The sequence below is a fragment of the Ruditapes philippinarum genome, unplaced genomic scaffold (assembly GCF_026571515.1).
Source record: "Ruditapes philippinarum isolate M1 unplaced genomic scaffold, ASM2657151v2 ctg1540_1_1_1_1, whole genome shotgun sequence".
NCBI lineage: Eukaryota > Metazoa > Mollusca > Bivalvia > Venerida > Veneridae > Ruditapes > Ruditapes philippinarum.
Genome location: NW_026858447.1, coordinates 1 through 123,147, shown reverse-complemented (window position 1 = coordinate 123,147; position 123,147 = coordinate 1). Strand labels below are relative to the sequence as shown.

The 123,147-nt window shown below is 29.7% G+C and overlaps 1 protein-coding gene across 8 annotated transcripts; it reads right to left on the bottom strand.

Moving 5' to 3' along the window:
* Window positions 1–13,309: 13,309 nt before the first annotated feature.
* On the bottom strand, window positions 13,310–121,167 carry LOC132753192 (CCN family member 2-like). Of its 8 annotated transcripts, none has more exons than XM_060743630.1 (6): window positions 120,916–121,167; window positions 18,036–18,240; window positions 17,013–17,166; window positions 15,164–15,324; window positions 14,293–14,483; window positions 13,310–13,687 (listed from the first exon to the last, which is right to left on the bottom strand). In XM_060743630.1, exons 1-6 carry the CDS (start codon window positions 120,988–120,990, stop codon window positions 13,397–13,399), a joined length of 1,077 nt encoding a protein of 358 aa, XP_060599613.1. In that variant the 5' UTR covers window positions 120,991–121,167; the 3' UTR covers window positions 13,310–13,396. The 8 variants fall into 8 exon arrangements, with proteins under 8 accessions (XP_060599613.1, XP_060599618.1, XP_060599614.1 ...); XM_060743635.1 differs by lacking the exon at window positions 120,916–121,167 and adding an exon at window positions 107,775–107,861; XM_060743631.1 differs by lacking the exon at window positions 120,916–121,167 and adding an exon at window positions 78,188–78,329.
* Between the last annotated feature and the right edge of the window lie 1,980 nt (window positions 121,168–123,147).

Genomic DNA, 123,147 nt, shown 5'->3' with positions numbered 1-123,147 from the left:
AGTAAATGTTATGCATGATGTTAAGCAGCAAAAGGTAGCTTTCCATTTCATAAAGAAGCATGGGAGCAAGCATTATGTAAGTTCCAATAACATCAAGCAAGATGTAATAACTGCACTAATTCCGTTCCATAGTTTACTGACTGAGCATACTTTACATAATATTGGGCACAATGTGTTCGTCGGGACTTAATTGCAAGGTTGGCTTGAACAACGAAATCCACGAAAATTAAATCCCCACAAACAATAATGTTTTCAAAGTGTCTTCGTCTTTGATGGTACAGTAGACAATGGATCGATTTGAGATGAAAACGGCTGACAAGCCAATGAACGGTAAATAATGTCAATCTACGAGAATAAAAAGCTATGCACGATTGATTAATCTTATATCAATCCAGTAATGAGTTCCAATTAGGGAGAGTATTGACTTCTGGTTTGATGATGACAGAAGCTAGACCTTTATGTTTTTCTCTTCTCTAGAAGTTGATTAATACTCCAAGCATAATTTTGTCCAGTATTTGTCAGGTTTATTTATAAATCTTTATATTAACAACCAATTCTTCTTTTCTAAAATTACGATCTGATATCGATAGAAAAGTAATCAACAATGTCATCAGAATATTTTATTAATAAAAAAATGAACGGAATGACTTGTTGCAACTTTGCACTCTGGCAAATATCTATTTATAACTAGACATTCATACCCTAGTCTTTACAAAATCAGACTGACACATGACATAGAAATATTGTTAATATATCTTAAAATCACCCGAGCTTTAGCTAAAGTGAGTTATTGGCATAGGTCAGTTGATGTGCCGTCTACCGTCGACACACTTTGATTGGATCCTTTTTTAAATTTTGTCAGAAGGCTTGTATTAGTGTTATCTCGCATAAGTTTGAATATTAATCGTCTTAGATCTTCATCAAACTTTGCTCAGTGATATCTCTGATAAGTTGAAACAAAGAAACAAACTTGTATCTTTATTTCAAGAATGAATATACATTTAAATAAACTTGAGCAATTAGACTCAAGTGAACGAATAAGGGCCATCATGATCCTCTAAGTAATAATATTTTAACTAAATAACCTTTTTTTTACTAAATAAAAGACAAACTTATATCATTGCCATAAAATATTTCAAACAACAAGCTATTCTAGATGTGAAAGAAAGATATGATATATTGTTGGTCATTGAAACATACATAGTAATATTGCATGAAGCTGGAAATAATTATATATAGATAAGTATTAACGACACGTAGAACTGTGTAGAACTTAAATATAATTATACCATGATTAACAAAAATGTTATATTTTTTCAGAAAACGACGAAATACAAATGTACTTGTATAGGAATACCACTCAAAACTTAACAATATTATATTCAATCTAATGTGTTTCGAATTATTTTCCAATTATTTCACAACACATTATGTAACAGACGATATAAATGTAGTAGAACAGTAATTTTCCATTTTCTGTCTATGAATTTACAAAATGTTGTCAGTAATGTGGCCTATAAGGATGAACCCAGACAAGGCGCCAATGCCGTCGAGACTGATCAGTATTTTTCATGTGATTAAATTAATTAATTCAACTATTCATCTCCCAAAGAGAAATTCTATTATTGCTGAAACATACACCAGAAAATTGCTTTTTAAACCCTACTGTCGATCTTACATTAAAATTTCACATTTCATTTATTTATGTATTCTAACAAAATATCTAACGAGTGCTGACTGTTCAAAATTTCATTCATTTGTGTATTCCTTTTTATTATTTGTCAATTTTATGATTTTCTCAATACATTAGTTAAACAATGACTTAAATATACTGATTTTAACTAAAGCAACTGCAAGGTAGAAAAACAATAATGTTGATTAACACACTAATCTGAAATGTATGGAATGACCATGGTAATGATAAACGAAAACATCAAATAGTGTAATTAAAAAGATATCACAGCAAAAATTTAATTCAAATCAGTTTATACTCATTATATCTATGGAGTCAGTTTTCACGGGGGAGGAAGTGTTACACGAAGGATGGAGTTCTTATGATAACTTGTCAAGGAGTTCTTGTGATAACTGTCACGGAGTTCGTCGGAAAACTATTGTATATACTGCAAAACACTCGTCAAAAATGGTAATTTACATCTTTAAAAAGTGAGTTTTAGGTGCTAAATTAAACTTTCGTGATTAAGCTTGTCTTACGTTTTGTATTATGTGTCAAGAACTAATTCATAGTCCATTTTCATCGCCTCTTGCTTAAAATCTTGTGTTTTGAGTAAAATTTTCAAATTATTTGCCAATTCGCAAATATTGACCTGTTTATTTCAAATCTTCATCCTTGTATTACATAATTACCAAATTAAAATGCAAAAGTGCAAACATAAAGCCCCGGCTAACAAATTTATACCCGATTTTTCAAACATCCCGGAGTTCTTGTGATAACTCAAAAATATGTCCTGGAGTTCTTATGATAACTTTTGTTACAGCCAATGTGTTTATTGTGCTAAATTACGGCACGTTTTAGCCTTTTTTATTATACAATAAGGTTGTCAATACTTATGAAATATAATACGCTCATCCTTTGCACAAAAATGTGGATAAAATGTTGGTTTTGAGTATCTGCAAAGGATAAACAGGTGATAGGCTATCATCTACAGTAAAGATTGAATCAGCGACAGTATCATGGCCCAAACCACAAAACAATAATGTCCTAAACAAACACGTTGTTCTCAACCATATTTCTTAAGCAGATAATATATAGTTGTGCATCGCTTATGTAAGGGCTAAGTAATTTGTATAATATTTTATACCTTAATAAACAAGTACATGTATAAAACCAGGATAATTTCTTTAAACCTATGTTTCCAAAAAGTACGACAATATGATAAAAACTCATCAACTGCGCTTGGTTCTATAACTACCGATCCCTCGGTCCCTCTGGGTTCGAGCGAAATAAGTTTGACTAAAATATAGTTTTGTTATCAATTACAGCAAAATTAACAGAGTTTCCTCCACTAAGATATCATAGGGGAAATACCCATCAAACATCGGCAGAAAAATATACATGAAGACACCATACTTGAGCGCATTTAATCATGAAAGTCAATGCTCTACATCAATCTTTTTTCAGTCTACGAAATCTGCGTCAGCAAAAAAAAAACATAAACAAGAAACGGGGATAAGATATCTCAGTAAAATCAAAACCAACATTATATATTCTCATTCTTGTGCAAAAAATGAGCGTACTACATTTCATAATGATTAACAACCTTATTGAATAATAAAAGAAAAACACTCTAAAACGTGCCGTAATTTAGCACAAGAAACACATTGGCAGTACAAAAGTTATCATAAGAACTCCAGGCCATATTTTGAGTTATCACAAGAACTCCGGGACATTTGAAAAATCGGGTATAAATGGATAAGTCGGGGCTTTATGTTTGCAATTTTGCATGATAATTAGGTAATTAGGTATGGCAAGGATAAAAACTCGAAATAAACAGGCCAATATTTGCGAATTGGCAAATAATTTGAAAATTTTACTCAAAACTACCAGATTTTAAGCAATAGGCGATGAAAAATGGACTATGAATTAGTTTTTGACACATAATACAATATGTAAGGCAAGCTTAATCATTAAAGTTTAATTTAGCACCTAAAACTCACTTTTAAAGACGAAAATTACCATTTTTACGTGTGTTTTTGCAGTATATACAATAGTTTTCCGACAAACTCCGTGACAGTTATCACAAGAACTCCTTGACAAGTTATCATAAGAACTCCATCCTTCGTTTAACAGTTCCTCCCCCGTGGTTTTTGTCTTATACTTTTGATACTATTCTTTTGAAGTCCAACAGGTAACTCTGTTTACCTTCCCTGTCATGAGTAAAATATGGTCGGGGATTCATCCACAAGTTCTAACAAGTTTCCAAACAAATAAAATACGTATGGAATCACAATATAAAAAGGACAAAACATGCTCATTACAATAATCTTGGGCTATAAGATGAGATATGATACAGAAACAAGACTGATAACTATTTATACACTCAAGTATACATGAGTATCGTATTATACTTATTTATAATATAAATTCAAAAGCAGAATGAAAAGTATAAAGTGTTTCCCATTCATCTACATGTTCCTCTGAGTTGAAAAATCCCAGATATTTTAAGTTTACGAAAATATACTAAACCGAATGGGACTTGTAAGCGTAATCCTTATAATTACAATAAAGAAACGTTCATGATGACAAATATAAATGTCTATGGTACATTCCAATCTCATATTGACCATTTAGTGCAGCGAATGCAGTCCAAGACATCGTTTGTACTACATACTCATCGTAACAGTCTCAGCATTCCTTGTCTAAAACATCACTTTGTCTGAAGAAAGTATGACATGATAGTATTTTGTTGAATCAATGGCATTTTGAGGCGCCGTCGAAGGAAACAAATTGTTCTTGTTATTTTTTTCACTAACATCTCATATAATTCACTTGCGATTAAAATAGTATGGTAAGTGTTTCTGACAATATTACAGGTCCCGTGAGACTATCCCCATTTGTGTTCCAGACTTACTAAATTTTTTCTTTCGTATTAAAGTTGCAGATACTTATTCGTATGTAGAGATATAGAGAAGATGGCATATGAAATTCCCACGAGACGGAGTGTACAAAAATTGTTGTTATATATGAATAGGCATGCAGTTAACAAACTTATCACGCTCAAGACAAGTAAAGGAAACTTACTATAAACTTTTTTGTATAAATGTCTTTTATATTCATCTATCATTGTTTTTGTTTTAATGCTAGTGCATTTCTCTACAAAGAACATAGTGTGTTTGAAAAATAGAAACGAATTAAACTCTAATACATGTAAAGATTTTTATTAGATATTTTTCCTTACAGAAAACACGGAGAAAGGGACGGTCAATGGAAATATTTCAAATAAAGAAAATACCATATCAACGTATCTCATATAATGCAATGCATTCATATTGTAAACATATCAATGCAAAACGTACTTCTCTAGAACAACCTTTCTGAGTCATTTTTTTGAAAATAAGTCTTAAGGCTTGTTTATTTCTTTTGTTTCGAAAATACGTTAACATTGTGACAGTCATACATTCAAAATTTTTACTAAATGTGATGTTTCCTTTACTTGCAATAGGACGCAACTCTTATCTTAGTTCATCTCATTTACAATCGACGATTTAAGCATGTTGCACAAACTTGAACACTTATATCATTTCATTTTAACACATCATATTATGTACAAAAACTGCTGCAAACAAAACGCAATTGCGTAGTGTCTAAATATTGACCACACTTAACTTTTATCTGATCTCAAATATTGCTTTGAAAATATATGGAATAATTTCAACATCAACACATTTCGAGAAAATGTGAAAAGTACTGTTGGAAACAGAATTTACTTTAGAAAAGTGTAATGTTATACATTGACTCACTATAAATTGATTGGTTAGCTAATATTGGCTGATAAGTCCCGTCTAAATTCAACTAACATCACCTTACTTTAAAGTGAATTATGATAAGTCAGTAGATTAAGAGCTTGACAGCAACGTTTAATTATACCTCTCCACATGCTATCCCGCAAATGACACTACATAACATCACCTTTTAAGATTTCATTTTAATTCCAGATACATAATTAAGTTAACGGAAGTTTTTAATAAACAAAACAAAGGTTAAACACGGACGGGAAGTTATCATAAATAATTAAATAATAATATTGAAAAATCAGAGAAACCATTTATGGTCTCTATTTTTGAGTTAAACAACATGTTAAAGCATTGCCAATATTTAGAGCATATGTTTATGTATGCCACTATACAACTGTCCTGTAAATGCATAAGAAATGACTAGATGTATAACCTAAATTTCTTAGTTTACTCCGTCCTTCTGACAAATATAATAAAAAATAATTGTTGAATGCTTGCTTATTCAATGAACCCTATACTTTCCGTCATATTCGATTCATACAAAGTGAATTATCTTTTACAAATACATTTATCCTTATTATTCAAAGTTGAAACACTCATAACTTTACTAATTTACCTTATTCAAATCATAAAGCTTCTTAACAAAATGTGTTACATCAGAAAAATAACTCAAATTAGCTGCAAACATATGGCAAACACGCCAACAAGCAGCATTTGTTCTTAAAATCAAGAACGTTTGTGGTTTCTCCTTAACATATTTCATGCATGTAAAAAGTATCATATGCTAGAAGCAATGGCGCATATCTCCATCAGGGGGCAGGGGACATATTCGAATGATGGCCCCGGTCAAATCTTTTAATAACTCAGACATGGTGTTTTGAAGGTACTGATAACTTCTGATATTTCTCTGTCATTGTAATTCTTTCTTGTTTGTGTGTAGTAAATGAGGATATATTTTTGGGTTTAAGCATTTTGGTAGCTTTGTATGTATTTCTGACTCTCCGAATGGAGGTGAAAAAGTTAAAAATCAAGCTTTGACAGTTGGCGCCAAACAAGTAAGAAATTTCAGATAAATTTTGTGAAAAATCTAAACGTATGACAGACACTTTATTTGTCATTTCTGAAAATGCCATGGCTTGCACTGCGTGTTACTGATATTTTTAAAGGAATCGGGCGGATTCTGGAGTATGCTGCACCTTCATGAAGATTGCCCATATTGGTATATTTTAGGTGTGATTTTGGCTGGGTGGGGGTAAATATAAATTGCTGTCAGTCATTTTTTGAAGGAGCAATGCATACAAACTATTATTTTTTTCAATGTTTGTCATATATCATTGAATAATGCTGTGCAACTGGTTATCTGCCTGTGAAACATATTTTGAAATATTTGGAATTGTGTTTCTGGTCACACTGAAATACAAAATTTTTCATTTTTAGGTCCCCTGCCCCCTCAAGATAAGTCATTTGTAATGTTTGTAACAAGTTGTACATTATATAATTTCCAAGTATTAAGTTAATTTGTCTGTCAGATTGTATTGCAAACCAGGGTTATTAACTCATTACTAAACTGTTTTAAGATAAGTGTTATTTTCATGAGAGAATTACGTATCATAAAGAATTCATGAAGAATCTTTAAAGAAGGATACTCGGCCGAAGTAAAAACTGGTTAATATGTTAGCTTTTAGTTTTCCATGCAATTTCATCTTGAATTGCTAGCAATATAATTTCTTGTAGGTTATTAATCTACATACGGGATCACAAATGAGTTACAAATGACTAAAAATACAAAATGATTACAAAATACAGGATCATAAAATATCCTTCATTACAAAATGAAGAAACACATACAAAATGTACGATGTATAATTCTCAGCAAATTGAATAATTGATATTTAAGTTGTTTGAAGAATTTCAAGAACAAACCGCTTTTCTTGAGTAGCAACGATGATGTACATGTATATAATCGGCAAAATTGTACTCCCTTTAACAGACTGGTAATATTTACACTGTTTTTCTTTAAAGCGACTCCACTGAGGTTTTTTGACATGATGTGACATGATTTTTCCAGATAAATGTACCATTTGATGAAGGTGTAGACCACAAATCTTTGTGAAAACTTTCAGATCATTCGCGCACGTTTTTCCATAATAATTATTCAAATTGTAAAGAAATGACCCAAAATGAAAAGCGTTTAAACGCTTTTCACTCAAATTAGGCTAAGAAAAGCATAAAACTACGATTTTCGATTTATTTTAAGGTATATTTCTTAACTATCTTTGCATATATTTCTGTTTAAAGCGCCCCAGTTCATTTATGTAAGAAATTCTAATGTTATGTTTTTAAGGCTTTTAAACCTCAGTGGAGTCCCTTTAAAACAGAGTAAATTTAGCACGAAGCAAATGAATAAGTTTCATAACGTCATAGTGGATATCAATAAAAAGTGTACAACGACATATACAATATTTGTCGATATTGCCGTGTTAGAAAAGACTCCAATACTTATATACTCGTTTTACTTAAGGCAGCACTCCATACTAAATTTCAAGTTCCTTCCGTCAGTGTCCTACAAGCAATACGTCTGATAATTCTGATCCCAAAGGACACAACCTGTAAAAAGAAAACACGTTTTGTTGAAAACATATATGTCATAAGATTGTTAATTTATCATCTGCAATTGTAAGACAGTCAAATACAATGCTATTCATTCCGTTGAAATCTACTGTGGTCTGAGACCCAGAACAACATATATTTCGTCCCTCTGGAAAAAAAAATACCTGTAAATAAACAGGCTACAGAAACACTGTTTCTGATTTAGCAATTCCCTATACATGCAAAATATCACAAAGAAACAGGTGAATCGTCTTGTAGAATGTTTTCTACTTCTTAAAGTTTGTACCCTCCTGTAATTGACCTGTTTTTACCGAGCATGCTGTTAAAACATTGTAAAAAGCAGTGTTTACAAAACTGGCGGCCTTGACATCTAAAATCAACAGCATGTGATTTCTGGCCATGTTTTCGAATTTGCCAGTGATCATATTAGATGTCACAAAACTAATTTTATGCTCAAAATGCACATTAAAGACAACCAGTTATTAAAATCCAGAATAGTCATTATAATAATCATTATTATAGTCACGAAATCCTCCCTGGCCATTTTATTCATATTTAGCTCGATTATTCCAAGAATAGGTAGAGAGTTATAGTACTCATCCCGGCCTCGGCATCACATCTAAGTTATATTTTTACGTGCAAGTCGGAATCACCAAACACTACTAAAGTGAACAGATTGAAAACTCATACACTTATTTTAGAGGAAAATAAGAGCTAACTGTCTTAGTACTATATACAATGAGATGTATCATACATGAAATGAATGATAAAAAAGGATGAAAAAATTTACATACAAAATCACTTTATTGTTTGTTTTAATTTGTTAAGCACAGGTTTTTCGAATATAACAGAAAAACTGCAATCATTAACGTAGTTGAATACACAAACCTTAGCTAGCTTTGATTTGATAAAAAACCTTTATATTTCTTTTTTGCAATGTTTCATTTCATCCTGATGAAGAATCAAATGAGGTTGAAGTTCGAAAACCGGCAGATCTGAATTATGACAGTGCCAATAGTAATCCGGTGTTGACGTGTGGTTACTTTGTATTATTCCATTTCGGCCAATGTAAAAAGTTTTGAAAGATGAGATCCCTCGGAAGTTTGCAGTACAGAAGACAAATGATCGATCCAAGATTAGGACATTTTGCTAGGAATGACCAATAAATAAAGTAAATGAACGTAAATGATAGAGTATACGGGTCATAAAATCACTTATCAATCTAGTAATGACTTCTTATTTAGAGGCGTCATGACTTCTTATTAGACGATTTCATGCACTTGCTATTTCCGTTTTGTTATTTTGATGAGATGTTTTGTAAAGATTTAAAAGCGGTAAATACATATTGTTTTCATATCCTAACGGTAATATATCGAAAAAGTTTTTACAAAGAATGCCCCTGTTATTTAACAATCATGAATATTGTACATAAATCAGAATTAAATGTTCCGGAGCAAAATATTCCCCTACTATTTAAGTTAGTTTAGCGATTATATAATACATGATCCACTTGCTTTCATTGAAATATATGGACATATTTCTTTTGTTTTATTATTTTTTTAGCTATTTTAATTATAATATAAACAATATTTATGACATTCAAAAACACCAAAGATATAGCTTTATACACTTTGAAATTCGCGACGGATGTTACTAAAAACGAAGGAGTAAAAAAGAAGAACGGTAGTAAAAGAACACGAAACACAAATGTATTAAATAAGAAAGCATAAGTGTCTTTCGTATTTCACATAATTAAATCATCATAATTGTCATATTATATTTTTCTAATTACACTAACGACATATTGGTTACAAAGACAATTATTTTACAGAAACAGTTACTGTTTACAGATTGTAGAAACTGCATGTTTCTCATCATTGTCATGTATTGATTATATAATATTGAATACGAGGTGAAATCAGTTCAGGAATGTCATATTGTAGTCATTAAATATCATCTTTATTGAGAAATATCTCGATTTGCATCCTCCCCGCATCACCTGATCACATTACTTTCCGTTTTCTTTTAATCTATCCTATTGAAGACCTATATCTTATATCTTCAAGTTACATTGGTTTATTTGTAGCTTGCGTTAATTAACTAAGCAGCCAAATCCCTGCTCAATCATTCCATCAATATTATTTTATTGACTATTCGATAACCTTTAATTCTATAATTATATATGATTATATCAATCCATGATGTGAAGCTGCAATATTTTTATTGCACTGTCTTTTTAAAATGAAGATCCAATCAAGTTGAAGTAAATACTTTAATTGATATCTTTGATTCTATTTGATGCAAAAAATTACTTAAGTATTTGTGAATAAGTGATCATTATGATCAAATAGATAGCAATTACTTTCCGAAAATGTTATACAGCATACACGGTTTGTTCTAACAGACATTTTTATAATTGCAGGAGATTTATATTGATTAAACCATTCATACCTAATATCATAGCTATTAGTAATATAAATTAATCTATAGAAATGATGATATATGATTAATAAACTATTGCTTTATAAATTTTTAAATCAAACGGAAATATCCAAAGGCCTTTTGGAATTTATTTTTTTTATATGGGAAAATTTAGCATTATCTCTTTTTAATTTGAAGATTTATACTATTCAAGCAAATACAAATACTGTACCTGTGTAATGATTCATTTTATTCGTTATCAAAATATACCAGTACATTTTATAACCATATCATTGTAAATGTTTTAATACTACACGTTCATTGTTTCAATTACATTATTTCTTGTGACTGAGGTGTTGCCTTTAAGGGTTATGGCATCAGAATTGCAGTCATCGTTTATCCATGCGTGATCTTAAGAGGCGACTAAATGGGTTTGAACTACTGTAGTCTGTGCATCTCATTGCTCCAGCAGGTGAGGTGGTTTTGACGACCACTGTTGTTGCTTTAACAACCGAGGTAAGCCATCAATCTTTCGGCGCCATATGATTTAAGTTGTGTTAGTGCGACGTAAAACCAAACCAAACAAACAATTAATATATTGTAGACCTTATGTAGTTCTTTTTTGCTAGTTAACTCATTTATTATGTACTTTCTGAATATATCTTTTCCAATTTCAAATTACCTAAATTGAGGCTAAGTGTGATTTTTTTGGGGTTTCACATCAGGTTTCGGCGAATTTTACACAAGTGCACTTTTGTGGAATACGTATTAAATTTTAACGTTTTATTAACTGCGTCGGTGTAGCATAATCATAGTTATTTTAGACGGATGTTTTTCTTAAAAGGAGAAAGCGTCTATCTTTTCACAAGCATAAATTTATTGAGGACAACAATACAATTGTCAGACTTATGAACATACTCCGGGTAATTCTGGAACATCCCTCGTATCAATTAAAGAAATAAAATGAAACTTCGTTACCATTTCAAATTTGTTATTTCCAATTCCGTTAATTTGACTACAAATATGTTTTACCATCATGAACCCAGACAAGCTGTCAACAAAGAATAGGAATGAACTTATTTGAAAGTATTCCCCCACCAGTAAAGCTGGGTAAAGTTAATTAATTGTTGCCTTTTGTACAGAAGAATATAGCATTTCTGAAGCATAAAAATAGCTTTTAACTTATTGTCGTCAGAAAAAAGTATTTTACTAAACTGAGAAATGTGCAAAGGAAATAACTTTGAAGTTTTTTTTCAATTTTTTATTCGAATATTTAAGTAGTGAACATAAAAGTATTTTTAATAACTATCTATCAACAATCTATTTGAAATATGTAATATTAAAATTCATAAGTTTGAGATGTTTCCAAAACTAAAGTTTGATAAATGTATTGATATAATAACGTCACAATCAATAGATGGCAAAAACTTACAAAAGAAGAAAAAAGGGATCTGTTTGTTTTTATTTCATTTGTATTTTATTCCAATATCTTGATAGGAAATAAAAGTGCAAACAATATAATCTCTTACTCTTCATCAGAAATGAAAGTTTAAAATACGTTTACAACATAGAACGAATATCATATCTCACATTGACTATGTAATTCAATTATTATATACATAAGTGCAATATTTGCTGACAGAACCATAATGTTAAAAAGATATACCATGTCCAAATTTGATATTTGAAAAATAAACCTGATTATCACTATACAGTCTCTTTTGAAATGTAAAGTAGTCATCTTTTGAGTACACACAGAACATATTTTATGTTTTTAACTCTACACACTACAGGTAATCAAAATATGATTATATAGTGTCATTTCAAAAGCTGAAATGTTTATAAAAAATCTAGATACAAAGTGATCCCTCGGAAGCATTAACTACAACAAAATTACATGAAAATTGCAGACTCGGTTTGATTGAGTCTGAACATGAGGGATAATAAATAAGTGCAACATCCCTCACGCCCCGAGCACCGGCTTGAGCGGTATTCTATTCTCAACACTCAATAGTGCCCTGAAGGGCCAGAAAAGTATAACAACACAAACCAAACCAAATGAATTTGAAAAGAAATAGGGAGTGTAGCCTCCCAAACATAGTTTTCTACATTCACTTATTCAAATTAGACATATTCAGGAAGAATTAACTAGATTTCAAGAAATTTCTGCATTTAAAAATATTTTACCAAAAGATAAGCATATCTTTATCTGTCAAATTATGAAATACATAATAAAATTGAAAGTAAGTATATATAGGTACAATGTATTTTTTCTTTTTAACATTCGCTTGTGTATGTACATTCATAAGAAAAAAAACAACATTATGTTAAATCTATAATAGACAAGAAGATAAAATAGTGATGAACTTTATAAAACTTAAATCTATTATATATAGCATGCATGTGATTACTGTGAACTGAAAATTCCAATTATATGGTATGTAAATTGTTGATACATGCATATCACAACATAGATAATCTGATGTGAACAACAACGTCCTTATTATGTTATACTTTATTATTCTAATTTGTCATTAACTTGGTTTTGTTGACATACCGCTAGACAGATTGTAAATTAAAACATTCAGTCATTAAAATTTATTTAAAAAAACATTTATAAAATAAATAATCCGTAATACCCGTCTGACATCATAGGGGACAATTTAGTTTATACTCGGCCAAATTGTCACAATATTTCTAAATTCTCGTCTGCAATCAAACAATATTTACAATACTGTCATAAAGTATCTTCTCTCAACTTCTTGTGAACATAAATGTAAGCATTTGTATCGATGACATTTTTATATAAGTAACTGTCTTAGTCTTCTGTACAGTGGCGTCCCTTGATACCATTTATAGAATGATCGCGTCATAAAATTTTGTGTTTGTTATTTCAGTTATTCCATTTCGGAACCTTACGTCTTCTATGTCTTGTTGCATCTTTAATATAGCATCTTTTATCACATCTGCAGCTTTTAATCCACATCACGGGAAAAGTTTCTCTTCTCCCCCCTTTACACTGAAATTCCAGATTTCGAGTCTTCTCTCTGCGAGGGTAGCAACAACGACGCTTTTTACAAGTAGTGCAGAATTTGAGATTCCATGCCTTGACACTGATGCAGTCCTCATATTTCAGGCGTTGTTTCCCCGGGACCCTTGATGTAGGCGTGCACTTTTCCTCCTTCTGTAACAGAAGAAAGGTTATTCTTATACAGCTAGTAAGATATCTTACGAAAGATGACACACTTTCTTTACTGAAGAAAAATGTTAAACATTCTAGTGTGACAGAAAACAGTGTGATCTTGTTATTTAAATGATTATATGCAGCTAAATTTATATTATCTGTGAGATAAATATATAGTTCGGAATCCATATGCAAGCGATGATATGTCAGAGAAGCATTTTTTTTCAAGAAATTGATGACTTTAATATTTCTATGTTGTTGAATGATGAATACGGTTTGAAGAACAATATATATTAAAACTTTTTTGTCAAAGAATAAATCAAATGTAAACTGCCTTGGTAACCTTTAATACAGCGTTTGAAAATTGAGTATTCGGCATTCAAAACACAATAGCATGGTGATGTATGCTTTAATTGTTCTTTGCAAGTCTTAAAAAATGTAATAACTGTGGGTAAGCGGTCACTGCTACTGTAACTTTTACAGTAATACATTGTATAACCTGTATAAAACGACTATTTTTAAGTCTTCTTCTTAATTTCAATTTCACAAATTGGTGTTTATATTGACGCCATACTACTATTAATGTCGTCAAACAGAACAATTACATCAACTGGTATTTCCATGTTACATGGTCTTATGTAACATAAACGCATTTCTGCCATCTCTTTACATTTCTCGTCAGTCACAGTCCTTGTAGACACGCCCACATCACATTGTTTAGAACACTGACTCCACTCTGTGGTATTAGCGGTACACGATGGCTGAGTATTTTGATAGAAGTTAGAATAGCCACTATCTGAAAAAAACAATCATACGGAAATAGGTTATCGTCTAGACAACTTAAAAAAATCAGTGGGACAACATATAACAAAACAACAAAGGTTCTAAGCGTTAATCGTATTTAACTGTATTCAAAAGAATAAAACAATAATCTGAATAGAATCGTCTAAAACATATGAAATTTCTATATATGGTTGTGCATTGCTTGCTTGGTAAGTGATGGAAAGTTCACATGCATGGCGTAGACAGAAGCCTTATTTCCCAAAAAGTACTGATTTTAACATAGTCAAACACTAAACTAATTATTATTATTATTTATAACTACCAAGCCTGAACAATAGAAAATTTTTCGTAGTAATAAATGATATTAAACAATATAATTTCCGAGTAAAGTTCTATAAAATAAGTGTTTTAAACCACTACAAAGGTAAAGCAAAAGCACAATATTTAGATGGTTGTCCATGTGATATCAACTGAACAAAACATAATGAAGCTGAAAGAAGAAACTATAACAAGCTGAACAAATCTTTTATGTTCCAGTCAATGTTCGCCATATTATCAGATAATTGTAGCAGGAGAAGCAAAAGTCATTGAACATAATGGTCCTTATATTTTTAAATTCGAAGTATACAATTTTATTTCTTTGTCATTTAACACAATTAGTTACCGAGAAGGTTATGAAATATGGTTTCATACCTAACATAGAATATGCCTTCAGCTCCATGGGTTGTCTGTGATGGTTTGTGATGTGACGTGTACTTATACCTTTTCCTGATCGACTTCTTGTCGGTTCTTCTTGTAAGTCACACGTCCACTGCTTACAGCACTGACCGCTTACTGACAACAATCTCGGTCGTCTGCAAATTGAAAAACATCATTTATCTCGTATATGTATTACACAATATATCATATTGTCCTTTAAAAACTCGTCGGTCTAGTAATCGCAGGAATGCTAGTCGCAGGGTTCAAACACCGTCAGGGGCAAGCCGTTGTTTTCGTGAGCAAGAAAATTTACGCAAACTGCTTAATACTGGTTGGTTCCAGAAGGAACGGATTCGAGAGTGTTTCAATAAGCTAAAAGCTTCCAACACAATTAAAGTAAAATAGATTAGTATCAACTAATAACAACTTCCATATTTTTTTACTCTTGCCACATTACCGACATATTATATTACCATGACTGCAATCGAAGACATTGCACTTATGAAAAATTCGTAAAAATTGTATCCGTGCAAAATTCATACACCTTGCTCAAATTTGATATTGATAAAAAAGACAATTACTACACAGTCTCTTTGTAAATATTAAAAAGTCATGTTTTCACTCCACACAAAGAGTAAAATTAATTGTTTTTAAGTCTTCACTTTATAGGTGGGCACAATATGGTTATATATAGTGTCATTTAACACAGCAATATTTGTTTTTGTAAAGAAAGGACACATTTGGCACATCTGTGGTTGTTTCTAAATAAACATTATTTTATTAATACCAATTTAATATTATTCAGTCAGACGTCATAGATTTCAATTATTTTCTGCGATAAAAATATTTACTCAAAGATGAGCATATCTTTAATAAAACAACTTATTCCCAGCATCTCTTATTTATCTGTACAACTTTTGAGTCTTATTTTCCCTGCAAAATCGTAATGTTTATTTATTTCTTTTTTTATCTATAAACGTAAATTACCTATGAAGTCACATTTAACAGATAAGTAATTTCCAATAATAACGCACAGCTGCTTTAAAAATATGGGCATTTTGTTGGTTTACATAGAAAACTTTCTTCTATGTGTGATCTATTGAACAGTACTGACCGAACTCTAAATAAAGTTGTTAGTGACCCAAAAAGAAACAGAATGTATCGCTTGTCAAACTTTGTATAGTATGGAGGTATTGTGATGACACAGCTTGTATAATATAATGCGCTTGGGGAGTTAGATCATTTTCGTTATTTTTCCACTAGTCTGGTCTGAGATAATGAACTTGCGGATGGACAAAGTTTTGCGGCTGTTTCTGATTATTCTACAAGTCCTGCTCCCAAGGGAACGGGTCTCATTTGTGTTCCAGACAAACAAAACACTTTATTTAATATGAAACATTTCGGACACGAGTCCAGAATTATCAGATGGCATGAAATAAAATTCACACGAGACGGATTTTGCAAGACATATGTTGTATTATACTGAACACAAAAATATATGGATCGTCGAAGTTAATAACTAATATAATGTAAATAATAGGATATTAAATATGATACATTTCTTGTAAAGTTTTATAGACTTATAGTCTTTCATTCTAGTGTACTTTCAACATGTTGCGTTAGATGTGAAATGTGCAATCTGTTTTGTAGAGAAATCAAATACATATGTAATGTTATATTGTGATGCATTATAGAAGTGCCATATTTTAGCGAAATGTTTCAAGTAAAAGTCTGAAATGTGTTTTCCCCCAAATAGTATGAGATCAAAATTAAACTTTTGTACTCATTTTATCTTTTGCTATCAGTAATTTTCAAAAAAGAACAACTGTTACGATTGACTTACTTGCAGTCAGACGGAACTCTGAGTTCATCTTGGCATTCGTTTATACAACCAAAGTTTCCATTTTGACATGTACATAGGCTGGAACAGTTTAATCTGAATCTTTCACCGTCCGAGTATGTATTGCCGTCCACTATACATGGCTTTGACACATTGGCTGTGTGTGATGAAATTAAAATATCTTAAGATAATAACCTTATTCAAAATATCAATGATTGAAATCAAATAAAGAAATTATATTGTCAAGTAGCAAAAGAAACCATATAAATAAATAAATAAATAAATAAATAAATAAATAAATAAATGAATAATAATAATAATTATAAAATCATTTAAGAAAACTTGAAATATATAATGTAATATTTTGTCAAGAAACAACTCAAAAAATGGATTTGAGATATGTACTGTGCATAAACCCAGTAACGTTTAAGAGCATGCATAACGTACCCCATATAGCCTCGGCTAGCGCGTCTTCCAATATAGCTATGAAGCTGTTACTCATCCATTGAACCCAACCCAACAATGTATAATAACTTCATACTTTAAATATGCAAGTAGTTTCTGGCTAAATTTGAAGAAAATTATACATCCAGTGGACTCAATTTGGTTTATTATTTTGTGTTGTCTGCTCGGTTACAGTTAGAAAATGAGACTGTCGATATTTCTGCATCAAACGTTGCTGATATTTGAACGGTTTTGTTAAAGAAAGAAACAACAAACAAACAAACAAACAAAAATATTGTTTTTGTGTATTCATTAATACAAATTGAATTATTAATTTCCTATAAATGGACTATTACTATCCTATAACGATGCTTTAAAACTAAAGCACAATGAACATGTGACAGCTAGGTAGAATTTTAAGCTTTAATAATTGTAATGTGTTAATTAAAACATTAGAAATCCTTCTCTGAACTGGTAATAACTACTTAATACATCAGGGAAATAGTATTTAGTTGTGTATGTTTTAATTTATTTAAAGGGAAAACAGTGCTTCTTACATCTGACTTTTAATACGCATCATACCTTTACATATTCCAACTCCTGGAACTTCCCCAGCTGTCATGTTACAAATGAGATTCTGTTTGGTGTCACACACGTCTTTGATGTTACAAAGATCACCATGCTGTCTCGCGCACATATAGCAACAGCCGCACCCATTTTTCACAATAGACACGCCTACATCACATTTGAGTTCATGGACTGGACATTGACAAGGGTACTGGCATATCTGCAATTAGCAATAATATTATTTCTGATGAGTGGAAGTATGTTGCAGGATATTGCATAACTTATAATTTTAGACACACAACGATTATTGGCCATATCTAAATGCATAACAAGTATTTTCTTGAAACTTTACAGATTGATAGGTCAATATAAGCAAAGCGCATTGTATTAGAGTCGTAACTCTCGTTTTCATATCTTAAAAGTTTAATGAATAATGTTTTCATATTTAACTCTAGTCAATTTTGACATCTATATAAAATTGATATACAAACAGTTAGAGTTATAAAACTGATTAAAGTTAATTTGTGCATTTGTATATCTATAGTTCATTGAAACATAATTAACTTCTGCAATATATATGGTAATTTATTTTGCAATACAATTGACAAATCAACATATTATATTTTAAATGAGTACGTCATAATTTTACGTCAATACAGTCGGTTCTTAACAGTAAAATAATACGTGTTCCTCAAACGAGGCAACAATGGCTGTAATACAATAAAAAGGAATAAGAGGTTATAAAGCCTACATATCAAAGACAAATGTTAAAAGACATATTTCAAAAGGTGGCTACATATCCTAAGTGTTATGCATCTTAAACCACCATAAAAGAAACAAATCTAGTGGAAAAAATCTTATATTGCCACAAACTACATCACAGTATCGTCCTTTCGGATCTTTAAAGATAAACAATATAACACCTCTTATTAAAACTGAAACCTTACAATACTTCTCTACTGAAGAAGTTGATTTTGGAATTTGGCCGAAAGTAAGTGATCTATACATAAGTTTTCTTTTAATAATAATACTTTACAAGACACTCGATCGATCAATTGATGAGGACAGTAAGCATGTAATGACCGATAAATAATGCCAATCTACAAGAATAATAGCCTTCAAGCTTCATTAATCTTCATATCAATGTAGTAATGAGTTCCAATTAAGAAACCTCTTGACGTCTTGGTTGGCGATGACAACTTTTCGTAACATTTCTTTTATAGGCATTTACTTTGTCACAAAGTAGTTAAACAGTCGTTAGAATAAGAAATTGCAAACTTTATATTTTACTTTGAAAACGGTTTTATTCATTTACGTTGAAATATCATTATTTACTTTCTTTAAATATTATTGTTGAATATATTATTTGAATACTAGTATCTTTTAACTTGAATACATCAAACTATTTCATTGTAAAAGCCGGTTGTTGATATCATAATATGAAGCGTATACATTCTAAAGAATATGTCATGTTAGATACACGCGATACGTAGGTTACATTTCTCGAGTCGTTAGTTGTATAGTTCGGTCTGCCGCCTTTTAAAAGTTTCAGACACTGACAAATGTTCTAAAGCTACGTAAGGTTAACGTTGACGACCTCACTGATGACAAAAAGAGGAGCGCGTGTGAATTGTGTCACAGCTGCTGGATTGGTACAAGAATGGCAACCTAAAGGACATGAGAGAAATTGGTTTACTTTAAATTTATAAAAACATCGAAAACAAAGGAATTAATTGCCAATTACAGATTCAGCTTTATAAGTCTGTTCACGAGGGATAATGTAATGTGTAACATCTCACGTCCCCAAGCACCGGCTTCAGCAGTATCCGCGTACCTCAACACTTCAAGTATTCAAGCTAATGTTCAAGTAATCCTTCATACTCCTATTTGATATTTTTCAAATCTTAAAAACAAAATATGTTTTCAATATTACATTTCAAAACACAGCTTACTTATGAAATGTTCACTTGCTTGCAAAACATTATCTTTAGAAGAAAATGTAAAATCAATCGTATTAATTGTCTCAATCTACGAAAAAGACCACGTGTATTAATTTAAACAAACTTTAAGCAAATAACTTTGCTTTGTCATATACGTTAAATTAACGGTTGCTTACTCTACATATATCCATTGAATTCGGTTTTTGGAAGCTTATATCGACATGTTGGTAAGACAAAACCGGCTAGATCTCGTAAACTTTTAATCAATTTAAGATTATTTACAACGGTTTCACATCAAGATATTGATAAATGAGTAAAGAACTTGACGCACTGATAACGTGAACCAAAATAATTCATGCCATAAAGTTAAATTTTACCAGACATATCGAAACATCTTCCCACCTCCGAATACCAAAATAAAATGTAATATTTTAATTTTTTCACTATGCTTTTCCCACAGGAATATCTTATTACGTAAGAAATATCAGAGAATAAATTCCCAATGACACTAATTATTTCTATTCAGGCAGAATTCGACTCCAGATTATATTACTTTTTTAAAATAGGATTACGAATATACCCTAGAAGACAGCTTTTAATACCAACAGAAATATAATTTTTAGCACTTTTACAGGAAAGAAGCAAATCTGTGTGTACACAATTGGTTAGGTGTTTTAAAATGTATCAATTTGTTGAAATTTACCAAAGATATAAGCAAACACTTAAAAAACGAATTTGAAACTAAGATTTTTTAGTATAAAACTTTTAAGTACATAGGTAGACTGTGACGTTAATATTGAGCAAAATGTTTCAAATCACAACCCTTAACCCTTTTAATTCCTTAAATATATCTGTCAACCTTCTATTATTAGAGTGATCTATTATCAATTTTCCGGATATCTTAAAAAACAAAAGTATCGTTTAAAACGATTCTCGGCCGAAGTAAATATGTTTAACATGCAAAATTATGCAATTTCTAAGTTTTCAATACAAAAAGAAATGTTAGCAATCCTTGCATAAAATGACATGATAATTATATCTTGTAGTTATTAAGAAATACCCATTTTGTAAACATTGAAACTAAATTATAGCATACTTACGTACATTGATGATTTTTGAAAGACGAACAACTTCTATTAAAGGTGTCCCTTTTACTTGTTTTACGTTTGACTTGAAAAATTTTGTAATCGTTTACAAATTAATCTAAACAAGAAGTATCTTTAAAAAGATACTCGGTCGAAGTCAAACTTGTTAACTTGCAAAGGATAAGCTACTACTAACGACAAGAGCATTTTATTCGTCCTCAATAGTTTTATTTCAGTTCATTTTTACCCGCACTGTTTTTCCCCATTGTCATCTTAGATTTAAACAATATTACTAACATTATTTGATTTTAATCAAAATGGATTTTGATTTGAATAGGAATTTATAATAAAACAAAGATTTAGTTGTTACTGTACTCTAATTCCACGGTGAATTTTGCAACTGTAAATTAGTCGAAAGTTCGTTTCAATCGTCTTATGCCCGGTTCGAGAAGAGAATATAATGACTAGAACAGCTTAGAAGAGAAAACCAATCGAACGCAAAAGTATTAAAAAGGCGATCAGTCATATTTAAATTCATATTTGTATTGAAAAGCTGTATGAAACATCTAGAAAATATCATTAATGTGTTTTTATATTTATACTTATATCTTTTTCCAACACTTCTTTCCATTGCGCAATCGAACAGACCTCTACCTATAACGGAAGCTCTTCCTAAGTATCAATCGACCAGGCTATATGTGATAAAATGACCAATGTAAATTCTGCCTATATTCATTTCTTTACTGTTAATTTTAGCGGAAGTCAATGTGAAACCAGACGGCATTCGGCCGAAAAATAAAAGAAACCCTATCTTCATCCCTTTAAGACTACCCTACATTTTGTTTTATAGTGGCAAAACTATCCTTTACATTTAATCATATGGCAATCCTTATAAGAAATTCTATTTCAGAATGGTAAGAACAATCCTTTCCATTTTATTTTAGAATGACCAATGAGATTCACCGATTTCAGTTTGCAATATTAAAATGACCAATGAAAATACTTCTTATATTCAGTTCTTTCCTGTAAATTTTACAGGAAGTCAAGCTGATAACAGACGGACTACAGAAAACTAGTCGGCCAACAATGCAATTTAACCAGTCATTTAACTTGAGAAAAAAGACTGATCGATCACTTTCGTTTGAAGCTTATCAAATGTTGATAGTAATACTATATTCTCAATAAGCTATGAATGTCTACTTGATGTTTTAAATACCGTGTTGTTTCTTCTATACTCGTACCATCCAATGTGAAATATTAAACTACAAGATGTTCGAAGTTCGTCACATTTAGCATTTATTTCTTATATTCGGAAACTCACGAACATTTTTGAATACTGACTTCACGACATTTGCCATATGAACATTATGCGTGCTGCATAAACGAGGTTTAAAATATGCTTATACACTTTGATCTTTGAAGCGGAATAATCATCAGTGCAACAGAAATATATTCTATTCAACTAAGTACATAAAGTGACACTAAGTTGAATGCGTGCAACAGCTGTTATCAAATTTGACATTTCACATCAAACGGTTTTAGATAAACTCATTGAAATCAAAGACAAAGAGTGAAAAAAAACCCACTAAAATTAAAGTTTAAATTCCATTACAGTTGCCAAACAAAAGTAACTACATAAATAACAATAATATATCTAATGAAATATCTACTGGTATGACCAGAAGGTGATAATTATACATATATGTCATTTAGGGAAAGTTATGACATATTAATGTTCTTAATTACCCCGAAAAGGTATGTATTGATTTAGCAGATCTTCTAGATGTACTTTTGTTGTTCCATACACTGCTCTGACACCATTAATTTATCAAACCAGCATTATTCAATTTGAGAATACAAATACAATTTCTAAAATAAATGTGTTAAACACCACACAGTAGGATTAAGATATGAACCAATATTCATTTACAAATAATGAAGTCTTACTTGAGATAAAAAGCAATCCTTTAATCACGAAAATGGCTCACATTTTTACCACGTCTTACTCAGACACTTCAATGCAATTAATTCAAATAGGATATTTTATTATAGCATGCCAGGAAATAAATTTATATAATAATAACATTTATGTGTTTTATAAGTTGTAATAACTAACTGCTGATGGTACATGCTATGATATAATATTAAATGGCTTCTAGTGCAATAACATAAAATCTAATTAATCAATTTATATATATTACCACACAGGAGTTCAACTGTCCGAAAACCTTAAAGCGGGTTTAGCTAGTTACGGAATATTTTTAAAATGACTCACTTATCCCGCATTAACATTGAAGCTGTAGCCAATAATCATTTTTGCAACTGCACTTTACGAAAATATAACTGTGCTGGAAGGTTGAGTAGTATATACCTTTTAAAATAAAGTAAACCACTTTTTAATTTCACCTCAAAATAGATTAATACAGAATCCCTAAAGAAAGTATTCAAAACACACACGCACGCACGCACGCACGCACACACACACACACACACACACACACACACACACACACACACACACACACACACATGTACATGAAGAAGATTATCCGATTAAAGTTTAAAACGTATCAACCACATTTAAAAAATGCATTGATAGAATAGTACAGCTGTTAATACATTATATATTTTCTACATATCGGTAAGAAACCGGTTCGATCGCTTATAGAACTAAATTTATATATTTATATATAATTTTTTTTTACATACGGCTTTCAAGTTAAAGTATAATATCTTATTATACACAATGAAATCGAAACCTTATATAAACAAATTTAAATCAAAATAAATACACCCAATCCGAGTCGTAAAAAGTGATGAATTAAGTTGTTAACGTTGTAATTGTAAAGTGGGTATCCAAAAATAATTGTTGAGTATGTGCAAATATTTATTTCTATTATAAAATAACACAATATGTGTCACATATACCTTATTCAATTTTATTTATAAAATCATAAACAATTTACTTCAAATCCATAAACGAAAGATAAAGGTTAATCCTGTAATCTTAAAACACTCACAATTCTTGACGAGACCTTGTATAGAGACACATCTTTCAAAGTCATCATAAATGTCCAAAAGTACAAGCTGCTATACATGGTGAGTTTATCAAAACTATTTTCTCCAACTATTGATAATTTTAGTATCCTTTGTATGAATAAATATTGCTTTTTTTCTATTTGTTCTATCTATTTTTAACAAATAGAAATGAAAACTTTTTTCTAATTAAAATCTACATTAATATAAAATTTCGTAAACATGTTAATTTGATCATCAAATATTCCCATCAAAGAAAAGCGTATTACGCGTATAAAACACGTTATAATTTTAATTTGAAGGTCCTACTGTACACGATATGAACATACACTTTTAATCGCATTCGCAGTAAGTTTAAACATATCCAATACAAAGAAAATATGAAACTCTTATTCAAAGTATTAGGGTTTTATGAAACTGATAAAATGCAATATATTAATATCTCTGTTACTTAGAAAGCAACGGAGATGGTTTGAAGCTTCATTTAATTTAATCAGGCTAAAATTACATCAGTACGCAATTGTAAAGTTTGAAAACATATTCAAGAAAACATATTAAAATAACACTCATTTAAAGCTTTTTTATATTGTATATTTTTAGAAAAAAAAAAAGGTTTATATGTGTCTGTCGTGAATACTTTAATTACTATATGCATAACAGTGCCTGTTTTTTGAACTTCTTCGGGCTCATGATCTTTACCACTTATTTGCAATTGTAACAGAGAGCTTTTTGGGGGATTTGCATGATATTTGTAAGTACACTTTTGTATAAAATCAAGTAAGTTTCATCGAAACTTACTTTCCATACTTTCTTTTGATCAACTTTGTACTCGTATCACTACTCACAGATGATCAAAGAGGAAAAGAACATTGCAAAAATGACTTTATTTTAGATACCCTTAAATTCAACTCAATTTAATAAGGGGAGGAATAAGGTATACAGGGTGATGAATGTGACAGCTCTAAACTAATCTTAAACCTTTTCTCCTAAAGAAATGCCGCAAGTATTTTATACAAAAAAAGGCGTTAAAACTAATCCAGACATCTCACAACATTTTTTCTTTATAAATGAAGTTATTTCACTATACTTTTCCCACAGGAATATTATATGAGAAAGTATTAGAATTATTAGGGGGCAACATTCAAGCGATGCTTTTGCAGACACAAATTGATAATAATTAAATTTGGCAATTGAATTGAAAAAGATGTTCAAAAAGTTTAACCGTCTGATCATGCACCCTTTAGCAAAAAGCAAAATAAATTTTCACATCAATTTGTATAAAAGATATAACAGCTTCAAGTAGGCAAAGGCTTTGTAAAATGTCATCAAAATACACGTTTCTGTTCAAACAATAAAACAAGAGTAAATAAATAAATAAATAAATAAATAAATAAAGAAATATATAAAGAAATAAAGAAATAACAGAATGGTCTGTTAATGTTAATAAATTCACATCATGTGCTGCCTAATTGAAGAAAAAATAAGTTATTTATTTATCAATTTGACAGATAATTCTCATTTAAGTATGATGCAAGAAGATCGTCAAGAGTCAAATTACTGCTCCCACGAAATACCGCTTTACTTACATCGTTAGAAGAAGTTTTGTATTTGTCACATAACAGTGTCTTTGTGAATTTAAAAGTAACATGCCCGGTTACTCTGTTTATAAACGTTTAAAATATCATAAGAATTAAAACACCACCTACACGTACATGTACAATGCGGCACTTTGATCTATGTGGAGGGTTGTTAAGGAATGTACCAAAACAAATCTCTTTATCTCGATGTTCTGAATTATATAAACACTAATCTTTTACATCAAACGCCTGTAAAGCATCATTATTAATTGGAAGACAAGAAATCGTAAATTTGAACCAAGTGGAGATCAATGACAGTGTATATACATATCTAGAATTTTTAGATTATCAAATGTGCATTCATTGCAGACTTTCAGAGAACATAGTTTGTAAATCATTTATAACACAGCTGATATTAATCAATTACATTTTTCTCAGACTCCGATATATAAGGATTCAACATTCAGTTACACTTAGTGTTTCGCAATTTTAATTTGATTTCTAAGCAAGTAATATATTTATCTGAATAGTTGAACTGTCTCGAGATATGCCATAATCTATTTAAAATGCTGTTAATTAGAATTTTGACAGTCTGTACGTTTTGTTCCATTACGTTTGTAGTAAAAATTTTATCTGTCATAGTTTTGCAATATTCCTCAACATCTACTTGTGTCCTTAATGTTTACATTTGAATCTCAATATTTCTTTATCATAAAATGCAATTAGGAGTCTAAACCTTTTCATGTTTTATAAATGGGGCTAACATGATATTAACCTGTGCCAGTTTTATATTACACGGGTGGATAGAAGGGTTTATGTCAACAAAACTTCAAACACTGCAGTGCATGATTAAAATAAAAATATATATTTATTTGATTATGTTCTCAAAGCAAATTAGTTAGATCAAAATCCATAAAAAAGATTTAAGTGACACGGATTACTATATAACCTCGTATGTTTTCAATTTTCTTCAAGCTAAACGTTTCGGGGCGGATACTAGATGATATTATTAGAAAAATACTGCATATTAAGAAAAGAAAGAATGATGCTACACAATTCTATAAATAATTAATAACTTATATTTTAAATTTCTGAATAGTGAATGCAAGAAATTTAGCCCAGTGCTTTTCATCTGCCATGCTATCAAATCGAATTGAAATTGACATTTATTTAACAGCGACAACGATCAAACGCATTTGATTTTGTAACTATTAAATAATTCAATGCCTTTAAGTGAACCGGATGTTTTAACGTATTTAACGTTTATTTTGAATAATGCACTTATTTAGTTTACATTCATGTTTATAAAGATACATTACACTGAATTAAGTGTCTACTGAAAATAGACCTTCAAAATATAAACGTATTTTACAATATAAATGTTAAGCAAGTATCAAGATAATGGTGAACTAATTACAACACACTATTATAATACATGTTTTTCCCCACAATATCTTAATTTATTTCTTAATCATTCCATATTTACAATTCTCTCCTAGACTTAGTGTGCATTCATCTCATTCAAAGGTATAAGTAATATACATAAATATACATATCTACACATTTTTATTTAGTATCTCTGTCAAAATAGTGTTGCATGAGAGACTATTCTTTTGTTAAAACATCACTAGCTTTTCATTACAATCATTCATCGGTGCTTATGCTGTAAAAGATTCATAGCAAAAGACGATGTAAACAACGTTAAATGATAGAAAGTAAACGTTTAGCAAAATCACATGTCTTATTTCATTCCGCATTATTTCAATATAGATGTTTAACAAACTACTACAAACATCTGAAAACAGCTTTCACAATTTGGATAAACATATTCAATAGAGGATAATATGACACAATTATCTAAACTTAGAGGCTATGAAGTTGACAAATATATGCACAACATTTGTTATTATATTATTTATACAGAGAGCTATTGATAACATAGTAATGTTTGTCCAAACTTCACAAACGAAAAGGTTAGTAGGCCTATATCTAAATAAGTTATTACACCGTGTGGAAACCGTAACACTGCGATACTAAATGGTCTGATCATGCATCACTCCGAACCTGTGCAATATTTTGTCTAATATTTGTTCTAAAATATGTCTTTTTATATTAAAATACAACATGAATTATTCGACATGAATTCATTTGGAAAATCATAGATGTATAAAGAACTTGTATTAGTATAAACTAAGGTATCCTGTTCACCACATAACCTAAAAAAGGAATTTTGAACTTAAAATTAAATTTATTTACTGTATTGATTTGCTACATACGAAGTTTGTTGAATGTTTATTTCCTTTATCTTTGTGTTTACTGCTTATGCATAGAGGCATTGAGACATTTAAACTGTATTTACTATTTTATATCCATCAACGGTATCCATATTGAGAAAAGATTAACTTGTCTAAATGCAAAGCATGTCACCATTCTAGCTGTTAAAAGCGATATAATATATTTGTACAAAATAACCAAGTTAAATGACGCAATAAGTAAGCAACGGTTTTTAGATATTTGTACAAGCTTTGTATACAACAAAACGGCCAGTTTCAAACCGATTAAGAACATGGAAAAAAGGGAATAAATTTCATTGGATAGAGTTGAACAATGACAGAAAATAAAAGATGAAAGTTGCCTCCACAGTTTGATTAAGTTTGCTCACGAAAGATATTGACACGCGCAACATCTCCTCTTGCACGAAACAAGACTAAATTTTTAATCCAAAGTTTTGATCGTAAGTTCCACCAGTAAATACAGTAAGAATATACTATACCGATGCATCATTCCTGTAAATAGTTATTTGAATATGTGAATGCAGCATTGGAGTCAATTAGTGCTTCTTCAGTTATATAAAAGCCACGATGTTTTCATAGGTTAAACTTTATTGTTATTCAATTTCTTAGGGTGGAAATATATATATTTTAAAAGCACTGTAAACGAAACTCAAGCCAAAGAAATACAAATTTTAAATATAATTGAAAATGTTCGACATGTCTTGTATTCAAACTACCAGAACTTTAGCTTTTAATTATTTATGATAGATGAAAATCCTTTCCACTGGTGTTAGCGGAAGATTTGTGTAACGTATAAAGATAGAGACCAAATACATCAAAAATCTTCAGTCCAGATATCATTTAAGACCTGAGCGTTACCGACACATGCTCAATACAATTTATAGAAATTTTCATTGGTCACGTGTATTTGTGATTACCTTTTCGAAGCGAAATATATAATTGAGTACAGTTATGGCAAATTTACATTTGGATGTGCTTAGGTAATACATTAATATTAAATTTATTAGATTAGAAAAGCAACCGTAAACATGTTCATGTTTGAATGTAGAATTCTCCTTATGCCAGTGATTGGGGCATGAACAGTAGCTTGCACTTTCCAATACTGTCCATGAACAAGCTCAATCAAACCGAGCCTGCAACATTTTCAATTTTGCCGTGTTTGTGTTTGCTTTAGGGAGTCTGGTTTTCTCTATTTTAGTGCCACTTTAATTAATACAACTTGAAATTAATAAACAATCAATGTTAAGTTTCATAATCTTAAATCACTTAGGTGAACTGAAGGGGACTATTTCATAATGATATCAAAACAGCGTGGATTTTCTCAATCTATAGCAATAGCCTTTTCATCTACAAAAACTGCAATATTAAAAGAAAAATATTACTTCACCGGGAAAGCTTTTTTAATTTTGTTTGATTCTTTTTTTAGGTTTCAATTCACACCGACACTATGACAACTCTGAATGCTAATTTATGGAATGCATGGAAATATAATTTTAACACTTATATAATTACTCAACAGCCAGTCGTTTTTGAAAATGATAAAATATTTAATTTACATACTTTACAATATGAACATGAGCTTATCTGTTTAAGTAATTGCTTAATGATCGAGTTACTTCATATCGCTGCATCTCTAGTTAATGATGCTATGAAATTAGACGAATTAATAACACATTAATCAATCTATTGCACTCGTGATTATTTGATAACATGCAGGACATACTGTTCGATAATTTTCTATATTTTATTAAAACAGACGGATTACAATCCCGACACGGGACTAATTTTTTACGCACTATCGTTTTACTGTTCATAAGCACAAGTTGTAGTTCTTTAACCTTTCGTCACAAGATTTGAAATACTTCTTTTTGTGACATTTAAATTCATTTTAAATATATACTATTTCATTCAGGCCTGGTTTAAGTAAACAAAAACAATAGTGTTATACTTTTGACATTTGTGTCATAATGTCATTTGTATAAATATCTGAAAAGGTGATCCGTCGGAAGAATTAATAACAACACAATTAACTCGGATGAAACAGTGCAACATCCCTTACGAATCTCACAGACTTATGTCGTATCTACTTCTCTTTCTATATAATATCATATATGAATATTAGGAATGGGATATCTCTGCACATAAAATACATTAACATTAATCTTTTATACAGTGAGACATTGATGACAACATAAAATCTTATGTCAAAGGATGATTATTTTATCCTAACGTTATAACAACAGTTCAACAAAGGGAAATTTTGATATCGAACCGTACACATCTATGTATATAATTCAAATCGATTCGATTTAAGAGTGTTACCGTTTTGAGTCAATTGGTAAAAAAAATAAGAAGACTTTAGGTAGACTGAATTATGGATTCGAACTTCACGTCATAAATTTCTGCTAGCACAAAAGATTTTTGGAACTTTATACATTGCAGTTGCAATCTATAATACAGATATAATAAGCATCCTATAATAAAAATAACTGACAATGCACTTTATAACTGTCTTTGCTAGATTAAATTATAATATATCAACTTATAAATCCTATATTTGAAAAGGTACAGCGTAAAAGCTATGTATATCATATGTTTTATCTTTTTTATTTGTTTCGTTATTAGAATGAAATACAATATGGGACAAAGTTAATTGTTTCAGTAATTATGCAATTTATTGTAATACGTTTAATGCTCAGAAAGCGTATGTAGATAAAGTACCAATATTCAAAATAATTTAATATCAAAACGTATCAAGTAAGTTGATAGTAATTTCCACCAGCTCAACTGAAGTCTTTACGCGTCTAAAATACCACACCGCCGTGCAATAAAACACCATACCGTACAATAAAACACCATACCGTGCAATGAAACACGATATCGTGCAATAAAACATCATACAGTGCAATAAAACACCAGACTGTGCAATAAAACACCATACAGTGCAATAAAACACCAGACTGTGCAATAAAAGTCAATATTTTTTATGTTTACCTTCACGAATATCAGCAGGACTGGTGTCAAGTGCTATGTGACAGCTCTTTACAATTGTCCAAAAGTTTAGCTAAATGCTATTATAATGTTCTGTTTTTTTAAGAACATTAATTTAGTTTTGAATATTTCATATTTAAGTTTATTTTTCTATGTTTTTAAGGGATCCCGACAAGATTTTGCTGCAGTTTAAGAGCGCTTCAACATGAAACAGAATATCTACTTCATCAGGGCGATCATTAAGCACATCTTTATCGTATTAATCAGTATTAAAAGATAATTAATACATCTCAAACATCCATCTTTATCAGATTCTAACGAAATGAAAGCTGACAGAGGAAATTCATTCTGCTGAACTGAATCAAAATTATCATTCTTTAGTTGTGTACAGCAAGTAGCAGAGATAATTTCTGATTTGAAGGAAGCCAAAATAATAAAATACCTTACCAAGTTACAATATCTCTTTCCAAGTTTTCGCAATAAAGTAAATTCCAGCATTATATATTTTCAACTTCAAATAGGTTTTTTAGGATTATATTTAGTTTAATTTCAATATCAAAAGTGTAAACAAATTTAAAATGTAATGATATATATATCATATGCATCGGATCATAATAGCTGAGTTAAAACATATTCATTTCCAAAAGATGTGCATAATAAGGTTATTTCATTAACTAGAACTTGACGACCGCTTGGTTTGCTTGGCAAGAATGCTATAACTCCTGTAGGAAGGTACCAATGCAATGGCCTTTTATTATTGGTCCTTTATTAATGGCCCTTTATTATTTTATTATGGTCCTTTATAATTGTTCCTTTATTATTGGTCATTTGTTATAAGCAGTCTCGTATTTTATCAAAATGCTAAAGACTCGTCACATTCCTTCTATTCCTTTTTCAAATTGTTTTTCAAGATACACAGCAAATTGTTTCAAAAGAAATTCTGTGAAAAACAGAAAATAAGAAAATTTTTCAAGTAGGACAAACTATTATGTTCCCGAAAAAACCAATTAACTTATAGATAAAAAATATTCCAGCAAAAATACTATACAGCAGTGTTTGCTTATAAATCCATTACGTTTACAATAGAGACAGTATAGGTTTATCATTGTGTGTAATATCATGTACCAAATACACACATAAAGAGGTCTAACAGACCTTATATCCCGTCACTAAAGAAATAAACTCATTATTAATTCACGCAGTACCACGCTGTAAAGGAACAAATTGTTACATCAATGTCAGTTAACAGAAGGAAAGTGTGATAACTAAACAGATCTGCATTTAAAGAAACGGGATCAAAGTATATTTATATCAATGTCAAAAAATGAAAGATGTCAATGTTTTAATTCATTACCTTACTGAAAAATGAATCGTTACAAAAATCCCTTGGTTTAATATATTAACTTCTTTGAGAATGAATATACGTTAATACACTTGTTGCATGATGGAAGCAATATTAATACATCTCACTCAACATAAATCAAAAGTAAAAACGTCGATTTGAAATATATGGTGACTGTGGAAGGCACCGACTGATAAACTCAATCAATTTCAATAAAATCATTTGAATAGATAAACACTTTCTTCTAATTTGCCATTAATTTAATTCTACTTTATATCTATGGCTACATTTGAACTTGTTACAAAGAATCTCAGTTTACATTTATGGGCATTTTCTATTTCCAAGGTTTGTCTTTGTTTCCTTTATAAAAGAATACGTAAATCGCATGTTTAATCTGCCCAAATCGTGTGCTTATAGTTAACGAGTTTAATTATCAAATTAGAAAAAACAATCTCAAATATTATGTAAAATGATGATGATGATGATTATGATGATGGATGATGTTGATATAAATAATAATAATAATAATAATAATAATAAATAATAATAATAATAATAATAATAATAAAACAATATATTTGTACATACCACTCTGTTGACCATATGAAAAGGTGTCACTTCGAACATAAGTGTAAAGATCCAAAGTAAAAATAAACAACGCATTTTTGTTTTTTGTTATGTCAATTCTATCCAACAAAATAATGAAAAACAGTCAACCCATATAATATAATATGTTCTAGTAATCAAAATTTATAACTAAATCTAAACTACACGAATCAGCTATCCCTTCTATAACATCTACTACAGTATTTATACCACAGACAAACTATATTTCTCTATACCGTTTCCTATAAAAGATATTTAGAGTTTGCAAACCAATAGGAAAGTATATTATTGGGAATTGATTTCTGTTAAAGGGCAATTTTACGTTCAACTTTTTCATTCTTTTCGTCCATATTCGCGGCGTTGCCTTTTATAATAAAAAAAAACTTGATTTCAATACTAGTTATGTCAATATAGGTAATTAGTTGTTTGTTGAAAAAATATTCAATTTATTACTCTGTTCAAATCTTAATAGTAAATGCAAATAGTAAATATATTTATATGTATACCTAAAAATCAATTTCTTTTCATACAAAATAAACATCTGAACTTGCTTTTGAAAGGTTTTATACATAAACACTTGAACATAATGTACGAGGCTTGAGTAAAATATAAAGAAACATCATCGGCATTGGTTTGAAAGTTGTGATCAAATTATTTTTTTATTTTTATCATAGCATAAAATCACATGCACGTGTAATTTTTATATATTTGTTAGCTTTATCTAAACCAGTATCTTCGTGGTTGATACTTTGTCTACATAAATATTAGTAAGAAAGGTAAATATACTAAAGACTTTTTTTCGTAAATGAGAACATCATTATATTATAATGTTTGTAAGTTGCTCTACTACATCGGCTTGAATATTTATTTTTTCCTTTTGCATCGTATTAACATTAAAATCATGAAAAGCAAAATTTGAACATATGAAATACAATTATATTTGTTTTTGCATTCAAAAAAATCTAAAAACATGCAATGAAATTTTAAACATGCAATGAAATTCGAAAGAGTTAGCTTATACGGGTCAAAGTATTATCATGCTGGGCTAATGTAACGAGCATGAGATATTCTATATATGAGTATTGTTCCTTGTAACTGACATAATATCTGCATTTGGTAAAGTTATAGCTAAAACACAAAACGATAATTGTACGATAATAAACTTTTCAATAATGTATTGTTTTCGACATTATCGTGTTTGTTGTAAGTATGTGACTAGTTATTGTAACCTCTTCCACTCGATTATAAAAAATGACCAAACCACTTCTTACCATTACAGACGTTATCATCTCACAGGTTAATTTGATTGGAAAATGAACATACGAAATTAACCATGCATAACAATCAGATTGATCATACTCCTTCCTTTTTCTGTGAAATAAATAGTCTTGATCTTTTAAAAAACGAAAGTCTTTGCTGTATTAATTTGAATAATCTTTTATCTTATACTTAATTTGATTAGGTAATAATTGAAAAGCAACGTACATACTACATACTAAAACAAAAATTCTAACACTATCGGATATTTTTCTATCTAAACAAAGAAGGCCCGAAGCGTGCATTATTCTACAACAATGCACTCGCCGTTCTTATTATCTCCCTGTGTATTTTCACATTGAGGGTGCCATTTTGTTTGAAAAATCTTATAAATAAAAACAATTTTTTGCCGAATTTTGTTGTGAAAACTATCTAGAATGAAAGAAAATGGTCTAACTACGAAAATGAATCCGAACACCAATATCTTTAATTCAGTCGTTAACGCTGTACAGACGTTTAAAGTGTTGTTTACGTGACGTCACAATGTAGCGCCAAACAGCACGTGCAAAACAATCAAATCAAGTACGCTATTTTAATGTCGCAAACGAGTGAAGTTTTACATTTTTTTCACTTTTAATAATTTGTATTTCGCCTGAAAAATTACAGAGTGAAATAAAATAATGAAAGTTGTATCAACGTTTTCAAAATTCGTTATTCTCAAAATGTTTCTACACACGGTAGATTTAACGACAGTTTTTTTCAACCCACTGGAACAGCCTTTAAAGAACGTTCTTATTGGAAACTCTGGGGCGAAAACAAATCTAACCAACAAACATAAAGTCCACCTTAAAAATAATAATTATATTTATTCTTGACGTGTTAGAATGGAAATAGATATTGATTCTTCGTACATTATTGTATAATAATGCATGTTTTTCGTTCAAATGCTTTGTAATTAATCACTCAGGCCTATCGGCCTTCGTGATTATATTACTACGCATTTGAACTCAAACCGTGCATTGTTGTAGAACAATGCACTCAGAATTGATATCTATTTCCTAAACATACTTTTTGTCTATACCGTGTGAAATGTAAGATTATAAAAAACTCTTATTATTAGTCAGTCATACGAAATTCGACAGCTTTAAATGTTATATCCAACACCTGAACATTTTTGGGTTGGATTAATGGTCCTTCGAATATTCTATCAACAAGAGTGCATAAAACAATGAATCATTAACCTTACAAAGAAATGAGCAATGACCAATAAACAAGCAATTCTTAATTTTACAAAGATATCCAATAGGCAATTTATAGTTCAATTGATACATGAGGCATTTGTCAAAGCTGAAGTTGACGAATATGCCTGAAGAAAGTACAGGATCTTCTATCACAATGTCAGACACCTAAATTAACCGGACAGATACCTACCCTGTTCATGTTACAATTAATCTGACAATAAAACGTGCCAGGTAAAGTGATCGAGTTAAACGGTAAATTTGTCTAAATGTGTATAAAAAACTAATCGTATACTTTTATAAAATTGTGGCTGCTATCGTTTCAAATTTGTGCCGTGTCGTTTTTTGCTCCGCGTAGCGCGACGCTAATACAACAAAGTGAAGACTTTGTCGTATATTCGCTCCGCTAGGCGCAAGGTGAAAATACGAAAATACGACAGTCACTTGTCGTATTATGGTGTTTTCGCCTCCTCCCACCCCAAGGATCGTAAATACAACTTAGCACAAATCAGCCGTCATAGACAGCAGAAAATCTTTCATTTTTTGAAATTAAAATATGTCTACATATTTATATTTGACTTAGCTGAAGTCTTAAAATACTTCAATGATGAAAATTATGTTTGTTTATAATAAAGAAGTGATAACGATTGAATAATAATAATAAAAAAAACAAAAGCAAGAAAGATTACAACAAAATCCAGCCAAAAAATACCATTATAAATTGAGATGCCGTCACTTAATACATGGAAATTTAATCAAACCGTTTGAAATTACTGTTGTTTATGTTATTTTAATTTGAAGATCGTACTATACACGATATGAAAATATTCTTTAAATCGCATCCGCAGTAAGTATAAACATATCCAATACAAAGATAATATGAAACCCTTATTCAAAGTATTAGGGTTTTATGTAACAGATAAAATACAATATTTTAACAGTTCTGTTACACAGAAAGCAACGGAGATGGTTTGTAGCCTTATTTAATCAGAACACAAGTACATCAGTACGCATTGTAAAGTTTGAAAACATATCCAAATAAAATTCATTTAAAGCTTATGTATATTGTATATTTCTAGTATGTCGGTCTTGAATATTTTAATTACTATATTGCATAACAGTGCGGATATTTGAACTTCTTCAGGTCGGTATATCTTCAATAATGATATTTCCCACTTACATGTAATTGCAAGAGAGGGCTTTTTGGAGGATTTTCGCGCTATTTGTTAGTACAATTTTGTATAAAATAAAGCAAGTTTAATCAAAACTTACTTACCAGGCTTTCTTTTGATCAACGTGCTACTCGTAATACTTCTCACAGCAGATCAAAGAGGAAAAGAACATTGCAAAAATAACTTAATTTGAGATAGCCAACCCTCAATTTTACTCAATTTTAAAAAGGGAGGAATAAGGTATACAGGGTGATGAATGTGACAGTCCTAAACTAATCTAAAACCTTTTCTCCTAAAGAAATGCCGCAAGTATATTTTACCTAGTTATGTCACGGAAAGGCATTAAAACCAATCCAGACATCTCACAACATTTTTTCTTCATAAATGAAGTTATTTCACTATACTTTTCCCACAGGAATATCATATCATACTTGAACGTATTAGGGGGCAAACTTCAAGCGATGCTTTCAGTTTTCCTTTTACAGACACACGTTGATAATAATTAAGTTTCGCAATTGAATTGAATTTTTTTTCAAAAACCATCTTTAATTGTCTGTTCATTCAACTTTTAGCAAACAGCAAAATAAATTTTCACCCCATTTGTAACAGATATAACAGCTGTTTTGCAGAATGTCATCAATATACAACTAACAAAACAAGATAGATATCCAAAAAAAAAAAAATTAATTAATTAATTAATTAATAAATAACAGAAGGGTTTGTAAATGAAGTTCACATCATGTTTTGTCTAACTTATTTATGTATTTATCGATTTGACAGATAATTCTCATTTGATATATGATGCCAAAAGATCTTCAAGATTAAAATAAATTTCTACTCCTACGAAAAATAACTTATGTTACATCCTTGATAGAAGTTTTGGTTTTGTCATATAACAGTGTCTTTGTAAATTTAAAAGCAGTACGCCTGGTAACTATGTTTATGAACGTTTATAAATGTCATTAGGATTAAAACACCACCCACACGTACATGTAAAATGTGGCACTTTGATCTATGAAGTGGATTGTACAGATCACTGTCTTAATATCTGGATTATATAAACATTTATCTTTTACATAAAACGTCTGTAAAGCATCATAATTAACTGGAAGACAAGAAATTGTAAACAATTGAACCAGAAGGATCAATGACAATGTATGTAAATACCTAAAGTTTTGAATTTTTAAATGTTTGCAGATTTTCAGAGAACATAGCTTGTTAATCATTTATAACACAGTTGATATTAATCAATAACATTTTTTTTTCAGACTTTCAACATTCTGTTACATTTATTATCTCATAATTTCAATCTGATTTCGAACAAGTAATATATCTACTTAGATAGTTGAATTTTCTCGAGATATGCAATAATTGATTTAAAATGCTATTAATTAGAATTTTGATAGTCTAATCTTCTTTTCCATTACGAATGTAGTAAAAAATATTATCTGCGATAGTTTTGCAATATACCTCAACATCTACTTATGTCATTAATGTTTACATTTGAATCTCAATATTTCTTTATCATAAAATGCAATTAGGAGTCTAAACCTTTTTATGTTTTATAAATGGGGCTAACATGATCTCAACCTTTGCCAGTTTTATATTACACGAGTGGATAGAAGGGTTTATGTCAACAAAACTTCAAACACTGCAGTGCATGATTAAAATGAAAATATATATTTATTTGATTATGTTCTCAAAGCAAATTAGTTTGATTAAAATCCATAAAACAGATTTAAGTGACACGGATTTCCATATGACCTTGCATGTCTACAATGTCCTTTAATTCTAAACGTTTCGGGGCGGATACTAGATGAAACTATAAGAAAAAAAACTGCATATGAATATGATAAAGAATTAATTTGTATTTTAAATTTCTGAATAATTCATGCAAGAAATCTATGCCATACCAAAAGAATCAAATTGAAATTTGGCATTAATTTAACAGCAACAACGTTCAAACGCATTTGATTTTGTAACTATGGAATAATTCAATGACTTTACGTGAACCGGATGTATTTAACGCTTATTTTGAATAATGCACTAATTGCGTTTTCTATCATGTTTAAAAAGAAACATTACACTGCTTTAAGTGTCTACTATAAATAGATCTTAAAAAAAATATAAACGATTTTTACAATATAAATGTTAAGCAAATATCAAGATAATGGTGAACTAATTACAAAACATTTTTATGTACATATGTAATACATGCTTTTCTCCACAATATCTTGATTTATTTCTTAATCAATCCATACTTACAATTCTTTTCCAGACCTTATATGCATTCATCTCTTTCCAAATCATAAGTAATATCCATAAATATACATATCTGCACATTTTCTATTAGTATCTCTGTCAAAATAGTGTTATACTACATAACAGCCTATTCCTTTGATAAGATGAATTAAACAACACTAGTATTTCATAATCTATATTCATCGGTGCTTATGCAATAAATCATAAATAGCAAAAGACGATGTTAACAACGTTAAATGATAGTAAACGTTTAGCAAAAACACATGTCTTATTTCATAGCGCATTATTTCAATATAGATGTTTTACAAACTACTACAAAAAATCTTAAAAAACCGTTTTTATAAACATATTCAATAGAGCGATAATATGACACAATTATCTAAAGTGAGAGGCTTTCAAGTTGACAAATATATGTACAACATTTGCTATTACATTATTTATACAGAGAAATATTGATAACATAGTAATATTTGTCCAAACTACACAAACGAAAATGTTAGTAGGCCTATATCTAAATAACGTATTTACACTGTGTGAATCCCGTAACACTGAGTAAAATAACAGGAATTATGCAATGGTAACTCCGAACCTGTGCAATATTTTGTCTAATATTTGTCCTTGAATATGTCTTTTTTATATAAAAATACAATATGACTTATTCGACATGAATTCATTTGGACAATCATACATGTATAAAGAACTTGTTTTAGTAAAAACGAAGGTATCTTGTCCACTACATAACCTAAAAAAGTGGAATAGTGAACTTAAAATAAAATTTATTTACTATATTTATTTGCTAAAATGATGTTAACATACGAAGTTAGTTGAATTTCTATTTTGTTTTATCTGTTACGTTACTGCTTACGCATTGAGGCATTGAGACATTTAAACTTTATTTAGATTTTATACCCCTCAACGGTATCCATATTGAGAAAGGATTAAATTGTCTAAATGCAAAGCATGTCACCATACTAGCAATCAAAAGCGATATAAAATATATTTACATAATAAGTAAGCAAGCAACCAACGGGTTTTAGATATAATGTATAACAAGAGTTGTATTCAATACAAACTCCAGTATCGAATCGATTAAGATCATGGAAATAGGGACTACGTGTCATGTGACATTTGTTGTTGGATAGGGTTGATCTTTTGGGACTAATGACAATAGAAAATAATAAATAAAAGTTGCAGACACGGTTTGAATAAGTTTGTTTACGAAAGACATTGGAATATGCAACATCCCCTCCTGCACGATACAAGACTTAATTTATAATCCGAAGATTTGATCGCAAGTTACTTCTGTAAATACATGAACAATATACTATACCAATGCATCATTCATGTAAATAGTTAAATCCATTAACAATATACTTTACCAATGCATCATTCATGTAAATAGTTAAATACATTAACAATATACTATACCAATGCATCATTCATGTAAATAGTTAAACACATTAACAATATACTATACCAATGCATCATTCATGTAAATAGTTATTCAGTTATAAATAAAAGCCATGATGTTTTCATAGGTTATACTTTATAATTTAATCAATTTATTAGGGTGGAAATATATAAATTTGAAAAGCACAAATGTTAAACATAAATCAAAACGTTTAAAATGTATTGTATTCAAACTACCAGACCTTTTTGCTTTTTTCATTTATGGTAGATAAAATCACTTCCACTGGTGTTATGTTGAGCAGAAGATTTGTGAAAAATTTAAACCCATTACATCTAAAAACTTCAATCCAGAGATTATTTACACATTGAGCGTTACCGATACATTTTCAATGAAATTTATAGAATTCGCTTTGGTCACGTGTATTATTGATTACTTTTTCGAGGCAAAATATGAAATTGAATACAGTTATGGCAAATTATCAAGTCATTGCGACTGTTACCTTTACACTAACCATTTAGACTTGGATGGGCTTAGGTAATACATTATTATTCAATTTATTACTTATAAGAGTCGAAACATATAGATATTTGAAAAGCAACCACAAACATATTCATGACTAAATTAAGCCTTCGCTAGGGGGCATGGCCTTGCACATTCCAGTACTGTACCTGAACAGGCTCAATCAAACCGAGTCTTCAACATTTTCAATTTTGCCGTGTTGGGCTTTCTTTAGGGATTCTGTTTTTTTTCTATTTTAGTGTCACTCTTATTAATACAACTTTAAATTAAATAAGCGGGCAATGTTAAGTTTAATAATTACTTTTAAATATAATTTAATGACTTAGATGAACCGAAATAGACGATTTTATAATGATACATAATTATATATGAAAATATCGGTTGCATAAAATGGATTTTGATTATTCTTAACAATAATTATGTGCATAACACATCTACGAAAACTGCAACATTAAAAGAAAAAAATATTAGTTCACTTCGAATGCTTTTTTTGGTTTGTTTGATTTTTTTTAGGTTCCAATTCACACCGACACTATTAAAACTCTGAATGCTTATTTATGGAATGCATGGAAATATTGTTATAACACATTTAATCATTTAACAGCCAGTCGTTTTCGAAAATGATAAAATATTTCATTTACATACTTTTCAATACGAACATGAGCTTATCCGTTTAAGTAATTGCATAATGATCGAGTTACTTCCTATCGCTGCATCACTAGTTAATGATTTTATTAAATTAGACGAATTAATAACACATTAATCAATCTATTGCACTGGTGATAGTTTGATAACAAGCAGCACATACTGTTCCATAATATTCTACATTATATTAAACAGACGGATTACAATCCCATCAACGGACTATTTTCTTTACTATTTATACGCACAATTTCGTTAATTTTTGTGACAAGATTACAAATACTTCTTTGTGTGACATTAAAATTCATTTTTAAAACTTTTATTTCATGCAGGCCTGGTTTAAGTAAACATAAACCAATAGTGTTATACTTTTATTATTTGTATTATTATGGAATTTGTATTACTATGTGGTAAAGGGTGACTCCTCGGAAATCACAAACAAAATAACATGAGAAATGCACACTCGGATGAATAAAGTGCAACACCCTCAAGAATCTCACGGACTTTGGTCCGTATACTTCCCTTTCTAGATAATATTATATATGATAATTAGGAATGCGATATCCCTGCCCATAAATTAAATATAAACATCTAAAAATTAAATTAATCTTTCATACAGTCAGACATTTATAACAATATAAAAAACTTATGTCAAAGGATGATAATTTAGTCCTAACGTTATAAAAAAGTCCATTAAAGGGTAATTTTGAATTACGATTTGATATCGGACACGTACACATCTATGTACATAATTCAAATTTGTTCAATATATGTGTGTTACCGTTACGGCTTAATTGGTAATTTAAAGACAAGAAGACATTAGGTAAACTGAAATTATGAGTTCGAACTTCACGTCATAGATTTCATCATTTCTGCTGGCTCCAAAAAAAGTTTTGGAACTTTATACATTGCAGTGGCAGTCTATAATACAGTTATCACAGGGTACATTTCACTCTTTTCCACAATTAAGATCTGAGTTAACCATATACATCGTAATTATCAATACGATGCCCTTCTTTCTTAATTGTACGTTTTTAGTAGGACAATAATGATAGTAAATATAAGTATATTGATATGCTTTAATATAGACTTTTTATATTTCTAAGTAAAATTTAAATAAGATATAGATATAATTTGCCTCTTCAAAATGATTCAAAATAACTGACCATGTACTTTTTATCTGTCTTTGCTAGATTAAATCATAATATCATATCAATTTTTAACTTATTTATTTCTTTCGTTATAAGAATAAAGTATAATATGGGACATATTGAATTGATTCAGTAATTCTGCAATTTTGTATAAAGTTTTATGCTATGAAAGCCTATGCAGTCAAAATACCAATAATCAAAATAATTCAAGTATGAAAACGTATCACGTTAGTTGGTCGTAATTTAATCAGTTCAAGCGATACCAAACTGTGCAATAAAACACCAGAATGTGCAACAAAATCATATGTTACTAAGTTACAATATATTTTATCTTTACTTTCACGAGTCACAGCAGGTGTCAAGTGCTATGTGACAGCTCTTTGCAATTGTCCCAAAGTTTATCTCAATGTTGTTATAATTTTCTGATCCTTTAAGAAGATTGATTAACTTAGTTTTGATTATTTCATATTTAAGTTTACTTTTTCCATGCTTTTAAGAGCTCTCAACATTTTGGATTTTGTTGCTGTTTTAGAGCGATTAAACGTGATACAGAATATCTACTTCATCGGGGCGATCCTTAAGCACATATTTATCTTATTAATCAGTATCAAAGATAATTAATACATCTCAAACATCCATCTTTATCAGATTCTAACGAAATGAAAGCTGACAGAGGAAATTTATTCTGCTGAACTGAATCAAAATTATCATTCTTTAGTTGTGTACAGCAAGTAGCAGAGATAATTTCTGATTTGAGAGAAGCAAAAGTAATAAAATACATTACCATGTTACAATATCTCTCTCCAAGTTTTCGCAATAAAATAAATTCCAGCATTATATACTTACAACTTCGAATAGGTTTCCCAAGGATTATATTTAGTTTAATTTCAATATCAACAGTGTAAACAAATTCAAATTGTAATGATATATATTCCATATGCATCGGATTATAATTGCTGAGTTAAAACGTATTCATTTCAAAAATATGTAAAGAATAAGAATATTTCATTAACTAGAACTTGATTCCCACTGGTTTGCTAGGCCAGGATCCAAAATATCACACCTGGGGCAAGGTACCACAATACAATATTATTATTGTACATTTATAATTGGTCCTTTATTATCGATCATTTATTATTGATCCTTTACATGTATTTGTAAAAATTCGTGTATTGTTTATAATGTTAGCCAAAATTTTGTCATATTCTTTTTATTTCTTTTTTTATTCCATTACCCGATATACACGCCTTTTTCACCCCCTTTTTGTTGTCTCAAATGGTGAAAAAATGCCTTATTTAAGCCCCCAACACTTGTTTTTGTTTGAGAAATGTTGTTTAAAAAGTGACCAATTTTCAGCGCGCCTCCAACCAAAAGATACACCAGGGGGTTGCCAGAAGGGGGATGTGCCCACTTCTGTTTGGGGGGGGGGTTGAAGGGGGCGGCAGTTCCCCACATCGCCAAGAAATTTTTTGTACTTGTGAGAGGCTAAAAATGACCCAAGAACGATCATAAGGTACCGTGTAACCAACGATGAAAAGCATTTGACTCTATCTCAATCCATTGAGATGTTGCAGCACTTTGAAATCAATTTTGATGGGAAAAAATCAACGCAAAATAGTGATTTTGGGCAATTTTGAGATGTCCCATCATTGCCATGGTAACAAGAAATGTAAGCCTGTGCATGTGGTTACAAAGGCAATGGTCCAGTCAACATTTGTACCAAGTTTGATCAGTATTGAAGCAGTTTTGATAGTTTTATAGCAATTTGAACTTGTAACGGGAGATTTTTCAATGAAAATAGCCATTTTGCACCAAATGCTCATGAAGTAATGTGTTAATGTAAAAAAATCAAAATAAATCTACAAAACAACAATCTTTCTTCAAATAAATATGTTAGGCCATGTTTAAACATGAAAAACGCGATTTTGGGTCATTTTCCGTTAACCCAATACCCGATATACACGCCTTTAACGCCTTTTTCACCTCTTTTTGTTGTCTCAAATTATGAAAGAATGCCTTATTTAGGCCCCCCAACACAGATGTGCCCCCTTCTGTTTGGGGGTGGTTGAAGGGGGGCGGCAGTCCCCCTCATCGCCAAGAAAATTTTGTACTTGTGAGAGGCTAAAAATGACCCCTGATCGATCATAAGGTAACGAGTAACCAACGGTGAAAAGCATTTGACTCTATCTCAATCCATTGAGAAGTTGCAGCACTTTGAAATCAATTTTGATGGAAAAAATCAACGCAAAATAGTGATTTTTGGCAATTTTGATATGTCCCATCGTTGCCATGGTAACAGAAAATTTACGTCTGTGTATGTTTTTACAACGGCAATGGTCCAGTCAACATTTGTGCCAAGTTTGATTAGTATTGAAGCAGGTTTGATAGTTTTATAGCAATTTGAACTTGTAACGGTTTTTTTTCAATGAAAAACAGCCATTTTTCACAATATGCTCATGAAGTAATGGGTTAAATTGTTTTAATGCTACACTGTACATTATATAGTTTGAATTCTAAAAAGAATTCTGTATTTAAATCAATTTTCAACCATGACAAACTATTATGCTTTGTTCCCAAAAGAAACAATTAAGTTACAGATAAAAATACTCCAGCAAAATTGCTACACAGCAGTGTTTGCTTATAAATCCATTACGTTTACGATAGAGACAGTAAAAGTGTATCATCGTTTGTACTGTAACGTACCAAATACCCCCATAAAGTGGTCTAACAGACTTAATATGCCGTCACTAAAGAAATAAACTCATTATTAATTCACAAAGTACCACGCTGTAAAGGCACAAATTGTTACATCAACGTCAGTTAACAGAAGGAAATTGTGATAGATAAACAGATCTTGATTTAAAGATCTGTGTGTCAATGTCAAAAAATGAAAGATGTCAATGTTTTAATTCATTATCTTACTAAAAACAAAATCGTTACAAAAAAAACATTTGGTTTAATATATAAACTTCTTTGAGAATGAATATACGTTAATACATTTGTTGCATTATGGAAGCAATATTAATACATCTAACTGAACATAAATCAAAAGTTAAAACACCGATTTGAAAATTATGATGACAGTGGAAGGCACCGACTGATAAACTCAAACAATTTCAATAAAATCATTTGAATAGATACGCACTTTCTTCTTATCTGCCGTTGATTTAATTTTACTTCATATCTATGGTTACATTTGAACTTGTTACAAATAATCTCAGTTTAGATCTATGTGCATTTGTCAAGGTTTGTCTTTTTTTTCTTTATAAAAGAACATATAAATCACGCTTGGTTAATCTGCTCAAATCGTGTGCTTATAGTTAAAAGATTTATCCGTCGACTTAAATTATCAAATGAGAAAAGAAACTAAAATATTATGTAAAAGAATAATAACAAAAAAGAAAAATATATTATATTTGTACATACCACTCTGTTGACCATATGAAAAGGTGTCACTTCCAACATAAGTGAAAATATCCAAAGCAAAACAAAACAGTGCATTTTTGCTATGTCAATTATACGAGCGTATACAACACTCTAATATAAACATTCAATCCATATAATAATATGTTCTAGTAATCAAGATTTATAACTAAATCTACACTACACGAATCAACTATCGCTTCTATAATATCTACTCCAGTATTTATACCACAGACAAACTATAGTTTCTCTATACCGTTTCCTATAAAAGATATTTAAAGTTTGCTATCAACCAATAGGAAAATATATTTTATGGGAATTGATTTCTGTTAAAGGGCACTTTTACGTTCAACTTTTTCATTCTTTTCGTCCATATTCGCGGTGATTCCTTTTATAAAAATAACTTGACTTCAATACTAGTTATGTCAATATAGGTAATTAGTTGTTTGTTGAAAAAATATCCAATTTATTACTCTGTTCAAATCTTAATAGTAAATGCAAATAAAATATTTTTTATATGTTTATCTAAAAATCAATTTCTTTTCATACAAAATAAACATCTGAACTTGCTTTTAAAATATTCTATACATAAATACTTGAACATAATGTACGGGGCTAGAGTAAAATATAAAGAAACATCATTGGCTTTGGTTTGAAAGTAGTGATCAAATTATTTTTTATATAATTTATCATAGCTCGTGTAATGTTTTATTTATATACATGCATCTATTAGCTTTAATATTCAAATTAGTATTTTCAAAATGTACAAAATATTATAAAATCGACTCATTATAAAGTTACACTAAAAGGAGAAGAATTTTATAAGACTTAGTCTTTCGTTCTCATCCTTTTCTTTGAATATATTATATATTTGTATTCTGATTGTATTGTATTATGTATATCATGTAAATATTCGGGAAATAAATATGTTTAAACTAAATTAGTATTTTCAAATGTTTGATTCATTTGTCCACGTTAATACTGACTAATGATGGTATTACGAAATTAGGCAGCTTCGATCCCAAAGTAATATTCAAACACCTGAACTTTTTGGGTGGATTTTTGATCCTTCAAATCAAATAATAAGAAAAATGTGTATAATACATTGAATCATTCATCTCACAAAGAAATGAGCAATGACCAATGAATAAACGATTCTGAATTTTACAAAGATATTAAATTGGCATTTTATAATTTAGTTGATTCATTGGACATTTGTTAAAGCTAAAGTTGTCGAATATGCCGGAAGGAAGTTCGGGATCTTCTATCACAATATCGGACACCTAATTTAACCGGACGGTTACCTGCAATGTTCATGTTACAATTAAACTGACAATAAAACGCGTCACATTAAAACGTTATTTAGTTAAACGGTTAATATTTCTTAAGCTGTTTGAAAATCGAATCGTATACTTTTGTGAAATATTGAAAGCAGAAAAATAGCTTTAAAATTGGTATATCTATGTGATTTAGTTTAAGCATAAGAAACCTCAAGATTGAACTTCCTTTGTAATACAAAGATAGTTCTTGACAAAGAGTTTAAAAATACGTAAGAACGAATCGTTGTTGTTTTCTTTTAATACTATATTGTTTACTCAAAATTGATAAAAAAAAGATGAACGAGATAAATTGCATAAGAAACAAAATTTACGCCATATACATAGAAAACAGTGTAGCCACAAAATAAAATTACAAATAGAAATGCCGTCACATAATACATGGAAATTTAATCAAACCGTTTAATATCTATATTCCATTCAATTACTGTCGCATAGGAATTAACTTTAATAAACATTTTAAGATCTATTAGCATATAATTTAGATGTATTAAACATATTACACATCAGAGGTATTGAAAATAAACACACGTGTAAATTCATTTTATTATTTCTTTCAAAAACCTAAAGGATGAGTATACATTTTTTTTCTTTTATATCACGATATATTTTATTGTCCTTTTGTGTTACATTTCTGTATTTGATTTATGCAAATGTTTAATATTGCATTTGTTGTAAAAATGTTTTTCAATTAATCGTCTGAGAATAAAATTCTTACTCACAGTTAGGATGATTATGCTAATTTGTAAAATTATTTTGTAAAATTTTACATACTTTATATATAAATTCAACATAAACATACTTTTTCATATAAAACATCTATGGTCAAAATTTCTATTAGAACATACTGAACAAAGTATTATTCAGGATGTCAGCAGGGGTCCAACAAAAGTATGTACTAACCGCCTTAACTAACACTATTTTATATGATCAATAAAATGTTTGAATAATTTATAACCATGAAGCAAATTTTACGAAAGGCGCATTATATAAGCTGACTTCTTAAGGTTTCAGTACTTATCAGTTTATTTTACTGGAAATGTTGCTGTATAATTTATTTAATGTCTCTCTGGCTCTCAGAGCAATAAAGTGACCTCAAAGTCAAACAACTACTTTTTCAGTCTGTTACTTTTAACATAACTAATGCTATGAGTCCATCGTGCTTGTATCGTTTTAAAACAGTATACATTCAACAATATTTTAAAATTAAAACCATGGTTACCGCGTTCAAAATATATTTCTGTTACATAATTAACACGAACTTTGTTTAAAAAATGTTGCATGAATATTCCATACTTCTTTGGAAAGTATTTGATATAGATTTTATTTTAAAGCTGCGTAATAATCAACCACAGATTACGTTTGGAAAAGTAAATTTAATTTTATTTGATTACAACAAACAGATGATAAAATATATGCAAGAGTGTTACATAATATATAATACGACTCCTTACTGACTTATACAGATGATTTATTGTTAAAGTTATGTAGCTTTATTAAAACCGTTTATTCACAATGACGATGTAATTTTTAAAGATTACGTTTTAGGAGGCATTTTAATGATATATTTCTATTTTAGCATTACCTATTATGTAAAACGAACTTCAGATTGGATATATTTAAATATAATCTTATACAGTATAAAATCATGATCATTAACCAATGTTTCCATCAGAACTGTTAATGATGTGAACTGTAGTGTTATCTTTCAACGCATGGTGTTGACAGTTATTCCATCACATATAGAAATATCTTATGACATGAATAATAATTTTTAAATGATGGTACAAGCTACAGTACAAGACATACAAACTTTTTCCGCAAAAACATTCCTTTTTTTCAATTTTCATTGGACAATATAAAACAAAATGATATTCATTTTCAATTTAATTTTGACAAAATATTTTACAATTTCTATTCATTCTATCAACATGTTTAATTAGAGTTATAAAATTTTGAATGAATTATGAGAATCTGTGGATTGATCATGGTTTACTGAAGAATGTCCATGATTTAATTATTTAAATAGTCTACCTAAAATATTGACAAAAAAAGAACAAAGAAATGAAACCGAATTCAAAGATGAATAAATGAAGAAATCTTAAAATCGTGACTTTGGAATAAACGAAAACAACGAACCACTCTGTTCTTAATGTTGAAGGAAGCAGCTTCTTGTACGACCATAAGTACAGCAATAAGAACAATATAAAATCCCATTTTGTTTAAAAACATACTAGTTTAAATTATCCAGTATTTTTGTCAATTCAGTAAAAAGAAACAGTTATTTGTTTATATAGACAGATTTCATCAACATTTTAATAATAATTACATCATAACATCACTCCTTAAGTATTTTAAAATATACTGCTATCAAACTGTCAGTTTTCTATATTTATCTTTAGAAAGCTCCCTGTAGATTCATTTGAGTCCCTACATAAAAGAACATTTCATCATTGCATTTTCCAACGTCTGTCAACCGTATCAAAGGTAGTGCTTATTGAATTTCAATTCCTATAGATAAATTGATGTTAACATGGGTAATTACTACTGTATTCAATGGGATCTTATTCCATTTATCCCTCTCTCTATTTATCTATATAAAGTTTATTTGATGAGGCGTTTAAATTGTACTTCTGTATTTATACTTCTCAACAATATTTGTAAAAAGAAAATAACGAAATTGTTAATTGGGCATTTCGGTCAACTGGTGCTTTTGTCGATAAACAAAAGGTGATGCCTTTTTCACATCGTTATAATTTGTTGATTTATTGGGATGGGCGTGGGCGTTGGTTTTACGTCACACCAACACAGTATAGGTCATATAGCGACTTTCCAGCTTACTGGTGGAGGAAGACCTTAGGTGCCCTTCCGAGCGTTATTTTAGACACGAACGGGTACCTGAGTAGAACCATCAACGTTCTGTAAGCTAGCTGGATAACTTCCTCACATGAAAGAATCCAAGATCCTTGTAGGGATTCGAGTCGACAGTAGTGAAGGGCAAGTGGTTTGAAGTCAATCGGCCACGTTGATAGCGAATGTAATAAGTTTGAAATATTTGTAAGAGAATGTAATAAGTTTGAAATATTTAAAGCCATGCATCATAAAAAGGATTAGCTTTAACACTTTATTTATTAACTTAAGATTTAGGTACAACATACATTTGCCTCAGTTTGTAATGATATTATGCAATTCAGATAATTAAAATGTCATTTATCAATGACGATAACATATAATAGAATAACATTTGTGAATACTTGCATCACGCAGTGCATCCTGCTTCAAATGAAAAGATGAAATACTAACCGGTCTTTTGAAACATTTGGATATAAACATATTTATCAGTGATCTATAAATACGTTTTGTTACACCGTGTATGCTGGTACTATTATAAATCAGATGTTTTTGTATGTTTTCAGCATTATCCTATGTTATAAAAGCTTCACAACATCTTAAAAGAAGGGTCGATCTACTGTAATTTTTCATAATATGGATAAGGAAGGAATCATAAAAATGTCGATGTATACGAATATAAATGAATTTAACATCTCTAAAAGCTCTCTAAGGTTAATTAATTAATTATTTAATTTATTTTTGGCACTTTGGCATTTAAATGAACCTTAGAGATTATCTAAATTCACTAAAACATTTTTGATAAATTTGTAAGTAATTTAAGTAATTTATTTTCACAGAATTAATTAAGATTAGTTAATATCTTTTCTTTGTTTTAAGTGGCAGCCATTTTGAATAATTAGATCTTTATTTTTGTTGCTATAGATTAAAACAGGGCTTGCTTCTATTTAGGTTTATTAGTTTTACAGTACAGAATCATTAAGGTTATTTTTCATATTTTTAGTAATTACAGTTTAAAAAACTTTTAACTGGTTTAAATCTTTTATTCAACTAGTTTATTCTGATTTTCATATTTTTGGTTAAATAAGAACTGTTTCATTTTTAGTACACATTAATAACTTGTTTAGCTTTAAGAAACTTTTAGTTAAGTTTAAATAAAAACTTAGTTTATTAAAAATTTGATCGATTTAAATTTATTCAAATTTTTGTTTTATTTCCCTTTGCATTCAAAGGGTGGTGTCATCCTGACAATCAGATTTTTCCCTATTAAAGAGTACTCCTGAGCAAACTAAGTACATGAAAAATAAATATTAGGTAATAAGTAACTAAATTCTATTTATAGAAAACGAAAAGGCCTTTAATTTTCAACACAACAACAATGATGCCAGGTGGGATAGAGGCCTGCTTCTATTTTTAGAAACACTAATTAACATATTTTTATCACCACAACACTTCAATATACTGCTTAAGATTACCAAAATGTACTTTGATTGCACGTGTGTACTGATAACGGTTGCAATTAAAACAAGAAAGAACGAGAGATGTTTGAAGGAACGCAGTTTAGCACTTATTAATTATAAATAAGGTGTTCGTCTGACATATATCATATAAATATTCCACCTGCATACAGCTAAACAGTGTACAGGTGTTCACTATCCTGAAATAACTTTATAAGTACTATTTATTTCTTATACGATGCATTTTATTCACTTTTTCTTTTTCATGCGAAGTGATTTTGCTTTGGAAACAATTATCAATTTCTACCAGTCTATAAATTAAAGGGTTGACTTAACATGTAACAAAAGATATGTTTGAGTGTGTTTTAACTGAAAATAAGGCCAAAATGATTTTCAAAAAATCCTATCTGAAAAGAAAGCACATATACAGTTGCATTTAAAATTACCTGCAGATTGACACTTTTTAAATGTAAACAACAAACAAAATATTCATTTTGATTTCATATTCTTAATATTTAAGAGCGTTGTAGCAAAGCTTGCTTTTTCAAAATTTACAGATAAAAATACAACAATTCGACCATAGATGACAGATTTGCTGCCAAAGCAAGTTTATATAATTGTACAAATGACTGAAGATATGCGGGAAACATAAAAAAGGAATGACTATGTGTAAGTTCGTACCTGCCAGCTAAAAAAAATGATATGAAAAACTTAGATTTAACAAAATTTATTTGAACCTTGCGGTAATGCAAATATAACATAAGACTACGAGGTAAATAGAAAGTGCAGATAAAATAACAGAAATATTTCAATACATTTTAATACAACCATAATGTTTTCAATTCAAATTAGTTTGCTTTCTCTCGCATACAAAATGAAAACGACATCTATTTATTTGTACGTAGTTTTAAAGGAATTCATATCGCAGCTATTTAAGATGAATATAAATGTAAAGAAACATCTATATTAAATTAAATATCATATTTACAACTAGTTGAGTGTTATATTAAATTCAATACATTTATTATAATAAAGTAGATGTAAACAGATATTTAAGAATACAAGTATTGTCGGCAGATATATCATAATCATCAAGACTCTATATTTCATTAAAAGAATATACTTTGTGAAAATTCATTTTACAATTTTATTAAATAATTATTATTCGGGAATCGTTTCACGCTTAAAAATTCAACAAGCTCCAAAAGTGAAACTCATCCATTCCAATCTATCATAGTATATTTTAGTATATCTTAGTAACTATGGAAGTCACGACCGCCATAGAATGCACAAATAGATTGCAGGGCACTGAGAAAACACATGAAGATTGGACGTCAATTACTTAAATAATAGGTATTACAAAAAATGTATTAGTCTATTTAAAGATCCATTATGCCCCAGCAGTGCTTTTATTTCTATTTCTTAGATATCTTTTTCTAAAAATAGTGTCTTGTTGGCTGGTGGCTAATGATATTAAATGTTCATTGCTTCTTTTGCATTTTGGCAATAAGTGCATTCATGATTTAGTTTTTTAAATGTAAGACAAAATACTACATTTTAATATTTCATCACAAATTGTTTCACATTTATCACTATCATGTTCAGGTGATAAGCATCTATCATTTTCTATATACATTTAAGCATTATAAAGCTCACGTTTGCCATTTCTAAAGAAGGAAAGATTTATTTATTTATTTCTGATACATAATATGCCTTTTAATGTTTTTTAACAAAACTTTTTAATCTCTACACAAGAAATACACGAGAGCATTCAAAGAGTATTTCTTTTAAAATAACGCGAGATTCTGTTATCATATCCATATTGTTGTCAAATGGATTATTCAAGAATGATATACACTAATTTAAACAAGACTCGCTTGAAAATTCACATTATTACTTATCAGTTGATGTGAGTGTCGAATCGTATAATACCATATTTACAAACCTAAAATCTGTTCAAAATAAAACTAAAAAGGTTTATCATTGGTATATTAAAATAAGAAAGAAAACTCACCACTTTTCTAGTGTTGAATGAATTGGCGTTTTGAATGACTAGCAACATTGCAATAAGAATATATAAACAACCCATCTTGAAAGATATTCAATCCGTGTTTAAAAAACAAGAACACAGAAAGATAGATCCGTTTTTGCAGGCACACTTGATAATGTTAAAATATGTCTTAATTAGACAAATGATAGTTAATAATTCAGTATAAGCTATAATTCAACACAATATCAGTTTTTATTTTCCTCTCAATTTCAATTTCATGTCAATTTATTTGTACCTCTATATATAAAAACATTCAACGTTACATTTTCTTCATCTTGTCAACCGTATCAAACGGTAGAAAGGGCTAACAGAAATTTAATTTCAATTGATAAATTGATGTTAACATAAATCATTAGCGCTGTTCTCGGTCCATTTTTATTCTATTTACTTGAAAACATAATATTTTTATACTCATTGTTGTATGTTGTATTAATGTATCTAGACATCCTCACAATGGCTGTATATCGTGAGACCAAATAATTGTAGATACGTAAATGTAGAAAAGTTAACGGCTAGTGTTATTATTAATGTTGATTCGTAAACGGTTAGCGTTATAATGAATGTGCAAACGTCAACTGTTAGCAATTAAATAATAAATGTAGATACGGCAACGGCTAGTAATAAAATGATAATTTCATGTCTCAGCGTGTAAAAAGCGATTCCTACTATCACAGAGAATGTGCTTTTACCTTTTTATGGGCATTGGTTTCTTATATATTATTCAATGACAATAACATTCAATGAGTTACCCACTGATAATTATTGATATATTACTAAGTATCCATTTAAACATTATCAATAGTATTTTTTGTTTTATCATAAGCAAAACATTGTAGAAACTGTCAAGACGATATACCATCATGAACTGATGACAGAAGGGCTTTTAAGTTAGAATATACACTACCGAATCAAAAGCAGATATTTTAGAGCATTCTGGATCATTGTCTTGAAAATGACATATCAATTATATAATTTCAAGAAAAAAAATCGAAAAATAATATCCCATTGTTTTAAGTATAGGTTAGAGTGCATATTGGGTGTTCTTCGTAAATAAGAAAGCTAAAAAGGAGCGGAGCTTGCGAAGCGACTGTAGCTTTCTTATTTACGAAGAACATCCAATATGCGCTCTAACCGGCTAAGTGCTCCGCCCGTTTTTTTCGGCCCAACACACTGCGTGACGTCACACGATAGCCTAAATGTGTATAACCATATTTGGAAGAGGTAGCGGTACACATTTTCGGGTCACGTGTTTGCATAGCTAATTCCCGCATTCTGTCTAGGTAAATCAGACAATACCACGGTGCATATCCATATCGGTACCCTCTTTGCGAAATATTCTCAAACGGTACCCTCTTTGAACATGCACAGGTCATTCTCTGCAAAAAACAAACCAGCGATGGATAACAATGCAGTAAAGTTTCATTGTAGTAAGGATTAAAGGTATGACACGTAGAGAAAGATGTATACCACGGAGCACTAGAATGTTTTATTTATGTGCTGAATTGTCATGTGCCCGATTTTCATGTACTGCAACTTCACAATAAGCTACAAAAAGTCGACATGTTTTGCCTCGCCCGTCACCTCGACATATTTTTCGGGATGAAATGAACCTGTGGCTTGATTATATATGCATCATACATATTTAATATGTTCATTTACATATCATCTTCGGACAAATGGCAGTATATTGTCAAAAATAAATGTAACATTCATAAAAACACCCTACTTTCGGTTTTGCAGCGACACGGGCTGTAATATTTACATAAAAGGTAAGAATTATTACATACATATACTTTGTTGGAATAAAGTGAACTTTTTATTTGGAAATTATAAAATGATACTGGTTCCGTAAGTAATAAAACATTTTTTTACTGTTCTTTTGCCCGTTTTCATTTCAACGAACCTCTCTTTTTTTAATTATATGCTGTAGTGACGATATACATGTGCGTGTACGGAAAAAACATGATTCATAAATATTGATTAGTAGGAGTAAACTTCAAGATCTCTGCACATGCGTATATTTCACTTTAGCGCTCTTCGAAACTTAGCTCCGCCCACTTTCGTTTTATAATATAAAACGTCCAGTTTATATAAAATCTGTTCTATTAAGATTTGAAACCTGAAAATTTCGTCGGTGATTGGCTTAAAAAAATTGGCGAGCACTAAATATCTTTTCGCATTATGATATTTTTCATAGTTCCATGGAAAGGTAGGAATGATTCGCGCATGGGCGTCCTGTCTAGCGCAAAAACATGCATGTGTAATACGTAGAAAATATTTTATTTGGATGATTCTATAAATTCAAGGTATCTACCTAGAGTTAAAGATAGTACTTTGATAAATAACCGATGCATTTGATATATATTACCAATGCCAAGGTGGAAAGAAATTAATTTGAAATTACTTTATGCATTATTTTTTTGAAAAGAACTGTTATCTTATGCTAAACGTATACAAGCATGAAATATAAAAAAAATAAAATAAAACAATCTATTGTATCTTAGTGTGCTAAAATCCAATGGTAGAAACAATATTTTTCTATAAAAAGATAGAAACACATCTGCGGATGTTTCTAAATTCAAAATTCACCAAATTCGTGTTTGAATTCTGCTTAAGCCGGTGCTGATGGCATGGACGGTAGCTTTCACTTTCAAGTAACGTCCATGAACAGGCTCAATCACACCGAGCCTGCAACATTTACAATATTTTCGTGTTGGGCTTTCTACAGAAATTCTGCTTTACTCTATTTTTTCAATTATGCAACTTCTTCAATGAGCGATATTCTCTCTATACTCTTGCACCTAAATGGCTAATAAATATCAAATTCCATTTGACGTGACTTAAAGACATATATTATATAAATAATAGATCAAAACGTGATTGGATAAAATGTTATGCGAACCAACATAATAATTATTCAGTACTTTAGGCTTCTACCGAGTTCTCCAATATAGATTTTTTTACAATACAAATGATATTTGTATTTTCTACAAACAAATATCATAAACATTTCTTGGGTGGACACATTCCGATTTTTCCATTTATCATTGCAATATTTTCCAGACTATTCAAGTAAGTCACGCAAGTCTTTCACACGAATTGCATATTAGAAAATACAATATCGACTCAATATTGTACCTCACAAACCCTAGAGGGGATTGTGTTATTTCACAAATACCAAGAATCTATACGGAAAGCATGCAAAGCATATATATTTTTTGAAATTCATTAAAAATATACAATTTTAAGCAACAATTTATTCTTTTCTATTCCTTTCTTCTCCATATTGCTGATGTTACTGTCTTTTGTAATACTATTGTCTCGTATATACAGGTTAAACGTAAAATCTGTAAACTTTTGAATTTGTTAAAACTTAAAGCTATTCTTGCAGGATTAAATAATACACACACGCTAGCCCTAAATACTTGCAGACACACATGGACACGGAAACACAAACAGACACAAACACATGCGCAGAACTAGTTATCTACTGAACGCTTTCCGCTTTGGTTCAAACGCTGTTAGGGGCATGTCATTTTTCAGTGGAGAAAGATTATTGATCATTACTGGATTTTACCAAAAACGGATTCGAAAATGTGTATATAAGCTTACAGCTTCTTGCATAATCGAACTAAAATAATTTCTGTATAAACTAAACACACGCGCACGTACAAACATTAACACACAGACAATGATTTGAACTTTTCATGTAACTGCATTTTTGCTTCTAGAATTATGTATATAAAAAGTTTTTTCATTAAATCTATCTATTTAACTAATGGAAGTGAGGAAGAAAGTTTGATAGATAGTTAACATATCTAACATAGAAATTTATCGCGTAACATAAATTTTAAATGTATCACTCTGAATGCATGTTATTTAGATTTTACAAATGAATAATTTCTATAACAAAACATTGCTTCACATTGGTATTTTAATTTAAAAACATTTTAATTTCAACCGTTTTTGAAAGAGGTGTAAATCTAAAATCTTCTCGTATATTATTACGATTTAAACGACAAATAAACACGTCAGTATTCGAAGAGGCTTTAATTTAGACATCAAATGTTACAAATCTGTAAAACAATACGGAAGGGAAACCTACATTAGTATTTCTAAGATCATATTTCATAAGATATTGCTTTATGCACTTTAATAAATGAAGTATAGTCAACAGAATGTAAATGAACATTTGTGTACCATTGTAACGATACAAACACTTTAAAAACGATTCTTGCTTTTTCTTCATTGACATCGAGGTATATCCCTCTTACAAGATCTTTATGGAAACATTAAAAGTGTTCAAAACTTTCTTTTTACTTCCTTAAAAAGAAAAAGAAAAAAAGAGTTTACAATAGCCAACATTTATTCGAATGTTTTTTTATTTAAGTAAAATAATTTTATCCGCCGTTTGTTAACTATTTTGATAAATAAGATACTTTTTTTCGGATATAAATCTCCCCGTCGAAACAAAAGACAACAAATACAACAAAAAGAATCATTATCACTAGGAAATATGACCTTTTAAAATTATTATGCAGTCGTAAAATGCAATTATTTATTATGTTTACTCTTCAAGGTACTATATTAAAAAATACATTATTTTTACCACGGATTGAAAGTGGTCCGATTGTTAATATGATGAGAAAGATTAAAATACTTAACAGTATAATTATATATATCAGTGTAAATGAAATTATCATGCCAATGATATCATCATTTAATTTCAAAGAATATATATATATCATACAAAATGCATCTTTATCAGATTCAAAAAACTTAAGACGAAAATTAATTCTACTTAAAAGAATAAAAAAATAACAACATTCTTTAAAATATGTTCGCATCTTTGTGTTCTCCTTTAAGAATAAACGCTAAAGTACTTTCTCTTCCACTTTAAAAATACAAAAACCATTTTATGTTAATTTTACAATAGTTGTCAAATGAAACAAAACACCGTATTTATAATCTAATTTAAAATGACCACTGTAAAGCTTAAGTTGCACATTGTTTTGATATTTTGATAGTGTTTGAAACAAAATATAAAATCCATTAAATTGTTAAACGGTTACATGAAAAATCGGAAAATTCAGTGATAAAGATTCTGTATGAGGATTCAATATTTAAATTAATAAGATAAAATGTCAATAAAATTATTTTAAAGTAAATGAATTATCGTCAACTGATAATGATGGTAGAACGCAAAATTTTGTAAAACGTTCCGCTGAGGCAGAAAAACAAAATGTAAATATATATAAAAACATAAATCACCCCTGCTACAGCTAATTTAATGTTTTGTCAAAGAAATAAGCACCGATGCTAAAATATTTTTACAAAAGTCTTTGCTGTGATTAAATAAGTTATGAAATATTTATGTTGGAAGTCCTGTAATGCGTTGCATAAGATATAAGAACATATGTACAGGATCAGAAACATGCTTTAATTAAGATTATCAATAAATTAATCCAGGAGACACTTATGAAAACTCCTGGTATATTTCCTGTGTACACTGTAATTAAGATTTTATCAAATCTAGAGTGTTTTTGAAAACTATAAATTACAGTTGAGTCTCCGTGGCTCTCTAAAAGCACTCTAACACCCTCATCACGTAAATACCCATTAGCGTTTTAACACATATACCAACTTGTATATTGATCAATTCCAAAACAACAATAATTTTAACTTACCACTCTGTTGATTACATCTATTGAAGTAATGTTTGTCATAAGTGCGAATATCCAAATTAAAACTAAGCCTCCTCTCATAGTATGTAAGTTCTGCATAATCATTATACTAAATACTTATTTCATTATACGTAATACTTATATTAATATCACCTCCCGGTAATATCTTTTCTCAGTTGTCTACAATCATATATCTAGATAAGCAAACCCAAACATCAAGCAGCGATTCTTCCTCTTATCTTTTCCAATATTTTAATACTGTAGAGAGATTATAGAGCTGATGTAAATCTCAATAATGTTTAACTATGATAGTCTGATAGTCATCTAAGAGTAACCCATTTTACTATAGGGGAAGAAATTATGTCTCAATTCGTTTTTATCGAAGGGCATTTTCAGTTAAATGTTTTTGCTTAACTTTTTGTTATTCTGGATCATTTGATGATAAGGGTTGAATCTGGTGCCGGATTGGTTAAATATGTAGCATGTTTCCATCGTCCTTCATAAACAGACTCAAATGAAGTCATCTTCCTAAGTTAAGAGCAATTGTAAAAATTAAAGAACAAATATTCTATGCGGTAAATTTTATGTCTTATCTTAATATTATACTCTTATATAAATTTCAAATCCACATTTCAAGTGTAAGTTTTTTAAGAATTTCTAATATAATTATATGTTTCAAATCATGAGATTATGAACTGAAGTATCGTATGTTATCAGCATGGTCAATATATTTTAGATGAACCTTACCTTAGATTTATCAAAATCAAATTTTCAGATTGTTTTTCCATCGTTTAGTTTATTATAAATTTATCACCTAAGCTTTCACGCAACTGTGTGTCAGCTATAATAATAATATATATGATTTTACATTACAATTTGTACTTTAATGGTATTGATAAAGTATAATCATTTAAGATAGAAAAGTACGATGAAATTAGATTAGCAGTTTACTTATTGCGAATGCAAAATATACGAGGGACGGTCAGAAAATATCCGGACTTTTGACTCGTTCTCGAAAACCATTCAACATTTTAAAAAAAAATCTTTCTACTCTTTTTCAAAATATTCTCCACCTACGTCTACGCACTTTTGCCATCTTCGTGCGAGCTTTTGTATTCCCGCTGTGAACCATGACGTAGACCTATGTTTTAGGTACTGTGTAACAGCAGATATCAAAGCCGCCCTGGTCTTATATTTCTTTCCAGCAAGCAATTTTTTCAGTTCTGGAAACAAATAAAAGTCACAGGGGGCGAGGTCTGGGCTATAAGGAGGGTGAGACAACAATTGCCATTTGTAAGAGTTGATAACCTCCACTGTAGCTGCGGCGGTATGGGAGGGGGCGTTATCGTGAAAAGGAGGACATTTTTCTGTGCTAACCTGGGACGCATTTGCTTCAGCTTTTCTCTGAGATTTTTCAGAATTACTTCAGAATAGTACTTGGCGGTGATAATTTGACCTTTTGGCATGAAATGAGTAAGTATCATTCCTCGTGAATCCCAAAAGGCAACAAGCACGACTTTGCCAGCCAAAGGAGACAGCTTAAACTTTTTAGGAGGTGGGGAACCAGCTCGTTACCTCTGCTTTGACTGAGTTTTTGTCTCAGGTTCGGAATAATGAACCCACATTTCATCTCCAGTGATAATGCGGTTCAAAAACGATCATAATGGTATTTCACATAGTTCCATGGAAAGGTAGGAATGTTTCGCGCATGGGCGTACTGCTTTTAGCTTTTGTGGCCCCAAAAAAGAGGCCAATCAAAATAATTTTAGCAAACTTGATAAAAGACTACCTAAGAATGCTACAGACAAAGTTTGGTGATCATCTAACAATTAGTTATGTAGAAATAGACGTTTAAAGGTTTTAACATTTTTAGCTTTTGCGGCCCCTAAAAGGGGCCAATCAAATTCAAACTTGATAAAAGACTACCCAAGAATGCTACAGACAAAGTTTGGTGATCATCCATCCATTAGTTCTGTAGGAGAAGATGTTTAAAGGTTTTTCTATTTTTAGCCCTACAGACCCATATAAGGGGCCAATCAAATTAATATGAGCAAACTTGATAAAAGACTTCCCAAGAATGCTACAGACAAATATTGGTGATCATCCATCCATTAGTTCTGTTGAAGAAGATGTTTAAAGGTTTTTCTATTTTTAGCTCTGCTGACCCCTAAAAGGGGCCAATTGGAATGACATGAGCAAATTCAAGTGTGACTGTCACAAGGATGCTACAGACCAAATTTGAAGTAAATCTGTCAAGTAGTTTCAGAGAAGAAGACTATTGTTGACGCATGACGACGGACGACGGACGCCGGAGCATCCCCCTTTGATACCAATAGCTCACCCTGAGCCTTCGGCTCTGGTGAGCTAAAAAATGCGCGCGCATAAACCCTCTGCTGAAATTAACCCCAGTCGAAATTTTCTTTCAGTAACTTAAATTTGGGCAGTAGGATGTAAGTGTAGGATGAATTACTCGAATTAAATAATCTTATATATTTAGTACTACAGGCTTTCTTCCGAGTTCTCCAATGTAGACTTTTTACAATAGAAATGATATATGTATTTTCTACAAGCAAATATCATAAACATTTCTTGGGTGGACACATTCCGCTTTTTCCATTTATCATTGCAATATTTTCCAGACCATTCACGTAAGTCACGCAAGTCTTTCACACGAATTGCATATTAGAAAATACAATATCGACTCAATGATTGATGGTTATATTGCACCTCACAATCACTAGAGAGGATTGTGTTATTTCACAAATACCACGAATGCATACAGAAAGCATGCAAAGCATATACATATTATGAAATTGATTAAAATATACAATATTGGGCGACAATAAATTCCTTCCTGTTCCTCTCTTCTCGATATTGTTTGGTGCTACTGTCTTTTGTAATATTATTTTCTCGTATATGTTTAATGTCAACATAAATCTGTAAACATATGAATTTGTTAAAACAATTGATACATTTCTCAGACATACTTATTTAAAGCTGTTCTTGAAGGATTGAAAAATACACACACGATAGCCCTTAATACTTACAGAGTCACGTGAACACGAAAACAGACACACACAAACACATGCGCAGAACTAGTTATCTAATGATCGTTTTCCGCTTTGGTTCAAACGCTGTCAGGGGCATCTCATTGTTTAGTGGAGCAAAAAAATTTACACCTATTGCTCATTACTGGTTTGTCCCAGAAACGGATTCGAAAGTGAGTAGACTTATAAGCTTAAAGCTTCCTGCACAATCGAACTAAATTGAATTTTGTATAAACCAAACATACGCGCAGGTATGAACATAAACACACAAACAATCATTAGAACATTTCATTACAACTGCATTTTTGTTTATAGAATTATGTATATAAAAATTTTTTTCATTAAATCTATCTATTTAACTAATGGGAGTGAGGAAGAAAGTCTGTCAGATAGTTAACATATCAAACATAGAAATTTATCGCGTAACATAAAATATAATTGTATCACTCTGAAAACATGTAATTTAAGTTTACAAATGAATCATTTCTATAACATAACATGCTTCACAGTGGTAGATTTAATTAAGATAAATTTTGATTTCATATCGTTTTTAAAAGTTGTGTAATTTGACAGCCAATCTAAATCTTCTCGTATATGATTACAATTTTAACAACAAATATGTCAATATTCGGAAAGGCTTTAACTTAGACATCAAATGTCACAAATCTTTAAAACAATAAAGTAGGGAAAACTTCTACATTACTATTTCTAAGATTATGTTAAATATTTCATCAGATATTGTTTTATGTACTTTAATAAATGAATTAAAGTCAACAGAATGTAAATGAGTATTTTTGTACAAGACTTGTATTCGATTGTCACGATACAAACTATTTTGACAAATAAGATTTAAGACTTTTCTTTTCGGATATAGTCCACGTACATAAAACGACAAATACAAATACAGCAAAACAACCATTGTCACTAGGAAATATGACCTGAAGACGGAAGTTAATTCTACTGAAAATAATAAAAAAATACCACTTATTAGTCCCCTACCGGTTTAACCGGAGGGGACTTTAGGTTTACCCTCCGTCCGTCTGTCCGTCTGTCTGTCTGTCCGTCTGTCTGTCCGTCTGTCTGTCTGTCTGTCAGTCTGTCAGTCCGTCAGTCCGTCCGTCCACAAAACTGGATCCCGCGATAACGCAAAAAGTACTGAAAATATTTTTATGAAACTTGATATATGGATAGATGGCAGTATGGAGATTATGCACGTCTTTTTTTTTTCTTCCTATGTTGAAAATTCTGGTTGCTATGGCAACAAATAGTCTGAAAATATGGCAAATTTAACACATAAACTGGATCCAGTGATAACTCAAAAAGTACTGAAAATATTTTTATGAAACTTGAAATATGGGTAGATGGCAGTCTGGAGATTATGCACATCTTTTTCTTTTCTTCCTATGTTGAAAATTCTGGTTGCTATGGCAACAAATAGCCTGAATTTCAAGATTTCTGATTTAAATTTTTCAGCTTTTTCACTATATGTTCTTTATTTCTTAAGGTGTTTACTTCAAACTTTAAATATAAGTTTCTGGTCATCAACCACATCATATGTGACAAGGTTTATAACTCTAGCACAAAAAATATCAGTATTACCTCCCTTGAACTTAGATTTTTTAGGGGAAAAAATGTTGTCTTTTTTAAATAACTTCTTTATTTCCTAATGTATCTACTTCAAACTTCATATATATGTTTCTTATTATCACTCGACATTTTTGAGAAGGTTAAATACTCTAGCAAGACTATTTCCAGAATTATGTCCCCCTTGAACTTAGATTTTTTTCGAGAAACTGGTATTTTCACTCCAACTTCTTCATTCCTTATAGGATTTACTTTAAAATCCCACATCGTAATAATATGACAAGGTTGTATAAACATAATTTCCTTACTAAGCATGGAAACTTAACACATTACTGTGATATAGACAAACTTATTTTATTATGTTTTGTGGTTGATATTTTCAAATACAGACTTCATCCTCAAATTCATTATAAATGGCAATACACAGGAGTGTATGACAATTAAAGAACTTTTTGAGGGACCGGTAGGGGACTACTGTATTGCCCACAATACTATCAAATGCTTGTTAAAATAGGATTGCATCTTCGTGTTCTCCTTAAAGAATAAACGCTACACTACTTTGTTTTCCACTTTGAAAATACAGAAAACAATATATCTTAATTTTACATCATTTGTCAAATGAAACAAAACACCGTATTTATAATCTAATTTAAAATGGCCACTGTCAAGCTTATTATGCACATTGTTTTGATATTTTGATAATGTTTGAAACAAAATATATAATCCAGTTGATTGTAAAGCGGTAACTTGAAAAATCGAAAAATTCAGTGATAAAAACTCTGTATGATGACTCATTATATAAAATAATAAAATAAAATGTCTATACAATTATTTTAAAATAAATGAATTATCGTCAACCGATAATGACAGTTAAACGGAAACATTTTCATCCCTATTAGAGCTGAAGAAATTTTTTGTCAAAGAAATAAGCACATAAGAAATAAGTAAAATAATTTACAAAAGTCTTTGCTGTGATAAAATAAGTTTTGAAATATTTATGTTGGAAGTCCCTTAATGCAGTACATAAGATAGAAGAACATATGTAGAGGATCAGAAATATGCTTTAATGAAGCTTATCAATAAATTAATCCACAGAATAATTATGAAAACTCCTGGTTTATTTCCTGTGTATTCTGTAATTAAGATATTTATCAAATATAGAGTGCTTTGAAAACTTTAGTTTGCAGTAGAGTCTCCGTGGCTCTCTAAAAACACTCTAACCCCCGCCTCTCGTAAATACCCATAAGCGTTTTAACAAAAAATACAAACTTGTACATTGAACAATTCCAAAACAACACTAACATTAACTTACCACTCTGTTGATTACATCAATTGAAGTAGCTTTTGTCACAAGTGCAAATATCCAAATCAAAACTAAGCCTCCTCTCATAGTATGTAAGTTCTGAATAATCATTATACTAAATGCTTATTTCATTATACTTCAAACTTATTTTAATTCCCGGTAATATATTTTCTCAGTTGTCTACCGTCATATATCTAGATAAGCAAACCCAAACACAAAGCAGAGATTCTTTCTCTTATTTTTTCCAATATTTTAATACTGTAGAGAGATTATAGAGCTGATGTAAATCTCAATAATGTTTAACTATGATAGTCTGATAGTCATCTAAGAGTAACCCATTTTACTATAGGGGAAGAAATTATGTCTCAATTCGTTTTTATCGAAGGGCATTTTCAGTTAAATGTTTTTGCTTAACTTTTTGTTATTCTGGATCATTTGATGATAAGGGTTGAAGCTGGTGCTGGATTGGTTAAATATGTAGCATGTTTCCATCGTCCTTCATAAACAGACTCAAATGAAGTCATCTTCGTAATTAAGGAGCAATCGTAAAAATAAAGGACAATTATTCTATGCGGTTAATTTTATGTCTAATCTTTATTTTGTACTCTAATATAAATTTCAAATCCACATTTCAATTTTTTTAAAAATTTCTAATATAATTTTATGTTTCAAATCATGAGATTATGAATAAAGTATCGTATGTTATCAGCATGGTCAATATGTTTTAGATGGACCTTACCTTAGATTTATCAAAATCAAATTTTCAGATTGATTTTCCATCGTTTAGTTTATTATAAATTCACCTTCGCTTTCCCGCAACTGTGTGTCAGCTATAATAATAAGAGGATATTTTTTCGTTTGAGTGAAATATGGAATATATTTTCACGAAACATGATAAAATGCCACATATTTTCACGAGCCGGGACGGCGAGTGAAAATATATGGCATTTTATCATGTTGAGTGAAAATATATACCATATTTCACGAAAAACGAAAAAATAACCTTTTTATTTAATTTCATTATCAAGGAAAATGGTTACGAACCCCATTGCTTGCTACGCAACTGCAACTGTACAGCGCGCAGTAATATATTATTGCGTTTTGTTTTACACGCGATATTTGGCGCTACATTGTTAAAGATATTGGTGTTCGGATTTATTTTCTTAGTTAGACCATTTTCTATCATTCTAGATAGTTTTCAAAACAAAATTCAACAAAAAGTTGTTTTGTATTTCTCAGATTTTCAAACAAAATGGCGAAAGAAGTCCCTTAAAATAAATATGAGTTTCGACTCCGCCCACTTTCATATTTATATTTCATATTTATTTTAAAAAAATATGAAATATATTTGACTGATATAGCACCATATTTTATGGGTAAAATTAAATAATAACATATAATTTTACATTACAATTTGTACTTTAATGTTATTGATAAAGTCAAATCATTTAAGATAGAAATGTACGATGAAATTATATTAGCAGTTTACTTATTGCAAATGCAAAATATATATGTAACATTTATAAGAAGATACAGTATCACAAAGAATAAGCATTACTCTATTATTTGTACTCATAAAGTTATTTTAGGGCTAGTGTTCACCTGCAGCTTGTTATGTTTATGTAATTCTAAGTCATTAACATTGTTTCCGCTAGTTTAATACTCTGTAACGAAGTGTAATTATTACAGTCTTCAAATAACACTCTCCGACTCAAGTGTTTTATTATCAACATTTGTAAGTACACGTCATGCTTTACTACGTCTTTAATCTTTGAATCGTCGCCAGTATGAAGGAATTATATTATAACAGATGGAAGTGGTTTTACAAAGAAAAGCCGACATCTAGACTGATTAACTATTTCAAAAGAAAGAAAGCAGTAGTTCCGATATTACTATTCTAAGTTAAAATAAACACCATTCTCTTAACTAACTAAGACACCACCATTCTTTCTAATAGGGTTTTTGAACATATAGTCAATAACTGTCTTATTGTATATAATGTAAACCAAAAATTCTATACTGTAGTATATGTTCCTGCTGTCCTCATGACGACATAGGGCAAGTTGAGTTATTTATAACCACCATTCTTTAAATAAAGGTTGTGGATTACAGATACGCATATACCATTTGATAGCACCTTGTAATAACTATGAAAGTGCACTACTATCAAAATAAAATGTATCATAACCATAGGAGCATCATGTTAACCTTTCAGTAATCAATTTTATCACACACCCGTGCCGTTTTTTGCGACTCCGTAAACATGGTATTGCACGGCCGTGCATATATTTTGTCGTCACGTCATTAGCGTTATACAAAAATACTGTAAAGACGCGCTAAATGTTAGCGTTATACTATAGGCGCGTCAATGAAAAATGACTCTGATTTCATTTTAAACGGTCTTTATTTTGGGTATGTGATAAATAGAATATTAGATTAGTGTACGTTCATTACTGAATTTATTGCACTCGTTGAATGCTCGCCAGAGGCTCGCATAATATAATTTTATTCGACTCATGCAACAAATTCAGTATTTAACTTACACTCATTCAATATACTCTATATATTCGAGATTTCATTTCAGCAATGACAAGGAATGATCTGACCGTTCTTAATCTTTGCAGACAATATCACCACGTAAACTTTTGGAAAATGTAACCCGAAAATGATAAAAGAAATTAGACCTTAATTTACGATCAACTGGTTTCGGTTTCTCTCAGAAATTTATTGGTCTGGCAATTTTATCTCTACATTGGAAAAAGAATTGAAAACATTTAATCTTATTCTTAATTTATAACAAAATTGTTGATTTTTTAAGGGAATTTATACTTTTTTGGTTATTCGTCTAGGTTTGGGGTAAATTCCATTTTAATTATTTTGAAATAAATTAATATCCATATGAGAAGTTAAGAATACTGTCAATGTGAAAACGATTTTTTATTCATTTAGATGCCAAGAACAAATTTTCACCAAAGTACGCATTGAATGAATAAACCTTTCATTTCTTTAAGCTTATTTTGAAAGAGTGTGTTAGTAAATTAAGTGGATAAAAGTAATAATATAAGAATTAATGACTGCTGAATTTAAACTAATTTTGTTAATAAAATGTTAATTAAATAGATTTTTTTTTACTTTTCTAACTTCATGCCTTTTCATGTATCTTAATATGAAGATCTAATTAATGTAGCTACTTACTGCTACTTTGTAGGTGGCGCCACTTGAACCAGTCCATCGTATTCGGATAGCATCGATCTTAATCACAAACGTGCAAACATTAAATAGCTAGAGAGTGTTGCATATTAGAGTAATAGCAATTTAAAATTGTTGGTTAATCTTTTGTTTAGGTTTGTCATTTTTAAATCCACTTCGAGCACAATTCTATTTCTAAAAATACTTTCACAATACTATCTTTTAGTTTTTGCATTACTTTCAAATGTCATAATTTGTCATTTATGATAAGAACAAATAAAAACAAGGTAATAAAATAAATTAAATTTGTATTAGAGAAAAATGTTAAGTGCCAAGCTAGAAGAAGCTAATGTTCACTTACACTTTATACCGACAAGGCATAGTCAACACATTTAATCCTACTTTATTATTTGTCAGTTATCATGTAAATGAAATGTTTGTAAATAAAATATTGTTTAAACTAATGCATTTAAAGTAATATTCGAAACCTTCCCTCTATAATAGTTTCATATTTCGTTTTACAAATAGTATGGCATATTAATATAGTGCTCATGAATAAAGTAATTTTCTAAAATGTGATTGACATTTAAAACACCATAATGCATTTAGTGAGCTTGTTATGGTAGATTTGCCAATTAAAAGAAAAAGCATCGGTTTTGTTCAGTAAAAAATGATAAATTTACATAAAAGTCTCTTAAAAATCCCATCAATTGATTACAAAATACTCATAGTTATGTTTGAAATTTACCTCAAATTCTAAATTTGATTTTAATCTTCTTGTCATGGACAATTGATAGGGAAACATGTAATTTCTAAAAGATGATGTAACGTTTCTTTCAGGAAAACTGTCAGAAACATTTCCAGGGTTGGCACATCCTACACAATCTGTATATCATAGCAGATTATGTTAGACGAAGCACGCGAGTCACGCAAGACCTTTTCTAGAATTGTATAACATAAAACATAATACAAAGACAATGGTGGACGACTCTAATGTAATGTCATAAGACAGTTTTTATATATATTCAATAGCGACAGTTTCATTGAACAAAATTTACATCTCAAATGGAAACAATATGAATGAAGCATATACACTTATAAAATCATATAATATATTTGATTCCAAAGTGAGATTTTAGAACGAAATACCATTTATATACCTAATGGTTTAGAAATTCGTTACTTTCCTTTCATCTATAATTTTTATAAAACTCTCAAATAAGTATTTTTCTTATTTCATACGGTCCTCAAATCTTTATTGTATGAACCCTTTTTCAAATATGGACATAAATGGAAGTCTTGAAATAATTAAAGCAAGATCGGACATAATCTTAAAAGACAAGCTCAAATATAATCTTTAAAAGTAAGATCAAATATAATCTTTAAAAGCGAGATCAAATATAATCTTTAAAGACAAGATCAAATATGATCTTTAAGACAAGATTAAATTTAATCTTAAAAATCAAAATCAATATAATCTTTATAGACAATATCAAAAATAATATTTAAAGACATGATCAAATATAATCTTTAAAACAAAATCAAATTTAATCTTTAAAGACAATATCAAAAATAATATTTAAAGACAAGATCAAATATAATCTTTAAAAACAAAATCAAATATAATCTTTAAAGACAATATCAAAAATAATATTTAAAGACAAAATCAAATATAATCTTTAAAAGCAAAATCAAATATAATCTTTGAAGACAAGACCCCAAAACCATTCAATCATTCTACATATCTTAACGTTCTATTAAAACAAATTGGGTTTTTATTTAACTTTTCTGTATCTCACTTAATTGACAGGAACATATAGTTCATAATGTTAAATGTAATGTGTCTGTCTCTTTAAATGTAATGTATTTTCATTATACATTTTTATTGATTGATTACTGAGGTAGTTTAACAATTTTGTTTATAAACAATTAAGCCGTGTTAGTAAGTACGTTTAAAGCAGTTATTAATATTTTATGAAATTAAGAGCATCGAAATGACATTAATTACTGGCGAAATCTTTCTTACATTGGAGAGAACTTGAACACAAGCAACATTTTGTAACTTCAAATACACAATACATCATCATATGTAGCAAAGATATAAGTCTTCCCTTCCTTTTGAAGACACAACGCCAACTTCAACGTTATGAATATATACATAAATGTTTCTTTGAAATTTGTTAAACATTTATAAGTGTTTCATTTCTCAGCTTTCATTTACAAAGATAATGTATTTTAGTCATATCATGATTAACGTAAGTAATAATTGTTATCTTCTTATAACATTGACAATATTTGTTTGAGTTACACAAAGTATGATGTCTATTTCATACTATTTACATCCAACATCATAAATGTGCATGATCAACCTAACAGAGCATTTCCAAACACGGGTGAAAGTTCCAGGAAATATGCATTTGTTTGTATTACAGACTAATGGGATGCAATAAAATTAACCAGAATATTCAGTCCATATGATAATTACGTACAAAGTTGTTTAATTAAAGTGGTTGCGATAAAATATGAATACTTGAACTATCTTGAAAGAAACCCCAGGAACTTCGCATTTTAAATGGTACAAAAAGTAGACTGTAACATATAGGTAAGTTACACTTTTTTGAAATTCACCAACGTCTAATTAATTGTGTCTTGTTCATTTTATAATAACAGTCACTCTGATAAGTGAAAAATGTTTTTTTTTATGTGTTTTTACCTGTAGTACTTATACAGCGATATGTTTACTGATTCTTTCAAATTTTAACGATATCTGTTTGCTAAAATACTAAAGGTCATAGAAAATATTGTTTTAATCTTTTATCTACTGAAGATAATTGATATGCTGTGACAGCTTATATAATTTCCAATAAAAAAACTTTATATGTTATAATAACGTATTTATGAAATTATAAATACATCTTGTTAATAAAAACAATTGCGTATGTTCGTTACATTTCTATTATATAATCGAAGTATAAGTAAAACAGTAAACCAAATTACAGTATTATTAAGACGGAATTGACTGTAATAAACAAATAACCATTACATTGTTAACAATTATTGTCACAGATCGTAAAATAACTTAAACGTCTATAAAAGAAAGCAAAAATAGACAAATATCAGCAGCCACAGGAATAAAAAATGATACAAAATTAACGCTTTCGTCAAGCAGCAGACCTCAAGAACATAACATACACTTTCTCATTTTACATGTACCTATATTTCAAAAAATACCTCGGAATTATTTCATCTTGGACAACCCGACATTAATTGTAGAAATACCCCGGAATCCGAGATCGTATCTTACATATAGGGAAACGAATAAAATGCTTTGGTTTTGGAATTTGATGTAATTTGAATGATATTATTAAATATAAGAATAAATAGTTTTACATCATATATAATAACTAGTTAGTTGATTTGTAAGACGACAGCTTTTCCAGCTATATAAATGAATGTAATAATAAATATTTCATATCATATGTAAAGGTGGCATTTAATTATGCACTATAGAAATTAACATCAATATTTTAACTTGACAAATAAGTTTTTTCAATTCAAAGAACATAAATAGAAATGAAACAACCTACCACACTGTTGATAAATTGGAAATGTGTAATTTTTGTTACTAGTGTTAAAAACCAAATAAAATTAAGAAAATTCATCTTTTCCGTCATTCAAATATAGAAAACCTATCAAATATATAACTCCGAGAAAAACACAAGGTTTACGATTGTCTACATCAAATATAAAACAATGATTCTGATATATCAACACCTATATACTCATGTTCTGCAGGCAGAATGATATATTCTCAATAATGTTTACTTTTGAAGCTGTAGCAAACCATCTTCCAATTGGATCACAAATTATGTCTAATTTCTTGTAGTTAAATAGTAATTTCTCATAAATTGATCATTCGTTTGATCCAATATCTCCAGGAGTCTTACATTAGAAAGTTTTAAAGCCTAATCCATATCAATTTGGATAAAGATTTACTTATTTAACCTTGTTTAACTCCCAAAAAGTGTTCAAATTCCAAATGAATTACCCAATTAAATGTGAATTGATAAAAATTATTTACATATGAACATTCCAAGCTTACTGCAACAGATTGTTTTCTTATAAAAAAGCCAACAAAATCATAACGAAATTATATAGACATTACATTCTTATAGACAGGATTTCTGTCATTTACGATTGTTTCATTAAAGTGGATTGGTCTGCATTGGATATATCATCACTAAGTATTTCACATATTTATAAAAACATTAGCAAGTCATCTTACGTCTATTTGTTTGACTTGAACAAAAAACATTGATAAATATTTCTGTTAAACAGGTGTGCATCGTTGGAAAGCCAAATATTTCAAATAATCATCAACAATCTTTATCAAATGTCCTACAATATCTATCTTGTAGCAGAAATGCAGTTTAAGGTCCAATTAACCTATGAACGGTCCCTGTAGCTAAAATGAGTATAAAAGAAAAAAACTATTATTTCTATTTTCTAAACGATTTTCATTTGTTGTGATCTGATCCGGTTTCCAAAAGGTTTGACCATATAGTCATCGCCTTCTTCTTTGCGTTTTTAATGTACAGTTATACTGATTTTATACTTCTGTATTGAAAGAACCACTATGTGTATATTTTGCAACTTTTATCACAATTATTCTAACATCTTAACATTCAGCGCTGTGCTCTTCTCGTGTGAAACATCTAAAAAATGTATAATTCCATTATCACAACATTATAAAATAAATACCAGTACTTTCTACAGAAATTTCTGAGCCTAAATGTTTCTTTATGAGGTTGCGTTGTACCCATTGTAAAAGAACATCATTATTTTAATCTTTATGTGAATTCAACTTCATTATAATTATCTTCTTTATATAAAAATCCGAGTTTATAAAATATGCACTCCATGCATAGGAAGGTTATTAATCTTGCCCTGAATCAAATGTTCAGATTAAAAACCCTACAATATTTACCAATAGAGCTTACGAATTTTGGAGTACCAGACCAATTATTTCAGGGAGGGACAAGATTAAGCTTCTTGTAATGAAAAAACTAAGTTCTTTAATCATTTTCGGATTACGTTTTCCAGTTCAAAGGAGTTTCCGTGGTGACATTGTCTGCAAAGATAAAGTACGGTCAGATTATTCGCTGTCATTACTGAAGTCGTGGAAATAATTGATAACTGAACTGTAAACATGATGCTCCTGTGGTTATAATGTATTTTACTGTAATATGACAATTCCTGCCAGTGCACTTTCAGATATTGCAACTTCTGTCAACCGGAAATTACGTATCTGTAATTCATTACCTTTATCTAAGGAATTGTTATAAACAACTCAATAATTGGCCTGATTTCGTCATGTGTATAGTAGGAATTTATAACTTATTTTGTATACATTTTATTTACAACAAGACATGCATTGTCTAGAAAGGATGGTGTCTTAGTAAGTTGAAAGAATGGTATGCATTTCTACTTTTAATGATAATATGAAAACCACTGCTGCCTTCCCTTTCTGAGTTAAATAAACAGCCTAGATGTGGGCTTTTCCTGTATCAAACGGTTTTGTAAAAACGATTTACATCTGTTATAATTCCTTCTTATTGGCGCGTATATGCGCATTTCATTACTGTGTTTCGTGATTCGTAAGAAATATAAAGTAAGACTGAAGTTTCATCCAGAATATTTCTAGCGCTCAATATCGAGACGCGAAACTTCAGTCAATAATTTATGACTTTATTTGTTTGCATATTTACTTTTTTGTTCCTTGGTTTTATTAGAATACTTTTATTCATAACAATCTAATTTTCTATAGACACTTTGTAATTGCTATGCACTTGGAATTTTAAGTTGATTTTTTCCATCTTTGTTTCACAGCAATGGAATCCACAAGTATGGGGTAAATTCCCCTTTAGATTATTTTATCATAAATTATGAATCATATGACAAGTTAAGATTACTGTCAAAATGAAAACGCTATTATAGAACACATTCTCACCATTGTATGCATTAAGTGAATAATATAAGCCTTTCATTTCTTTAAGCTTATTTTGAAAGTAATTTTTGTAAGCATTTGTTAGTAAATTAAGTGGATAAAAGTAATATTATAAGAATTAATGAACTAATTTTGTTAATAAAATGTTAATTAAATAGAATTTTTTACTTTTGTAACTTCATGCTCTTTCATGCATCTTGATATGAAGTTTTAATTAATGTAGCTATATATTGCTACTTTGTAGGTTGCGCCACTTGTCCTGGTCCATCGTTTTCGGATAACATCTATCTTAATCGCAAATGTACAAAAATTAAAAAGCTAGAGTGTAATAGTTATATATATTTTTGGTTAATCTTTTGTATAGGTTCGTCATTTTCAAATCCACTTAGAGCACACGTCTATTTCCTAAAATACCTTAACAAAACTAGTTTTTGCATTACTTTAAAATGTCACAATTTGTCGTTTATTATATGAACAAAATAACATAAGATAGTAAAATAAATACATTTTGTATTTATAGTAAAATATATGTTAATTGCCATGCAAAAATAGCTAATGATTACTTACACTTTATATCGACAAGGCTTAGTCCTACTCAATCCGTACAATTTATTATTTGTCAATTATCATGTAAATGAAATGTTTATGAATAAAATATTGTTAAAACTAATGCATTTAAAGTAATATTCGAAAAGAAATCCTCTAATTGTTTCATATTTCGTTTTGCAAAAAGTATGGCATGGCAATATAGTGCACATGAATAAAGTTATTGTTTGAAAAGTGATGGTAGATTTCCCTAGCGTGATTAAAAGAAAAATCATAAATTTTGTTATGTAAAAAAATGATAAATTTATTAGAATTTCCTTTAAACCGATTAATTGATAACAAAATACTCATATTTATGATTTAAATTTACCTCAAACTCTAAATGTAATTCTGATCCTTTTGTTATGGACACTTGATAGGCAAAGATGTATGTTTTGAAGGTTGATGTAACATTTCTTCAGGAAAATTGTCAGAAACATCACTTATGTTGGCACATCCTACTCAATCCGTATATCAATGCAGATTATGTTACACGAAGCACGCAAGTCACGCAAGACTTGTACTAGAATTGTATAATAAAAACATAATACAAAGTCAATGATGGGCGACTTTAATGTAATTTAATAAGACAGTTAAGATTTATATATATATTCAATAGCGACAGTTTAATTGAACATAATTTACATCTCAAATGGAAACAATATGAAATGAAGTATATAGACTTATTGAATCATATATATCCCAGTGGGAGATTTCAGATCGAAAAACCAATCCTATTCCTGCTGGTTTAGAAACATCCTCTTTTTTCTTTTCATTCGTACTTTTAATGTTTATGAAACAGTCGGTTGTCAAATGTTTTGTTGTATGAACCCTTTGTCAAATATGAAAATAAATAAAAGTCAAGAATGGATAATAAGTTACATTTATAAATATCTTTACATTACACATGGAAGCAGTTATGAAGACTGTGGTCAAGTCATTCGCCATAAATATATTGTAATATGTCGTTACAAAACTTCTATATAAAGTTGAATAAAATCTTTAAAAGCAAGATTATAAAACCTTAAAATCGTTTTACATATTAACGAGTTTTTTTTACAAGAAACTGTTTTATTTATTTAAATAAATTGTTCTATATATATCTTACCTAATTGACAGGCACATATAGTTCATAATGTTAATTGTAAATTATTTGTCTCTTTAAATGTAATGTCTTTTCATAATACATTTTATGATTGATTGATTAATGAGGTAGTTTAATAACATTGTTGATTTACAATTAATCCGTGTTATTTAGTACGGTTGAAGCAGTAATTAATTTTTTTATGAAATTAAGAGCATTAAAATAACATTAATTACTGAAGATATCATCTCTTTTCCTGAAGAGTACTTACTTGAACACAAGCAGCATTTTATAACTTAAAATACACACTACATCTTCATATGTAGAACTAAGTCTCCTCTTTCTTTTGAATATATATTTTTGATTGTTGTTTGAATATTTGTTAAACAGTTTTAATTGTTTCACTTCTTAAGCGTTTATTTACAACTTTATTGTATTTCAGTGATATCATAATAAACGAAAGTAATAATTGTAATCTTCTTATTGCATTTACAATAGCAGGTCGATCAATATTTGTTTAAGTTACACAAAAGGTGATATCTATTTCATATTATTTCAATTCAACATCATTGTGCATGATCAACCTAGCAGAGAATTTCCAAACATGTTTGAATGATCAATGTTAATACAATTTTGCAGTTTCAAAAAAGGTCTAGGAAATATGAAGTTCTTTGTATTACAGACTAATTTGATGCTATAAATTTAACCAGAATATTCAGTCCATATGGTGATTACGTACTAAGTTGTTTGATAAAAGTCGTTGAAATGTATATGTATATTTGAGCTATCATTAAAATCAGGATTGTCGCATTTTAAATTGTACAAAAAGAAGACTGTAACATATAGATAATTTACACTGTTTTGAAATTCACCAACATCTAATTTATATTGTGTCTTGTTCATTTAATAGTAACATTTACTCTGATAAGTGAAAAACGTTTTCTTTTTTATGTGTTTTTACCTGTTATACCCACACAACGGTATATTTAGTGATTCTTTCAAACTTTAACGATATCTGTTTGCTACAATACTAAAGGTTATAAAAATATTGTTTTCATCTTTTATCTACTGAATATAATTGACATGCTCAGACAGCTTATATAATTCCTAATCAATAAATAAAACTTTACATGTTATTATAACGAATTTATAAAATTATAAATACATCTTATTTTCGTATTTTCGTTACATTTCTATGATATAATCGAAGTATCAGTACAACAGTAATCAAATTACAGTATAATTAAGACAGAAATAACTGTAATTAACAAATAACCATTGCATTGTTAACAATCACGTATTTGTCACAGACAGTAAACCACTTGACAATATTGTCTATAAAAGAAAGCCATTATAGACGAATATCAGCAGCCACAGGAATAAAAAAATGATACAAAATTAATGCTTTCGTAAAGCAGCGGACCTCAAGAAAATAACACACATTCTCTCACCTTTCATGTACAAATGTACTTGTATTTAAAAATTATACGGAATTTTGTTATCTAGGACCACCACACGACAACAATTGTAAAAGTACTCCGGAACCCGAGATCGTATCTTACATATAGGGGAACGAATAAAGTGTTTTGGTTTTGGAATGTGATATATTTTGAATAATAATAAAAAGTATCATAAAAAATAGTTTTACATCATATATAATGACTGGTTAAATGATATGTAAGACAACCAACAGCTTTTCCAGCTATATAAATTTAAATAATTATAAATAGTTTTACATCATATATAATGACTAGTTAATTGTTTTATAAGATAACAATTTGTCCTTACTTATAAATTGATATAAATAACAAACAGTTTTACATTATATATAATGACTAGTTAATTGATTTATTAGACAACAGCTTTTCCAGCTATATAAATGAATGTAATAATAAATATTTCATACCATATGTAAAGGTAGTAGATTATGCTCAGAAAAATATGTTTATATTTAATAATGCATTATAGAAATTAACATGAATATTTTAACTTGACAATAAGGTTTTTAAATTCAAAGAACATAAATAGAAACGAAATAGCCTACCACTCTGTTGATAAACTGGAAAGGTGTAATTTTTGTTACTAGTGTTAAAATCCAAATAAAAGTAAGAAAATTCATCTTTTCCGTGATTCCAAATTAAGAAAATCTATCAAATCTATAACTCCGAGAAAAACACAAGTAACTTGTAACTTGTCTACGATTGTGTACATCAAATATAAAACAACGATTCTGATATATCATCACCTATATACTCATGTACTGCAGGCAGAATAATATATTCTCAATAATGTTTACTTTTGAAGCTGTAGCAAACCAACTTCCAATAGGAAAACAAGTTATGTCTAATTTATTGTAGTTAAACGGTAATTTACCATCAATTGATCATTCCTTTGATCCAATATCTCCAGGATTATTACATAAAAAAGTTTAAATAAAGCTTAATTAATATTAATTTGGATACAAAGTTGCTTACTAAGTCCTCGTTTAACTCACAAAATTGTACAAATTCCAGTTGAATTGCCTAATAAAATATGAACTGATAGAAAAAAAAATTATATATGAGCATTCCAAGCTTACTGCAACAGATTGTTTTCTTATAAATCGTAACGAAATTAAGATAAAGATAACATTTTCATAGTAATGAATTCTGTCATTTACAATTGTTTTATTAAAGCGTATTGGTCTACAAAGTGCATATTTTACATAATATTTCAAATATTGATAAAACAACAAAAATTTATCATTTGGATATTCTTGAAATCTATTGTTTGACAATTTGAAATGTTGATAAAATACTAAGTCATGTAGAGATGAATAATAATATCAAGAGCATATTTTTATCGTTTAAATTGAAATATGGAATATATTTTCACGAAACATGATAAAAGTTCATATATTTTCAAATTCATTATAACTATCTACTTTGTAAAATATCAGAGTTTATAAAATATGTACTTCAGGCATAGGAAGGTAATTAAACTTGCCCTGAATTTAGTGTTTGGATTAAAAGCCCTACAGTTTTTACCAATAGAGCTTAAGAATTGTTGGAGTACCAGACCAATTTATTACAGGGAGGTACAAGATTAGGCTTCTTGTAATGAAAAAACTAAGTTCTTTAATCATTTTCGGATTACGTTTTCCAATTCAAAAGAGTTTCCGTGGTGACATTGTTTGCAAAGATGAAGTACGATCAGATTATTCGCTGTCATCACTGAGTCGTGGAAATAATTGATTACTGAGCTGTTAACATGATGGTCCTGTGGTTAAAATGCATTTTACTCTTAAAGTGCAATTGCTGCCACTTTCTTAGTTATTGCAATGTGCTGTCGTTTGTGTTTTGCGTACCTGTGATCCATTAACTTATTTAAAGAATGGTTATAAATAGCCTTATAAGTTCCTTTCTCACTTCCCCCTCTGTGCGTTCACGTCGCTAAGAAGGCACAGGGCATCGGCAGAAGATTGGCGACTTGGCGGGTTTTACTTAAAATTGTCCGTTTTGGGACTGCCATATCGTCAATAACTGGGGACCAGTGGCCGATGCCCTGACTAAAGTTGAGGGGAGTGGCCCTACGATGTAGGCAGACGACAAGGATGGTGTGCTGCTAGGGTGTGTGGGCCCATAGCACAGATAAAGACTGGTAAGGCGGGCCCTTTGCTTGGCTCCAACAACCCTTTTAAGGGCTACCTTCTTTCGTTATTGGATCATGTTACTTTAGTCTCATTAATCGCCATACAGTGACCTAATTGTGGCTCAAAATTTATAAATTTGGCTAATACTCCGTTGATATTGCATGGAGGTAAATTATCACCACTTTATGCTTCAAAATTAGCCGTTTAAGGGTATGACTGGTGACATGTCCGAGGTTCGTACCCGGCAGCGAAAGCTGCTCGGCGGATGGACCCTCATTTAACATAAACTACATACATACATGCCTTATGACGTCATGAGGATAACAGGAATATAGGATTTATTTTATTTTCATTTTATGTACAACAAGACATTCATTGTGTACATGTTCAAACACTTCTTAGAAAGAATAGTGTCTTAGTAGGTTGAGCGAATGGTATACAATTCTACTTTAAATAATAATATGAAACCACTGTTGCATTCCCTCGTTGTGTTTAACAAACAGCCTAGATGCCAGCTTTTCCTTTATCAAACGGTTTTGTAAAAACGATATAAAGCTGTTATTAGTCCTTCTTATTGGCGTCGGTTAAAGGATACAAGACGTAGTAAAGCATGACGTGTACTTACACAGTTTGATAATAAAACACTTGAGTCGGAGAGTGTTATTTGAAGACTGAAATAATTACACTTCGTTACAGAGTATTAAACTAGTGGAAACAATGTTAATGACTTAATATTACATAAACATAACAAGCTGCAGGTGAACACTAGCCCTAAAATAACTTTATGTTTGATACTTATCTTTTTATATATATTACATATATATTTTGCATTCGCAATATGTAAACAGTTGGTCGTATTTCATTGTACTTCCGTCGATAAAATTATTTGTCTTAATCTCTGTCAAGTTTTGGTTTCACTTATGAGATTTTTATCGATATTTATTTTATAAATAAAATGGCTATTTTGACAACTCAATGTAAAACATATACTATTATAATAGCTGGTACATATTTGCGGGAAAGCGTATATAATAAATTTGAAATTTAACTAAACGATGAAAAATCATTCTGTATTTTTGCTTTTGATAAACAACTATTGTTAAATCAATGTTAAATTATCAATCCTATTTGGTACACGTTTTGTAAAACAAGTACGATAACCTCACTACGCTAAAACAAAAAAAATCACAATCACTGTAGAAAGTTGAAAAAGAAAAGTTATAAAAATTATAAAATGTGTCTCTCGAATTCAAGAATGATTTAACTTAAAGATGACAATATATGTTATAATGTTAACGAAAATGCTTATTTCCATACCATAATTTAATTGTGACTCGTAAAATATATTTAAATATCAGCCAGAGTATTACTACCTCAATTTCGTTAAGTATTTGTATATAAGCGTAGTCAAGATTCTGTGTGATTTACAAAAATGTTGATACAAACAAAATTAGAACGTCACCCTTAACGATCTTCAACGTTTAGAAACATTAAACCTCTGACTGAATTCATGTTTAATCTGCTCTCAGATATTTGTTGTCACTACAGAAAATCGATTTTGATAAATATTCAGCATCCTTCAACATACATGCCGGTACTTCTTGCCAAATAATGTTCTCTGTCTCAGCTGTTTCGTAATGAAGTTTGCAAGTGATCAATGCCAAAGATTGTCAATACAAAACATTATTAAAGTTACTATATATTTTCATTTTAGTAACATGAAACAAGTTTTAACAATTACGAACCATTTTGAATCTATATATATCGACTAACGCCTAGCAATATCGAAGTGTCTCAAAGTTTACTCATTCTTCCTTTCGACAGTTTTCGCACACATTTTGTTAAACTAGTTTAACGATAAGATAAGGTATTTTGTACTGAGACATAATTCAAAGAGAAAATGCAAATATAGCGGTTTGTGTATACTAATCGGAATCAGTAATTCTTTGTGATTTACAAATTAAATTTGGAGTTCATTCAACAAACAAATCAGTCACATACCACATCAAAAGAACTAATAATACATTAAATAATTAGGATACTGTGTGCGATGAATTATGATTAGAAAAGAATATCGAAATCTTAAAATCAAGAATGATGTAAAGATGCCTTTTTAGAGCTCTTGGAAAATTTGTTGCAAAATGGAAGTATTGTTACCACCTCTTGCTCTTAACTTAATTAGCTGTTGGAAGTCTTTCTAACGATTTGATACTTGGAAGATACTTGGAAGGTTAAGAAAATTCCTATGCAAATGAAATCGCTGTTTTATCGATCTGAAAAATCAATGGTAATGCGAAATTTTAACTGTAAATGAAATAATCGTTTAATTATTATCAGTGCTTGCCAGCCAAGATCTAAAAATTCATAACAGGAGTGTAATTATTGTATGCTGTATTTATCTATATTATTTTATATTAACTATTGTCACGCAATTCGATGAATTTGATTTTGGTTATGGAATAAACATTTCAATAATAAACGTATATTCAATACTGATTTTGGGAACCGGTATGTATTCGTGCTACTATTATGAACATAATTTCTGAATGCACAACAGTCAAGAATTTCACAGTTAGTATAAATTCTGGTTCAAAATTCCTAAATGAGAAGAATTGTCATTTGTCAAAATAATAAGAAGATTTTTTTGTTTCAATATCCAGATATGAACAACAGCTAGTAAACCTGACGCAAAACAACATCTTGAGCAATACAATACACAATACAATACAAACTACATTCATTTCAACAAACGACAACGCCTTTAAAGTATTTTAAATACATAATATTGCATTGGTTTCATAATTGTTTATTTTTATGTTATTTTTACATTTAAAGAAATTCAACTCATTTTCTAAACTTTATATTCTTAACTTAACAAAGGTAGTGAAAACCGGCAAATAAAAGATTTAATTGCTTTTAAGGAATGTGTATCTTATCATGGGAGATAACAAAGGGTGAAACTGAATTAAAACAATTTAGAGCGGATTAGAAGTGGATTGATTATCAAAAAAGACAAAAAACAGAATCATCATTTTATAATTATCTTAATTTTAATATGTCTGTAACATCAACATGGCCTAAACAAAACGAATTTTACAAGGTTATTGAACTTTTCAGAATAATCGTTTCCCGACAACATTACGTTGAATTAGATCCATCCAATATAGTTGGCCGAAATCAGATGAACGGTGGCAGATTGATGGTATTGCATATTGTGATTGAGAATGGATGAAGGATAGAGATAATGCAAACCATTGGCAAGAGAAAAATGAAATGTATGCAAGATCGGTATTGAATATTTATTTCCTTACGTAGTGCCTTATATAAACTTTTGTTTCACAAAACAACAAACTTACAGCAAATATATTTTAGACATAGCAATAGAAAATATTATCCGATTTTATAATGTGTTTTTGTATGTTTTTGCGACAGTTTTAAATGTTGCATATGTTGTATGAAAGTAGCATTTCATTAATTACTGCAAAGTTTGTTTACCAAAGAATAACAAACATTAACCTATAGCTCTTCAGCGCTTCTTATGTAAAATTCTTCCAAGTATAATTTCCAATAACCGTAAATTATACCATACCCAGACTATGGTATAATTTTCAGTTTTGAAGATCGAAGGAGTAAGTGTTTCTGGGCGGAGCTATAGGTTAAAACAGATACACCACTTCGTCTCGTGAGGTTAAGGCATAAGAAAGGTCACGTGATTATGGTATAATTTACGCAAACCCAGAAATCGTCAACGCAGCAATGGTATATCTATTACATATACAGCTTTTTTTAATATCAACACATCTAGAAAATCCCGTTTTGTAAATATCGGAGAAATGCAGGAAACGTTGCAATTTTACGTTCAAATAATTCTTGATAATATATGCTTAACTATATTTCTATCGATTACAAGACTAACTATTTCGTCGTAAAATTGATGTCTATGAATCAATATATTTCCTATAAATTATAGCATAAATAACGTATAAGTGTGTCCATTTGAAAGTCAACATCAAAACACGTAAACTGGAGAGCGTTCTTTGAAGGCTTCACTTATTTCTCTTCACGTTAATGACCATAGTTACAGCTGCATACTATCCTAAAATAACATTTATGAGTCTATGAGAAACAGTGTTAATCATCTACAACAGTCTGTTAATAATATCTATTTCATGTTGTAGCTATACTTGCAGTATAATTTCTTTTTCATTTTCCTTTCCTCAGTTTTGTTTTAAATTGTAGAACGAACTCTGGAAAAAAAATGAAACTAATACTCTGATTTAAAGTTAAGTAAGGCATGTGCCATTTTCTTTGATGTATTTTCTTCAGTTTGATTGGCATTACAGTAACAGCAAATTGACAAGTTATTAGTATTTAAATATCAGATTGTCCAATTTGAAATATTTGGTATATAACGTTGTTTTGTTTAAGCTTTCTCCAGCTTTGTACTGTACCTATATTAATAAGACTAAAATGAACTGATAATATTAACTAACTCTCAACCTTTTTGTTTAAATAATCAGACAATAAAAACGACAGACTATTACCACTTAACAACCGTGACTTTATCACATTTCCGTAAATGATAAATGCATATGTTTTGCTTATATTGGAAAGTTTAAAAATAACTTACAGCAATATATTTTGTTTAAAATAATATACTTCTGTTAAGATAATAGTTGACCACAATTCTTACATCGCTTTTCAAAGCTATGGAAAGATTACAAGCCTACCAAAAACAAGTTGAAAAAGAACCTTACTAAGAGAATTGTAAATCATTTAAGTTTTCCCGGACAAAGTCAAATAATTAAGCATAATGGCATTGTTCATTTAACTATGTAATTAACATTCAGAAAATAGCAGATCATTTGTGAGTCAAAGATATTTCGATCTGCGAGATAATTACATATGCAAAGTCTTAAGCAATGCTTTAATAATTTTATCAATGTTGTACATAGATACGTATACTGCATATATTTATTATATCTTTTTAAATTCGATCATTAAGATATTAAATTACTATTCTAGCGATTGAAAGAATGGGAATCTTAACAGATAATTAAAAAAACACACAATACAAATAACATAACATACATCAATAAAAAAAACAGCAGCAAACTCAGACATATTTCAATGAAACATATTTCACACCACCCTTTTTGTTACTTTGGAAAATAGCGATTTTGGAATAATAAAATGGAATAATAACAGTATAAATATAAAGCAAGACATAACACAATATAACAATATCAAATTTGAAATATTCCTTTTATATTCCAATGTGCATATGATTAAAATAAACTTTTTCTGTACAACGTACTCATCAGTTTCACTGAATTAATTTCTTTCCGCCTGGAAAATAGAAAAGGATAACAAATTGAAGTTCTACAGAATCATAGGGAGATATTTTGCATGCTCCTATTGATCATATCAAAATGCTTAGATATACTATATAATTAAAGGCAATACAGACTTGATGATTAGTCTGCATGATATTTATGGCCATATCACAAACGGTCTTTTTGGCTGTGATAATAAACGAACAATATTATGTAAATAACAGATAGGCTTGTTCGTACAAGTTATAATAACATCCCGAGGAAAATGCTGTTACACGAAGTGTTAGCCGAGGAATGATATTTTTCCTGTTGCCCAAACGCCTATGTGTTATTTATTTTATTACACCAAACAAGTACTGTAATCCGTCTAATCTAACTACATCGAACTAGAACACAATTGAACCAAGAGTAACAATAACTCAACTACTCTTTCCTTGCAAGTGATAAGTGTACTTAGTCATGAAAAGTTATTTTTCTTTTATTCCTAAAGCAAATTATGATATCTACCGGTCATAAACATACAATAAGATATGTTTCATGATTTCATTTAAAATCAAAACACAAACCTATTTATGCGGTAATGACCTGGAAATCTAATCCTATCCAGAATATTCATCACATAGTTTTTGATCCTGTGAATTTACGATAATATCCTACATCAACTGTCTCCCACGTCTGTCATGTATATGTTTCACGGATTAGATTCGTTAAATATTTTTTTGTTGCATGTTTTACTCGTCTATTTTTTCCATTCTGACACATACATGTAATTTATCCGATGAATTAACTTCCGCTGAAAAAGGATGTTTACTTTCTGACTTTTCACCCAAAAGAAATTAAAGACGCGAACAGCAATGTGTATGGTGCAAACAACTAAATTTTCTAGCTGTCATTGTTTCTCTGATGATGCCCCACGAATTCCCTTCATGGTGGACTTCAGCATCGAGAAAACGAAATGGCGGCCATTTAAATATTTTTTAGGAAATAATAAACGAACGTGACCAGATTTTATACCGTTAAATAGTACTGTTACCTATGTAACAGTACAAATTTCTTAGCTTAGTCACGTGGTACATTTGCATTAACAGTAAGATTAACTCCCAGAGACATATGGGAAATTAACATTACAATAAAAGTTAGGAGTAATAATAACCATTTCCTTACAATGTTCAATATTTTTACATTATGTACTTTTACTGCTTGAAATACAAGAAACAAAACTAGACTAAATTACGAGTGGTGTTTGTAAGTCATCTTAATCTATGTCAATCTTTTTAACGGAAAACTGTTTAGTATCTTAAATAACAAATTAAATAAGAAATGAAATCATAGCAAAACTAAAAACACAGAAATGCATCAATAAACAACTTGATCTTTCTCAATAGCCTGAATTTGAAGTGACGATAAAACTTATTATATGTTCCACACCTATTCCCTAGGAAATTAAATTATTTTCCTGACATTTCGTGCAAAGTGTTAAAAAGCCTGCTATATAATAGAAATCGTCACGAAACATCGGATTGTAGTAAAAAACAATATTTAGTCATGGCAATGTAAAGACATTATATCATCGGTCATATAATATCATATGAATCAAAGGTTAAACGATTTAGAATTCAAAATGCATTGGGAATTGTTTTCTAAAAGTTTAGAAAACTTGTATCAAGACAAATCATTTCTGAGAATATAATATTTAAGGAAAGTGCAGATAAATAATTATGGTATATCATATCCATATAAAAGAAGTCAACAACAACAACAACAACAACAACAACAAAATGTGCAAAAGCCACTGGTTTTTATTATAAACATACAGTATATACCAAACAAATTTAAATTTATTTCTATGTTTAGAAACTATTGTTTATACAAACTGGAAAAAAAATCCAGTTGTTTTCGTTTGTTTCTTCGCGAATTCTACATTGAGTTTCATTTTCTTGCGCTCATTCTTTTTTACACTTTAAAAATGTAAATTAAAACCATGCTATGCCGAACCTAAACTTAATAATTGAATAAATCTACTCTTGGCATACAAATCAGAAATATTTACTGTTTCTCAACAACATATAATTGGAAAATAATTGCATCATTTAAATTCTGTAATATTTAGCGCGTTTTGATTGATTTACAGGATTATGATGACTTTTATGATATACATGTATTATAAATTTTTATTATAAAACGATTTACGAAATTGCTCTCTAAGAACAAGTAAAGGAACAAATAAATTAATAATAAAAAAGATTCAGAAATAATTCTATGCCGTAGCAAGTGAAGGATCCATATTACTAGTAATACATTTAATACAACAGTTCAATTGGATAAAGTACAAATATTCAATCATCTTAATATATCACCAAAAGGAACTAGGGTCCTTGCAATGTACATAATATGATTGTTATATATTTCATGTTAACACTCTTCTTGGGGGACTTTAAAAAGTATTTCACAACACCTCAGTCGCACTGGTTAAATCTTGTCATATTTAATTGTTGTCTTTTATAAAAAAAAACCTGTACACCGTCTAAGCACTGCAATTTAAGTATGACAAAATACTTTCATCCTAAAAATATATTCCCGTATCACTTGTTCATGCACGGCTTTTATACAGGAATTGTAATAAAAGCCTTAACACCGGCTAAATTTTGGTTTATCAAAATGGTTGTATGCTATCATTTCGACTGTTGAATTCTATATGAGTGGTTTATAGTTATGTTTTTGTCTGCTACTGCAATAAATACATTGGCAATGATTACGAGTTGACTCACACACTGTCTCATTGACTTAAGTTCATGCACTTATTTTTATGAAATAAGACATTTCTTAAATACCTCAGTTGACAAATAATCTTTAATCTTTAACATTGATATATGAGCATTTTTAGAGTAGGTAATTATTCACAATGTTAAGTTTTTGACATTATTGGGTATACAAGTATACTTCACAATAAGTTTACATTATTCAATAATCATTTTCAATATCAGATTGTACTGTACATGTATAGTCAATTACATGGGCAATAACCTTCAGAACGTTTCAGTTATGTTCAACCGATGAAAAATAGGGCTAAATTTGTATTTTAGGTTGGTTTTATACTTCATCCTAACTGTTTTTCATTATAAGTAAATGGTCAATTTCAATCTTTTGAAATGCAGAGCTGATTCTGCTCATTTGACAGCGATAAAATAAGCATAATGTCTTTTTAAATATTTTAGAACATAAATTTTATGCCTTTTAAATGAGACAAAATATGTTAGTTACACAATAATGTTTTTCATAATTATCACAAATATTACTCAACTTCTTTATTACGTATTTTTAGGATAAATGAAATCATAGAAAATGAGCAAACATGGAATATGTTGTTTTTCTTTTCTGTCATTTTCCGAAATTATTATATGTATGGATTACTGCTGTAATACCTTTTCTGTCGTAATACGTGAACTGTTTGTTTTACGTTTACTGTTCGAATAAACTAATATAAAACAAAATTGTTTTGAGAATTGCAAATGTATTATGGACTCTATGGAGTATTGTTCTTTACAATAGCAAAACTAATATAAAAAATTGTTTTGAGAATTGCAAATGTATTATGGACTCTATGAAATATTGTTCTTTACAATAACAAAACTAATATAAAAAATTGTTTTGAGAATTGCAAAGGTATTATGGACTCTATGGAATATTGTTCTTTACAATAGCAAAACTAATATAAAAATTGTTTTGAGAATTGCAAATGTATTATGGACTCTATGGAATATTGTTCTTTACAATAGCAAAACTAATATAAAAAATAGTTTTGAGAATTGCAAATGTATTATGGACTCTATGAAATATTGTTCTTTACAATAGCAAAACTAATATAAAAAAAATGTTTTGAGAATTGCAAATGTATTATGGACTCTATGGAATATTGTTCTTTACAATAGCAAAACTAATATAAAAAATTGTTTTGAGAATTGCAAATGTATTATGGACTCTATGGAATATTGTTCTTTACAACAGCAAAACTAATATAAAAAATTGTTTTGAGAATTGCAAATGTATTATGGACTCTATGGAATATTGTTCTTTACAACAGCAAAACTAATATAAAAAATTGTTTTGAGAATTGCAAATGTATTATGGACTCTATGAAATATTGTTCTTTACAATAGCAAAACTAATATAAAAATTGTTTTGAGAATTGCAAATGTATGACGGACTCTATGAAATATTGTTCTTTACAATAGCAAAACTAATATAAAAAATTGTTTTGAGAATTGCAAATGTATTACGGACTCTATGAAATATTGTTCTTTACAATAGCAAAACTAATATAAAAATTGTTTTGAGAATTGCAAATGTATTACGGACTCTCTGGAATAGTGTTCTTTACAATAGCAAAACTAATATAAAAAAAATGTTTTGAGAATTGCAAATGTATTACGGACTCTATGAAATATTGTTCTTTACAATAGCAAAACTAATATAAAAAATTGTTTTGAGAATTGCAAATGTATTATGGACTCTATGGAATATTGTTCTTTACAATAGCAAAACTAATATAAAAAATTGTTTTGAGAATTGCAAATGTATTATGGACTCTATGGAATATTGTTCTTTACAATAGCAAAACTAATATAAAAAATTGTTTTGAGAATTGCAAATGTATTATGGACTCTATGAAATATTGTTCTTTACAATAGCAAAACTAATATAAAAAAATGTTTTGAGAATTGCAAATGTATTATGGACTCTATGGAATATTGTTCTTTACAATAACAAAACTAATATAAAAATTGTTTTGAGAATTGCAAATGTATTATGGACTCTATGGAATATTGTTCTTTACAATAGCAAAACTAATATAACAATTGTTTTGAGAATTGCAAATGTATTACGGACTCTATGAAATATTGTTCTTAACAATTACACACACCTATTCATGTGACAATTGTATTTAAAATAGGTCGAACGAAAAATATTGTTATTTACCCGAAATTACTTGTACCAACTAATTAGGGTTTGTAATCAAAATGTTGAAATGTTATTTCTCTCATCGAAAGGTTTCAAACATTAATTTGCAACACGTAATTATGCCCCCTTTCAAAGAAGTGGGGGTATATTGCTTTGCATTTGTCTGTCGTCCGGTCCGTAGACCAAATGATTTCCGAGTGATAATTAAAGAACGCTTTGGCCTAGGAACTTCAAGCATAGCATGATGATTGTTCATGACCAGAAGATAACCTCTATTGATTTTGGAGTCAATGGGTCTAAGGTCAAGGTCACATTGACCTTGTAGTTAAAAACGGTTTCCGAGTGATAACTAAAGAACGCTAAGGCCTAGGAACTTCAAACTTGGTATGATGATTATTTATGACCAGCAAATGACCCCTCTTGATTTTGAGGTCAATGGGTCAAAGGTCAAGGTCACAATGACCTTGTAGGTAAAAACTGTTTCCGATCAATAACTGAAGAACGCTTAGGTCTAGAAACTTCAAACTTGGTGTAATGATTGTTCATGACCAGCAGAAGACCCCTATAGAATTTTGGGTCAAGGGGTCAAAGGTCAAGGTCACATTGACCTTTTAGGTAAAAACGGTTTCCGATCAATAACTTGCCAACCCATGGGCTGTTGGCCCTCAAACTTGGTAGGTGCATTGAACTTGACCAGTAGATGACCCCTTTTTGATTTTGGGTTCAAGGGGTCAAAGATCAAGGTTGCATTGACATTGTAGGTAAAAACGGTTTCCGATCAATAACTTAATAAGCTATGGGCTGTTGGCCCTCAAATTTAATTTTGTAGATGTATTGGTCTTGGCCAGTAGATGACCCCTATTGATTTTGGGGTCAGGGGAACAAAGATCAAGGTTGCATTGACCTTGTTTTTTAAAATGGTTTTCTCTCAGTTACTGGACAACCCATGGACCCTTGACCATCAAACTTTAACAAATGCCTTGTTTTTGGCCAGAAGATGACCTCAATGGATATTATGCGTTACGGGATCATATGTCAAGATCACATTGACCTTATAGGTAACAACGGTTTCTGATCAATACCCCAACTCATTGGCCCTTTCCCTTCAAACTTTACAGGTGCATTGGTCTTGGCCAGTAGATAATCCCTATTGATTTATGGGTCAAAGGTCAATGTCATATTGACATTGTATGTAAAGACTGTTTCTGACCGATAGCTCAACAACGCAAGTTGCCTTGGTTGATATTTTTTTATTAAACTAAAAATCCTTTTGGTATACACATTTCAAGGTCTTATGTTATATTAACTTGGCTGTCATTAATTAGTCCTGGATGACTAATAAATGTATGCATATATTATTCGGTAAGATTTGAAATAACTTTGTCATAAAACTGCTGCACACAACCTTTGCGGTCACAATTACCTAGTGACTAGTCATGACCAGTAATTAACCCATATTGATTTTCTGGTCACTAGGTCAAAAGTCAGTCATAATAATCTGATCACATGATAAATTGACTGCGGATAGGGGGCATACATGTTTTACAAACATATCTTGTTTATTTTGCATGTACGGACATTATCTTATTAATGTATTTAACATACTTTTATGTTATTACGTTAGAATTATTTTATCGCATAATATTGATCATTCTGGCAGTTCATTGCTTCTTTACTTGAAATAGCAAAACAATAACAACTGACGTAAAAACTTTTAATACCTTTCTTGAAACTGATTAAGTAAAGGATGCAAATCGATAATTTCTATAGAAGCCACCGTGTGAAATACATTACCTAATGAGTTTAATGGTTACTTGTTGTTGAATAGTAATTCTCATATTACCAGAATCTCTAATGAGTCTAACAGAACGTCAACAATATAAACTTTAATGGACTTTCGAGATGTTACATACATTAATATAGCAGAAAATAAAATGTTCAAGAACACAATTTTATTATTCATCATATTTATGTTCATATTATAATTAATCGCTTAGAATTTTATCAATACTGTTTTTCAAGTTGTCAAGCTACATGTTGTAAGAATATCAATCTGATAATTTCTATTGTATTTATCAACATTTGACATACGTATGGAAAATGTGCTCAATCTATTTTAAAGAATATACAAAACAGAAAAAAGAAAGGAACCCTGCAGGAAAAGTTTGATTGCATTTGTTCATGTCCGGTATTGGTAACTGCATGATACCATTCCTAGCCCCTTAGCACCGGCTATAGCAGAATTTTAAAATATGAGTAAATTATGAAAAGATCAACAAGCATAACACCAATTATACTATCTTTATAATCTAAAAGCATATACAAATATGTACCTTGGTGTTTCCTAACTCCTCTTTGCTTAATGATGCACCACTACACAACAAAAATCCAAGAAATGTTAATAACAATGAAACAGACATGTTCCTAAGATTTCCTTAACTAATCTTTTAAAATCACGTCAACGCACATGAAGCTCAAATCATCATAATTCTACATTGTGTACCTGGTTTTCTTTCTAAAGCCATATTAACATTCTGCTTCTTGGCATAAGAAGGAAATTCCGATGCTGATTTAATCGCTGTAATATTGACTTGAATTAATCAATGACATTTCTGACGGGAGACCTTTTGCAATAAATTGTGTTTTTTGTTACAAATAATTACTTGAAAAGATATCATAATTCATAAACAAATTTATCAAGCGTTTGACAGTTTGATCTTAGCAAATATTAATGGGTTATTTCGATGCAATGTAGTCAAACCTTTTAAATATGTCTCCTGGGAAGATGCCTTTAAAAAGCTACCTGAAAGAGGTCTTGAAACTTTCTTGAAAAAATAATAAAGATAGGTCTTAGACTAACGGTGATATTTTGACTTTTTAAAGCATTAATATCCCCAATTCTGTTATTTATGATGTCCAAAGCTTTTCTAAAGTTCTGGTACAGAATATCCGAATGCGCAGTCATTAAAGAATGTCACAATTTGTATAAAATCAGGTTCAAAATTTCTAAATGAGAAGAATTGTCATTTGTTATGCTGTCCATTTCAAGAAATGTTATCGTTATATAATAATTTTAAAAAGACAATATTTTATTGATTAATTTTTTTTTTAATTTTTGCATTGAAAGAAGTTCAACTCCTTTCTTTTACTTACAATATTGTGAAAAACACAAATGTTTAGGTTGTTAAACGGGCAAGTTAACGATTTTAATTCCTTTAAGGAATGTGTATTTCACTATGGGATAACAAAGAGTTGAACTGAATTAAATATATTTTTGAGGGGATTACATGTGGGTTATTACCAAACAGAATCATTAAATCTTAATATTATTACAGGATATAAATAAGCGATCCTTATTTTCATCATTGTCTTTCATATATTCTGCTTTAAAATGTAATCATCGGATAATATTATCTTAGCAAAGCAGTTATAGAAAGGTTATTGAACTTTTCAGAAGAATCGTTTCCCGACAACGTTGACTCAGATTCATCTATTATCCTTGGACGAAATTAGATGGACGGTGACAGATTGTTTGTATTGCATATGTGTGATTGAAAATGAATGGTTAAATGAAAGTTATAATTCAAAACCATGGGCAAGAGAAAATGAATATGCAATGTCGGTATTGAATATTTACTAACGAAATGTCTTATAAAAAACTTTAAATAAATGATGTTAGATGCGATTGCCGTGTATGGCGTTTTATCTTGCACAATTACAGCGGATATATTTTATGCATAACAATAGAAAATAAAGTGATACCCGATTTTAGAGTGTGTATGTTATTTTTAAAAAATTAGTGAATGCATATGTTAAGTAGCATTTCTGTCATTACTGAACTGTTTGTATACCACCAAACAATCAATATATAGCTTGACAATAACAACTCTGAAACATATATATTGTTAAACACACCTAGGGAAATGCCGTTATTTTCAATACCGGAACAATGCCGGAAACGTTGCAAAGTTGATTTCAAATGATTTTTGATCATAGACAAGAGGAGATAATGTGCAAAGTTTCAAAGCTATATTGCTTGCTGCACAGTAATTGGGCCGGGCCAGTTTTTCAAAAAAAACAACAAAAAAACATGTAATGCAGGCTTTTTAAAAAAATATATTGCATCTGCAATTATTTTTTGTGTTTTTACAGTTGTAATAATAATTCTCTCATAGAAAGATTTCAAACAATTTACAACAAGTAATTTATTTTGTAATATGTACGAAAAATATCTTATTGATGTATCTAATCTTAATAGATTACGTAAGAATTATTTTATAACAAAATCATTATCAATCATTCTGGCAGTTAATTGCTTCTTTACTGGAAATAACAAAACAATAAGAACTGATGTTATAGCCTTTAAGATCTTTCTTGAAACTGATTAAGTAAAGGATGCAAATCGATAATTTCTAGAGAGCCACCATGTGAAATGCATTACCTGACGAGTTTAATGATTACTTGTTGTTGAATAAAAATTCTCAAGTTACCAGAAACTCCAATGAGCCTTAGAGTAATGTATTGATTGGACATAAAAGTTTTTTTTAAAGAAATGATGAATTTGATTGTCTCTGCGAAGTTCCTTCAGTACATAACCATAAAATAATTGAATTTAAATATTTTTGGTAAGTGGAATACATTTGAATCAACATTACTTACACTCATATACAGAAAATAAAATATCCATGAACAAAATGTTATCATTTTCATCATATAAATCTTCACATTGAGTCGCTTAGGATTTTATCAATATTGATTGTTTTTTCCAAACTTGATTAAGAATATCCAGATGGTTTATTTCTATTGCATTTATCAATATTTGAAAAATGTACGGAAAATATACACAATCCATTTTTATAAATTAACAGAAAAATTGACAACGTGGCAGGATTAATTAGATTGGATATGTTCATGGCTGGTATCGACAACTGCATAATACTGTTTTTGTCCTCATTACCATCGTTTATAGCAGAATTTTTAAACATGAGAATACACATTAAAATTAAATAATGTAAATAAAAATTCTACTATCTTTACAATTGAAAAAGAAAACATATACTAATATTGTACCTTGGTGTCTCCTAACCAATTTTTGGTTAGTGCAGCACCACACAGGAAACATCCAAGAAATTTTGACAACAAAGAAACAGACATGTTCCTAAGATTTCCTTAACTAATCTTTAACAATCACATCAATGTGCTTGGCTTGAAATTGTTGCATATACGTCACAACGCATTTGAAACACAATCATCATAGTTTAACATTTTGCAACTGGTTTTCTCTCTAAATTCAATGACATTTCTGACGGAGACCGTTTTGCAATAAATTGTTGTCTTTTTACAAATAATTACTAGAAAAGATGTCACAATTATCGTAATAATAATAATTGAGTTTAATGATTACTTGTTGTTGAATCGAAATTGTCAAGTTACCAGAAACTCCAATGGGCTTTAGTGTTATGTATCGATAGGACTTTAAAGACTTTCAAAATAATGAAGTTGATTGTCCGTCTGACGGTCCTTCCGTAAGGTTGTGATCAAAGAATAAATCTATCGGCTGAAAAAAGTCAACACTATACACTTTAATTGACGTAAAAGATGAACACAAAGGCCGGAAAAACTTTTGACCCTAAGGGTGTGGACGACTGCTTGCAATAACCACTACCTGTGATGAGCACAGGGGGCCCACACAGTGCTTGGATGGTATATACTGCTTGATAGTGACCTTAAAATGAGATTTTAGTCATACCCTTATAATATGTATATAAATATAGACAAGGGGCATTACTCGCTAAATAGAGAAATTTCGACCACCCACGAATTCATGCGAGATTTTCCTCTAATTAAATAACAAGTTCCCACAAACTATACTGCGTTGCATAGCTTATTCCATCCACAATTGATAAACACTAACTCTTTTCTGATTCCCTTAGCCCATTTTAAGAAATTTATTCAAAACCGTTCACTTCTGTCACAAAATTGCTTAGTCGTACGAGATGTCGCAACACCAAATTCTACGGGTAAAATATCAATTTTAAACGGAGGAAGTACAAATAAACGCATGCAAACAATAACACAACATAGTTTCTATTACCTACCTGCGCAAATAGTCGTGAAGCACTCTATATTCGTCTGTTTCGAGCGAAATCTTCAAATCAGTGCAGAAATCTGCGCGACGAAGACATCTTAGGGAAACCCCGGTCACGTGACCAGACGGTGTATCGAGAACTTTCATTGGTTCGATAGGAACTTTGTTTATAACGACAACCAATGAAAGGTTTCCATACACCGCGACCAGAATTTCCAACATGTCTCCGCCGAAGCAGATTTCTGCACTGATTTGAAGATTTCGTTCGAAACAGACGAATATAGAGTGCTTCACGACTATTTTCGCAGGTAGGTAATAGAAACTATATTGTGTTATTGTTTGCATGCGTTTATTTGTACTTCCTCCGTTCAAAATTGATATTTTACCCGTAGAATTTGGTGTTGCGACATCTCGTACGACTAAGCAATTTTGTGACAGAAGTGAACGGTTTTGAATAAATTTCTTAAAATGGGCTGAGGGAATCGGAAAAGAGTAAGTGTTTATCAATTGTGGATGGAATAAGCTATGCAACGCAGTATAGTTTGTGGGAATTTTTTATTTAATTTGAGGAAAATCTCGCATGAATTCGTGGGTGGTCGAAAATTCTCTATTTAGCGAGTAATGCCCCTTGTCTATATTTATATACATATTATAAGGTTATGACTAAAATCTCATTTTAAGGTCACTATCAAGCAGTATATACCATCCAAACACTGTGTGGGCCCCCTGTGGTGATGAGCAGGCTCAATTAAACCGAATTTGCAACATCTGCCTTATGGTCGTTTTGAAAGTTTTATATGAATTCCTGATCCTTATCAGCTGGCTCTCTTGCATATAGCGCTGAACAATGTTACATTAAAATGCAATCTCAACACTCTACTTTAAAAGAGTACGGTTTTCAATAGGAAATTATTTACAAACTAAAGTTCTTGAATTATAACACAACCATTAAAACTTTATTTACATGACCTTATTGCTCAATTCAATTCAAATAACAAATATAATAAGACGATTTTAAGATTTCTTATCGCTTTTATTACCCTATAATTTAGGTTGAAAAGAACGTTAGTTTGAACATATCACATGTATTTATTTTATTTAAAACATGCAACCAATATGATCTTTATAGTAACCGTTTGCAAGACGAGAGACACAAATTGTGAAATAACGAGAAAACGGATAATAGCAATAAACACTAAAGTCATGTCAATCTAAACACCTTATAGCATCGGCCATAAAATATAAATAAAAATAAAGTATATAAACATTTAGAATTGAAAAGTACATTAAAGTGTCGAACAATTGTATCTTAATATTACAGTTCTTAAGATATAATATCTAAGAATATTAAAAGTAAATTTGTGTAATTTTTATCAAAATATAAGGTTACATTTTGCTAGATAACAAAATCAACAAAAACCTCTTACAGCCAGCAGCATATCATTAACATGAATTTGAAGAACAAATTTATTTTACTTTTATTGACAACTTCTTTTTACGACATAACACACAAATCAAAAATATGTATTGCTCCGCGACAAAATATAATGGGGAAATAATTGCATCGTTAAAATTTTGCAATATTTAGCGCGTTTTGATTGATTTAAACAATTATGACTTTTATGGTATACATGTTTTATAGATTTTTATTAAAAAAATCAGAAAACAGTTGCTTAATGACTAACATAATAAACTTCATTGTATAGATATTTATTTGCAGAAGTGTGGTATGTTGCATTGCTCTAGGAATATCCTGTACTGAGATCATAAATATCAAACAACGGGTCAGTGACAATGATTCAAAGTTGGTTGTCCTATACCAAAGTACTTGAATCCCGCATTGGTGCCAATAGTTACGTATTGTTGTACACATGGAATGCTTGTTTTACTCTGGAAAAGAACACTTGCGATTTTTAGGTATGTAGAAATCAGAAATACAGAAATTTTAACACCGGTTAATTTGAAATGATTAAGATTTTACTTAGACATTACCTCATTGACCATATTTCCTACTAACGATTTTATCAATTGAGTGACCTCTTAAGTAGACAAAATAAAATATTCTATATTGAAAAGAAAGGAAGAATATTTTACAGACGTAGGTAGATCTTAGTTATTTTTCACACCGTTAAGTTAGTAACAACTGAAATATTACGTTTTCAGAAACATTTATGCATCATAAATAAGATGAAATTACAGTAAGTACGCAATAATTTACATAGAAAGAATTCACATGAATATTACTCATCTCAATTATGATGTGGTTCGAAAATCATACGAATAAGACACTACAGTAACCTTATATATAACAACGTGAAAAAATGAAGGATTACGAAACGTATTTTAGTATGTTTGGAATTTTAACTCAAAGTATTACATGCACTAGGTCATGAAAAAAGACACATCAAAATTTGACAATCGAAAAAATGTTTTTCGTACTCAATATTAATTGCTGTTTACTCATTACTACGGGTTTGTAATCCATAAGTTTGAATATTTTTTCTAATCATTATTTGTCAATATGTAATCATGTGTATACAATTTTTATTATCGGTATATCTTAAAAAGTTTACCTAAGACTATCTACGGATTATTTTATAACAGAATATAAATCACTCTGATAGTTCATTGCCACTTAACTGAGGAAAAAAACCACATAACATCAGACTTTAAAGCTTTTAATAACTTTCTTTAAACTGATTAAGAAAAGGATGCAAATCGATAATTTCTAGAGAAGCCACCTTATGAAGAACATTACCTGACGTGTTTGCTAAGTACTTGTTATAGAATCAAAATTCTAAAGTTACCAGAAAACCGAGTGAATATAAGAGTAATGTATTGATTGGAGTTTATTATCGGAGTTATAAGAAATAATGTCCTTCAGTATTATTGTTTGTTTTTTTAATAAAGGATATATACTAAATATCGGTTGAAAGAACGTAAACACTATGCCCTTTTATATTATTGACACAAATGCGGATTTTTTTTTAACATATACATTGTATGCTAGGGTGTGTGGACGGTAGCTTTTGGTGGACGTAAAAGAGTCTTCAACATTAGTCAAATAGTTGTTCGTCTCACTGTCCATCATTGAAATAATTCCAGACAAAGGATAACTTCTTAGATAGTTGAAGGAATGTTTAGCTTGTGCTATTAAAAAGACGTTAGATATTAACACAACGACTGGAAACACATTTAGTATTTTAAATTACATATTTAATTAAGCTACAATATGAAATAAGCACTAACGCAATTATAAACTACGAGACGACTTCCCTGAACAAACCATGCATAGTTTTAACAAGAATGTTTCCCAAGTTAACTCTCGTAATATCGATAGTTATTGCTACTTTCCCATGTTTGTTCATACATACTCAAGTGATGCACAAAAAAGCAACAGATATTTTGTTTTTTATATTTGTGATGACTAATTAAATAAAATATTAAAACCAAAACCGTTATTAAACGTACATGTCTGCAAAGTTCAAATCGTTGAAGGCTATGTTGGACTGCATCTGTCTTTGAACGGTACCGGTATATGAAGATCTTACACCGGCTACCGGTACAGACCGAATTGCCGCCAAACAATTATCCGAGAGCTAGATTTTCCCATCTGTTACGACAGCTGATGCTTTATTCTTTTTCTTGCGTATTACAGAGAAATTATATTTCTTAATGCAAAAACGAACACAAATATTTAATTTTTTAAGTTCATTCAAAACGGCAAGAAAGCAATTTATTTAGAAAAGTCGGGCGGGAATAACGTCATTTTAAGCACGCGACTTGTCATGCACAGGGGGGTGCGTTGTAAACTGTAAATAATCCTGTCTGATATGCAAGAAACTAAAAAGGAGCCCAATATATTATCTTTACTGTATATACAAATCTACCGTAGTGTCCGGTAATTCCTCTTTGGATAATGAAGCATTACACAGCAATACTCAAAACAATATTGACACGAAAGAAACAGACATGTTCTTAAGAATTCCTGAACTAATTTATAAGAGTACATTCACGGGTATTGTCAGAAAGTGCTGCATATAAACAACACATATGAACTCCTTGAATATAATTCTAATTTAACATTGTGTTAAGACCACAGGCAATTTAAACAACATTCTACTTCTTTGCATAAAAATGAAATTCCGATGCTGATTTAATCGCTGTAATATTGACTTGAATTAATTAATGACATTTCTGACGTTAGACCTTCTGCATTAAATTGTTTTTTTTTACAAATATATAATAATTCATAGACAAATTTATTTAGCATTTAACAGATTGATCACCGCAAATTTTAATTGGTTATTGCAATGCATTGCAATGCAAAATAAGTCACTGCAATCGGGGAAATCTGTTTACTGGAAATCGAATTATTGAATAATCAGCATTTTTACGGAACGGTTTGCATGCAAAATGGCCCCAAGGATGAATGAAGTGAATTTTCAGTACGTTCTTTAAATTCGCTTTGTAAAATTAGCATGCATGTTCAATTACCTGTCTGAGGTCACATTCATTTAAGATTAAAAACAGTGTTAACATTGTCTATCAAATATAAAAAGAAAGTTACTTTCTTGTTTAATTCAGTATAAATATGTTACTGTATATCAGTTTAACTAGCGTTTTTACTTTATTCAGAATTTGTTTTACGCCGGAGTTTTATGAAAGCCTATTAACACACTCACAAAGGCTTTCATGAAGCAACTAAAGGTAACAATTTGCCTTATACGTGGGTTTGAACCCGTGCAGTAGGTAATCCTGGGATTACTATCCCGACACATGAACCACGCAGTCATGTGCATAGATCTCAACTTTGTGTTTTAATTGGTGGACGAAAACCGCACAAGTCCCATTATAAAAAGCACAAACGGGCACATAAGTAGTACAACCATCCTTCCGTAAGCTTCCTTCCGTAATGAACTAAGTAATTTTTAACATTAACATAAAGTGGTCCTGAACAAGTTCTAATTTTGGTACCTTTTTGATCATTTTTCAGTATCATATATAACAAACTATTGATTGTTTTGTGTACAAGGTTAAACACCAGAGTACATGTTACTTCATGGAACAATAACCTGTCATTTCCATTGCTACCAACTTTTTATATTTTTTCTCAGATGTAATATTAGTTTTGATAAAAAAACAAAGATACATTGCTGGATCAATGTTACATTAAATGTGGTGTTAAATGGTTTGTGAATAACATTTTAAGATATTCAACAGTTTATGGTGTATATTGTTTGCTACGCAAAAGTGTTTTCCGAAGCATAGTTTAAGCGCCCTTTTCACGCAGGTTTTCATGGGTTATCATTTTCATTGGGTTTCATTGCGTTCGCTGAGCGCCGCCTTTCCTTGTTGATCTTGTTTATCATATTTCATGGAATGACACAAAAATCTCACGTTGAAGGTTCACTTATTGAACTTTTATGCGAGTGTTTCATATTTCAAATTGATTGCTGCTGAAGCTGGTGCTAGGGAACGTGGGTAGCAGCTTGCTATTACCACTACCGTTCATAAATTGTCTCCATCAAACCGAGCCTGCAATATATTCAATTGTGCTGTTTCGTGCATTCTTTAAAGATATACTATGCTCAAATGTGATATTTGAAAATATTGATAATTGCAACATAGTATTTTGCTATTATAAAATGAACATGTTTTGACTTCTCACAAAGTAGAAATGTAATGCTTTAAATCCTATACAATATAAGGGACACACTGAATATAAAGTGTAATTAAAAAAACTTGCAGATTCTTTAAAAAAACGACCAGCTTTACTTGAAGTGATATAAAGTGGAAAATCAAGATACATGAAAATGTAACACATTCACAAAACAATAACGAACATTCTAAAAACAGCACCTCCCCATAGAATAGTAATTTTAAAGATGAATTTCGAAATAATATAAATCTAGATAGAGTATATACACTGAATTCTCAGTTACACAATTATCCTCACTCCCAGGATACCATAGAACATATAACGACAGAAATTTATAACATTTTTCATGATTCGCAAGTGCATCCTTCCCGAAAAAAAGTAATATATACATTCCAGAAATAGCTATACTAATAAATCTTGATTCGGTCCGAAATGCTTTAAAGCTCGAAATAATTATCACGATTCTAAAGCAAATTATCTGTCAAATCGTACGGATATAAATAAAACAAGAATGCCAACGATGCCAGCAAACAATATAATAGAACAATGGATTTTTACATAAAAAGGGAAAAACAAAATAACGCAACGAAATTGAAAAATTTAAGTGAAAAATAAATCCCTTAAAATACTTGAAAGTTCTTAATAATCTTAAATCCAAACCTAAAATTAATACGACTCCTAATGTAACTGAATTTTATGATCATTTTGAAAATTTGAAAAGAAGCACAGTACCCGAAGAAAATATTTTTGAAGAAAATGGCTTAAACACAATAATGTAAGAACCATTTTAGAATTCCCAAATAACATAATCAGAAATACTAATTTGAATAATGGTAAAGCACCTAGTCCCTCCGATAACATTAGAAATGAGTATATTAAAAGTACGAAAGATATATTCTCACCAATCAATCTAAAACTTTTAAAAATTGTGTCCTAGACACTTGTTTTATCCCAAGAGCAAGGCTTGAAGGAATTATAATTCCAATTTACAAAAATAAAGGCCCGTCATACGACCCAAATAACTATCGACAAATCACCATTCTTAGCTGCTTTGGTAAATTATTTACATCAGTTCTAAACAACAGGTTAACAAAATATCTCGAAATTACTAATAGTCTACTATGATTCATTTCATAGTTCTCACAAATATTACTCGACTTCTTTATGACGTAGTCTTAAGATAAAAAAAGTCATAGAAAATACAGTAAACATGGATTTTATTGTTTTTTTGTGTCAATTTATAGAGATTGTTTATACGTATGTATTACTGCGGTAATACGTTTAGCTGTGGTAATAAGTACACTGTTTGTTTGTTTGAATAAACTTATATTTTAAAAATGGTAATAGATAGTATAACGTTTTACGGACTCTATGTGGTATGATTATTTATATCAACAATCCCTAGGCTATACTTGAAAAATATATCAAACGAATGAATATTGTAATACCCCATATTACCCTTTTTACCAACTTATTAGGGTTTGCAATCCACAAGTTGGAATGTTATTTCTCTCTTCGAAAAGGTTAAAATTATATTTGCAATATGTAATTTATTTTGTTATATGTGCGAACATTATCTTATTGATGTACTTAACAAACTCTTTAGACATTACGTAACAATCATTCTGACAGTTCATTACTTCTTTACTGGAAATAACAAACAATAACAACTTATGTTAAAGCTCTTAAGATGTTTCTTGAAACTGATTAAGTAAAGGATGCAAATCGATAATTTCTAGAGAAGCAACCATGTGAAATACATTACCTGACGAGTTTAATGATTACTTGTTGTTGAATCGAAATTCTCAGGTTACCAGAAACTCTAATGAGACTTAGAGTAATGTATTGATTGAACTTTATTGAGTCTTTAAAAAATAATGAAGTTGATTGTCCGACTGAAGGCCCTTCCGTAAGTTAGTGAACATATATAAATATATGAATAAATATATCGGTTGAAAGAACATAATCACAATACACTTTAATGGACGTTACAGATGAATACAGTACAAAGGCCGGAAACACTTATGAAATGAGAGGTATGGCAGTGGCTTGCAAATTACCACTACCATTCATGAGCAGGAGCGTACAACATAATTTTTATTGTCGTTTTGGAAGTCTTCTATGAATTTCACTTTTCTCTGTTTTAATGTTATTAATATCATTTTGATACGGAGAAGTAAATTCATTGAATTTCGTATAATTTCTCAACGAAACAAAATGAATCTTTATATACTATTCGTCTCTACCAAGACACACATTGATTGATATTTATTGCTACAGTCCTATTTTATTCATACATACATGCATGTATGATACATGAAGCGATATTTTATACAATAATCAAGCTTTAGCCGGTACTAATGGGCAAGGAACGGTATTATGCAGTTACCAAATCAAACCTATCCCGCAATTTCTGTTTTGTATGTTCTTTAAAATTAATAATGTACATTATCTATACGTATTTCAAATTAGTATACAATAAAATTAATCATTTGGGTATTTTTTATAAATTATAACTTGTCAAAAAACACAAAACAATATTGAGGAAGTTGTAAGCGATTAAGTGTGAACATTCATACGATAAATAAAACAATTTTGTTCTTAATTTTAAAGAAATGAGTAAATGATAAAAAGATTAACAAGCATAACACAAATAATACAATCTTTACAATCTAATTACATATACAAATATGTACCTTGGTGTCTCCTAACTCCTCTTTGCTTAATGTTGCAGTACTACGCAGCAAACAGCCAATAAATGTTGACAACATGGAAACAGACATGTTCTTAAGAACGCCTTATCTAATCATTAAAAATCACACCAATTTGCCTGGTTGAAAATTGTTGCACATAAAAAGCACATGAAGCTCAAATAATCATAAGTTAACATTATGTAAATGGTTTTCTTTATAAAGCTATTTTATCATTCTGCCACTTGGCATAGGAAGGAAATTCCGATGCTGATTTAATAGCTGTAATAATGACTTGAATTAATCAATGACATTTCTGACGGGCGACCTTTTGCAATAAACTGTGTATGTTTTTATAAATAATTACTTGAAAAGATATCATAATTCATAAACAAATTTATCAAGTGTTGACAGTTTGATCTTAGCAAATATTAATGGGTTATTTCGATGCAATGTAGTCAAACCTTTTAAATATGTCTCCTGGGAAGATACCTTTAAAAAGCTACCCGAAAGAGGTCTTGAAACTTTCTTGAAAAATTAATGAAAGATGTCTAAGACTAACGGTGATATTTTTACTATTTAAGGCAATAGTATCACCCATTTCTCTTAATTATGCTGTCCAAAGCTTTTCTAAAGATCTGATACTTTTTAGGTTATGAACATTCTAATGCAAACCATTTTATAGACCTGGAGAGAAATCAATGGTATTGCAACTGATAATGTAATAAAATCGTCTAATTATTATCAATAATTGCCAGTCAAAATTTTAAAACTCATAAAAGAAATGTAATTATTGTATGGCGTATTTATCTTCACTTATGTCACTCATTCCGATGAATTTGTTTGTGTTTTTGTTTTGTCTTTGATATGGAATCAACAATTTAATAATAAACGTATGTATATTCACGATTGAGAAAGGGAACCGGTAGGTATTTGTGTTACTAATATGTACAGAATATCCGAATGCACAGTCATTAAGGAATGTCACAATTTGTATGAAATCAGGTTCAAAATTCCTAAATGAGAAGAATTGTCATTTGTCATGCTGTCCATTTCAAGAAATGTTATCGTAATCTAATAATTTTAGATAGACAATATTTAATTGATTCACTATTTGTTGTTTTTTTTTTGTTGTTTTTAATTTTTTGCATTTAAAGAAGTTCAACTCGTTTCTTCAACTTTTCAATATTGTGAAAAACGCAAATGTTTAGGTTGTTAAACGGGCATGTTTACGATTTAATTTCCTTTAAGGAATGTGTATTTCACTATGGGATAACAAAGAGTGGAACTGAAAAAAATATTTATGAGGGGATTACATGTGGGTTACCAAACAGAATTATTAAATCTCTATATTATTACAGGATGTAAACGATGCTTATTTTTATCATTGTATTTCATATTTTCTGCTTTAAAATGTTATCATCGGATAACATAACCTATGCAAAACAGTTATAGCAAGGTTATTGAACTTTTCAGAAGAATCGTGAACGTTGAATTAGATTTATCCAATATCGTTGGACGAAATAAGATGGACGGTGACATATTGTTTGTATTGCATATTTGTGATTGAAAATGAATGGTTAAATGATAGTTATAATTCAAAACCATGGGCAAGAGAAAAATGAATATGCAATGTCGGTATTGAATATTTACTAACGAAATGCCTTTAAGAAACTTTAAATAAATAACGTTAGATGCGATTGCCGTGTATGGCGTTTTATCTTGCACAATTACAGCGGATATCTTTTATGCATAACAATAGAAAAGAAAGTGATACCCGATTTTAGAGTGTGTATGTTATTTTAAAAAAAATTATATAATGCATAATGTTAAGTAGCATTTCGATCATTATTGTACTGTTTGTTTACAATAAAACAATCACTATATAGCTGGACAATATCAGCGCAGAAACATATATATTGTTCAACACACAAAGGAAATGCCGTTCTTTTCAAAATCGGAACATTGCCGGAAACATTGCAAAGTTGATTTCAAATGATTTTTGCTTTCCTATGTTTATATCGTTTAAAAAGTAATTATTTCGTCGACAGTATGATGTCAATTAATAAATACATTACATACACATTATAGTTTAAATAACGTATAATTATGTACTTTTTAAAGCCAACACCAAAACACGTAAATTGGAGAGCGTTCTTTGAAGTCTTCACTTGTAAATTTTCATGTTAATGGCCATAGAGATATAAACATAACGATTTACAGCTGCATCCTCAATAACATTTATTAGTCTATGAGAAACAGTGTTAATCATATACACCAGAGTATGTTACATACATAATACTTATTTCATGTGGAAGCTAAACTTGTAGTTCATTCTTATTTTTTCATTTCCTTTTCTCAGTTTTGTTACTCTGGTTTATATTTTAGCAAGGCAGATAGTTGTTTTCCATTTTCTTTATAGTTCCTACAGTTTTGATTAAAATGTCATTGACAGCTCATCAACAAAAGGGTATTTAGAAATTAAATTCTTAAATTTGAAATAATAAGACAGTTAGTGATAAACACCTTGATAACGTTGTATTATAAAAATCATTCCAATTATATATTGCACAGATAATATAAATAAGACTAGAAATTAACTGATATTAAAAACTTACTTTAAATCCTGCTGTTCAAATGACCAGACTATAAACACAACAACTAAAAATCAGAGAACAGATTTATACCAGTTAACAAATGTTATAATCCTTCAGTAAATGACATATTATTGGAAAGTTTAAAATTCAATTAAAATAAATTCTTTGTTGTTTTGTTATAATCGCGTTTCAAAGAGGCGCTATTTTATGAACAGATAACAATTCTGTCAAATACAATAATTTAGAAAAGAACTTTACTAAGAGAATTGAACATTTTTAAAGTTTCCATGGACAAAGTCAAATAAATATGCATGATGGGATTGTTCATGAAACTATGCAATACATTTTCTGGAAGATCCCTTGTGAGACAAAACAAGTTCGATCTGGGACATAATTACAAATGCAAAGCCTTTAAAACCCGGCTTAAACAATGTGATCAATTGTGTACATAGCTAGAAGTCAAATGGATATCCTTAATTATATCTCTTTTTAAATTCGACAATTACAATATTAAATTACTATTCTAAAGAAGGAAGGGTAGGAGTACTTATCTGATAATTGAAAACATACTATACAAATCAATAAAAAATAAAATAAAATAATAAAATGAAATACAGCAATAAAAATCAACAGAAGTAAAAACCTTTAAAGTAAAACATATAACATACCACCCTATTTGTAACCCTGGCAAATGAAGATTTTGCCGCATGGAATATTAACAGTATAACTAAATAGCAGGACATAACTAAATATAACACTATAAATTTAGAAATATCCCTTTTTAAATGCAAATGAACATATGATGATAAATCACTTTATTTCTGTTTAACGTATTTATAAGTTACACTGATTTTCTTTGCTTTCCTAGAGTACTTTAACAACATATGTTTATCTAAATTCAACACATTTTCACCACTGACTGTCTTGCATTCGTTTTGTCTGTTATGCAAATTAATATGTCTGATGAATCATAACGTATAATAACATTTATCAATTGGTTCTATTACAAAATGGCTATCATACTATATAATTAAAGGCAAAACAAACACAATACTATGAGACTGGAAAATAGGAAATAATTTACAAATTGAAGTTCCGAAGAATTATTAAAATATTTTGCATGCTTCTATTGACCATATCAGAATGCCAATTATACTATATAATTAAAGGTAATACAACTACTGTGTATTGTGTGAGATACTTTGTGACAGGAAAATATTAAATGATTCACAAGTTAAATGTGTGTAAAAGCATAATCATACACATTTAATCTGCATTATATATATGGCCATATCACAAACAGTCTTTATTGCTATGAAAAAAAAAAACACATAATAGTATGTAAATAACATAATGATAGGCTTGTGGGTACCAGTTACATCATCCCGATGAAAACACTGTTACCCGAGGCGATAGCCGAGGGATGATATTTTTCCTGTTGGCCACAAGCCTATGTGTTATTTATTTAACTGTCCTAAACAAAGACTGTTATATACTAGTTCAAATACATCTAACTAGAACACAATTGAACCAAGAGTAACAATAGCTGAACTACCCCTATCTTACAAGTGAAGTATTTCTTTTATTCCTATAGCAAATGATGATATCGACCAGTTATAAACAAACAATATGCTGTGTTTGATAATTTCATTTAAAATCAAAATACAAACCCATGTATACCGTTATGATCTGTGAAATCTGATCTTACTCAGAATATTCATCACATGGTTTTTGACCCTGTGAATTTATGATAATATCCTACATCATCTGTCTACCACATATGTCACGTTTCACGGATTAAATTCGTTACATTATTATCTGTTGCATGCTTTAATCCTTTACTTGTTCCATTCTCACAGACTGATAAATATGTGTAAGTATTCCTATGAAATAAATTCCGCTGAAAACGGATGTATAATTTCTGAATTTTCAACCAAAAAATATTTAAGAAGCGAAAAACACTCTGTATGGTGCAAACACTATAATTTCGAGCTGTCATAGTCACTCTGGTGATGCCCAACGAATCCCCTTCGTGGTGAACTTCGGCAAAAAGGTCTGAATCGAGGAAATGTGGCGGTCATTTAATTTATTTTAGAAAATAAAAATGAACGTGACCAGATTTTATAATGTTACAAAGGTAATGAAGGCCATGTAAATGACCGAAACTAGTAGACTCCAATAAAATATTATAAACTTGCCCTGGTGTTGACGTGTATTACTCTTTTATTTGAATTTACCTTGGTTGCTACAAAGTAAGAATAACTCCCAGAGGCCAATGGAAAATTAACATAACAAAAACAGTGAGGGGTCATAATAAGATCTCTTATCATTTATCCTATTTTCTCCAGTTAGTTTAACCATTTCCTTAAATTGCACAATACTTTTACATTATGTATTTTACATTTACTTTTTACAATACCAGAAACAAAACTTGAATACATTACGAGTGAGGTTTGTTAGTCATCTAAATCTATGTCATATATCGTTTAAAAGAAAACTGTTTAGTATCTTAAATATCAAATTAAAACAGACATTAAATGATAGCAACACTGTAATGACAGAAAATGCTTCAATAAACGATTCGACCTTTCACCATAGCCTGACATTGAAATGACAATATAAAAAATATTCCTTCCAACGACATTTTCTCTAGGAGATCATTTCGTTTTATTGATATCTCGTGCAAAGTGTTGGAAAGCCTGCCAAATAATAGAACAAAACATCGGATAATAGTAATAAACACTATAGCCAGGGCAATGTAAAGACATTATATCATATAATATATTGGTCATATAATACCATATGAATAAAATGTTATACGATTTAGAATTCAAAATGCATTGGGAATTGTTTTCTAAAAGTTCAGAAAACTTGTAACAAGACAGGACAAGCATTTCTTAGAATATAATATCTAAGAAAAATGCAGGTAAACATAATGGTATTTATATCCATACCTAAGTTGAAGATAAGGAAGTCAAAAACAACAACAACAAATATGTAATTGCCACTGATTTTTATTTTAGACATATATTAGAAAACCATAGAAGGATTTTTTGGTCAACTATTTTAAGTGACATATCATTTTTTCTGCTTTGATTTAGATATTCTAAAAGCACGTTACAATACCGTGATAAATTTTATATATTATTTTTTTTGAAATGTTTTGTTCCTTGACAACTATTATATATATTAAAATAAGTTTAAAAACGAACACTTGCTATGCAATCAAGTTTTATTGAAAACAATATAAATTTTAACACTTTCGCAAACATTAACAAATATGAAGGTACGAAGTGGTAGTTACAGACTGATTAAGTTAAAACCTTATCTGCTTTCTGTCAGACAGTATTACATTAACAATAAAATATGATAAACAAGATCAACAAGGAAAGGCGGCGTTCAATGAACAAGTTTCTTTATATGATGGCAAGACAGTGAGTTGTGAAAATTTGTTGTATTAGGGGGATATGCTGGGAGATGATTAATTTATGGGAATAAGTAATGTTCCAATGATATCACTGTTCTTTGCCGTTTGAAAATGACTCATCCAAATAGAATAAGTAACAGTTTTCATTAAGGACAACAGTCACACAAAATATAATATAGATGCCTATACATTTTTTTTGTTCAAAAACTAATGTTTATACAACATCTGGAAGAAAATCCAGTGCTTTCTGTTTGATTTCTCTCCACTGACTTTAATTTTCTGTCGCTCATAATTCTTTTTTTATTTGTTTAATACAATTAAAAAGTAACATAAAACCATGCTATGCAGAACTTAAACTTAATAATTGAATAAAGTTACTCTTGGCACACACACAAATCAAAAGTATTTATTGTTTCTCAACAAAATATTACTGGAAAATTATTGCATCATTAATATTCTGATTGATTGATTTAGAGGATTATTATGATTTTTATGGTATTCACGTACTAAACGATTTACGATTGTTTTTTCCGAAAACAAGTGAATGATAAGAATATACATTCAATACAATAGTTTAAATTTCATGAATATGTACAAATATTCAATACATTATCATGTATAACTATGGTCCTTGCAATATATAATATATGACATCTCATATATATCATTTTTATACTCATCTGGTACAATATTTGTAGTTTAGAAATTTTATAAACGTTTTTTTTTTCATTATCCATAAATGGTCAATCACCTTTACCATAGTCAATCTTTAGAAATGCACAGCTAATTCTGCGACAGCGATAAAATGTCACTTATTATATTTCAGAAACATTTATGTATATCAAATGAGATGAAACTATTTTTGGTACGCAATAACTTATCTAATAATTATAATAAATATTATATTACCCGACTTCTTTATGACGCAGTTTTAAGAGAAAACAACTCATAGAAAAATACAGCAAACAAATGTACTGAAAAAATAGGTCAAACAATTAAATAGTTTTATACCACATACATGACATATTACTCTCTTTAACCAACTTATAAGGGCTTGCAATCCATTAGTTATAGTGATATTTCTCCCATCGAAAGTTTTCAAACAATAATTTGCAGCATTTACATTTGTAATTTATTTTGTTATATGCGCTAACATCTTATTGATGTATTTAACATACTCTTTAGAGATAACTTAAGAATTATTTTATAACAAAATATCAATCATTCCGGCAGTTCGTTACTTCTTTACTGGCAATAAAAAAACAATAACAACTGACGTTAAAGCTTTTAAGATCTTTCTTGAAACTGATTAAGTAAAGGATGCAAATCGATAATTTCTAGAGAAGCCACCTTGTGAAATACATTACCTGACGATTTTAATGATTACTTGCTGTTGAATAGAAATTCTCAAGTTTCCAAAAACTCCAATGAACCTTAGAGTAATGTATTGATTGGTGTAAAAAATTATCAAAATACTCTCATATCATTCCTTGCAACTACCAATATTAAACTGACTTAGCGTTAAAATAAAGAAAAACGGAATCCAAAAGGATTCCCAAAATAGCAAAATTGAAGATGTTGCAGAATTTATTTTTAGCTCAAGATTACAACGATTTGTGACATAATCATTCCGTATATTGCTAAACCGACGCAAGACCGGCACTGTAAACATAAGTTGAACACGTTTCCTAAATTTTAAATGTGTCTGTTACTTCAGATAAAGAGAACATTTAATAATCACTCGATTACAGAAAAATTAAAAAAAAGATAGTTACGATTAAACTACAACTTTATTTCCATTTAAAATACTTCTTTTAATTCGCCCATTACGAAATTAGATAACTATCCTTACGATAGAAGAAAGATATGGGGCATTTTATCAAATTATTGAAAGAAAAATAATTATACAAAATAAATATAAAACAAAATACAGCAATACAAAACAACAGCAGAAAAAATAAAAATTCATGAATAAAAAGTCACATACCACCCCGTTTATTACTCTTGAGAATGAGGATTTTGTCACAATAAATAATAATAGTATAACTGTATAGAAACTGTATATAAACATAACAGTATGAAATAACAAATATATTTTTTAATTCAAAGGTTCATATGATGAGAACAACTTTATTTCCATTTAAAATACTCATCAGTTGCCCTGATTTTATTTTCCTTCCGAAAGAACTAAAGCAATATACGTTTAATATCACAATACATCAAATCCTTGCCAACCACTTGGCTTGTGTTTTGTTTTGTCTGTTATGCAAATTTATATTTCTGATGATTCATAACGTTTTATAACATTTATGATAAAAGGCAATGATGATAGCAAGTAAGAAAATGATTTACAAATAAAAATTCTGTCATAGCAAAATCATTTAATTTTTTGCATGAGTTTGGTTGTTTTGCTGATTTCTCTTCAAATTACAAAATAATGTTAAAATCTCTTATCATTGACTTGCAATAGATATAACCCTTTTTAATCGGGTTTCAATGGAATCTTTGTATAACTATTTCATTGAATTTGTCAACACTATGTAGTTTATATTGACCTTTTGCAAGTAACAAAACTTGAAAAAATCACTTTTTTTAGATGTGTTAGTCATCTAAATCGTCATCATATACCGTTTATCGCTCAGTAAACTGATGTGTATCTTACATGCCACACTAATACATAAAACTGAAATGATAGCAACACTTTACACACAGAAAATGCATCAAGAAACGATTTGATCTTTCTCAATGCCCTAGCATTGGAATGACAAAAAACATATTTCTTCCAAAGCAATTCCCAAGGATATCATTTTGTTTCCCTGACATCTCGTGCAAAGTGTTGGAAAGCCTGCTATATAATAGAATTTGTCACGAAACATCAGATAATAGTAATAAATGCTAAAGTCATGTAAAGCCATTATATCATCGGTCATAGAATATTATAATTAATAAAGGGTTTAACGATTTAGAATTCAGAATTCATTTAAAAAATTGCTCTTAATTATTGATAATAATTACTACACATATTTAAATAAGTTTAAAAACAAACAGCTGTGGTATGTAATCAAGTTTTATTGAAAACACTATAAATTTATACATCGTGTTTATTTGCCAAAAATAACAAAAACGAAGGTAAGAAATAGAGAAAACCCGGATTCCTAAAGAAAGCCCAACATGGCAAAATTGTAAAATGTTGCAGGCTTGGTTTGTTTAAGTTGTAGTTACAGAATGATTCAAGTCCGATCTAATTAAAAATTACTTGCTTTCTGTCAGACAGTATGTCATTAACTATTTTCTTTATAGGGTGGCAAGACAGTGACTTGTGAAAATTTGTTGTATTTCAGGGGATATGCTGGGAGATGTTTATGTGAGGGAATGACTAATGTTCAAATGGAATCACTGCTCTTTGGAAAGCCAGTTGGAAAGCCACTCATCCAAATAGAATCAGTTAAAATTTTCATTATTGACACCAGTCACACTCAATGTAAAATAGATACCTAAACAACTTTAAACTTTCATGTTCAGAAACTAATCTTTATACAAAAAATGAATAAAAACCCAGCGGATTTTCATTTTCTTGCGCTTTATCTTCTTTTTATTTTGTTTCATACAATAAAATAAGTAAAATAAAACCATGCTATGGAGAAATTAAACTTAATAATTGAATAAATCTGCTCTTGGCATGCACACAAATCAGAAATATTTACTTCTTTCTCAACAAAATATAATTGGGAAATAATTGCATCATTAAAATTCTGTATTATGTAGCGCGTTTTGATTGATTTAGAGGATTATGATGAATTTTATGGTATACATGTATTATAACATGTATAAGATTTAATTATAAAACGATTAAAAAACTTTCTTTACCAAAACAAGTGAAGTATAAACATCAAAACATTCAATACAATAGTTTAAATTTCATGAACAATGCACAAATATTCAATCAACGCAATATATCATCAGTTAGAACTATGGTCCTTGCAATATACATTATATAATATATAACATATTAGGTATATAATTTTCACATCCTTCTGCCTTCTGTATTTGTAGTTTAGACAGTTTTTATATTCTATACTTAACGATCTTCATTATTTATCAATGGTCAATTACCATAATTTAGAGTGAATGCTTTGAAATGAGTATAATGTTACTTTAAACATTTCCTTTTCAGAAACATTTATGTATTTTAAATGAGAGGAACTATATTAGGTACTCAATAAATAATTTATTTCGTGATTCTTATAAAAACTATTCGGCTTTCTTATGACGTAGTTTTAAGATAAAAAAAAACCATAAAAAAATGCAAACATGATTTTATCGGAATTGTTTACGTATGTATGTCTTCAGTTTTATTGTGGTAGTACGTATATTAGTTGTTTGACGTTTCCCGATGGAATAAACTAATTAAATAAAAATGGTTTTAAAAACTGAAAAATATTACGGAGTCTATGGAATATAATGCTTTACATACACTAAGCCTAGTCACAAATGTATTGTCTGATTTTATTGACCTGTCAATAATGAATACATTATAGCACTCATTTAAATATTCGATCCCACTTCGGTTTTGTCCGTTTATTTTACGAGAATTAATATGGAGTATATCACTAACGTTTAGAAAACTCCCACTAACTTAATGAAGGTTCTCGTAACATCCGCAATAGCACAGTCGGTTAAGTAATTACCTAATGTATGAGAGGTCCGAGGTTCGATCCCTTTTTTGACTTTCTTTTTTAGACTTAATCCCTCTTTATTTTAGGTATATTTTAAAAAGAAAATTGTCAAGCGCTTGCAAAATTGTCTACACGGAATGAAACAACTAAGAAACAATGAATTGTCACATTTTGTATTGTATTTTACGGCACTGAAATTACATTAATTGATTATAATCCGAATGAATTTTCAGTATCAATTATATACAAAAATATAGTATTTACAAAAGAGTACAAAACATATTAAAACAGAACAACCATAACTTCAAAAATTTTGAAAATGGTTATGAATAATAAAAAAAAAACATGGACATACACTGTCTCGATCTTACATGATGTAGGACATTTTGATTATATATTTATTATATACCCGTGGTTTACCCTATTGCGCTATAACGGTCACTAATTCATTGAAACTAGATGAATTTAATCACATCTTACTGCGTACCTCTCACGGAATTTACCGAACATTTATCGAATATTAATATAGTCTGTGCATTGACCGTATAATGAGTATGGAATTGACAGGTTAATAAAATCATTCAATATTAAGAAACTAAAAAAAGAATAAATATTGTTATAACAAGATATACTCGTAATTCACTTTTTTTAACAATTTATAAGGGTTTAAAAACCATATTTGGAATGTTATGTCTCTCATCGATAATGTTTCACACATTAATTTTTAAAATGTAATTTATTTTGCAATATGTACGATCATTATCTTATTGATGTATTTAACATACTCTTTAGAGATTACATAAGAATGATCTTATAACAATATATCAATCATTCTGGCAGTTCATTACTTCTTCACTGGAAATAACAAAACAATAACAACTTATGTTAAAGCTTTTTAAATCTTTCTTGAAACTAATTAAGTAAAGGATGCAAATCGAAAATTTCTAAAGAAGACACCTTGTGAGATACATTACTTAATGAGTTTAATGATAACTTGTTGTTGAATCGAAATTCTCAAGTTACCAGAACTTTCTTCTATTTAATGAGATCAATCTACCTACAACGTTAAATATTGATACCTCTTATGGTTTGAAAGTTATGTCCGGGAAAATGTTCATAGTGTTAATGATCAACAAAGGGCAATAACTCCAAAATTAGACAAGGCAAAGTTATGGTTCTTTTGCATTGCACTTCTTCCCAATGAGATCTATCTACTTACATAGTTTCATGTTGATATATCTAATAGTTTTAGAGATATGACCCCCCATAATGTTCAAAGTGTACAAATGAACAAAGGGCAATAACTCCAAAATTAGGCAAGGCAGATTTATGGTTCATTTGCACTGCACCTTTACCCAATGGTATCTATCTACCTACAAAGTTTCATGTTGATATCTCTTAAAGTTTTAGAGTGACGTCCCGGAAATTGTTCAAAGTGTAAAAATAAACAAAGGGCAATAACTCCAAAATTAGGCAAGGCAGATTTATAGTTCTTTTGCACTGCACGTTGACTCAATGAGATCTATCTACCTACATAGTTTCATGTTGATATCTTTTGTCGTTTTGTCCCGGACAAGAATAGCGGACGGACGGACGGACAAAGCGGCGACTTTATGCTCATCTTCCGGGGTACATACAAAATATTTTAAAGCAGAAATTAACGTTTATTGGTCTATAAATGAAAGCCTTATTTTAAAAATATCAACTAACCATGAAATAGTTAAATATGAAAGTTGTTGGCAAGTTTGAGATACATGGACCGATTTTACATAATAATTATATTCTTATACTTAGCAGACAATAACATTTTCAAGAACAAAATGTTATTGTTCATCGTTTTAATGTTTATACTAAATCGTTTAGAAATTAATCTCAACACTACTTTTTGTAAGCTATATTTTATAAAAAATATTCAAATGATTCATTTTTAATGCACTTATCAATATTCGAAATACGTATGGAACAAATGTGCCCGATCCATTTTAAAGTACTACGAACAGAAAATTGAAACGTTACGGATAGTTTGATGCATTGTTCATGGTCTGGTATTAACCGTTATGCTGCATGATATCATTCTGGATACTAGCACGGTTCTGCAGATTTAAAACCGAGTAACTAATGAAATGATCTATATCGCACAGTTATAGCAATGTACTACTATCTTAAATTTAAAAGATACAAATATGTACTTGGGTCCTCATCTCCTCTTGAGTCTTAATGATGCTAGCACTAACAGTCCAGAATTCTTGACAACAATGAAACAGACATTTTCTTAAGAACGCCTTAACTATATCATTAAAATCACACCAATTGGATGGAAATTGTTGCACATAAAAACGCACATGAAGCTCAAATAATCATAAGTTAACATTGTGTTACTTGTGTTCTTTCTAAAGCCATATTAACATTCTGCTACTTGGCATAAGAAGGAAATTCCGATGCTGATTTAATCGCTGTAATATTGACTTGAATTAATCAATGACATTTCTGACGGGAGACCTTTTGCAATAAATTGTTGCATTTTTACAAATAATTACTGGAAAAGATATCATAATTCATAAATGAATTTATTTAGCGTTTGACAGATTGATCTCATAAAATATTATTGGGATGTATCAATGCATTGTCATGAAAAATTAGTCTCAGATATCGGGGCAATTTTTTTAATGGAAATCGTACATTAAAAAAGAAGCTTTTGCAGAAAAGGTTTACATGAGGAATTGTCTCAGGGATGAATGAAATGGAATGGACTAATTAACATTTGCTTTAAATTTTATGTTACATGTTCAATCACATGCCTGAAGTCTCAGTCATTGAGTTTTCAACATTTTAAATTTTGATTTGGCGTTTGGAGCGTTTTTTTAGGGATTCCGTTTTTCTCTATTTTATAGCTGTTCTTCAATAAATATTTCGTTAACTAAAAGAAACTGTTAAATGAGTGCACGAATTAATTTACTGATTTATTTAATATTGCCAAAAAATTCATATAAAAAGTGTATAACACAGTGCGCTTTACAACGGAACATTGTTTTGAATAATGCTTCGGGGCAAAATTTTAACTTTTTGCAATGATATGTTCTTAAGAAATTACACAAGTGGGAATAAAATAAATCAACACAAACTTATTTAACTTATTAATTTCTAGGAAAGGTAAAATAGCAACCTTTTAAAAAAAAAGCCACAACTATATCGCCGCGACTGTCTCTGCATAAAAATCCAGTTTTTGAATATCAATTGTCTCTCTAGAAAATACAACATTTTTAATAAAGAGAAAACAGACTCAAACAGCTAAATTGAAACTGTTCACAACATCTTCTCCTAAACATTTGATAGAAAGTTTGATAAAAAATATTAAGCTTTTAATAATTTTCTGTACAAGAACATTTGATGATAGATGGATAAAGTCTGATTTAGCTTGTAGTAGTTTGCATTTTTAATGCGTATTTAAATTAAATTCCTTTTGTTTTTACTTACGATACTTTCAGTTATTGTTATTTCATGGGCGCAGCCATTTTGTCGATTATGCCGAAGTTAACCTGGTACGGCTTTATTCATTGGTTATATCTTTCCATTTTTATCCAATGTTTAATTGTTTACTTGGTCATGTGATTTTTGCACTTGTATTCACTATATAAACTCGTGCATTTCTTTATTTTGCTAGCTAGGTGTATCGGCCTACCGGTACTCCTTCGAAGCCTTAGTGCTTCAACTTTAATTTGAGAATATATTTCTCTTCATTTTATTTGTGCTTATTGCAAAATAAATAGATATATTATTGTTTAAATATCGTAGGGCAATATAATAATTCTTTCAATAAACTTATAAAATTATCGTAATCCTAATTAGAAAACATAGGTTCTATATATCTATATAATTATACATAATTGATTCATTCACACAATTAAATTTATAGTTTGAATTTAAAAACTTGATGTTGTTCGTTTGTACAAAACTATACGGCCAAAATTATTTAGAAAATATTCTATGTGATAAATCTTCACGTACGAAATATACAAAGTAGAGCCTGGTACAAGCTGTTAAGTTTCCTTTGTAATTGTAAATAACGTAAATTACGTGAACTATCCGATTTTATAACATCATAAATTCCCTATGTCCATTTATTTTCAAGTCAGAAAAACACAAGGAGTGTGCTATTATTTTCGCGGAATTTATGATATTTGTTGACAGTTTATAATCCTGCAGACATTTTGTGTAAAATAACATGCTTCTGGCAAATTCAGATCGCACGTTTATTTTCATAAGATATTTTTGAAAGGAAGTAATATTGTAAGTTAGTTTAAACATTAACAGAGTTATCTTACATCAAAGTGTCTTCTATGTAGATTACATAACTATCTCTTTTGTATGTTATCGTCTTATATTGTGGACAGTTCCTTATATTATAAGTTAGCTTTAACCTTAACAGTGGAATCTTATAATCAAAGTTTCTGCTTATGTCGTTTATAACGATATCGCTTGTTCCTGCAAATATCCTTAAAAGTTCTACTTACACTGTTATACAAAATATAGCAAATTGGGTATTATTGAAAGTGTTGTATATCCTAAAACAATATAGCTTTTTGAACTTTTTGAAAACACAGCTAAAAAATACCGTTCTTTGAATTATCAAATGTTAGAAAGGTTGCGAGGTTAATTTCCTTAAGGTTGTGATTATATATGCTTTATATCGTTTGGAGGACTGATCATTTTGCAATCGTTTCTATGTGTATAAACTAATATATAGCGTAAACATTATATGATAAATAACGAATGAATAATTATATGTACGTTTGAACGTCATGATCAAAACACGTAACTCAGAGAATGTTCTTTGAATAGTTCACTTGTAACTCTTCACGTTAATGACAAAAGAAAACATAAAAATGTGCAGGTGTACACTTTCCTAATATAACATTTATGAGTCTCTGAGAAACAGTTTAAATTATACAACAACATTTTTTTCTTTTATATATTGAAAAAATATTTTATGTTTTAGCTTTACTTTTTACATGCTTTCTATTTTTTATCACTTATGTGTTGAAAAATACACTGGTATTTAAAATACGTATTATACAATTTTGAAATAATAAGTATTAATTATGTTGTTTTGCATTTGAGCTACGGTGTAGCTCATTTCAATTTTTATTGTTTCGGTCATGTTGATTAAACCAATAATTAAATTATACTTGAAAATAACTCTTCACTGTTCAAACACAGCAATTACAAAACAGAGTATGTTAATACCAATAAACAAGCGTGATTATAAATACACTGTTTTTCTTGGAGTTGATGAAATAATTTTGTTTGGGAAACACAAAATTGTGAACAATAGGTCACCGCATTTTAAAAAGAATAGATTTAAAAAACCAAAGTCAAACACTCTTTAAGCATGGCTGCATTGTTCGTTAAGCTAGGATTTAATAGCAATTTTTGGAAAGGGGAAATACATCATAGTCATAGCTAGTTCGGTATATGTGATAATTACATAGTACAATGCGTTTAGCAATCTTTAACACTTTAGTACGTGGATACATTTTGACATAAAATGCATATCTGTTCTTATACCCTTTAAAATTTCAACATAATAGGTAGAAGAATAGCAGGAAATCCTATCCGATTATTGCAAACAACAACAACGCAAAACAAAATCAATAAAAACAACAGCAATTAAAAAGACATGCATGAATTAAAAATAAAACCACATACCACCCTATTTGTAACTCTGTAGTGTGAAGATTTTGTCACAAGGAATAATAACAGAAAAACTATACAGCAGCGCATGGCTATATAGAACCGTATTTGATTAAAAATATCTTGTTTAAATTCCAATGTTTATATTATGAGAACACCTTGTGTCTGTCAAACATACTTTTCAGTTACACCGATTTTATTTACGTTATAATAGTACTTTAGCAAAATATCTAAATCCAACCAGTTTCACTACGCTATCTTGATATTCGATTTGTCTGTTATGCAAATGCATATTTCTGATGAATCATAACGTATAATAACAAGAACACGTATCAGTTGGATCTCTTACATATAGCGCTGAACAATACTACATTAAAACGCAATCACAACACTGTATTTTGATAGAGTACGGTTTCCAATAGGAAATTGTTTACAAATTAAATGTGTTTATTATATCACAATCATTAAAACTTTATTAACATATTCTCATTGACCACATAAAGAACGTCCTTTATTATTCATTTCAATTCATATGAGGTAAACTATTATTAATTTAATAAGATGATGTTAAGATCTCTTATCATTGGCTTTCTATAGGTATTACCCTATGTAATGTGGGTTGAAAGGAGCGTTAGTTTGGTTTGATCATATCTATTTTTCTATCTTAAGTTACCACTATGATCTCTATAGTGACGTTTTGCAAGACGAGGTTCACAAAGAACGTTTATTCGGAATCTTAAATATCTGATTTATACATAAAAACATGAAACGAATACAACGTCTTACATACTGAAATGATGATGCAATAAACGATAATACACTTAAAAGCCTATACTGAATACCAATGAAAACTTTCCCTTCCAAGTATATTTTCCCCAGAAAATGCGACAACATAGTAATAGAAAAGACGTACTATTATAGAATTTTAAACAATGAGAAAACTGAATATTGCAAAAACATTTGTCTTGTCAATGTTAACTCCGTTTATTATCAGTTATCAAAGGGTGTAACCATTTATATTTTACATACAGTTTCAAACAATTGTATACTTATATTGCAAACATTTCTGAAAATATAATATTTAAGAATATTGCAAGTAAATTATTATCAAAAAATAAAGTAACGTTATGCTAGATAAAGAAGTCAACAAAATAACAAATACAGCTTGCTTATCCCTAATTTTGTTATAAACATGAATTTGAATTTTCTGGCTGGGGATATGTTTGAATGAGTTGAGTTTCAATAATAACTAGCTCTTGGCAGTTGGAAAGTGACTTATTTCAATAAAATATAGTTACGGTTTTCATGAATGAAAATGGTCCCACGTGTTTTTACACACGTATGAAATGCAAGTGTTATCTAAACAACTTAAAGCGTGAAATCAGGAAGAAATCAAGTGTTTTCTCTTTGTTTCTTTGATATTGTTTTTTGTTTCAAATATTTTTCTTTTTTAATTTAATTCATACAAGAATAATCAGTACACTTTAAAAAGTAACTTAAACTTAATAATGGAATAAATCTACACTTGGCATACACACAAATCAAGAGTATTTATTGTTTCTCAAACAATATTATGTGAAATAAATGCACCATCAAAATGATGTATTATTTAGTTTTGATTGATTTAAAGCATTGTGATGACTTTTATGGTATACATGTATTATAAGTTTTAATTATGAAATTATACTATAAAGATTTTAAAGATTTTAGAAAAAAATCTATGCCATAACAAATGAATCGCCTACGTCAATACGTTCAATACAGTAGTTTCAATTTAATTAACTAATAAACGAAGTACAAATATTCAGTTAACTCGGTATCTCAAAAACTGGCATTGTGCATTTGCATGAGAAATAAAGATAATATGATATATACATTTTTCATTGTATACCTTTCTTTGCTGACTTTTATTGAAACTTAATTGTATAGATCTCAATTTGCACAAGTGTGGTATGTTGCATTGCTCTAGAAATGTTCTTTACTGAGATCTTTTATATTAAGCAAAGGGTCAGTGACAATGGTTCAAAGTTGACCTATACTAAAACCTGTGTAGAAAAATCTTTTCACCGTCTCAGTTCCAGTAGTTACGACTTGTTTTACAAAATGAATGACTTTTAACTTTCGAATTGTACACTTGTGATTTTGTACTCTGTTTATAAATACAGGAATAGTAACACCGGATTAAGAATTGACTGCGACATTATCTCATTGACCTTCTTTTCCTACAAACGTCTTTAACCAATTGAC

Coding starts and splice junctions, on each gene's coding strand:
- LOC132753192 (XM_060743628.1), bottom strand. CDS start 49,535: ATGTTTTTAAACAAAATGGGATTTTATATTGTTCTTATTGCTGTACTT. Junction 15,325..17,012: donor AGAGTTCCGTCTGACTGCAA/GTAAGTCAATCG, acceptor TTCAATTTGCAG/ACGACCGAGATTGTTGTCAG. Junction 13,688..14,292: donor ACATGGAAATACCAGTTGAT/GTAATTGTTCTG, acceptor CTTCTGTTACAG/AAGGAGGAAAAGTGCACGCC.